This window comes from Lynx rufus, unplaced genomic scaffold (assembly GCF_022079265.1).
Source record: "Lynx rufus isolate CCGP_SWC_20201006 ecotype Redwood Valley unplaced genomic scaffold, mLynRuf1.p SCAF_15, whole genome shotgun sequence".
NCBI lineage: Eukaryota > Metazoa > Chordata > Mammalia > Carnivora > Felidae > Lynx > Lynx rufus.
Genome location: NW_025814829.1, coordinates 7,882,746 through 8,006,869, shown reverse-complemented (window position 1 = coordinate 8,006,869; position 124,124 = coordinate 7,882,746). Strand labels below are relative to the sequence as shown.

Sequence of the window (124,124 nt, the reverse complement as noted above, 5' to 3'; positions counted from 1 at the left end):
CAGTGATACCCACTGAGATGATGACAAGTTCATTTAGAAGATGACATATCTTGGAAAATAAAAATTCTACTTTACATTGTGATGCTCATGTTTTCTAAGTATGAGAACTTAATCGTGTCTTTATCATTTGCCTTTTCTTTTTCCCTACTCTTCTTTCATTTTTATTTGTGCCTTGTTGAAATACTTCTCTCTCTGCCTTTCTCCCCAGCAACCTACTCCTGGCTTCTTGCTTTGGGAAGTGTGTCTGGACTGCTGGGTGGTGGGTGAGGAAAGTCATAGACGCTCTGTAAGCTTCAGTAGCAAACGCTGCCCTGACTGAGGAAAATCCCACGGCTAGCTTCTTTGTAACAACACTAGCATTTTATTAAGCAGGTGTCCATTTTATACTCGGTGCCAACTGTCCTCGTATGTCCATTTCTTTCTATCAGTCCCTAAATGCTATTTTAGTGGATGAACTTCACCAGAGGCAAACCAGATTTTAGTAGACCCTGGGGCTGACAAAGCCCAGGCCACTGAGAGACTGCCTCCGAAAGAAAGACTTCCTCCTGCTGGAACTCTCACAGAGCAGAAATGGAGTGATATGCAGAGATAGGAGTGTCCAAAAGCCAACACAGTAATCCATCAACTAATCATAATTCCAGAGGGTAAGACGAATGTTCCCACAGAGTATCATTAAAGGGTGTTTATCTCTGCTGTGCTGTTTTTGTCTTGTCCCTATCTCGTGAGTTTATCCCTTTATCTCTCACCACCTCTGATCTTCTCTTTAAGCCTTTCTCCCTGCCCGCTCTTCCCTCCTTTCTCTTTATCACTTTGTCTTAGATTAACCTGTAGCTACAAAATGGAGATAATAATTGGGGAAATCACTAACCTTTCCGCTTCATTAGTCCAGAGCAGAAATTTGTTTACTTCTAGAAATGCAAACAGAACAGGACACGGCCAGTGTTTCTGAACTGCATCAAATATAAAATTAGAAGAACTAAAAAAGGCTTAATATTTTCACATTCAAGCGTTATTTGCATTTAGCAGGTATCACTAGAGGAAAATGTAATCAATTACAGTAGTTCTATAGATTTCTTTTTTCTACCTCCTGAGTTTTAATAGTTGAAACCCTTGTGGAAAGTTTTCAAAGTTGTTGCAAATAAAGTTCTTCTTTCATGAGAGTCAGGAAGGACCTATGACATCATAAACTCTTGCCTAGGATTCAGAGGGTAAAACCCTGGACAGAGATGAGTAGTTGTGATATCAAACATTTGTTTAGCATCTTGTCGGAGTTCTGCAGGCCTTTAGTGAATGGACCCATTAATGAGCAGAGAAGGGCTAGTGCTCGAAAGAGCTGCACCCTTTCCCCTCTGATCTGGGAAACAAAGAAGTCCATTTTAGGGTGGTAAATAATAAGAGACCTTCATCTTGAATTTCAGCCTAACTGGACTTCAGTCATTTAGAGTTCTATTCACCCAAAGTATATTTTCTTGTCCTTTCTTCTTAGAATTAATGGGAGCAAAAAGCCATAATGTTTAAAACAACTGAATGGGAATGTACCTCCCCAAACTCCTCAGAGGCGTAACCATGAGGCAAAGTCTTATTAGCATCTACCCTGGCTTTTTCATTCTATTTATATCTGAGAATGAGGAGAGGCCACATGTGTTTTGTTACACGTTCCCTGAAAAAATGAAGAAGTGACAGGATATGAAAACGGTGGGTCATTTAATGAGCACATATTAAGTGCCAGGTTTGTTGGAACTGTTTTGTGTACCTTGTGTATTTTAATCCTCAGTAGTCTTGTGGGTACCATGCATTATCCCCATTTCACAGACAAAGAAACTGACACAGTATCTGAGTAACTTGGCCAGGATCACAGAAACAAAAAGTGGCAGAAACTTGAACTCATGAAAACTTGACTCTGGAGCCTGCCTGTTTATGTAGGTTAAATACCATTTTGAGGTAATCAAGATGATCTATCTGGGTTAAACACCCTTTTACTGTGAAGACTGTCTAAAGTGCCTACCACATAAGAAGATCTCAATAAATTTAGTGAATGTTTACTTCTTGAATACAGAGATGAAAAGGTTCCAAAAGAGTTATTTAATAGAAGAAAGGAGCCACTTGTGGTGTTCAGGGAGGCATCTCTTACAGGGTTAACCTGTTACATCTTCAAAGGGTTTCTACCTGACAGGTAGAAAGGGACTCGTCTCCTGTATCAGGTGGCTCCGGTGGCCTCAAGTGGCTCTACTTGTCCATTCCACATTTCACCAACCCCTCCTCTGTCCTACCTTCCTGGGCTTTGGGGAAATTAAAAGTAGTTTATTATGAATAAGCAAGAGGTCCAAGGCGTTGTTAAGTTAGCAGTAAGTGCTCAACAAACCAAGTATTATGGGCATAAGTGTGTCTGTTTTTGTTGGGAAGGGCTGTCAGAAGTACTTATGGCTTCCGTTGTTTTCCTAGAAGTAATGCAGGTGGACTTTTGCTAACCTAACCCACTCTAATCTGAGTTTACTCAACCTCTGGTGAGTTTGTGTCTACACCGAGGGGGTAGTCTCCCTGATTTGCGGGGAGGCTGACCCTATGTCCTCAGTGGAGTATCGTGAAGGAGGTAACCGGCCATACTCCAAGGCAACATCTGTAGTCCCGAGGTCCTGTTTGCAAGCCTTGCTCTACTTTCTAGAATTGCCTGAGGTATACGAATATTCACCTTTCCCCCTTCATGTACAGGCAGACTGCAGTTCTCAAACTGAACTCAAGGGGAGAGCAACTTGAAACTGCGAGCCCCACAGCATCTCCTCTGGGTGACACTTTGCCTCGGCTATTGGAATGGCAGTTCATTGTCCAAGTCTTTTCGAGCTGCTTGGATTTGAAACTGGCCTCAAGGAAAGGAAACTGCTAATGCTGATTTATACATAATTTTCAGAAGTGGATTGGAACAGTCTCTTGATTTCAGAGTTTTCCGATGTGCCCTCATAGGTAAATAATTCCATGTTCAGAAGAGTTCAGAATATGCTAGATAAAAGAGCAGAACAGTTTTGGGTTTTTTTCCTGCAAGATTCTCAGAGCTTTTAACACGATGATGGGGACTGTGAATCTGCAAGAAGCAACGGGGATCCACGTATCTCCCAAACTTACTTCACTATGGAATCCACGTTTGTCAGACATAGCCGTGTGCCCAGGGCATCTTAGAAGTCCATAGTGGGTAAGGACATAGACAATGGATCCCGACTCTAAAATCCATTTCTACACTTACTATGCTCTTGAACCAGGTACTTAGTCCCTCTGCACCTCAGTCCTCTCATTTGCAAAATAATGATAATTGTAATACTTTCCAGGGTTCTTGTGAAGATTAAAAGACCATATATATACCTCTACCTATCTGTCTCACATTACTAAGGGTAGTATATGTCCGCTATAATTATGACTATTTATTCAACCCTTTATTTACAAATGATACGGGCCCCACCCCCATGTAAACTGAAGTTAAAGTTCCTTGTGACCTTTCTATCATAAAAGAAACATCTGAACAAAGGATGTAGAGCTCAAAGCCTGTAGAGGCTTTGAGTTTGGGGGAAAACGAGAGTTTCCAGTTGAAATCATCTGCTAGGCAGTATGGCCACAGTCATGATGAAATGAAAATGCTGACTTTGAGTAACTGAATAAAATAAAATAAAATAAAAAGACAAAGGGAAAAGTGAACAGTGGCAAGAATCATTCTTGGATTCATCTGAGACTAGAGTGAAACAGAAAATGTCAAGTTGTATGTAGTGCCCAACAGCAGACATCAAACACTTTACAATTCCAGCTTCCTGGATGTATGCTACGGAAAGAATGAAGGTGGTTACTCATGTCTAGCTGGGGAAGAAGGTGAAGAGAGAGCCATAGCAAAAAGTGGTGTGGGCAGCCAATTAAGATACCCATTCATTCATTTCAAGAATGAAACAAGTAAATGGATTTCATTCTCTAGATAAAAAAGATGAAGATCTGTTTTATGTTTTCAGCAATTCACTGTCAAATGGAGGACTAGACAGTAAACAGCAAACTGTAATAAGCTTCAGGATAAAGGTACTAGCAACAGTCTGGTGGAATCCCAGAAAATAATTCCACTAAAAAAGTAAGAGGTGAATCTTGGATTGGAAGCAGGTCTCAGGGTTGGGTGAATCCTGAATAAACTGTTTGATGCTCATTTGCAGAGACAGAGAGAGAGAGAGAGAGAGAGAGAGAGGGTGTGTGTGTGTGTGTACAATATAGGAGGAAAGACATTCTAGAGCAAGTGATTCGGTTTGGGAGGCTGTGAGTGAGCCATGCTGAGTAAAAACGGGAGGCTTGATAGCTTGTCCTTCAACAGACGCGTCCAAAATGACTATATAAAGTAAATACCATAAATCACTGTTGTCAGGGCGCACACTCCACCTCCTCCCTCCCTTCCCCACAGTCGTCCTCATTTCCACACCCCCTCAACGGTTCAGGGAGAGCTCGTGGTCTAAGTAAACGAGAGGACTTCTGACTGTAATCCTAGCACGTCACTTTGTTGAAGGCAAACACGTGGTTCAGGGAGAACTTATAAATCTCTCCTCCCAGGCAAGATCGTGATGTTATCTGCTGGCAGCAGAAGGTCCGCTCCGAGGGGAGCTCCAGAAGCTCCCGACGAGAAAGAGAGAGAGAGGCAGGCAGACAGGAGAGAGGCAGAGACCGAGAGAGAGAGGCAGAGAAAGGAACAGAAGAGCAGGAGCGCAAGTGACGGAGACACGGGGACAGGGATGGGGAACATAGTATAACGGTCTAGAGAGCCATTCGGGAACAAAGTGAGGAGCTGCCCGGCTGCAGAAAGGAAAAGGACAGGGTCTCTTTCAGGGTGCCAAGTGCCCACCTACCCGCAGCGAGAAAGTCCGAGTGGGAGAGAACCCAGGAGAGGGTGGGGAAGGGTGGGAGTCCAAGGGACCCCTCTCGCAGCCCCCTTAAGGAATAACGCTCCCTAGTCAGCGCGTCCCCGGGGCTGCAGGCGACGGCGGCAGCTGGTCGTCGGTGGCCGGGTTGGCGTCCGGAGCGAGCGGAGGAGGAGAAGCAGGAGAAGGAGGGCGCTGGAGGCTGGACGCGTCTGCGAGCGGCGGCACGACGTGGAGTAGCCGGGCGGGTCGGCGCGCGCCGGCCGGGGTGTCGGCCACCGCGCGCAGCTCCGGGAGCAGGATCGTCGCCGCCTCCGCCGCCGCCGCGGCCCGCGCAGGACCCGACCGAGTCCCGAGCGCCGTGCGGAGCGCACCCGCCTCCCCGCGGCGCGCCGGGCTCGCCCCCAGCGCGCGCACACGCGCGCGCGCACACACACTCGCTCACACACTCACACACTCACACACGTGTGCGCTCTCCGCTCGGGAGCCGCGGCTGCTCCTGCTCTCAGCGCCGCAGTGGAAGGCAGGGCCGAACCGCTCCTTCTTTAAATACCTAAATTACCGCCCGGCCAGCCTCGGCGGCCCCCCGCACAGCGCTCCCGGCGCCCCTCCCGCCAGCTCGCCAGCTGCCAGCCCCGGGACCTTTTCATCTCTTCCCTTTTGGCCGGAGGAGCCGAGTTCAGATCCGCCACTCCGCACCCGAAACTGACACACTGAACTCCGTTTCCTCCTCTTAAATTTATTCCTGCCTAATAGCCACTCGTCTCTTCCCCCCCCCCCAACTCGTCGCTCCAAGAAAACTTTTTCTTACTCCCCAAAGTTAGGGTTCTCCCTGCCCACCGTGTGTTAATGTTTCCACTTTTGGAACGACCTGCATCTTCTTTTTAAAGGAATTCAAGCAAGATACCTTTTTCCATTGGACGTTGACTCTCGATTGTTTGCAAAAGTTTCGCATTAAAAAAAAAAATCTACCTGATCTGTACTTGAGAGTTGTCGGTTTCTTTTTTTTTTTTCCTTAGTTTTTTTTTTACCTTTTTTTTTTTTTTTAACTTTTTCCACCTTTGAAAAAAAAATGCACTACTGTGTGCTGAGCGCTTTTCTGCTCCTGCATCTGGTCACGGCCGCGCTCAGCCTGTCTACCTGCAGCACGCTCGATATGGACCAGTTCATGCGCAAGAGGATCGAGGCGATCCGCGGGCAGATCCTGAGCAAGCTGAAGCTCACCAGCCCCCCAGAAGACTATCCCGAGCCCGAGGAAGTCCCCCCGGAGGTGATTTCCATCTACAACAGCACCCGGGACTTGCTCCAGGAGAAGGCGAGCCGGAGGGCGGCCGCCTGCGAGCGCGAGAGGAGCGACGAGGAGTACTACGCCAAGGAGGTTTACAAAATAGACATGCCGCCCTTCTTCCCCTCGGAAAGTAAGTACTGTTTTTCGCTTCCATTCCCCGAGGCTTAGCGTTGCCCGAGGCTCTCGGGGCCGCCACGACTCCAGGGATCGCCCTTCCCGCTCCGGGTCCCCGTCTGCGCTCCCCCCCGCCTCCCCGTCCTCCGTCCCACCCACCTCCTCGCCACTCGGGTGCCTGAGAACGTTAGGCTTGCAGTCGGCGACTTTCGACTTAATTTTCTCCATTTCTCCCTTCCCCCAACGCCTCGGTCCCGTACGAGGCGCGATTCTGTCCTTCTGGCCCCCGAAAGTCTCTTCTCGGCCACCAGCCAGGAGTCAGCCCCCCTCCTCTGTCAAACGAGAGGCGCTCCCTAGGGCAGGGTCAAGCTGCGACGTCCCGGTGGGCTCGTTTTCTTGGCTTGGCGCGGAGCCCGCCGGGCCGGCGCACCAAGGGTTAAAAAAAAAGTGGCTCAGAGCTAGCCTCTCCGGAAGGCGCCCCTTTCCGGGCCGACCTATCAGCGGGTTCCCCAAGCCTTCCCTATTGTCTCTAACGCCCCGAAAAATGTCAGCATCGTCGACACAAAACCCGGTTTGGAGACCCCTCGAACACTAACTCGACACCCTCGACTCTCGCATCTGTTGCCACAGCTGGGTGTTTACACTCCCCGCAGAGCGAGCCCTCGTCACCACGTCCCCTTTTGAGTTCACCTGGAGTGGTAGAAGGGACAACGTCGCTTCTGACGGGGCTTAAAAGCGTTTTACTTGGCGTTATTTTCCAGAATCCACTCAGACCTGTCTTAAGATCGCTGCTGGAGCAGATCGGTTTCCTCACGGGGTTTACCGTTTATCTTTCCTACTCCTAGAGCCTCGGCTCCCGGCCCTTGCACAGGCTTCCTTGCAGTAACTTTGGTGCATTCCTAAATCTCACGTAGGGTAGAAGACAGCCGATTTTTTCTTTTTTTAAACTGGCTTCTCGGAGGGCAGCTGGCGTATAGTAGCAGAGGGAGTAGTAAAGTGATTTATCGTGCAGTTCCTTTGGGGGGGGGGGGCGGGGAGAGGACAGTTAGCTGAGAATGGTATCCAAGTTCTTAAAGAAAAAAAAAAAAAAAGAAAGAGAAAAAAAAAGCATCATCCTCCAGTGATACCTGAGAGGGTTAAATACCAGGAAGAAGAAGAAGAAAAAAAGCTTCTACATTTGCTATTCCAAATCCCCAGTCATAAACTTTTCATTGGTTGCCCATTTCTCTCCTCCCCTTTCCATGCCCTATATACTTGCTGGCCGCCTTCACAAAGTCTCTGTGTCTTGCCTAAATAGATAATATGGCCATCTTAGTACTTTTGTCCTAGAGGCTCTAATTGCAGGGTGGTACTTCTCCTTCTTAATATTTCTTTTTAGTCTGACAAGTCCCAGTCCTGCGACTTTTCCCATGGCTTGTACTTGCGGGTCTCAGAACGTCAGCCCGTGTATCTAACCCCAGTCTTCCTGGCCACCTTTCTTTGGCTGCACCTTCTCGACTTCTTGTTCAAGAGCGGAGCAGATGCGGGGGATCCTGGCCAGCGGGATGGTTTTAGTACCGTCACGAGGGCCTTCTTCAACCGCGGTGATAAATGCAGACACCCCCGCTTACTCCCCTCCGGAAGTAAAGCTTTCTACCTGGGGTGGAGCCAAGGAGATATTAGGAAAGAAAGTTGACTGTAATTGGCCCACAGTGCTTGAGACCAAACAGAAAGTCGAGTGAGTCCGTGTGCTTTCTCAAGCACGTGTATCCGTTCTACGGGTATTTGGGCTGGTAGGTAAGGGAGGTTATATAGAATCTGCACCGCATTTACCTGCGAAAGTTCAGATGAATTGCCAGCGCTTTTGTAACAGACAGGAGGTCTGATCTCTGCTCCTCATTAAGACAGGTGTGGAGAGAGCAAGTTACCTAAGAGGGTGTTGATTCCTTGCCCTTTCTGGTGCATCTCGGCCCAAATTGCTGAGATGATGCAGCCCAGAGTAATGATCATCAGCAAATTGGAAACATCCTCAGATTGTTGGGATTTCAGAGGATGTCACCGGAGATCACCGGTGGATTCTCTTCTCTATCCTACCTCCGGCCACCAAATAGATTAAAAGCTCTGATAAGTCCGGTATAAAAAAATATATGCAGATCCTATCAGTTTTCATACAAAGAATGCAGCCTTCTGTGGAAGTTTAGGAGCAGAAAACCATATTAAGAGCAGATTCGATACTACTGTGCAAGGGCTGCGGATAATTTTATAGAAAGTAGGTTAACTGATTTTCCAGCACTTTCTAGTTATACTGGAATATAGTGAAGCCTTCCAAAAAAAAGGGAGAAAAGAAGAAATCACTCCACCATATTTTTAAAGAGCAAATTGAAAGTACAGCTTTGGCTTCTATACCAGCTTTCCCTCTTTAGGACTTTCCACCCAGCTTTTAACTCGGGCGTCACTGAAGTAACCGTGGGGAGGAGTGTGCCTGTCATTTCTTGCAGTGAATCCGGCAAGGGTCATAAGCCCCAGAGATGAAGGCATGGGAAAGATCACTGGTTCACTTTTTACCACCAACTTATTAGTGTTCAGGGAGTGACTTCAGCTCAAATATTACAAATATGCTCTAATTATACTCAATGAGCTATATATCATTACAGATTGCTGATAGCCCTTTGTGGGACATTTTATACAGTTCAGACTAAATATTTTTAGCAATGTGGAGATTTAAAAGTAAAAATATAAGAGATATTGTATATGCCCTCAGGCATATTTTGTTTTAAATATTATCCTTGGCCCAGCATACTGTATAAATATAGTAAATATGAATAGAACTGGCCAGGTGCCAATCTCCTAGGATGAATTTTAGTCAAGAAGGTATTTATGGGATATAAATAATACTGTGTCAACATTTAAAGAAGGGGTCTGATTAGGTTTGAATTTATTCATATTGATCTTTTCACATGCTGTTGGTTTAAGGCTCAAAGTGGAGTTATGCTAAGGTTTACCGATAGTTTACCCAGTGGGAATTAGTAGCCGTCTAGTCCTTTTGACAATGCACTTGATGTTCAAGGCACATTGATTTGAAAGACACTGCACACAGCTTTAGAAATTTTGAGAGTGATTCCGTCAACTAGGGTAAGAATCCAAATGATTGACAGTTGGAATCGGTAGAGGCTTGGACAATCAAGAGAAGAAAGAGAAAGTTTCACTTTCTATCTTTCCTCTTACTTTTTCCATCATCACAGATCGGGCAGTGTTGGGATCCTAACAGGTGGTGATTCCGCCCTCCCCCTCCCTTCCCGGGAACCTGTGGCAATGTCTGCAAACAGTTTCGGTTGTCATGACTTGGTAGGGAAGGGGTGCTACTGGCATTGACTGGGTAGAGGCCGGGTTCTGTTGCTGACCCCCCTAAAATGTACAGGACAGATTCCCCCCCTCCACTCCCACCACCACGTACATCAGACACTCGTCCAGCCCCAAATGTCAATAATGTGCATGTTGAGAAGCCCTAGTAAGCCTGGTATTGATTTTGGCTTATTCAGTTCTGCTAGGAGTGCCATTTTAAAAGTAATATCCTAACCATAAAATAACTGAGTGTCCAAAAGGACATTAACCTGAGAGCATCGAATAGAAAGATAATCGGAAAGTTATCTTAATTAAGTGGGAGTATGTACTGGACCAGTGTGGTGTGATATGTACATTCTTATTATGCTCTCCGAGCACCTAAGTTGAAGACATCAAAACTCCCCATTCATTTAGCCTAAATAATGATGCTGCCCCACCCATCAGTGACTTCGGGCAGCAGCAATATGATGTTAGAACAGAGCAAGAAGAAGTGAGGAGCTGTCTTGGATTTTCCTTGCAAGGAAAATCAGCAGTTCGTGTTAATGAAGAGTAGACCCTCCACCCTAGGCACCGGAAGAAAGTAAATAATTGTGTTGGTTCATTCTATCCAATTGAGCTAGATAAACTGAAAGCTACAGCCCGAGACATCACCATGAGGTTTCCTTTGTAATTGTGGCACGTGAGAGTTAAGCATTCAATAGCAAACAACCTCCTTTTCTATTTCCCCTGTAATTTTCCAAGTGAAATCATGGAATGTAGAATGAATACCAATAGCACTATGGTTTGGGTGACTTCAACTTAAGATTCTATTCATGGACATGTCTTTCTGTATACGGATTGCTGGACTCTTGGCCAGCTGCCCAATGAAGGCAAATGTTAGCAATTGCTGGAACAGAGTAGTATTTTTGTTTTATATTCAGGGGTTTTATTTTTTAAGATTCTGTGTGTCCGGAGGTATGAGAAAGAAAGAGAGCAAGATCAAAGACAAGCGGATTTGACCCCTTGACTTGTACCATGATTGAGTTATTAACACCCAATGGACCAGGCTTTAATTTCTGCATTTTTAATTGTATCATTGCTTGTCCTAACTCTAGTGCCTGACTGTGGTTCCATTGAACTTAGGTCACATTCTTTCAGGATTTCCTCTCCTTTCCTCCTTTTGCTTTTCAAAGACTGGGAGAAAGATGCTGTTTATAACCGGAGGAGTTGGGCCGCTTTTGTTGCCAGGTGAGACCAAGCTCGCTGCAAGCTTCTCCTGAGGCGTCCCCATCCCGTGGAGGCTGGGCTTTGCGAAGCTAGAGGGGCAGGTGGGGACCTCTTGACCCGGCAGAGGGACCTGGAGCCCTCTGTGTCTCCACAGCGACCCCTGGGGTCTACTCACGGAGCTGCACTTTCTAAATTCTGACTTTTCCCTGGCGAGAAGACGCTGATGTAACCTAGTCCGAGCATCTTTCATATAAAGATATGAAAGAATGACAGATCATTTTTCCTAGAGGAAACTGAGACGCGAAAAAAAAAAAAAAGGGCTAATGACTCACTGCTGATCCCACATCAAATCTGGGTTAGCACCGAGGAGGTCACTGACTGTTAGGCCTTCGCCCAGAGATTACAACACACTTCGGGCTGCATTTTTAGAAGGTTAGGGAGACGGAGTGGAGGAGCCGGGCCCCGGGCGGGCGTGCTGGCGACCACCGGGTGGCTCTCGGTCCGACCCCGCCCCCCGCCCCCCGCCCCCTGCCGCCGCTCCCACCCCCCTCCCCGCTTTCTGCTGTAAGGTGAGCAGCCTCAGGGCAGAGAGGCTGCGAGAAGGAGTTCTGAAAACAGCCCTTTCAGCTGTCTTGATGTAGCATTTCCGGTCCTGACGGATCCTGGAGAGAGGATCTGGATTTGCCAGATGTGCTCGCTCTACGCAGGCAGCCTTTCTCCTGCAGGGTGTATTCCACTTTGCAGATTCGGAACAGCTTGATGAAATGTGCTTTTGGCCCAGATAAACAAATGTTTCCATTGTCATTTTGAAACCATATGGTGCGCTTTTGTTTTTTAATATTCTTTAAACAAAGATCGTTTTAAACCTAGGGATTCAGCGTTCTCCAGGTATTTTAAATTAAATAGCTCGCTAAAGATTCTTGGATGGGTTTGCTAGACTCAAAGCCGGCCTCTTCACTTGTTTAGGAGAAATTCGCATCCTGCTGCAACCACCGCGGGGTGGGTAGTCATTTGTTTCTTTCCTAACGTCGGAAATCCGGAAGTGGGTGTTGAACTGCACTGCCCTGTGACCACCTTGCGCCCTGGGGCCGGCTTGGTGGCCTTGGCTCTGCGTAAAACTGCCCTTTGACCTCTTCCCCACAGTCTCTGCATTACCTTCTTCTTCAGCTATTCTGGAATATCTGCGTGCATGGCCGTTACCTTCACTTTACCAGGCCTCGCTTTCTTCCCTTCTAAAGATGGAGAATATACCTGTGTCCTAGGGTTGTCGGGTGGAGGATGGCCTGCGGAAAGAAGCGCCTAGCTCTGCGTGCAGCACGCAGTAGGTCTTCTTTGCAGCTATTGGTTCATTGAATCTCAAACATCATTGATTTTCAGAAGCGCCATTAGTTTGTGTGGCACCAAGAAAGCAATATCACTGACCATTAATTCTACCATGCCGCTAATTGTAAGACACATTAAAAAGAGGGATTTTTGGGGCGCCTGGGTGGCGCAGTCGGTTAAGCGTCCGACTTCAGCCAGGTCACGATCTCGCGGTCTGTGAGTTCGAGCCCCGCGTCAGGCTCTGGGCTGATGGCTCGGAGCCTGGAGCCTGTTTCCGATTCTGTGTCTCCCTCTCTCTCTGCCCCTCCCCCGTTCATGCTCTGTCTCTCTCTGTCCCAAAAAAATAAATAAACGTTGAAAAAAAAAATTAAAAAAAAAAAAAGAGGGATTTTAGAGATATTAAAGTGGGATTAAAAGCAGGGCTCCGGGAACTACTCCCGCCAGCCTGGAATATCACTGGTACCTTCACTTCATTCTTGTCTTTGTATTACTTCCACTCAATGGATCCATTTCCCTTGCTTACTTGGATCGGGCTTTAGGTGACCTTTGTGGCGTAAGAGACTGGGGAACAAAGGCGGGAAGGGCTGGTAATCCACTGGGTCTAGTGCTGTCTGTCTTCGTATAGGAAGCCCTTGAGAATTTAGGCTTCTTAGGTAAGATTTCAGATTTCTTAGATAAAATCCAAGACCTCTCAGGGTCTGGCCCCTCCTTGCTCAGCCCCACGTCTTGCTAAATCCCTGCATGAAAACTACACTCTGGCCACAGCAGCCTGTTTGCCTTTACCCAAGTGGGCCATTTATTTTTGTGCCTCCGGGCCTTTGTCTGTGCTGTGTCTTCTGCTTGGAGATCCATCTTTTAACACCTTTCAACAGCCTTTGAGCTTTAGGCAGATGTCAAAGCCTTTGATTTGTGAATTAGTTCATCCTGTGCAGCCTCGCAAGACGGATAACTCATCTCTACGGCAAGCGGCCTCTTCTCTTTTGCCGTCGGGAAAATCTAGCCAAATTCCAGCTGGCTTCTTCACCGGTTTGTAAATTGCCTCAGAACGGGAGCTGACTCTCACAGAAACTAGCGCGTCGTATTTGCTCAATACCTGCCTCATAAACGAATGAGCATTTCCCTTTAGAGAATAAGATCGACCTACCAGACGAAGGATTTATGGTTCCCAAGCATCAGGACCAGGAGATGTAGAGATGAAATCGACTCCCCTTCGTTATCAGAGAGAATGTGCCCCATGGATCCTATCGCTGTGGGAACGGCAACACTGGGCTTCTCGTACCCATACATTTCCTGTTTCCGGTTTTACAGATAATAAAGAGCATCATGGTGAGAATGATAATGATGGCAGCCAACCTTCGCTGGGCGCTGACGATGTGTCAAGCACAGTCTTAAATATTTTACATGCAAGGCCTCATTGGATCCTCACCAGTAACCCTATAAAGTCCGTACTAGTATTTTCCCTGGGACATATGAGGACCTGGACGTAACTATTTCTATCAGGGATGTGACTTATTAAAGTAAGGCTCCTAGTTACCACAGATAATCGAGATCCTAAAATAAGAGACCAGGAAATGGAGAGCCTGACTTTCCTGGCCCTCTTGCAAAACGATGTAGCACACCCGCAGAAGAGTGGTATCTCTCCTCTCCTACCATGAATCATGTTGTTAAGCTCTGAATTCTTTCCCTACAGAAGGCATTATACCACTGAGGCCATGGTCCTTTTCCCATGGTCCTCTTCCCTGCCTTTAACACATTCAACGTTTATCTTTATATTTGGTTGATGCAAAAATGCTGATTTATCAAGTCCCTGGTTTTGGCCTGGAGCTGCAGCCATTTCTTCACCAACGTTTTGATAGGTTTGATGGAAGGAGGATTCATCCTGTCTCTTTCAGAGAATTAGTGTTTTGGGGGAGGCAGGTTGGTGTGGTAATGAGCACGGGGATAGCATCAAACACAAGGCCGATGGCAGTTGTTAGAACGTGGTCTTGTTTTAGTTAGCTAGTTAGCAGCTTCGCTGGTTCGGCGCCTGTTGTCCAAACTGCCTGAGGGACGTTTAACTTGCTTCCTGCTGAATTCCGATCTTGACTGTGCCATTCGTGGCTTTGTGGCCCCTTATTTAACCTGACCTCAGTTTCTTCTCTTCTAAAGATAAAGAAAGAGACACCGGGGTGACTCAGGCAGTTAAACGTCCGACCCTTGGCTCAGGTCATGATCTTGCAGTTTGTGGGTTCGAGCCCCGCATTCAGCTCTGTGCTGACAGCACGGAACCTGCTTGGGATTCTCTCTCTCTCTCTCTCTCTCTCTCTCTCTCCTCTGCCCCTCTCCCTCTTCTCTCTCTCTCTCAAAATAAATAAATAAACTTTAAAAAAAAATAAATAAATAAATAAATAAATAAATAAACTTAAAAAAAAAAGTAAAGATGAAGACAATAACACCCGTTCCCTAGCGTCAGAAAGGACTGATGAAGACGTGGGTAAAAAAGTATCGAGTGCAGCCGTTTCCGGCACCTACTAGGCTTGCTTTGCATTGAATCTCAAGGGCATCTTGTGGCGCAAGTTCAGCACGTTAATTTCCAGTTTTGATTTTTTTTTTTTTTTGACATCTCAAGATGTTACCAACTGTTTCAAGGGGTGTATACATGTTTAGGGAAAACATGTCCCAAGTATTTTAACCGATCTCTCTTGACTATGCATATGGCTCACGTAGCATTCACCCCTTTATCTTTCTCGGCCAGAAAGTTTGAAATGCAGTGACGCAGGGAGCGGATGTCGTTCCTAAGAGGCTGATACTAAGAGGGTGCTTCTGTGTAAGGTGCTTCTGGGCCTGGTTCAGTCCTTCTTCACAGGTTTGCTGCCCCTGCCCCGCCCCCTCTCCCGCCAAGCGAGAGTCTGCTGAGATGGAATCCAGGCCGTTTGCACTCAAGGCTGAGCCGGGTCAGGCAGCCAAAGTTAAGCTGTGGTGGACCTCATTTCACCTCCATAACCAAGCACTGGCCGCAACAGTTTCTTAGCTGTCAGGTGATTCATTTTTAAAAAGGCCTTAGCGACAAATGACATCAGGGAGTAGAAGTCTCCACGAGGAAGATGGATGGCAGGAAGGAGGGAGGGTGGCCCAGGGTCACCACAAAGGGTCTGAGGAGGAAATGAAAACTTGGGAGGTGATAGCCGAGAGGAGAGGCCTCACCAGGCCCTGGGCGGCTGTTCCCAGTGCAAGATGTTCTCCGTGCGAGGGAGCCTCCTGCTTTCCTGGGGCAGCCGACTGAAGCCATTTCATTGGTGTGAGAAAAACATTGCCGTCCAGGCGGAGTTGCGTTTACCGGATGTAGCCTCTGCTGGATTTCTCAACAGCCGAGAAAGCCATCATTTGTGGACCAGGACGATCCCTTCGTTCTCTCGCATGAGCCCTTGGATATGTTATCACCCGACAAGTTGGAAGCGTGGGGCTTCGATACCCCTTTCACCGCGGGGACTGAGCAATTGGAGGCAAACGGAAAATGCTTTCTGGAGGTTGTGAAGCTCAAACCTTCTGAAAATAGTTCAGATGCATTTCCGAGCTCCCCCCGCAGCTGTCTGCCCTTGCTGGCACGTTCCACGCGTTCCTCAGCGAGAGCACCGCTCTCGGTCAGGCCCTCCTTGCTGCCTGCATGCTGGGACCGGGGAAGCGGGCTCTTCCTGAAGCAGAGACACTGGCTTGCTGACAATGTCTATTTCAGCATGCGACGGCTTTTTTGGGAGATGTTGTTTGTTTCAGGAAATCCTGCAGCATCTTTCCAGTCTCCTGCAAGAAAAAGAAAAATGTTTGCGACTTAGACCTTGGCTCTGCTCATTTGGCTTTCCCTATCTGACCCACACCACGCTGACAAATACCACATCTGTCTTGACGAGCCGGTTCACAAATAACTACTCATTCATAACTTTAGGCTGTTGTAAGGATCCTTATTTGTTACTTCATCTTGGGAATAGGAATGCAGAGTTTGGTTCTGAGAAAGACCACAAGTCCAGCGGCCTTTGCAAATCTAGATGGAAGCACTTTTTGGTGTCTTTTAAGCGCACTAAAACATGTATGGTTTTCAAAACGTCAATGGGAATTTTCGGGAAAATATAATTTATTTTTTGAGTCTTGGACTCATTTCAGTATTGGCAATTCAGTGCTGTTTTTAGACCAGATCGATCAGAGATTATTCTCTCTAGACCAGATTCGGCAGTGGAACAGTGGTTCCCCTTGGGACTTTGGTTCTTATTTGGTCATTTATTTTTCCATCCATTGGCTGAATCTCATTTTCACTTCTGCTTTGACGTCTTAATGACAATACCACTGAAGTCGTTGCTCCCTGCTTTATGATAAAGGCTTAGAAGTAAGTGCCTGGCTGAGAAAGCACCCAAAAGAGTGGATGACATACTCAGAGTCTACTTTAGAAGGACAAAAAAAAAAAAAAAAAAAAAAATCACAGACTGAGGACTTTTTTTTTTTTTTTTTTTTTTTTTCCCAGAAGTTAGGCGATTTGGTAAAAAGAGCTGCCCCCTCAGAGGTCTGTTTGGGCTTTCTGAGGGGAAGTGTTCCCACATCCAAGCTCATACCTTGGCATTTGGGGCTCTGGATGTTAGTGGGGAAGAAACAGAGATGGGAGTGAGCCAGAATTCCTAGCTTTAACTGGAAGTAGCTGGACAAGAACCAGAGCTGAGTTCTGGCCGCCTCCTCAAGCTCGGAAGGATCCGTGCTCACCTGTAGATATGTCTTTTGGGGCACCTGAGTGTCTCACTTGGTTGAGCATCCAGCTTTGGCTCGGGTCATGATCTCGCAGTTGGTGAATTCGAGCCCCACATCAGGCTCACTGCTGTTGGCATAGAGCCCACTTTGGATCCTCTGTCCCCCTTTCTCTGTCTCTCCCCTGCTCACACACGCTCTCTCTCTCTCTCTCTCTCTCTCTCTCTCATAAATAAATAGTCTGTTAAAAAGTCATGTTGATTTGAATAATAATTTAGTCACTCATTTGTACCCCTCTGAGTATAAAGCCCTAGTTAAGTATGTTAATGAAAGTGAAGTATGTTAATGGAAGTTAATGGAAGTCACTGGTTAATGGAAGTTACTGGTCAGTTGTATGAACTAAACCCTGAACCGCCACTGTTTTGCCTACTCCCTAAACTTGTGCTTCTCTCCCCCATAGAGTAAGGCGACTGGTGCTAATTTGTCTTGGAGAGAGACATATTTTGGGAGAATTCCACTGTCACAAAATGTCACCGTCAACAATGAAACTATGTGTAGAGAGTCATGTCTAATTTCATTAATTCTTTGGCACTAGTATCCAGATTCTAGAAAGAGGGTCTCGAGCCCAGCTGACCCCGAGTCATTATACATTTGGGATCAGCAGTCTGCCCTCTCTCAGTAACATTTGCTGGGAATTCGCGAAGTAGAGACTCACTGTAGTAAGTGTTGGGAAGAAATGATAGTACCCACGTACGAAACTGCTGCAGTCATGAGAAGGATGTTTGTGGGGCAGGTTTGGAGGGATTGAGGTGGGGACTAATTCCACACCAAGTTTACTGGAGCATTTGTAATGGCATTTAATTATGGTTAAGCTATCTTGCAGCCAGAAATGCTTTCTCTTTCGTAGACACTTTCACACTACAAAAAAACACTACTTACCCAGAAAAGTAGACTTTATGAGAGGCTGATTTTTCCCTGATCCACCTGGTTGGATTGCCTCAAGGTCAAGTGAGATTTTGTAAAAGTCCTTTTTGAACTATAAGTCACAAATACCTATACTAAAGTTTCTCAAATTTTACCATGCAAAAGAATTCCCTATGTCAATAGTAGTGCTTGTTATAAATGGGGTTTCTCAAACTTTTGTCTCCTACCCTCCATCCACACTGGGATTCAGTAGTTTTATTTATTTAAAAAAAATTAAATGTTGATTTATTTTTCAGAGACAGAGAGAGACAGAGCGGGAGCAAGGGAGGGGCAGAGAGAGAGGGAGACACAGAATCTGAAGCAGGCTCCAGGCTCCGAGCTGTCAGCGCAGAGCCCGACACGGGCCTCCAACTCAGGAACTGTGAGATCATGACCTGAGCTGAAGTCAGATGCTTAACCGACTGAGGCACCCAGGGTGCCCCGGGATTCAGTAGTTTTAAGGTGGGCTCCAGAAACCTGCCCTTTGACAAGAAAGCCAGGTGATTCTTAGGCAGGAGCTCCAGAAGACGCCCCGGAAACACTCTGTTTTTGTTTTGTTCCTTAGCTTTATTCCTTAGCTGTGTCATCACAGGCAAAATGAACCTTACAACTTTTACAGTTAATATCGTCATCTTTTAGGCATTTTGCAAACTACCCATGCAAAATTTTAATTCAGGACCATTTCTATCTTCCGACGTAACACGAGTGATAGTCCTCCATTATCAGTCAGTGAGTGCCCAAATACTTCTAAAAAGGACTGTTTCTCTAAAACTAATTCATGTCTTGGAATTTCATAGGTGTTCACACTTTATACAGCATTTCATACATATCCAAAGACTCATTGATCTAAAAAAGCATATTCCTACCACCGTGCCACTTTAGTCATATGGATTGTTGAGACTGATTTTTTTAAAAACGAAGAATTGCTTTCTTTAACCTAAATAATCACTATTAGCATCACTTCTGTCTCCATCCGATTTCCGGTCTTTACTTCTGCACAATGGATCAGCACCAGAGCGCCCTGTCTTTTGGCCTTGCTCAAAAGCAAACAAACAAAACAAAGCAAGAAAATAAGGAAAGAAAGGATTTAATACAGCAGCTTTATAACAGAGTAAAAGTAAACCAAAGGTGCATACTTGAAGACTACTTGCTGGAAATTGCAAATGACGGTAGTTACCTTGCCTTGGTCCCACCCAGACTTCCTCTGACCTGGGTGACCTGGGGCATTTCAGAGATCGGGATTCTGTTACTAGAACTGTCCCTCTTCCGGCACCACGACATCCACTGGCCTGAAGAAGGTGCTGTTTCCCAGGAAAAGGAGTTAAATCCCCCCAAGAAATGCACAGGGCCATAGTTGGAAGAAAAAGTGTTGCTAGCCAAGCGACTTCCTCTGCATATTCTGCTTTTCTCTGGCTATAGTCTTGGAGATTTTTATTTGAGATAACTTTCAGCATCTCTTGTTAGAGGTCAGATATGAATGAGGATTTTGTTTGACTTGCTAATCTTGCGACAAACAGTTTATACCCAGTGTAGCTTCCTGTCTTGGCTGACGGGTTATTCGAGGGAATTTTCTCCCTGTTAAGGCTGTGTAGAGGCTCTGAAAATAAACAACATGGTTGCTCATTGGGGAGAACACGTGTGAGCAGATGCCGGCTGGTAGCGGCATATGGTGGCAAGATGATAGTGGCATATTGCAGAAACCTGGGTGTTGGCCTTCGTCTTCCATGCCATCCGGGCCATCCGGAGTCCCAGAGTCTCCACGAAACAGGGCTCTGACCGGAAAGTGTAACCCACAGAAATGTGAAAGCATGGCCTTGGGGTCTTGGTAGTGGGCGGAACATTGGAGACGGTAAGTTACAGGGTATGGAAGAAAAAAAAAAAAGGCTTCCTTATCCATTTTCAAAGTGAGAGATAAAATAGGCACAAATCTGGCAAAAAAAAAAAAAAAAAAAAAGAGAGAGAGAGAGAGAGAGAGAGAGAGAGAAGCATCCACCCACAAGGCTTTTGTCTTTGGTCAAAAGAAGTTTGCAAGTCAGGTCTGAAGAGTGGCAGTGATAACCGCTTTTGGAGGACGTACCCTAGGTGAACAGAAGGTACATGAATTTTACATCTGGGTGGGGAGCTCGGGAAGAAGTAGGTTCACACCAGGTCTGGAAGCCGGTCGGGGATTCGTCTATCAGATGAGATAACTCATAGTATTACGTCCCTCGATCACCTTCAATTTGCCAGTGTCATTGTGATCTTCTAAAACCCCTCAGGGGTAGCGTTACATATGCTTCATCTTACAGAAACAGAGGTTTGGGTAAGTCCAGGGATTTGTTCAGAGTTTCACAGGAAACCAGGGACAGGGTAAAGGTTTCAGTCTACATTTTGTTTTTTTTAATGTTTATTTATTTTTGAGAGAGAGAGACAGAGACAGAGACAGAGCCAAAACTGGGGAGGAGCACACAGAGAGGGAGACACAGAATCCAAAGCAGGCTCCAGGCTCTGAGCTGTTAGCACAGAGCCTGACGCGGGGCTTGAACCCACAAACTGCAAGATCACCACCTGACCTGAAGTCGGACGCTTAACCGACTGAGCCACCCAGGCGCCCCTCAGTCTACATGTTCTTATGCAAAAATCCATTTGTCACTCACTCCACCCCAGACAGAACACTCAAGAGTGTTTTCTCTTCAATTAGAGGTATTTTTCGGTGCATTTTCTTTTATAAAAATATGGTGGGCGATATACGAGATGTAGTTGCTGTTACTTTAGAGAAAGAAAAGTTCAAAATTTCATGACGGGATAACTGTCATGGCAGATGCGTTTAATCCATCCCACGCAGCCCTAGATTTCTAAACTGTAGCTCAGCAGCCCCGAACCAAGATCCACTCGCATTTTTGACTTATTCGAAGAGTTTCCACACGCGGGTTAGAAATGACGATGGGGGGGCGCCTGGGTGGCGCAGTCGGTTAAGCGTCCGACTTCAGCCAGGTCACGATCTCGCGGTCCATGAGTTCGAGCCCCGCGTCAGGCTCTGGGCTGATGGTTCGGAGCCTGGAGCCTGTTTCCGATTCTGTGTCTCCCTCTCTCTCTGCCCCTCCCCCGTTCATGCTCTGTCTCTCTCTGTCCCAAAATAAATAAAAAAAAAAAAACGTTGAAAAAAAAATTAAAAAAAAAAAAAAAAAGAAATGACGATGGGGGTTTTAAGAAAACTGAAATCTAGGCCAACCAAATGAAACATTCAGTTTCATTCACAATAGGTAGGCTGTCTTTTGTCAAAGGAGGTCAAGGCCCTTCCTGTTCATCTTTAATGTAAGTCACGGTATTTATTTTACCATTTCCGTATATAAATTGTGCATTGTCATTTTGACGCTAGAGCTAAGTGTTAAAGGGAAAACGGAATTCAGGAGCATGGCTGGTGGTTAAGAGATCAACAGATCTGGGACCAGAATCCAGAATCCCTCGTAACTCCTTGGTCCCTGAGTAGCAGGGACCTTATGTATGTGGGGGAATAAGTATGTTCAGAGAGGCCCCTTGGACTTTGAATCTTTGTATAGCTCTGTGCGAGGCGTCTCCTCAGTAAAATAGCTAATGACTGTGCTTTTTAAAACTCCTAGCTGTCTGCCCAGTTGTTACAACACCCTCTGGCTCAGTGGGCAGCTTGTGTTCCAGACATTCCCAGGTGCTCTGTGGGTACCTTGGTGAGTATACTTGTCTGCTTTATACCTCATTTGATGTAGTGACATCCAGTCCATCTTTCGTGTGTGTCTCCTGTGGGGAACTTGTCAGAGGCAAGATAGAATTCTGACGTGCAGCCTTGTTGCTGAATAGTCACAAAGGCGCCCCAAAGTGTCAGTCACAGTTTACCTGAGAAAAAGTTGTGAACAGCTTTGCAGTAACTGATGACTTAATTGTTGTATGTGAAAGAACGGATTGTGGGTATATGACGTGTGTGTCCCGGGGGGTGGCATAGTGATCCGAAAGACGGGTCTGCGACACCACCCCCCCGACCCATGGAGGATGCTTTCTGAGGGGTTGAACAGCATGGCCAAAACATCAAGTGTCATTTGTTTGTTATCTTTTTTGCATCTATGTTCTTCTGCCCGGCATACAGTAGTTGCTCAATTAATGTTTCTTGTACTCGACTGAAGGGGAAGAAGGAGCTTTTCTTCTTCATAGGGAAGCCTAGGGGAAAGTTGCCATTATCTGTGACCTTCATGGTGTCATTTGTGGGTTGCCTGAGAGTGGATTGTCATGGGTCAGGCCTTTGGCCGACTGGACGTGGGAGCTGGCCACTCAGCCCTGACCCTCAGCACAAGCGCACACCCCTCAGAGCCAGTACCACGTGCGAGGCCGAGGGGCACTGAAGCCAGCGGTCTCAGTGCTTTCTGATTCGAAACGGTAATCAATTCAGCCAGCCTTTATTGAGTGCCTACTGTATGCCGAGCAGGGAGACCACAGCACAATAGGACTCAGATGATCCTGAGGTATTCAAGAACTCAGGGGTCCGAAGTTGCCCCTGATCCATGTTCAGGAAGAAATGAAATGAATTTGCAATCCTGGCATTGGTTCACTTGCATTTTTGAGACCCCAAGAAGGTTTGGGTGATATTGGTGCTAAATGTGGGCGGAGGTCCCGGATAGGGACAAAAGAAATGTTTTTATTACCCTGGTAGATACCTGATTCACTGGTATATCCTCCTCTGCAATGTACCATGCCCAACCTTGCTTCTTAGGAATCAAGGAATGAAGGATTAAAGTAGTTTATTTCCAATGGGCTAGTCCGGGTTTCCTCAAAAAGAACTGATTCTACTGAGACGATACATTTATTTTCATGCACTGAAGTGGCTAAGAACTGCCATGTGAAAAGAGTGAAAAGTTTAATCCATGCTTTTAGATTTCCCTTTTGTGAGACAGATTATATTTTGTTTTCGGTCCGTAATTTGTATTTCATTTCACTGTCCAAACCAAGAAGAGTTCATTGTCTGGTGTTTGTCCCACTAGCTTTTTGGAAAAGGAAAGGGAGGATGGAATGAGAGGAGGAAAACATTTGTTGACTCCCTCCTGTGTCCCTGGCATTTAAGAGGCATCATCCTGACCCCTTCCCCGTGTCGGTGGGTTGGGCACGGCCTGGATGACGATCCCCACGTGTCAGGAGACCGTGGCTTGGACAGGGAAAGACCCTGTCCTCGGGCACAGCACAGGCAAAGCCAGAATCTGAATTCAGGTCTGGCCTCCACGCCCTCCACCAGGCCACGGAGCTCCCACACTTTCCTGCCTCCTTTTTGCGTCCCCTTTGAAATCTCGCCCCCTTCATTTTTCTCACTTTCTCGGTGACTACTTGGGGTTCGTTTCCTTGTCCGCTTTTCTTCCCCTAGTAAACGAGTTGAGAGCCCCACTCTGCTTCCTTGTGTGGTTTTTCCTCTCAGACACTCCTCACTTGGGGTTATTTTCGGTCATTTAATTGCTACAAGCTTCCTTCTTTCTTTGGTGAAAAAAAAAAAAAAAAAAAAACACTGGAAACCCACCCTGCTCTTCAGCGAGTCTGGGAAGATCAGGAGTGTCTCCGAGGGTGTGGAAAGGAGAGATAGGGCACCAGCCCCATGTCGATTCCCGTACAGTGGGAGGCTCTGTCACCCCACCCCCGGCCTCAGGCCTGTGGGAAGAGCCCGCGGACCCCTTTCAGACCTTCCATAGAAGACCGCTGAGCAGTGGGGCTCTGCATTTTTTTTTTTTTTTGTCTCTGTTCTTAGAAATAGTAATTGAGTAAAAATGTAAGTGAGTGGGTGCCAGGGGGCAAGTGTCCAGGGTCAGGGTGAATTTCTCCATGCTGAGTGTGATCCTGAGCGCTCGTTAAGTGGAGGCTGGCCTGTGCCAAGCGGCTCCACGGCCATCCCTGTCACCTTGTGTGAACCGCCTCTCCCTTCCAAGGAGATGTTGGGAGCGGCCGGAGGGAGCTGGGCCTGTGGCGCCTCTTGCTGTTCTCACTCTCTAACCTGGGTGTAGTTGATAACTCCGTGTTCTGACACCCACGACTGGACTGGCGGTGCTGATGCTTCATCAGCTGGAAATGAAATCCTCTGGAGGACGAAATGGTCCTTGCTTCTCACAGCCCATGTGGCTGCTGAATCATTTTTCTCTTTTTAAATTCATCACCACCCCCCCCCCCCCCCAACATCTTGGTTGAGATCAGGTTAGCCTGCCTGAAGCTTTTCCTAATGAGATAGAAGAAGCCAGAAGATCAGCAGCTGGAACGGGCTCCCTGTGGATAAATGGATTGAAAATTGTGAAGGCAAATTCATTCAGGTGGTTTGGGGTTTTGTTTTGGTTTTGGTTTCGGTTTTTTTGGTTTTTTTTTTTTTTTTTTGAGAATTTACTGAATGAGAGGCTGTTAAGTAGCCCCGTGAAGGTTTAAAGATGGTGTGTCTCAAAGCGTGGCCTGCATTTGTATCTCCCGAGGGTGTCACAGAAAGCAGATCCCCTGGCCTGGTCTCAGACCAGATCCGTGGATCTCAAGATCCGTGGAGGGGGGCGGGGGCAGTGGAGGCACCTGGACACCTAAGCAGACACCGAGGGCTGTTCTGACCTCACTCGCGCGTGTGGATGCTCCGATTGTGCAGGTCTGTGTACTCACAGCCCTTCAGCATGGAAGGATTCAGACCCAGTAGGGCTTCGGTTTGATCAGCTGGTCCTGCAAGCGTGGGACCCTTAATCCACGGCACAGCAGAATCTTGGCCCCGCGCCTTCCATTCTCCCACGCGCGTGCAGATACCGAGGGTATTGAAATGTGTCAATAGTGTCACACATTTCCCTTGCTCACTCTTCACCACAGAGGGAGCGATGAGTGCGGAAGGAAATAAATTAGACACACGGGGTAATGGGTGCCTCGTTTGGAAGTTATGCATGGGGGTGAGTTTTTCCGCTCAAGTGCCTTCAACCGGGCGACTGTGAGTGGAAGGAGAATTTGGAAAACTCGTGTGTTATGTGTAAGTGACGTAGATAACGTATAAGTCAATGTATAGTGTTTAATTTCTTGAGGTTCTGTTGGATCAAAGCACTGCCGGCCTCTTCATGGCCTGAATTCCGTTCTCAGACATTCCACGGGGTAAGGATCTAGCCGACAATGGAATGTAAACTCTACTCACTCTCTCAGCCAAACTCAGCTTTGAGTAACGGCAGTTTCCTCTTTCCAAATGCTGTTTTTCTCAACGAGAGGTAGTAGAGCAGGTGCAAATCTGACCAGCTATTGAAAAGAAAAGTTAATGATAAATTGCTTGGTATCTATGCAGTCCTGTACCTCCTGTTATTCTGATGTGGTTTTGGAACCGTAAGTATTTTGAATCCGGCCACACATTATGGATATTCTGTAACTACTGTAGGATTTTGGGGCTCTCAAACTATTTACAGAAATGTTCGGTTCTACATGGACTATATCACCAACCATCCCACACGATTGAAGTATGAAAAGAATGAAATGAATGAAAAGTATGCAAAGAATGAACGCAGATGGTATTAATATTATTTCCCCCCGGGGCGCCTGGGTGGCTCAGTCGGTTAAGTGTCCGACTTCAGCTCAGGTCACGATCTCGCGGTCCGCGAGTTCGAGCCCCGCGTCGGGCTCTGGGCTGATGGCTCAGAGCCTGGAGCCTGCTTCCGATTCTGTGCCTCCCTCTCTCTCTGCCCCTCCCCCATTCATGCTCTGTCTCTCTCTGTCTCAAAAATAAATAAACGTTAAAAAAAAAATTTAAAAAAAATACTATTTCCCCCCAAAGCTTTTAATGAAAAGATCTCTACATTAATTACAAATACAGGTACAGTTCTGAGAGAAATGAATGTCAAATGCATGCAGAGATTGTGGGAAGGCACAGGTAGAAACAGGACACTCTTATGATATTAGTTCATTCTACAGTACTTACCGAGTGTCTGCCGTGCGTCAGGCACCGATCTGGGCGCTAGTGACCCTGATCAAACAGCAAAACACCTTTGTCCTTAGAGAGGTCCACCTTTTGGAGGAAGATAAATAATTCATTTTAAAAAACGAAATAAGAATGGCAGAATTTTGAAAACGTTAGAGCGGAAAACGTGGAGCAGGGTCGTGGCTGGAGAGGGGAGTTGGAATTTCAGAGAAGCTGGGCGTGGAAGCGTTCGTGGAGAGGGTGGCATTTAAGCAGAGGCTTGAAGGAGGTCAGAGAGGAGCCTGGAGCTGTGTGGGAAAGACCACTTCTGGTAAAGGGGACAGCCAGTGCTGCTCTGGTCGTGTTCCAGGATGATCAAAAGCGTCCTAGGAGAGGAAATGAGAGAGATGGTATTGGACAGACAGGTCCTTGTAAAGCCTGTGGCTTTTCCTCTGAGCAACAGAGGGAGGATGGTGGTTTTAGTCAAGGTTGTCCTGGTGGCTGTGAAGTTGAGAATAGTCCGCAGGGTGACTGACGTAGGGGCATGAGGTGCAGTGAGGAGGTCTTCGTAATGCATCGCGACGGCCGTTTGGCAGCTGCATTTCTGTGTGAAACTTCACTATATCAAGCATTTCAAATAGTGCTGAGTTCTTCCGTTAGTAATCATCTGATAGGCAAGCTACCATGGGTTCTGTATGTAGAACATGGTTTGTTTTTAGTGTTTTAAATGAATATTCCTGAGTTATCGTCAACTCACCTGCCCTTTCTTTTCTGGGAAGAAGCTATCTGTGTTTTCAGATAACCTCTTGGGTCTCCCATCTGTGCTGACAAGTGTGGAATGGCAGAACTAGAGTTCATACTCGCTGTAATGCCTCTTCTCAGCCATCTTTGACTCAGCGGCCAGGGACACGGGGCACTAAACTCATTGGGGACGATGTACTGGCCTGAAAGAAGGACAAACTACCTTTCCTCGTGTCAACTAGAAAGTTGGGCTTAGAAGCGTATTTGGATGTGTCCAGATGTGCCTAGTGCCTTTGCCTAAACTTTGAAATGAGGTCATAAGCCAGGGAATTTGCAAAACTGTGTCTCTTATTCGTTGAAAAGCATTTCTGTTGGACCAGAGTTTGCTTTCTAACTTTTAAGTTTTGAACCGTAAGACTGGAATGTCGATCTTATTCCTTCATCCGTCTGTACGAGAAGTATCTATCCAGTCTACTGTGGGCCAAGTGTTGTGCTAGGTAGGCCAACAGATGGAGGAATGTGGTGTGGATCCTATCCCCAGGGAGCCTGTAACTGAGTGAGGAAGTCAGGCAGACCAAACCAACCAAGCAAAACCAAAAAGCCAACACCAGATGGTTGATTCTATCTAAGTAAGAGGCCCGATTCTAAATAAGAAGAATTGCTTAACTTGTCCTGGAGAGGTGAAGGAGGTCTTCCTGGGGGAGGTGATACCTGCCGCTTGAGGGACAACCTTTGAAATTACCGTTGGGCAGTCCTCAAGCAGCAATAGGAAGCCGTGTAAGCTCTCTGGAAGAAGAGATTTCCCTTTTTGTATTATTTCCTTCCTCTCTGAGTTTGCATGACTACCATCTTAATCATGAAACAGCAGAGCACTTGGTGTGGTCTTTGAAAAAACTGATACATTCCTTAAGGAGACCCACTTGGAAATACTGAGCCTAGGGGATAGGAGTTTTATATCAAGTATTTCTTATCCAAGGCTGATACATTCAGCAGACACAATTTGCCTGTTGCCTATAAAATCCATTAGATGGTGATGTGTTGTGGTCACATGGGATTCTGTGGAATGTGGCATTATTTTACAAGCTCAAGGTCACTATCTAGAGCTTTTTTCTTCCTCTTAATGGCATACCCCCAAAATTGACCTCTCGCTCATATTATAAGGATTTTTGGGTTGGCTATGGCTTTGCTCGATGACATCCTCATTCCGGGACCCAGGTAAAGGAGCAGCCTCTAACTTGGGCATGCTGACCTCCTGGCTGGACCAGGAGATATGGCCGTTTTCCATGCCCAGGTTCCATTGGCCACACCTGATTTCAACAGCACAGGAAGGGAGCACAAAAGTGAACACCAGGGGGCAATGGGTCCAGGGGAGAGGGGCAGACATTTTGAACAACTGATACCATTCACCACAGTGTAGGTGGAGGAGTTGGGGAAGGAAGAAAGATTTCATTCATGCCGAAAACTTTCTGTATCGTGTGTGTGACGTGATTGGATTCACACTCTTGCTTTGTCTGTGGAATTATGGGGACTTTTACAATGGATATTTACTGAATAATTAGTAGGTTGATTTTATAAGACAGACATAAATGTCATTCTCCATTTTTATCTGGTATAAATGGCGCAGTTGGCAAGTACTGGGTTTTTGAAGGAAGCCCTGATGTGTTAGGTGAAACTTACGTATGTCCGGGAAAGCCTAAAACTCAAGCTTGCCTCCCCAACATGTAGTGTAGTGACGTCCCGTAGCCTCAGGGTTTCAGACTGCCACCATGGTCCTGACGCGCCCAGCAGTATCTGATAGATGTTGTCCCCAGTAAGACCCAGGCTGCGTCCCAGGAGAGTAGGTCACAAGATGCGTGTGAGTTCCATCCCCGTTTGACAATGGAAACGTCACGGGCCGTGTGGTTGCCTAGAATCCTGTCCAACCCGAACCTTGGTCTCCTGACAGCGACCTACTAGGTAGGTTGCTTAGACTCATGCTCCCTCTTGCTGTGTCCAGTGAGCAAATGGAGAGTGACCCTGCGGGCATGGGGCATCTCCCGTGTGACTCTCAACACAGTGACAACCGCCTGTCCGTGCTGATGGCCCCTGAGCAAGCTCGGTGGCTTGGTCTGGCACACTCATAATCATCTCCACGGCCTGTCCCTAGTGGCCGCAGATGATGGGCTTTTCCATCCTGCCCTTGAGGTCTGTGGTGGGAAAGAGCAGAAAAAAATGAAAGCATTGTTTTGCGCACGGCTGGACATCTGTGTCTCTGAATCGGCCCGCTGTGTGCCTGGGGCAGCTGCTGGGGCTGTTTTGCTGAATGTGAACTTTGTCCGCTGACTCGAGTCACAATTGGTCTTGGATCCTCTGAAATCGAAACGGTCAGACCACGTTTTTCTAATATTCAGTTGGATCGTACCTTTGCTCTGAAGTGGAGCTGACTCGCATGCGTTGGTGCCGGCAGCAGGGGTTGCGTCTCTGTTTTCCTGGTCAGTGTGGCTTGTTTTTCCAAGGCTGCTACTTACCTTGTCCGCTGCCCACACTCAGGGGAGCGAGAGGGCGGCTCCCTCTGGAACTGTGGCCACGGACGCTTCAGGGCTTGTTGCCTTGAGTGTGAGTGTTAGGGAGAGGGCGGTCTTTTCGGAGAGGGATCAGGGGAGCACCAAGGACAGCTAACCTACAGGTTCGCTGGCCCCGTGGCAGGGACTTGGCCGTGGACTTCAGATAACACCGTGCTCAGACCCTTCATTGGAAGCATTGACTGTCGACACCTCGGTCGCCGTCTGAGGGCTGTAGTGTCGAGATTCTCCGCGTCGCTGCGCACTGAGTCACCTAGGGGGCATTTGATATGCTGAGGGCCACCTCCCGAAGTTCTGACTCAGCTGGTGGGGGCAGGGGAGGAACGGGCATCTTTTGTTTTCCAAAGAACCCCAGGTGATTCTAATGTTCAGCTAGAGTGGAGAACCTCTGTTTTGGGGGCTTCCATAGCTTTCGTTGAAACTATGATTTTCTGTCCAGCTAGAGTGAATTTCTGCATGAAGAAAAGGCATATGTTTGAGTAGGGGTATTGGTAGAGGGAGAGGGCAGTTTCTGTCTTTAGTAACGTTAATTAAGGTGAAAAATAATGCCAACGCTGGCCATCGGTTATCGAATAGCTGCACTAGGTGCCGTGCTAAATATTAGCCTTACAAGGTAAACACAATTATCATTCTCCGTTTGACAGGTAAGGAAACCAAGGCTTAGAGGCATCATGGAATTTCCCCACAGTCACCCAGCTAATAAGTGACAGAGCCAGAACTCGAACTTGGTCTCTCTGACTCCAAAGCTCATCCTATCAGTCAGGCCCCTGAGATGATAAACTTAACTATAAAATTTTGGATGAAAGGATGAGATGTCAGAAAAGGGGCATTCACTGAGAATAATATGCGTCTATAGTATTAAGAAATTATTCTTTTTTGAAAAAAGAAAAAATGTTATGTTTGGATGTCTTCGTTCTTTTCCCTTAAATACGGTATTTTGCTCCTAAAAACCTAGGAAAGTTCAAGGCACGCGCCAGAACCTGAGGGCTTGAACACGGATGTGGGAATTAGGCGGTGACTTCCGAGTTTAGCGCGTCTGTGTTCCGTGTTCCCCATTTGGGGAATGGAAATGGTTTCTTGTGATGTGAACTGCCATGAAGTGTGGTGCCTCCTTGTAGTTCTTCTGTCCAGATCGCGGAATCACTGGGGTGTGGAACACAAAATCCGGGCGTCTCTCGTTTTGTTCCTTGGTTAGACCAACCTTTCTGTGGTTATCGTTGTTGTTTTTGTGCAGGCTGGTAAATCTGAGTCCTTACTTAAACTACAGCATTTATCCTTGAATGCCTGTTAAAAGTCCAGAATGGTACCAGGCTAAGGCCCTAGAGATTCTACCACCTGCTCCTGGCAGTCCTACCTATCCCCATACATATGAAAGAATGTTGTAGATTCGGGCACCTAGTAACTATTTGTTGAATGAGGGAGTGAATGAATTTTGCAAATATGGGCCATGATTGAAACAGTGCCTTCCATGTTGCTAAGGATTTCTCGGGGAGATGAGAAAGATCTTAGTTAATGGGTAAGCTTCCAGTTTCTGCCTGGGGCCACATAGTCTGGTAGCCAACTCCTAATTGCCTACCTGGGAGACCTTTCTGTACACAAAGCGTAGCAATATGAATGGGCTTGAAAACATCACCAGCCTCTGCTTATCTCTCTTAGCCTTGATGAAAGGAGGCTGACTTGTTCTTCAGCTGGCAGTAGTGTCTTTCATATTATAAGTTAGAAAAAGGGCACGGGAGGAGCAGGAGGAGGCGCTACCTCCCAGCCCGTGTGAAAGAGGAGAAGCCCCACTCTGATGCTGGCTTGCCATGCAGAGTCCTACGGGGACACCTGGATTGCACCCTGCTCCCTCTGCGAGTTCACACTGCTGTCACTGGAGTTATAAAGGGACGGTTAGGCCTGTGTTCTTGGGTCTTTAGCCAGACAGCACAAGTATTTTTAGGGCCCTTCTTGTCTCAATCTGATTTCTGCTCGAAACTTTAACACATGCAGGCTGCACTGGAATGACTTTTAAACTACTCTCTGGGTAGTGTCGAAGGGGGTGGATTAGCACTACAGCCTTTAAGCAGCGCTTTTTTTTTTCTTTTTCTTTTTTTCTTTCTTTCTTTCTTTCTTTTTTTTTTTTTTTTTTTATTGCTAAATATCCAACAGGCTGAACGGAGGAAATTCAAGTCTAACCCTGGAGGGACCCCTGTTTAGTCATCTGTCTAGACAGACGGGTTCATATAATGGGCCTCTCTGTTTCTTTTGCTTTGTTATAACAGACGGTGGTCCCTTCCTTTAAACTTGTGAAGATGACAGCCTTTGGTTTTTTTGATCCTAACCTATGGTTGATAAAGCCAAGAAAGTGACTCACACATGAGCCAAAGATGACTCTTGAGTGTGGCACTTAGTCTATGATATAATAGAAAGAAAATACAGGCTTTGCATAAAAGAGACCTGGATAAAATCCTAACGGTGTAATATCGGGCAGGTCAGCTACCTTCTCTGAACCTCATCTTTCTCTTCTCTAAAATGAGAACGAATTTTTAAAAATCTGCTTCTTAAGGGGACTTCAAAAAAATAATACATAAAAATAACTTGCACAGGGTAGGGGCTAAGTAAACCGTCATCATTCATTCATCCATTCATTCATTTCAGGGTGATCGGTGACATCTTCACTTTCTAGCTTTTGTATCCTGAGAACTATAGAGAAACCATAAATTCCAGCCCATGTTTTTTAATATTCAATTTCCATACGTTGAGAAAACCAAGCATACATTTTTTAAAAAGTCTATGAAAAGAATTTTAAGAAGTGCCAGCAACTTTGATAAGAGGAAATAATATCAGAGATACTGTTTAAAAATTGATGGAAGTAAGTAAGGCAGAATGACATTCTTTGTCTTCTCGGAGGGCTTGAAGCTCTCAGAACTTGCCTAAAAGGACTATGTGTGTTGTTAACTCTTTCTGCAACGAAGTGGGTACATCTGCCTCCCTTGTTGTGTCTCTAATCCCTGCCTGGCTTGTCCCTGGGAACACTGATGTGGAAAATTTTGTTTTATTCAGTTTAATTCGGTAAATATTTACTGAGCATATAGTGCCTCAAGGGCTTGGTACCTGAACCACACGGGCGGATAAAAAGCGGGTCCCTTCTGGAAGAGGCAGTGCGCACTGCCCAGAGGAATACGCTGGGGTCACATAATCCAGATACAGTCGAGGTGGCACTGTTTCTAGTTCCATATGTTGGGTTGGGCATGTTTCCTGTTTAAGCCTCAGTTTCTTATCTTCCACCAAAATGGGATAATCCTGGTGGGGTACGCGACGGATGGCACGCCTTTCCAAACAAGTCATGTTCCTTTTATTGCTGTAATTTTTAAATTGTTATTGTTCTATTACATCTGCCCTCAAGTAACTTGTAGCCTGCTTGTGGGGACAGGTCTATACACTGGCAACCCTCTACAAAGCAGAATCGTAGAAAATTGCTGAATGATATTTACAACAAAGGACAATGGTAGCACAAGGGCAAGGTGGTTGGTTAACGAAACCACCTTTTAAGAGAAGCTACCTGTACTTGTCCACGGAACAGTGTGTGTACCTCAGCGCGAATAGCCACAGCCTTACAAGGAGAAGGGAACTAGAAAAAACTCAGCCTGTTCTTCAGCCGTGGAAGGACAGAAGCAAACGAGGTCTATGTCGATAACAAAGCTTTTCACATTTCATAGTACAGTTCGTGACATTCTCCTACATTGAAATTCCATTAGAACCCAGCGCTATACGTGGCTTCGGATATGGTATGTCTGACTCATGTCTCTTTCAATACAACTGCAATCAATAAAAAACCCCAGTAAAATGTGGTTAACCACAAGGACATCCCTCCCCACCAACCCCACCCCCAAATCAGCACTGTGATTCATTCAGCTCAGTGCTCCTCCCCCTAATATACTTTATATGGAGAGAGACTTAGCCTTCTTCAAGTACAAAGAACAGAAGTCCTGTTCTGTTGCTTGGTGCCTGAGCCTTGGTGGGATAGCTTTGCCCCTGCTGACCCCCGGGAAGCCCAGTCCTCTCCTCTACCTTGTCCGGCTGTGGCCAGAGAGAAAGTCTACCCCATGTCATGGGGTTGTGAGATAGATGCCTCCAAAGGATGCAGTCCGAGGTCCTAGAGGGTCTTGCTGGATACAAATTCCTTCTGTCTCTCTAACAACTATAACTGGCTTCTAACTGTTCCTCGGTAACGTGAGCGGGGGGCCCCCTGTTTGCCACCATCTCCTTAGTTCTAATTCATTGTCTATGTGGTAGTGCTTGTCTCTTCTGTTTCTTACACAGAAGGGACCTGAATGAACAGCAAGAGCTGTGGATGTGCTAGGAGGGGTGGAGGGAGCCAGGGGGACGCAGGGAGGGGACGAGAAGGGTAAGAGACAAACAGGTGTAGAAAGGGCACAAAGGTAGCCTTCACCTGCTTGCTCTTTGGGCCCATGGCCATCACCGGCTCAAGCAGCACCTTCCAGGGCCAGTGAGCCAGAGGGATGTCTGCTAGCAGGCTCGAGCTGTCCTTGAAACATGACCTTCTGTCACCCATGGGGGAAGTAAGGCCTCACTCTTACCTTTAATTGCAAAAGCAAACCAAGAGAGTGTGCGACATTTTCTTTATCCTTAGGAAAATGTTGCCCCTTTCTTTGTTCCTACCTGCGCCTCAAAGCCACCACTCGTGTGCTTTCTCAAGGTGGCCATCTGGGACGAGGTTTTATTTAAAAATTCTGAGGTTAGGGGCACCTGGGCGGCTCAGTTGTTTAAGTGTCTGACTCTTCGTTTTGGCTCAGGTCATGATCTCATGGTGTGTGAGTTCGAGCCCCCGCATTGGGCTCTGTGCTGACAGCACAGAGCCTGCCTGGGATTCTGTGTCTCCCTCTCCCTCTCCCTCTCCCTCTCCCTCTCCCTCCCCCTCTACCCCCCACCCCCACCCCGTCTGTGTCTCAAAAATAAATACATAAGAAACTGAAAAATAAGAAAAAAATTGTTGTGTTTTTCTTTTTTTCTGTTCTTATGACCGAGAAAAGTTCAGTCCTGACATCTGAATTGGTGAAGTCCAACTTTAAGTCGCTGGCTGTGATGTAATCTAATTTTACCATTTTCCTCTACTTGTTGTTAGTGGAGAAAGGAAGGCCTGGTAAAGTCTAATTGCATTTAGCTTCTTCTGCTTAAGGAACAAGTTACCCTTTGCTAGGATCTTTATATTCTGTCTTTTATTTACACTTGGTATTTGGTCAATAATAACAATAATGGCAACAACAATAACATTTACTATGTATACTTATGTAGTGCTTCTTATACTCCGGGGACTTTTCTAAGCACTTCAGAGATATTGGTTCATTTGATCCTGGCAATAATTGATAGGTATTATTATTGTCTCTATTCAACATAGGAGGAAATCAAGGCACAGAGAGAGATTAAATAACTTGCCCAAGTTCAACAGCAGTTAAGTGGTAGAGACAGGACACATACCCCCCATAGCTGTCACCTCCATGAATTAGAAGCTCCTATCAGTCACCAGTCATGTGACCCAAAAGCAGTGACTTTTCTTTTTTTCTTTTTTCTTTTATTATTATTATTTTTTTTTAATTAACGTTTATTTATTTTTGAGACAGAGAGAGACAGAGCATGAACAGGGGAGGGGCAGAGAGAGAGGGAGACACAGAATCGGAAGCAGGCTCCAGGCTCTGAGGTGTCAGCCCAGAGCCCAACGCGGGGCTTGAACTCACGGGCCGCGAGATCGTGACCTGAGCTGAAGTCGGACGCTTCACCGACTGAGCCACACAGGCGCCCCAAAAGCAGTGACTTTTGTTGCAATGCTTACAGATCTAGACTCTGGAATGAAAGTTGCTTAGGTCTGTTGTTTCGGGGAAAGGCAGTCCACTCTGGAAGTAGAGTCCACTTGGACTAAAATAGATAAATCATGTGTCTATGTATATTGGAAGCCTATGTGGCACACATATGCACAGTGCTCCTTGCGTTCTAAACAGAAAAGAGCAATCCGCATGCCAAGTTCTCTTCGGATGGCTTTAAAAAAAATAGAAAGAAACGTAGCCCTTTGATTAGCAAACAGTACAAATGTTTATAGACTTGGAGGATTTTTAATATCTTTATTTGAATTGCACAAAGCAGCCAAATGTAGTTTGGCCCTGGGCTGCAGCATATACGTGTCTGGGGCCAACAAGTAACAGCACTCGGCCCGGGATGCCAAGCATTCCAGACCTGTTACCTTGTAAGTGTAATATTTACCAGATTTTTGCTTCATCTGGTGATGAGGAGCAGAGCTGAGCCGAATTGGGGGCGGGGCAGGCCGCCTGGAAGGGAGCTGGGTGTTCAGGGGAATCTCTGAATGAGTAGGTAGCGGGGAAGGTGAACAGACATTTGCCAGGGACAGCCCTTTTGCTGACGAACTTGGAGTCCGGGAAAAAATGATAGAGGCCCAACCCGCGTGCTGGGGTGCTGACCGAGCGCCAGGCTCAGGTCCCAATCCTGTTGCACCCCCATGGCTCTGCGGGAGACGCTGTGTCATCTCCATTCCGCAGATGGGGAGCGTGCAGTCTTCAAGGCTGAAGTGGGTTGCCCGGGTTGCGTTCCAAGGTCTGTCTGTATTTTGACTTTAAGTGAAACTGGTTAAGAGCAAGGGGTGAGGGCGGCCGAGCCGGGTCAGACGAGCCCCTCCGTTGACTCTCCCTTCCTCTGGCCTTCCCAGCCACCCTCCAACTGGCTGTTAGTCACATTTTACAAATGAGGAAACTGAGGCCTAACGGAGCGAAGAGACTCGTCCCAAGGCGGGCTTTTCGGTGGCAAAGCCAGGAGTGGACTCCGGGCCGGCCGAATCACAAAACTTCAGCCTCCTTGTGCTAAAGCGGGAGTCTCCATTAGGTGCCAGCACCAAGATTACGGACAAAAGCAAACCCCAAAGCTCTGGGCAAACGCAGCGTTGTGTGCTGTTCCGAAAACAGAAGGGGCTTGAGGCAGACAGCCCGTCCTGAACCCCGTATGTCGATACACAGAGCTCGTAAATGAGATACTTTATTAGGGGTGTGTGTGTGTGTGTGTGTGTACACGTGTGCACCCGTGGGGAGTTGCAGGCTGGAGCGGACGAGCGTTATTCCCAAATCAGAGGGAGCAGCCGTTGCCAGAGAAATACACGTATCATGTCCCGTGTTTTAGTTTCGTTATCACTTCATCTGATGAGTAAATGGTGCCGAGAACAAGATCCCCAAGGTCAGCGAAAGGAGACGGTGAAAGTTCTTTCTGCCTTTACCAGATGGGCATTTCTGCCATTAGGACCCTCAACAGAGCTGTGATTTGGCAGGGGCGGGGCGGGGGAGGGGGGGTGCGCGGCGGGTGGTGCAGCGTCAGGAAATTCAGCCCCGGCCAGGGAAGCAGCCCCTCACTCCCACCCTCACCTCCGCCCCGTAGTGCTCGGGGCTGTCTTCCAATGAGGCTGGAAACATCCACAGAAGAGCCAAGAAGGCCCTGAGGCCCCGTGCGAGAGCCTTTATTCCACCACCGTGCCTGTTGCTTTGGGGGATTGTGCTTTGGTTGAATCTCACTCCGAAAGGAGTGGTTTTAGCCGAAGATGGAAAAATCATAAAAGTAAAGGGGAAATGAAGCTCCCCGGTAGTGTCGTCCGTGCAGAGACGGACCTCGAGACTTCAGCAGGCACTGGTTCTTGCCGACGCTGGCCTGGTCCGGGGACGGGCTGTGAGCACCCGGCTTCACTTCCGACTCAAAGGAGGTAGTCAGGTTCATTCTCTGGAAATTTAGCTTTTCTTCTCCCCTGGCTTCTCAGTGCCACTGGGTCCTGTGGAACATCTGGACACGGGAAACTGAGTCCATCATTTGAAACCGAAAAGCAGGAGATAGTAGGGTGACCGGTCTGCAGTGACGCAGCCAGTGCTGAGAGTCGGGATTAGGCAAAGGAGGACCGGACTTACCAACCCCGGCTCCCCAGACCGTGCGAGACCATCTTCAAACGGCTACTTCTAGTCTCTGGGGGAGCTCCCAGCTTCGCGGACATTCCTTTCCAAGCACTGGGGGCGTGTGGAGGTATGGCGTGCTGTCAGTCTTTTCGTCATTCTCTCGGTGTTTGGAAAGAAGTCTTTACGGGGGTGAGGAGGTTGTGATATGACACGAACCTACTGTAAATTGCTTTCAGAGTCTTCTTGGAAAGAATTGGGTTTTAAATTCAACATTAGATGACAAAGAAGGGTTTCAGGGAAGAGTAAAACAGCCAATGGAAAGGCAACGCTCCACCAGGAGGAAAGAAAACTGTGAAAGAGTCTTAAACTTTTGGATTCTGCCCGTGGATATTCCAGGAAAGCTGCAGAACTGGATTTATGATGTAAACAGGGGTTTAATTGGAACACTGTGAGTGCAAAAGAACCTCACGTGTAGACAGAATCTGAAATCCCTGTTTTTTCCATGTTTAATCCTCCTGGGATTTGTAAGGGATTTTTAGGAGGTTTCAGAATGCAAGGCTGGAAAGCATGTGTCTTTTAAAAAAATGTATCATCCATTGTAAATATAAACCTACACTAACAAAAACACAATAACATTCTGAACTGTAATGACAGGAGTGTTAATTTGTCCTTCGGAGGTCCCTTTCTTTTTGATGGGAAAGCTGGTAACTTGCAGGAAGGAGATTCTCAGGCTCGTCGTGGCTTCAGAGGCAACTAGAAAATCCTTGCAGAAACTGCTCATCCCTTTAACTATGATGTTTGGGAGTTTTTTACTGACGAATTTCAACAAAAGTGCATGTCAGAGGGCTCACAAAATTTGGTGATATGTTTCATGAGTCAGGTTTCAAGGAGTTAGAAATTGCAACAGAATTAACCACAAGCTTCTGAAGAACTTTCTATGAAGGGCATTTTTAAATACAAAAATATTGCCTTTGGATTTCCCCACCTAAAAAGGTAGAGAGTCAACATGTACCGACAAAAAAGTACCACATTCTGGGGCATCCCGAGAATTGTGAAATGACCTAGAATGCCTCCCCTCCACCCTTTCCTTCATTTTGGCATTGGGGAGTTTTTGTCACACATGACAATTTTGTGGTGGTGTGTCAGTTCCATAGGGATGAGATCTACAGAAAGTTTATTTAAATCATATAAAGTAATTTGCGGGGCTTTCCCCTCTTCCTCTTCCAGGACCTCTTCATTCATTAAAAAAAAAAAAACACGGAGAAAGTAAGAGACAAGGAATTCAATATCACTGGGTACTTTTCTTAGTTTTAATGACTGCATCTGGTTCTTCATTGGTTTATAGGATTAAAAAGTTATAATCCTTTTCCTGTAGAGAATCAACATACCTATGTGTGTGAGAATAGAATTAGAAAAACTTGACATGGAAAAGCATTGCAGGTATGTGGGAGATTTGAAACGCTGAGAAAAGCAAGAATGTTAAATACTCCATTATTATGAACAGGATTGTGTGTAATACGGGCTGGTGTTACCTTCTGAAGCGATGCACTACAACTGGTCCGTTGTAAGACACTTCTTTGACTGCGCCATTGACTGCCTGTGTGACCAGTGATACAGCACTTAGTCCGTCTAAGCCTTACCTCTTCATCTGCAAATGGGAACGAAAATAGGATATACCTCGTAGATTCCTTGTGAGCCTTAAAGGGGAGAATCCGGGGAAGGCTCTTAGCTGCTGGTGTTATTATTGGCCCTTTCCGTGTTGGGAGGCTGACTTTCCAGGCAGTGGATTTACCATATGTTTGCGTCACCTCACCTCTTACCTCCTTTTTTTTTTTTAAGGATTTATTTTATTTATTTTGAGAGAGAGAGAAGGAACATGTGCAAGCGGGGGAGGGGCAGAGAGAGGGAAAGAGAGAATCTCAGGCAGGCTCCGTGTTATTAGCACCGAGCCTGATATGGGGCTCTATGCCACGAACCGTGAGATCACGAACTGAGCTGAAATCAAGAGTTGGACACTGAACCAGCTGAGCCACCCAGGCGCCCCTTCACCTCCTTAAGTTCGGGGGCCATGGATAGCCCATTCCCATCCGTAAGGTGTGGCTGAAAAGGAACAGAAGGCAAAACTCCGATCTGTCTCGAATGGATGGTTAGATTGACCTGGGACCGGGAAGGGGGACCTGTAAGGCCACTCAGTGAAGCTGGGAGAGCAAACGATAGTTGGCTGCAGGTGTATTGAGGCTGCCCCGGGTGCAGGCGGAGCCCCAGGCAAGTGTCATTCATGGGACTGGTGTCACAGGGATCGCACATAACCGTCCTGAGGGTGGCTGGAGTTCTCTGCCTTGAAATCTGCACGAACCCTTCCCAAGTCTGAGGTGATGTGTTGAGTGGAAAGAACACCTGTCAGGGGTCAGGATCTGGGCTTGGTAATCGCTTGTTAGTGCTGTCCGGTCTCAAGCTCTGGGCCTCAGTTTACTTATCTGCAGAGCGAGAGATCTATCTCCAAAGTTATTTCCAGGGGACTCAGTAAGGTACTGTAAGCAAATGCTTGTTATCTTGGAATGACTTCCCGGTGTGTGGACGGCCTGAACTTCTTCAGTGATGCCTGAAAATAAGTTTAAGTACAGCTCTGTCACCTTACGCTTATTTGTCGCTTTACATTGGACAAAACGCTTGCACTAACGTCACCCTATTTGAACCTAACTGGAGCCCCGTGAACGAGTCACAAGTTCGCCAGGCACAGAGAGGCTATGGGGTCGTCCCCCAGGCAACACCGCTTCAGAGGCAAATGGGAATTCTTACTAAGAAATGGCATACACCACCCATCCCCTTCCCTGTACAGTCTGGGAGTTTTTAACCGAAGCGTTTTGATAAAACCGTATGTCAAGGCGAAGGTCAAAGTCTCCCCACTGAGCTACAGCAGACAGCATTGGGTCCGGGGCTAGCAAATCACACACACAGCGGGTCCTCCGCTGGTGAGAAGGAGCTGTGACCCAGACCTCAGGGCGGCTCCTTCAAAATCCAAATGAGGCTTTTTACGAGTTCGGTCTCTGAACTCTTGGTGTGTCTGACCCCTCCCTCTGTCCTCTTTAGGAAAACTGAACGTTCAAACTGCTAGTACCAGGCTGGCTTGATAAACTTCAGCATAGTGTGCAGATCCTCAGGGGGGTCGCCTTTGAAAGGCCATCTGGTTCTGCCATCTCTCCTTGACTCCTGTCGTAAGACTGCTCCCAAATTACCAGCTTCTTCTGTGGATAGCTTCGACCCATGGAAGGCTTGAATGAGCTTGCGTTGTTCTGGGACTTTCCACCCCCTGGTCCTTAAAGTACTACAGAACAGACCTTTATCGGAAGGAGACGTGGGGCCACGGATAGAGGGTGGACTTGGGAACAGAGAGACTCGGTTTGCAATTTCTGGCCCCTTCTCTGTTCTGGCTGTCTTCACAAGTGGCTTGCCTGTAAACCCCAGTCCTTTCACTTATACCCTGGGAGCCGCAAGGGGTGGGATGATCTAACGCAGAGCAGACGCTGTCAACAGACGGTACTTACATGAGATGTCACTAGGTTTCAAAAGATTGTGTGCGAGAAAGTGTTTTGTAAGTGGTATGTGAACGTGGGTACTTTTAATAGCAGAATCGCTAGAAGTCTCCTTCTACCCCTGGTGTAGATGGGAGTAAGCCGGGGGGTCAGCAAATCTGGTGAATCCGAGTGTGGTTTTCTAAGACACGTCCTACTGAATCGGGCTCCCCTGTGCCCACAGGTCTCTGATTCTCGTCGTTGTAAACTGAACAGCAGAGGCAGACCCGAGGGCTGCACTGAGGGTGTGCGTTTGATTCCGGAAAGCAGAGAAAAGGATGGCTCTCGTCCCCAGGGTTTTGGGTACAGCTGCAGTTTTGACATATGGGACCTCTTCTTTCTTCCTGGTTGGAAGAGTCTCCTTGACACCAGTCTCCTGGAGTAGATACAGCTTTCCTGCTGCTACTCTGGACGGTCAGTTACAATACGACCTTACGTTTTTTTGGCTACTTGTTATGTTCCTATTCATTATTTTATCTAACCCTTCACAGCAGTTCCTAGAGGCAAGAGTTGGCATTAGCTCATTAAAAACAGAAATGAGCCTGAGTCTTTGCCCTCACGCTGCTCACATCTTATGGGGTAAAAAATGTGAAGAGCTGGCTATGATATACGATACGACCAGTGCCGTTGGGGCACAAAGAGGGGAGAAATCGATTTCGCTCTGGAAGAGCTGGAACTTCTTCTGAGGAGAGGAGGCACCAAGGTTGGACCTTCCAGCATGAGTAGAATTTGCCAAATGTCAAGGGTTTCTGGGAGAAGAAGTAATGCAGCAGGGGTGTGGATGTGGTGGTGGGTCGGCATCTGGCCGGTTGGGAAATCACAGGTGCACTTAGGGCAGAATATACTGTGGCAGGGGCGGGAGGGAGGACAGATGGCAGAGGGCCCGTGAAGCTGGGAAGGTCAGCTGGGGTCACAGGGTCACAAAGCCAGTCGTGTTGTGAAGTTGTCTCTTTGAAGTTATTGGACGTTATTGTAGAGACGTCGGTGGTTGGAGATTAAGAGGGAGGAGAGGATGGGGAAGCATGGAGGCGAGCTTGCTTGGCCCCGTGGTGCCCGACCTTCTAGAAAAGGCATGCCAAGCTGTAGCCGAGTCCGTGCTTTCTAAAGCCCAGCAACCTCAGCGGAAGGCGGGGACTCTCCCAGCCTTAGACGGAAGCGTGGAGCCCAAGCCCAGCATCCTCTTAGGTGTGGAGGAACTGAGCGCGGGAGGGTTTGCTGATGCGCCACAGTGAGGGCTGTGGACAAACAGTACCGCGGTCTCTTCAGTCTCATTTCTGCAAAGCCCCTCCCTCGTTGTGCACCTTACGCCCCTTCCCAGCCTAAATGGGCACCGCTGAGACCCATTCCCACTCGACCTTTTCACTTCCCACCCTGGACTTAGGAGAAAAGCTGGTCCGATTGAAGGCTGGGAAAATAACACTGACTCCATGCTGGCCGTCTCCCTCTCTCTCTAAAGTACTTTTAGGGTTCTGGGATCCTCCTCCAAGATATTTGAGGGTGCCAAAGCGTGCCATGAAGTTCATGTCTCTGTTGGTCTTACCCCATCCCCTTATCACCCACCTACTCAGTGTTATTCGTCATAGAAATGAACGCAGCCAGGGGCTTCTCAATCAGTTAAGCATCCGACTTCGCCTCAGGTCATGTTCTCACTGTTCAAGAGTTTAGAGTTTGAGCCCCACGTCGTCAGGCTCTGTGCTGACAGCATGGAGCTTGCTTGCAATTCTCTCTTTCTCTCTCTCTCTCTCTCTCTCTTCCTCTATCTCCTTCTCTCTCTCTCTCTCTGCCCCTCCTTCACTCACACTTTCTCTCTCTTTCAAAATAAATAAATATACTTAAAAAAAAAAGAAATGAATGCAGTCTGGAAGGTCCACCAAGAGCAGAGCCACACATCTATGTGTTCTGCAAGATTAGAATCCATAGTTAGAGGACACAGTACGCCCACAGAGCAGTGGGTGTGAGATGAGACATAGGGTAGAGTTACAGCATTCTGGAGAAGCCATATTTGCCTTTTTGAGCCCTCCTCGCTTCCCTCCTACAACAAAAGCATAATGTGTGGTCAGCTGGTTTCAAAAAAAAAAAAAAAATTAGCAAAGGGATCAGTTGGAGTTTGTAAAAGTCCATCTGTGTTTGGGCTGCACTGATTGTCTGTCCAAGCAGAATGGCCTCCGTGAGGCCATCTTAGGGGAAGGGAGCCCACAGCTGGTGCTCCACATCCAAAGGGAAATTCTAAAGCGCTGTACAGGCGCCTGGGTGGCTCAGCCGGCTCAGCGTCCAACTCTTGATTTCAGCTCAGGTCCTGATCTCACAGTTCATGAAATTGAGCCCCACATCAGGCTCTGCAGACAACATGGAGCCTGCTTGGGATTCTCTCTCCCTGTGTGTGTCTCTCTCTCTCTGCCCCTCCCCTGCTCTTTCTCAGAATTAATACACACACACACACACACACACACACACACACACATTTATTTATATAAACTCCCAGACTCTCTCTGAATTCTGAAAAGTGATTTTGTCATTGAGGCTGACGGTCAAAAGGTGCCTCAAAGTCTTTGTTGCGGCCACCGCGGTAGCTGCCTGTGGTCCAGTCTCTCCCTCCCCACCATGGAAGAGAGCAGAGGGTTCTAAAGAGGTTGCACATCTCCTGCTGATACTGGGGGACATGAGTCTCTTCCTGCCTCTCTCTGTCTCATTCCTAGGTCATTCTCAGAGTCCCAGTTAACAGAGGTCATGGTATATCACGGTCCCCAAGGTGGCTGCCTGAAATGAACATCAGTCCCTTTCTGCATCTCGGCCCCTTCTCCGCACTGGCACCCCCGGGCTGCTGTGCTTTTAGAAGAAGATGTTTCTGCTCTTGGCACTAAAAATAGCTATTCAGCAATAATAATGGAGACAAGACACAGGGAAGTCTTTCAAATATGTTGTCTAGCCTTTTAAAATGGTCTAAAGTTACAGCTGAAACTAATACGATGTTATATGTCAATTATATCTCCATTTAAAAAGCAGCTTAATGAAATCAGTGCAAAATGACAAGAAATAGGCATCTAAAAAGGCATAATCCACTCCCCCTAACATGGCAACAGTTATTCCACTGACTTTAAGGTACATTTGGATGTACGTTATGTAGCCCTCTGCTACCTTTGTATACCCGATCTTCTTTACCTTCGTGTGCTCCTATTTTATTCTGGTTAAGCACGTGAGTAGATACCACTCTGGTTCTCTGGGACTTCTGTTTGCTTTCATTTAAGAAGCACCAGCCTTGTTCAAAGAGCTCTTCTTTAAAGGGGACTTAGTAAATGCTTTTGAGGGAGCGGAGGAGAGCCGCTGACTTGGGACTGAGGAGAAGCATCTGTCCTGTGCCGTGAGAAAACAGAGTAGATAGAGAAAGCTTCAGAAACCACCTGAGTTTTGACCCTTTGTCAGAAAGACTTCTGATGTTTTCCGGAACAAAGAAAAATTAGAGAGCTGGAAGATTAAGCTTTCCTAAAGAGGAGAACCTCTTTTCTTCTTCTTCTTCTTCTTAAGAATTCTCTCTCTCTTCTCAAAGTTGCAGCCCCTTCCATCTTTGCAGGGGGTTTAAAGAAAGTGGATGGGTTGGATTAACTCTTTGGACGGCCTGGATCTTGTTGTTGCATCAGTTCTAAGTCCCTAAGAGCGGCTACATTTCATATATCTTATAGCCTCTGTACACCCAAATCATGGGATTGACGCTAAACCATTGGGCTTGCTCTCAGACCCTTACATAAAAATAACCATACTCAAACATTTTAAAGTACTCAGCTGTGGTTCTAGTTCTGCCATGGAGGTTTCCTGTTCTAAAGATGGTTTCTTCTCCTCCCGCAAAATGGCGGCCCCTCCTTGAACAGAAAGTTGCTTAGCACCCAAATGAACACGATTTCTTAAAACAAGCCTAACACCCGCGGCTCCATTCCAGCACGCATTCACGCCGCAGTTAATCTGGATTCCTATAATTCCTGTATGGTCCCATATCTTAATTGCCCGTAGCTGTGTTGCCAGTACAAACAGGATGGGGAAAGAGTACACACCCTTACTGAATACATCTACCAACCCAAGGAAAGCACCATCCTTTGAAACTCTAATATTTTTTTGCAAGGTACTGAGTGGCCATCTTCTGAAATGCTCAGAAGAATATCTGATAACTAAAAATTCCTTCAAAGCAATTCTTACTCCCTACTATTGTTATAGTTGAGATTCAGGGCTGGCATTCAGCACGAAGAACAATTCAGAACTTCCATGCAGCTTTGGAAACTAACCCTCAGAGTGCTGATTCATAGAAGATCGGCATTCTGCGGTGAGGTGGGTTCCAGAACCTTCCTCAGCTGTGTCCCGTTGGCCACTTACTTGGTGATCTGCAGTTGGACACAGCTGGCCTGCCGATCTGCCTTGAGCAAACTGTGCCGCTGGGCAGACGGAAACCTCTGTGGCACTAAGTGGGTGATTGTGTGGCATCGAGGGGCCCCTTCCCATGCACTTGGCTGTCCCCACAGAGATGAGTGGCACAGTGATGGTGCCTGCCACAGTGGAGACCCCTCAAAGGAAGAAGTTCTAGAATAGATTCACGTCTATACTCACCCAAGCAAAGTTTAGGAACTTTGTTCATGATCTGTGAATGTAGGGGATTTAATGAAATATATGCCAAGTGGCTTTCTGATTTTAAGATTCTGTCCTCTGCAATATCATTTAGCAAATGAATGCACAGGCTTGCCAAATCAGATTTCAAATCCATCTCAGCGTACCAGAAGTGAGGAATCAAGTCAAATAAGTAGGGGTATTTGAAGAAAGGTGGAATGATTGTAAAATTCGCACATACACAAAAAGCCTCAGGGTGTAAGAAATAAGACAATAGCGTCTGTAAAACAGTTTGTATGGAAAAGACCCAAGACTTGTAATTATTATGCATTAAAAACACACAGAAAATATGAGTGCAAATGTTAAAAAAAAAAAAGAGAGCAAGGATAATTTATTGTTGGGATGCATTAATAAAAATGTAACTCCCACAGTAAGGGAGGTGATAGGTCTACTCTGTTCTGCCTTGGGGATTATGTTCAGCTTGAAGGATAGGAGTTTAAGATTGGAACAAAGAGGAAACATCCACGAAAGTAAAAGGCTTTCGTGAAAAATAATGAAAGGAAGTGAGGATGTTTTCTTAGAAAAGGAAAGAAATACGGGCGGGGAGACTTCAGAACTGGCTTCAAAATTTCTGAGCACAGTCAAGCAGAAAGGAAGTAAATCATCTCGTGTAGTAGAACTGGATCCTTCGGGAAGGGCTGTGAGCACGCAGATCTCAGCCCAGCATAGGGGAGAGATTTGGGGCAACTGGAGCCACCAGAGATCGTAGGAGGCCATCTGCCTGAAGTTTGAGTTCTCTGTCACTGAGGAGTTCTGGGAGCTACGATCCGGTCTCCTCTTGGAGAGAACACTGCAGTAAGAGGAATTAGGTACCAACAACACCGAGAGAGGCCCTGACAGGCGCCAGACTTGCACTTCATTTCTAAGTGCAGTGAAGAGTTGCAGAGAGAGAGAATGTTGGCCGTATTTGTTTTCCTTCTCCCAAACTAGATAATCCGGACCATCCATTCCTCTTTATATTTACTGACTCCCAAGCCATGAATTTAATACGTTCGTAATAATAGCCCATGTTACTTGGTTAAGTTGGTAACTAGCTTGCAATCCTAGCAGGGTGTGCCTCGCGGCTTATTAGCTCAGCTTCAGGGCAGAGCAGTAACAGAGCAGCACAGCGCCCCAAAGTCATTAGGCAATTGCCTGACAGAGAGGTTCGGCCACAAGCAAGAAGCTTGCAGCAAACACAGAAGCTCGCGGAACCAGACATGCTTTGGCCATGATGTGCATCCCCGCCATACTTTTAGAAAGATCAGAGAAAGGTTTTCAGCCTAGGAAAGAGCCACTGCACCCATTAAGCATGTTGAAAATCCACGCGAAGCATTATAGAGCTGCAGGGGGAAGCGCGGTAGTTTCAGGGGGATGTTGAAGTTTGGGGATAAGAATGCTCTCTTTGCAGGGATGGACAAGAATGCCTAAGGTTGTGCATTTTAATCCATATTTTGTCAACGTTTGGTGTAATCCTGGAAAGATTTTACTCCTCGGTTTCTCAGTCTGTAAAAAGAGATTAAGAGCGTGCCTCTGATCCATGAAGAGATTAAGGTCGACCTACTAAATTTCCAAGTTTAATTTGTTAGTGAAGTCAGCTCGTACTGCCTTTTTTTCCCCAGTTGCCCTTGTTGGGAGCAGTTGCTGAATTCTAGAATAGCTGTATGGATAACTATGTGGTGGGGTCACTGGCTTCTCTAAGTGCCATTAAGGAACCAAAATCATGACTATTTTGCCCCCTAGATATCCTAGGGAGAATAAAAAGCACACATTGAGAGAAGAAAGCAAGAGCAGAGAGAGAAAATGGAGCAAAGGAAGGAGAGGAGGTAAGAATGGAGAGAGAGAGAGGAGGAAGGAAGGAAGGAAGGAAGGAAGGAAGGAAGGATGGAAGGAAGAATGGAAGGAAGGAAGGAAGGAAGGAAGGAAGGAAGGAAGGAAGGAAGGAACCCAAACCAAGAGAGCTCTATATGCTCTAAAGAATGAGGCAGTGGCAGAGGAGAGCACCACCAACGCCTGTTGCAACCATGAGGGCAGCCTGCCATTGTGAGGTCACTCGAAAAGGAGATGCTGCATTCATGGGATGCCTGCCCACAGAGGAGTGTCCAGGAGCCCTCGCCACACTCTTTGTCTGTGATACTTTTCTGTGTCACCCACTGGCCTCTCGGCAGCGCCGCTTGGCCCGCCCCTTTCCATAGGCATGGATTTTACCGCTAACGCCCAGCAGGCCCTACGCGCGTCTCCGACGTAGCCCTGACCGTGACGGTTGAGAAGCGTGGAGGGATTGAAATGGAAGAGGCGGTTCCACGTAGGCGGGGTTTTAGGAGCCTGATGGAAGCTGGGGAGCAGACGCTAGAAAGCCCGTGTCTGCCACAGTTCAAGAAAACCCACCACCATGGGCCGGCACCACTGTGATCTTACCGCTTTTGCCCTGTGCGGGAAGGGGCCCGAACACTCGGGCTGACGGTGCGCAGGGTCTCAAATAGCAGTGAGGCGGAGGCCAAGTCACGTAAGCCGACGCTGACACAATTAGCCTCGCAGATGCCAACAGCATGTCGAGTGAGACACTGTCCCCGTCTTGGAGACGCTCCCCCCCCCCCCCTTAAATGGCAGATGCTTTGGTGCTGTGTTACATTTAATAGGACGGATGGCCGGGAGAGAAAATCAGAAACCACCGCTGATGCGCTGTTTATTTCTCAGTCGTTTTGTGTTAAATTGCTGTGACTTGAATGTCAGCAGCGTTTGGGATGTGGTAGTGAAATAAAATCCATAGCCGGTGTGCCAAGACAAATTTCAGAAAACCCCAGAACGCAATTGTCTTCGTTTCTTGCTGGCTGTGTCTGTGCACACGCAAATAGAAGCTAGTTTACTGCCCTCCAACCATTCAGTGGGTCGCTTGTCTTGCCGCGCTCCGGGGGATGTCTAGTGAACCCCAAACTGCTTCCCTCAGAGCTGGGGGGTGTCAGGAATGAGGGGCTGCTACGCTCATTAAGCATGTCGGGAATCCGGGCCAGTTACTGCAGACCTGCAGGAAAAGTGGTCCTTTCTGGAGAGGGAGGTGTCGTTGTGTTCACTCGAGGAGCTTGGGGTAAGAGTCAGTGGAGGGTAGTGGGGCTGCGGCGGCCAGGCACAGCTCTACGGGGTCCATAAGATCCTGGACAATACCGGTATTAGCAAAGAGGGTCTCATAGGGAAACATTCACACCGAGCAGGCCCCCAGGATCTCCAAATCAGGGACATTCTTTTAAGGAGTATCAGTGAAAATATTTGATCTTGCGTTGAACTTTCTTGACCTTTAAGGCGAGGTCGAGCTGATCTCTAGTGGGAAGGGAGCGACTTTCTGCTCTAATGCCCGTGTGGGTATTTCTGCCCAGGGTAGTATCCATGCCTTCCCGGCAAGGGACCCCTTTGCACAAAAGGCAGGCATCATAATGAAAAGCCAGTGATATTGACTGAATGGGCAGGCTCACCTTGACCTTAGCCAAGAGCTGTTTCACTCCCCTCGTTTTTAATTTCTCTATCTGTGAAATGGGGATTAAAAACACCCTCTGAGGGGCACCTGGGTGGCTCAGTCGGCTAAGCATCCGACTCTTGATTTCGGCTCAGGTCATGATCTCACGGTTGTGAGACAGAGAGAGCCCCGTGTCTGGCTCCATGCCAAGCGTGAAGCCTGCTTAGGATTCTCTCTCTCTCTGCGCCCCAGCCCCCCCACTCTGTATGCATGTGCACACGCACCCTCCTTCTAAAAAAAATCAAAATAAAAAAAATGAACAAACAAAGCACCCTCTGAGCAGAAATGAAGTATATAAAGCTATTATAAAATGGGAAGGGTCATGAAGCAGAATTCTGAGGCTATAGTGAGACCAGGCCATTCTTCTTAGGGTGCGGATGGTGATGGACATATTTTATTCATCTCTGGCTAGTTCGCCACACTGAGTAACGAGAAGGGAAGGCCGGCCAACTTTTAGTGGTTGGACCATAGTCTAGGGCAGATGCTCCCAGACCTGAATGTAAAACGGAACCATCTGAAATGATGGTAGGTCTGGGGGATGAAGCCAGACAACAATAATAATAAATCCCCCGCCAACCCAGGTAATTCCGACTCAGGCGGTGAGTGACAATCATCTAATGCAGAATTTAGGGAAGGAAAACAATTTTTGGAGGTTTCATGAGTGGGGAACACGAACACGAGAATGATGTGATGGCAGAGCAGCAGGTGACCTGGGTGGCCATCTAGTTCAACCTGCCATCAGACCCAAGACACCCCGCTGCATCTTTCAGCTTGCAACCAAATGGATTCTTCCAGTGAGGTGAGAGCTCCCAACCCAGAAGGACAGTGAATTTTTTTAAAACCTCTTCTAAATTATTAGAAAAATTGTATGTTGAGCCAAACTATGACCTCCCTGCCCTTTTGGAGACTAAGAACTTCCCATGTGCAAGCCCCTGAGATACTTGGAATCTTTCTGGTGTCTCTAAGTTGAATTTTCTTCAAGCTCAGTATTATCAGTTCCTTTTTAAGGGATTGGGCTCTCGCTCGTGTCTCTGAGAACCATCTGAGGAGCTGAGAAAAGTCACTCCGAGTCCAAGCAATTAAACAGTCTTTGGGGCCGGGTCCCAGGCATTCTTCTTTTCAAAGTTCTTTAGTTTGAAAGGCGTAGTCAAGGTAGACAATTAGTGCAAACTATGGGGGGGATTTTATTTTTCTATAATAAGAGCCTCAAAATCTCATGTTGCTGCAATTGTGTCTTTTCTCCATCCTACTCTTTGTTTGTCATGCCTGACCAAAAATATAGATGCTCCAAATAAATAACTTTTCTTCTTAAGAAGGTCTAGATGTTCCTTTTTCCTTTAAAAAAAATCATTCTAGGGGCGCCTGGGTGGCGCAGTCGGTTAAGCGTCCGACTTCAGCCAGGTCACGATCTCACGGTCCGTGAGTTCGAGCCCCGCGTCGGGCTCTGGGCTGATGGCTCAGAGCCTGGAGCCTGTTTCCGATTCTGTGTCTCCCTCTCTCTCTGCCCCTCCCCCGTTCATGCTCTGTCTCTCTCTGTCCCAAAAAATAAATAAACGTTGAAAAAAAAATTAAAAAAAAAAATCATTCTAAATTATTTATTGAACTACTACATTCTATGTACTTTCCTAGATACTTCAGATATTTCATTGTATGAAACGAAGATCAGTCTATGGAGTTTATATTCTCCAGGAATATAAATGGACAATTTATGGAAATGAACAATTAAAAAAAAAAAAACAATAGACTAATTGGGGCGCCTGGGTGGCTCAGTCGTTTAAGCGACCTGCTTCGGCTCAGGTCATGATCTTGTGGTTCGCGAGTTCGAACCCCCCCCCCTCCGCCCCGTTCGGGTTTTGTGCTGACAGCTCAGAGCCTGGAGCCGGCTTGGGATTCTGTGTCTCCCTCTCTCTCTGCCCCTCCCTGGCTCATGTTCGGTCTCTCTCAGAAATAAATAAAACATTGAAAAAATAAATAATAAATAATAGACCAATTAATTAATATTTTTAATTTTAGAAGTATGTTAGAAGATGATCAGTGCTTTCAAAAAATTTTTAAAAACCTATCTTAGGTGCTCCTTTGTCTTTCTGTGTGGATTTCTCTTCCTCTGTCCTTCATTTCAGTGGTTCTTAGACTTTAGGGAACATAAGCATCGCCCAGGGAGATTGATGAATTGCGGGTGCCACTACCCCATGCCCACGCTTTGAAAACTGTGGAGACTCCACACCCACTAACCATCAGGGGCCTGGACTGCTCTCTAGGCCTCTTGCAGCCTTTTCTCTGAAGGGGAGACTCCCTTGTATTTAAGGTTCAGGTAATTGGCGAAGGCCTCGGGCAAGAAGACAAAACTAGTTGGAAATAAAAACAGCTGGGTGAGTGAGGCATTGCCTCCCTAAAGGCTGAGCTCTGGACATTCTTGGGGGTATTTCTTTCAGGCCCCAAATCCACATTCTTTGTCAGACCTCATCACATGCTGGTGATGTTGGAAAACCTTCCTCGGATTTTGTTTTTTTGCTCACCTTTTTTTTTTTTTAATTTTTTAATTTTTCTTTTTTAGTACTCCTATTATGAGCATCGTGGAGAAGTCTGATGAGAAGAAAGATTCTCTTGTCACCTTTCTGATGTCAGGGTTCAGTAAATCAGGTGGAATACGGAAGGCTTGTGGAGGAGAGTCCGAGGGAACTCTGGATGACTCCGGTAGAGTCCTTGACCAAATGCCAGGACACTCAGCGCCTTCTGCTTCTTCCCTTCTCTTCTCGGTGTTAGTCTCCCTGCACATATTCAGGGAAGGCCCAATGGCCGCTTGACAGCTTTGCTGCAGAATGGGAAAGGGGACAGGAAGGGACCTTTCTGAGGTGACATCAGTGCAGGACCAGTGCTCAAATGTTCCATCTACTTACTCTCGTAATCCTGACCGCACGGTTCGATGCGTGTGATCTAGGCAATTACTTAAATCGTATCGATGAAGAAACAGATTCAGAAAAGCCAAATAACGTCCTTGTTGCCATATAGCCTGCTCTGGATGACTTGGGATTAAAATTCAGATGGCCTTAAAGGTTCCTCATTGCATTAAGATCCCGTATCTCTATTTCACTGTGGTGGGGCTAAGCTGTAAAATGTGTGGGACACTCTCATTTTGAAGAGGGTCAAAATGAAAATGTGGGGCCTCTTGTTTAGAAAGCAGGGAAGAGACACTATTGAAGGTTCTAAAATGTAAAACTTTCCCCTTTGTTCCATGCTCTCTCTCTCCTCTCTCCTGACCCGTTGTGGTGTTTTCACTGGCTCTTTCTTTTCTTTCTTTTTTTTTTTTTTAAACTTTTTTAAGGGTTTATTTATTCTTGAGAGAGAGATAGAGCACAAGCAGGGGAGGGGCAGGGAGAGAGGGAGACACAAAATCCAAAACAGGCTCCAGGCTCTGAGCTGTCAGCCCAGAGCCCAATGCAGGACACAAACCCACAAACCATGAGAGCGTGACCTGAGCCGAAGTCCTATGCGTAACAGACCGAGCCACCCAGGTGCCCCTCATGTGCTCTTTTTTTTTAAATGTTTATTTACTTTTGAGAGAGACAGAGACAGAGACAGAGCACGAGCAGGGGAGGGGCAGAGAGAGAGGGAGACACAGAATCCGAAGCAGGTTCTAGGCTCTGAGCTATCAGCACAGAGCCCAACGCAGGGCTCGAACTCACAAACCGCAAGATCATGACCTGAGCCGAAGTCGGACGCTTCACCGACTGAGCCGTCCAGGCGCCCCTCCATGTGCTTTTTGATGTCGTGCTTCCCTGGGTATGGGGATGGTCCCAGAGTGGGAGCAGGCTCACAGGCACTGGGGGCCCTGTCCACTACCCTGGTGCTGGGCAGCTGGGTTCCCCCTGCCTCCAGCTACCAGGCTGATGCCACACTGAACCTGGCATCTCCCTTCCCATGGGACCACCACTTCGACCCATAGGATTGCAAACTCTGTGACGTGCTTGGTACCCGGATCAAGAGTGGGCCAGAGTTGCCCTCCGAATGCTCTGCAACACTGCCAGCCTCGGGTGGGGGCAGCCTGGCAGCTGCCCTGAGATAGTTTGGTTATGTGTACATGACCCTGACTCTCCCAGGTGAGGCTGGGGGCACCAGAGGGTGAGTGGTAGGAGGCCAAAGACCAATATTAGGGAAGCCTGCAGGTCATGGGAGGTGGGATAGCATATGGGCCCAAGTTTTATGTCCCCTGCCCCTGTTTCATTATCCCATCAGACTTAACTTCTAAAACTGAAATTCAAAGATGAAATTATTAAGGATTTCACGATGGTGAGCATAGAGCATTAAACTTCAGTGTGAGGCTTTTCTGAGCATGGAGTCTCTGTGTAACTGTACTGGGCCCATATCCATGAAGCCAGCCCTGGGCTGTGGAGAACCAAAGAATCGCAAGTAAATGTTCCTGAACTTGAAGTGGTTACTTACGGAGAAGATAATATACAACGAGCTAATAGTGAATCATTTGGAACAGATAACAAGTCAATGTACAATGCTTATAAAAAGCAGCTTGTGATGAAGTGCTAGAATTAGGCTTTCTGTGCACTGTTACTTTGTAAATTAATAACTAGTTAGATTTCCTCATTTTTTTTCCCCTCTGTCCATTCCCCAAAATTTGTTTCGGTAAGGATGTGTGGCCAGGGTTGAGGTGAGGGGAACACCACTCACTTGATGTCATTCTGGAATCTCCCATGCGTAAGATTTTCCCTGAGAGGCAGGCACACAGGAGAGCCCGGGAGGAGGGGCAGAATCAGCCTGGTGGTCTGATCCAAAGGGTTGCAGGAAAATCGATTTGATTGAACCAAAAAAAAAAAAAAAAAGTGGGTCAGAAATTGAGAGGGAAGAGCCAAGCAGGATGTGAGTGTGGGTAAGTTGGCAAGGGTCAAGCCCAAGTACCTGACCACCTGGCGATGGAATAGGAACTGGGATTGGAATTACAGAGGACTTTGGGGAGAACTCCCATTCCAAAGGGGGAAATGAGTTCTTGGAGAATGCAGAGGAAAAAGCTCCATCCCTCCAAGGCTAAGTGGGTGGATCAGGGCTGCACAAGCCATTTAAATACCTACCCTGTCGCTCTGCGCCCTGAGCCCGGGGAGCGAGCCTGCTGCCTCCCGGCTGGGTGTAGATGGACCACTGTCTGTTCTCCCCACACCACGCATCCAAAAGCTTTTATGAGGTAAGGGTAGGTTCACAGACGAGGCCGGAGCAATTTGCTGTGCCTTTTTTTTTTTTTTTTTCAATTGTAGAAACATATGCCAAGTCATTCAAGTTCCTCTGTCGGGCGGGGGGCTGGTGACCCATAGCAGATGACAGCAGGGGACAGCTGCAGGCGGCCCTTGGAAGCGGTAGTCAGTTCTTTGGTCAACAATCTTTACCGAATGATCTCGTGCTCTCATGCGCTGGAGCAGGGGGTGTGGGGGAGGCTGCTGCTTCCTCCTGGCCTGGTCCCTTCACTGTGGTGACAAGAGCAAAGCAGAGTCGTTGGTGGGGGCTGCTGAGCCGTCATGTCACCTGGTGCATTGACTCCTTCTCTTTCTCAATCAAGCACCAACAAAACAAAACAAAACAAAACAAAACACACTCAGATTGGTATTACCAGGCAGTTGGAACACAAATGACTGGTTTTAATAGCCAGAGGAGAGGAAGGCTGTTTGCCAACGTATAGGGAGCAGAGAACAGCTGCACTTAACTAATCAAGCTACCCCTGTAAATATTTGCAAACGCCCCTTCAAAGCTCAAAAGCCTAGGACAGGATCATTGGACGATTTGCTTAGAAGAAGAAGAAACAAAATTGACCTCATGGTCCAAAGCAGCCATAAAAAGAAAGAGTGAGTTCGGGCAGAAGACCAGAAAGGGAAGAAAGTGGTTCAAAGTTTAATAAACACAAAAGAGAATAAAAATAAATCTCAAGAGCACTTATTTACAAACTTGATGGAAGGATAAGATTGGGGCGGGTGGGTGTGAAAGATGGGCGGTTGGGGAAGGAGAGCTGTCCTGTGGGGTTCCACTGAGTGGGGGCGGGGGGAGAACACCCAGGACGTTTATTCTTCCTAATGACAGGAAATGCTCTGAATTAGCTTTGCTGTTTCAGGATGCTCTTTCAAAGCATGTTTGAAGCTTCTGCTGTCTAACGGGAAGGCAGAATGCAGCCACCAGGCCTGTGGAAGGTTCTGGCCAAACTAGAGGGTGTAGAAAGCCAGAGAGCCTGGCTCCAGCCTCGCCCCAGCTTCTCTGCCTGGGCATCTGGCCGGTTTTCAGCTGAGCTGGTCAGGCCAGTACCAGCTTGTCCAGTCACCTGGGGTGGGCATGCTCCAGAAGAGAGAAAGATCGATTTCTTCCCAGCAGCTACCTTTTCAAATTGCAGTGCTAGGGGGCTCCAAAATCCTGGCTGCCTGGATGAGATGTTTGCCTGAAAACCATCCACCAGCTAACTCACGGTAGTAACGCAGTGGGCCATCACTGTGTCTGCATGAATACTTCCTTTTCTCTGACACCGGGATGCTTTAGATTTTTGGGGTTTTTATTTTGTTTGTTTGTTTGTTTCTGAGGCTCCTGGCTCACGAGCTACAAAGCTTCAATTCACATAGGCATGTGTGAAGCAGTCATCGGGCAGAACGTGGCTTGGAGTCCACTGCCTCCCCATGAACAGCTTTCTGAGAGTCACAGGACACGGGGAAGGGCACGGGGGAAAGCCCCCTTGAGGGAAAAAAGTGCTGGGCTCTTAAGATCAGCAAATGTCGGTGTGTTCCTAGCATTTTTTTTTTTTTTCCCAGTGTGATCGTCAGGGCATGGATTTCCCAAGAAATCACGAAAGGTATTTATTTCTATTTTAAGATTGGCAAGACGGCTCATTTATTTAATAAGAAGTTAGTCTTGCCAGTAGCCAGATGCCTGAGTCTTTCAAGACTCCCATTGATGACCAACTATACAAACAGTGGGTAGTTGGTGAATTCCATGTGTGCAGGGCCCTGCCCTAGGTATGTGGAATAGGGAAGACCTGACAAATATGGTCTCTGCCCTCAAGATTCTTAAAATTTCCTGGGGGGAAACAAAATAAACAAACATAACACAGAAGTAATAAAAGCACTTGTAAAAAGCCATAAACAACTGTGAATTATTATGTTGTAATGAAGCTACATAGTTGAGAAGTAGGGTAGAAAGTAATGGAGCTACAAGATTTGGATGGAGCATTCCGGAATAATGAGAGAACGTTTGCAGAAGGTTATAGAAGAGAATCGTAGAAACATCTGTAACACGTGGGCTGCCCAGTGTACGTGCTCAATAAATGGGTGCTGGGTGTGAAACACGTGGAGAGAATTAGGACCTCCGTTGGTTTTGTTGGTGCGGCCCAGTGGCGCATTCAAAGGCAACGGCAGATTACTCCAAAACAATAGTGAAACTCTAGCAACCCATGAACTTGAAATTGTTGTGTGCCATCTGCATCTTTGTGGTTTCCATGGCTCAGAAGAGAACGAAGTGGGGCTGATTCTCTCTCTTCATTAGCCGAGATTCCCTCCCACCAATGGACGTTATGTTAAGTGAAGAATGTTAAGATTGGACCTGATACAGCCAATTTGGGGGTTTAGTTTTTGTGAATTCAATTTTTCTCGCCCTGACTTAACTAGAGGGTGCATTTGGTCATATGTGTGGGAAAAACCAAAATATTGAAGACAGAAAAGAGGCAATACATGAACTTGGATAGAGTAGAGTATTTGGATGCCAAAACTTCAAGAAAAAAAAAAATACATGGGCAAACTGCTGGCCATTAGGAGCTATTTTCTTGGCACATCTGATTACAGTGTATGCAAGCCCAACATCTCTCTCCAGGCATCAACTGTCAAGATCTTGATCCAGTTCAGAACCATCTAGGATTTTCCACTGTGCTGTCAACTTTCAAAGGATAGGGTTAACTGCATGCCCTCAAATGGAGTTGGAAGTGGTTTGTTAATCTCTATTAATCTGCTGCCCCTGTAACCACATGCACATGTTTATTTTTTTTTTTTCTGGTTAAATTGTTAACGGTATTAAATTGGCCATTGGAAACTAAATGGTTCTTGTAGATATATCCCTTATGTTTTCTTGAGACTATCTCATGCTGCACAGTCTTTTTGAGAGAACAATGGATTTTATCATTTTCAATGATCGCCCTAACTTTTTACAGATGCCATCCCGCCCACTTTCTACAGACCTTACTTCAGAATTGTCCGATTTGACGTCTCAGCGATGGAGAAGAATGCATCCAATTTGGTGAAAGCGGAGTTCAGAGTCTTTCGTTTACAGAACCCGAAGGCCAGAGTGCCCGAACAAAGGATCGAACTGTATCAGGTAACTTTTGTGGGGGTTGTTTTGGTGGAAAATCAGTTTGAAGTCTTGGTCATAGATTTTCTGAGCTGATATCAACCACTCTGTACATGCACAATCCTGACAGAGGCTCTCATTGGCTATCACTCTGCCAGTGGCAGCTCATTCCACAGTCAGCCTGGAAGGAAGAACTTTTGGAAGGAAGTGATGGAGGTCTGAGCACACTTCTTCAATGGCACAAATGGCTGGAGTACCCACCCTTGGGAGGGATGGTGTCCAGAAGTCCACCCCTCAATCTGGAAAGTCAGACAATGTAGATTCAATTCCACCCCAAGGGAAGAAGTTAGCTGGCATTCCTTTCCTTTCTTTCTTTCTTTCTTTCTTTCTTTCTTTCTTTCTTTCTTTCTTTCTCTTTCTCTCTTTTTCTTTCTTTCTTTCTTTCTTTCTTTCTTTCTTTCTCTTTCTTTCTTTCTTTCTTTCTTTCTTTCTTTCTTTCTCTTTCTTTCTTTCTTTCTTTCTTTCTTTCTTTCTTTCATGTTTGTTTATTTATTTATTTTGAGAGGGAGAGAGAGAGAGAGAGAGAGCACGAGAGGGGGAAGGGCAGAGAGAGAACCCCAAGCAGGCTCCGTGCTGTCAGTGCAGAGTCTGATGTGGGCTGGAGCTTATCAACCCTGAGATCATGACCTGAGAGGAAACCAAGAGTTGGATGCTCAACCCACGGAGCCACCCAGGCGCCCCCTTCTTTTTCTCATCCTATGGATATCGTTTTCTCCTTTTTTTTCCTTTTCCCCTCCTTCCTATTATCATCTCTCCTCCTGTAGTTTTTCACTTTCTTTTCTTCCTCTCTTTGCTGTCTCCTGCCTCTTCCCTAACCTCATTCTGTCTCCTTTCCTTTTCTGATTCTACCCACTCTCTCCAGTGCATCCCTGTCCCCATTCTCTGTCTGCCCCTCCCCTGCATTATTTCAGGCCACTCTGACATCTCTTTCATTCCCTTAAGTACAGTTGCTGGGCAGCTGTGTTAAAAGATGTTGTTGATGATGATGATGATGATGATGTTGGAGAAGTGCCAAGTCACTGACATTTCAGGTTCCTAAAAGCTTCTCAAGGGGATTGCAGGGCACTAGATCAGCATTATCTAGAAGCTGTGAGGGAAGCAGCATCTCAGGCCCCATCCCGGACTCACCAAACCAGAATGCACAAGATGTGGAGCAGAACCTACGTGTTTCACGAGGCCTTTGGGTGATCCGTACATATTAAAGCACTGGTCTAAAAGCCCCGAGTCTGGGGATGGAGGCAGACCAGTGCCCGGGGAATTTACGTGTGTCATTGTGTCGTATGAACAGTGTGTGTGGAGAGCAGAGTTGGAGAGATTTCACCAGGGAGTGGACTCTAGAGCAGGGGGCCTTAAGAAGTATCTGTTGAAACAGGATGAGGGATGATCATTCTTGACAGAGGACTGAACTGTGCAAAAACAGTCTTGAAGGGGCCTGTTGAGGGAACCGCATAGATGGTGCTCAGGAGAGGTGAGGAGAGACTCGAGGGAGGGGAAGCCAAAAAGTGTTCAGAACTGATAGGAGAACCACGACGCTAAGGAGGAGGCCTGTACGACTCCATGGCTAATGAGAGGGCTTACTTGAGGAAAAGAAAGGAATCGGCATCTGTATGCAGAAACCTCTAGATGTTCTGGATTCTAAGCACTTGGAAACTTCAGTATTTGGATGAGAATCTTCTTTGTGTTTATTATGAAAATGGGGAATTACCATAGTAATAAATGTTGTGTATGAGATTGCAGAGAATATGGTTTTGTTAATTGTATTTATTTATTTTGAAAGAGAGAATGAGAGAGCACATGAGTAGAGGATGGGCAAAGAGAGAGAGAGAGAGAGAGAGAGAGAGAGAGAGAGAGAATCCCAAACAAGCTCCACACCATGCGGGGCTCAAACCCATGAACTGTGAGATCGTGACCTGAGCAGAAACCAAGAGTTAGATGCTTAACCGACTGAGCCACCCAGGCGTCCCACAGACAATAAGTTTTAAAGTTTTGAAAAGAGTCTTCAAGTACTAGTTTACATGTGTGTTCATGAAAAATAATTCTTACTTCTTAAAATGAATCCGCAAGGACCTAGTTTTTGGAGAGCTTCAAATCTTAATGCATGTTCTGAGAGCACCGTGAGGGCTGCCATTGCTTCCTGTCCCCTAGGATAGTGTCAGAGTCAGCTTCCTGGGTACTGGAGCTCAACATGTTACAAGTACTGTCTCCATTAATACTCACAGCTATACTGTGAAGCTGGCATGATGAGGTGTTCTTTTCTTTTCCAGAAATTATTGAAATATAATTGCAGTATAACATTATATTAGCTTAAGGTGAACAACATAATGATTTGATAGACGTACATACTGCAAAGTGTTTCCCACCGTAAGTTGAGTTAACATCCATCATCTCACAAAGTTACACATTTTTCCCCCTGTGGTGAGCGCTTTTCAGATGTACTCTCTTACCAACTTTCAAATATACGACACGGCATTGTTAGCTATAGTCACCATGCTGTACCTTAACCCCCCAGGACTTATCTATCTTATCACGAGAAGTTTGTGCCTTTTGACCCCACATTCACCCATTTAAGGTATTCTTTCTATTACTGTGACCTTTCTCCTTTCCACAGGGAAAGACACTGAGTCACAGAGAAAGTAAGTCACTTGGCCAGGATCACACAGCCAGAAAGTGGCAGGGTGGCACAATACCAATCCAGCTGTGACTCCCAGATGCTCACTTCTCACCACACACTGTGCTTTCTCTCCGTCTGTGCTTCAGTATCAGCTCGAATAGAAGAAAAATAAGAGACAGTAGGCCAGCTAGAAAGTGGGTTGATGTTTGGAAAGAAAGCAAAGACTGGTTCTCTGAAAAAGAAGTTAGATCAAGGATAGCCAGGTAGATTGCAAGGTGATTCCAAACAACAAAAACAAGAATATGATTCCTTGTTCTCTTTTTTCTTCTTTTTCAATTAAGTCGCTCACACATGTCTCTCGGTAGGGACAATAGCATCATGGATTGTTCTCCCAGGCCCTGTTTCAATTGCCTGATCTCTTACATTTTGTTGCCTGTAACATAAGCTGTCATTCTTTGGCCCCTGGCCTGGTGCTCTGAGGAGTGGCCTCTGATAGTGGAATTACTGATCACTTGCCTTACTCACAGAGGCCATCTCACGTCCAGGAAGGGATGTGTCCCTTGAGGCTGGTAATTTAGAGGTCCTTAGTGATTTCTTAGAGGATGTGTACCTTCTTAGAGTTACTGCAGCACCTGCTGCCCCCATCCCGTGGGCCATAAGATCCACAGATTGGAGTCTTCAGGTGGAAAAGGTACAGCCAAAGATTGAAGCATGTTTTAAGAAGAGGGGGAGTGTGGGCGGGTTCACTGTCACTGAACACAGGAACCTGGAAGGAGATAATTTTAGGGGAAAAGTGAAGAAGAAAACAACTCCTTATCTATCTGGAACTCAGCGGGGCAGCAATCTAACCTCCTGAAACACAGCCAAGGTCTAGGAAGTCAGTCAGAGATTCCTGAACACCCTAACAGAAGACACAAAATACATAGACAGCTGAGTTACCAGAAAGGCAGTCTTTGGCCCTTTATTCACTTGTGACCAGATTGGTTATCTCTAGAACCACAGGAAATTAGAAGCACTGAATTAGAAGGGGAGGGCTGGAGGGAGATACTCTGACGGGAGCATATGATGCTTTAGACTCGAGATTTTTGCCCATGCACCTTGGTGATGCTACCCAGAAAGTCAGGTCACAGAATGAATGCAATGCTTGTTGCGGACACTTTTGCTAAATCTTACCCTGTTTAGAACTCACCCAGCCGGTCCTTATACCTATGGCATCCCACCTGGCCTTCTGACGTCTACTGTGGTGTCTTTCTGGAGTCCCATTTTTGGCTTGTTCTCCGACTTTCCACTTGCCTTTAGCAGCCATTTGGAGGCCTTTGCAGCCTTCAGGAGTAAACTCCCTTTTCCAGCCCCAGTATGGAAATCGGTGCTCATGATAAGAGCCTTGAATTATGAAGGTGAGGCTAAATTATATTCAGGAAACTAAATACATGCAGTAAAATTTCAGAGAGTTTAATGTCCAGAATTTTTGACATGTTATTTTGAGGGAAAAAAGGCTTGGTGCTTACATGGGAAGATATTTAGCTATTTGGAAAGCTCAACTCTTCAGAAGAACAAAGTCTCTGAAGTTTCTAGATGCCCTTTGATTACCATATTAATTGACACATAATTGACATTCTGCTCCCTAGATGAAGAAGGGTGGGGTGACTGAATAAGTTCTCAGGCTGTTCAGATGGTTGAATGGATAATGTATTAGGATTCCTTAGGGCATTGGTTTTGTGCAGGGGGAGAATGTGTGTGTCTATGGGTGTGCACATGCAGGTTCATGTGTGTGCACAGGCACTCCCCCAACTATGAAAGTCCTGCAGCGGGGAGCTTTTGCAAGGACTCCCCCAGTCCTTTTCTGGAGATTCTGATTCTCCCTGGGAAAAAAAAAAAAAAAAAAGAACTGCTTCTGGACAGATGTGGTATGAAAAGGCTCTCATAGTTATTTGGATATGATCATTCTCCACTGGGAATCACAGATTTCAGGAAGGGTTTTGGAGTCATTCTGTATCATAAAGTGTGTATAGGTATTCTCTCTAGAGTCAGAATACTAGGCTAGAAGGGCGTAAGATAGCATTTCTGTGAGTTCAGAGCTTGACTTGTCCAGGGCTGTGCATCTGTTGATTCTCCTTGCCTGGGAGGGTGAGGACACCCGAGCTTCCGTGGAAGTCCTATTTAGCTTGGCAAAGGATCTCGGAGTTGTCACTGCTCTCCTGTCTCTACAGAATAGTCTGCCAGAACTTTGATGAATGGTGGTAAAATAAAGCCTTACTGTCCTCCTGCTCTCTCTGACTTCTGTTGACAGACTCTAAATAGCATATACTGTTGTGATCACTGTATGACTTCAAATATACACCAATATTAGAGGGAATAAAGAGATAAAGCCCTTTGATAGATGAAGAAAAAGAAAAGATAAAAAAAGGATAAAAACTGAACTTTTTCCAAATGGGAATGACCCTTACCATGTTTTTAAAGCTTTATGCCAAAGGCAGACTTTATTGGAATACGATCAGATAAAGCCCCAGTGCTCTGGGAGTCCCTTCGAACCTACAATATTTAGAATAGCTCTCAGCTCATTTGGAAATTTGAACACATCTTTCTTTGATTAGCTTGCTCCTATATTTATGATTAAAATCATGCCCAGAGTTATGAGAGAGAGAAAAGGAAAGAAATATTCTTCACATTGAGTATCACCAACATGAGCCAGGGCACCCGCCATCTTGGACTGGGGTAAAGCCCCAATTTTACAAGTGAAGAAATGAGTCCCTGAGAAATTTATAACTTATTTAAGGGCATTCATGACTTCATGGCCCCATGGGACCACCAACCAATACTTAAGATAGCTATACTGACTTCAGAGGACCTTGGAGCTTTCAGGTATTTCTAGCTTGCTCTCACTAACTCACACCTTTTTCACACTAACTACTCATTTCCAACTTGACCACCTCTGGGATAATAAGACTTGTACCTTTGTGACTGTTTTGGCAATCCATTCGCTGAGTAATAAGCTACCCCAAAATTTCATGGCCTCAAACAACAATTGGTTATTTGACACTATGTCTCAAAAGTACAGTCTTCCCACTAATAGAGATAGACCCAAGGTGCTCTTAAAACAAAAGCTGGAGGATCCAGAGAAATACCTCAGGACTCATTCCTTCCAGAAAGGGTGCTGTGAGAATTTGCGGGGGGGCAGCCTGATGTCTTGGGTGGTCTCCTTGGGTGGAGCCATCTATCGAAATCAAGAGATTCCTTTGAGCCCAACAATATTTATAGTAGGGAAATCTGAATAAACTGGATTGAGATTGGAGCAGGTTTGGGTAGTTGATATGCACAGCATTTTCTTTCATTCATGTTGGAACCCCTTTTATGGTGTTTCAATGTGCACACTAACATCGTGGGATTCGATGACTACGTCTGTGCTGTCTGTTCACCCTTTGTGAGGCAACACGGTGGAGTGTCCAGTGGCATGAACATTGTGACCTAAGTTTGTGTAATAATCCTGGTTTGCTTGGTATTTATTGTAAGAGTGAAATGAAGCAACGTTTCTAACTGCCAGATGGAGAGTGGGCACGCGACATCTATTAGTTCACTCCCTTCCATGTCCTCTCTTAGATTTTGGCTTCAAAGTCTTTGATTCCTCTAAGCAGAAGAGCTGTCTACAGAATTATCAGCCAAAGACAGTTTCCAGATTATTTTTCAGATTAATTTGTTAGCTTCCGACCACTGACAAAATCACGCAGAGTAATTCTTTGGGAGACAGTGTGATGTACTAAACTCATACCTCATAGCATCGGGAGAAAAATGTCACCTTTTCACATGGCCACCAGGTATGAGGCCCCCAGGATTGGTGCCAGGTAGCTTGGTAGAATACAATCTGCTGATGGGTCCCTGTTAGTCAGTAGAAGATAAACGTGCTGAGATGAAATGAGCTCAATGGATTTCAGAGGAACCTTAGAGTTCCTGTCCGCGACCTTAGAAGAAGCAATGGCACTCTTTTGTAGGGAGGTAGAACACCCAGCTTCGGTCACCTTCGTCCTGACAAGAGGAAATCCCCCCCTTTACAAAATACTCTGTTAGAACTTTGACAAAGAAGAATAAAGTAAAATCCGTCCTCCGGCTTTCTCTGACCTTCTTCTTTAATACTTGGATTTTATTTTTATTTTTAAGAAATATTTATTTTGAGAGACAGAGAGAGAGAGAGAGAGGGAGGAAGGGGCAGAGAAAGAAGAGAGAGAATCCCAAGCAAGCACTGCGTGTCAGTGCAGAGCCCGACACATGGCCTGATGCGGGGCTCAAACCCACGAACCGTGAGATCGTAACCTAGGCAGAGATCAAGGGTAAGATGTTTAACTGACTGGGCCGTGCAGGCGCTATGATATTTGGATTTTAATGCGTGGTTGAGTTTGAATTTAGACAGTAACCAATTTGTCAAAGGTGATGAAATCACATTTTAGGAGATCACTTGCAAGGATATATAAAACAGTGGCTGAATCCTAAGTCATTGGTGTATCTGTTTACTTTTGGCTTTAAGCTATTCAGGAAATATTAAATGATTTTTCATATTTGGGGGTGAAAGGATGAATTGATGTTTGTGAAGTGAAATAAGTAAGCAAAAATTTCAGTAGGGAGGAGTGAATCACCAGCCACTTTTAATAAACATTTGCTACATATAAAATCTCTGCCAAAGATTTTAAATTATGCCTACCCCTGAGGCTTTACAATGCAAATTCAAGGTTGATGGTCAAGGCCTGCTTTTTAAGGGACTCTAATGCTTCAGAATGAAGGGTGAGGTTCCTATCATTGTGGGGAGCATAGCACTAATGGGGTTAATAAAAATCCCCCCCTTTCCCTACCCCCAAACACATGCACGTGCACATGTGCGTGGGCACACACATACACACAGAGGTCGGTTTTCATTTCTCATGTAGCCCAAGGGTAAGTAAAATAAAAAGAGGTCAGCCAAAAAAACTGACTGTTCAATTAGATTTGCAAAAAGTGCTACCAAAAAAAAAAAAAAAAAAGTTATACTTTGCTCCTGTTGTACAGAATTTTACAGCATACGGTCCCCTTAATGCTGATCCTAACTTTGGTGCCACATTGGAGACACATACAGTAAAGTAACCCACTTAAAAAAAAAAGCCATGAGGTATGTATAATCAATACTTTGTTTGCACAAGGCTGTTAATATCTCAGGTTTTTTCAGACTGATTGAATGACATGCTTGCCTCGGCAGAAAATCGGATCGTTATCATTTGCATTGTTATGAAATTACCAAATGTCTGTTAACCTTGTGAGCAGACAGGACCCCAAAAGTGGTGTGAATAGTAGTCGTTCCCCACTGTATTCAAAGAAATGTTGATAATCATGCAATAGTAATTAATAATTCCATGTTTGCTTTGTGTAATAGAACTCGGTAACAGTAATGATAATCATCGCTAACACAGGCTTACTGTATGCTAGGCACTTTTTTAAGTGCTTTAAATAGAGTCGTTTAATCCTTATAATAACTCTATGAGGTGGGTTCTTATCTTTGCCTTATAAATGAGGAAACTGAGGCACAGAGAAGTTAAATAACTTGCCCAGGCCATGCAGAGACCGTGTTTGAACCCAGGCAGACTGGCCCCAGAGGCCATGCTCTGGACCACTTTACCATACAAGTAGGAACACTGAGGGCTCTGGACTTGGGCCAGTGTGGGTTCACGTCAATGAGACGATTTCCCCATCAGGAAAATGTGGGTAAAAACACCTACTTGGCCGGGACTTTGGAAAGCAAAAAGAGAACGCATGGAAACCCCTAGCACAAGGCAGGTCTACTCCGTGGCTGCTATCGTTATTATTCCTATCGTTTCCAAAGCACTGAGTTTGAAATTTTACAAGAAACAGTCTCTTAAATGTATGATCTGCTCAGAATCTCTTAAAAATGGAAACTCAGCCCGGCCTCTACTGCTGCAGGGTCAGGTTCTCAATGGCTGTCCCAGGAGTTTGCTTCAGAGCCTCCTGAAATACTGTTTCCAACTCGTTCTGCTCATGGAGGTCTCATTCAGTTCCCGATGCGCAGCTCCACACGGGAGAGAAGAGAGTCTTTGCAGCCGGTGGGCCCTGGGTTCATCTTCCACCTCTGGTTATTAGCTTTTTGCTCTTGCCAATTACTCGTGTTTCTGAGCTTGTTTTCCGTCATAAAATGAAGATACTGGTGCTTGTCTGATGAGTTACCGCGAGGAGGGTCCATGTAAAGTGCCTGGCGCGTTGGATGTGTGAGGGACGCGTTATTGCGTGTCATCCAGAACATGGGTTGTATTTCCCCTAGAGATGGCTTGTGATTTTGTCAGTCATCTCTGGTTGGACGAGGTCTCCTCTGACCGATTTCCTGTTATCACTGGGGCAGTGCAGGGTTGTGGGGAGAAGGCATGGTTGCAGTGCCCCGCGTGTTTGCTGTATCGAAACTCTAAGGGCACCAATGGCGGGCTGGGGCCATGATGTGTCTTGCTTTTCTTCTGAAGAAAGCTTTTTCGAAGAATGATTATGGAGTGGCCGACCCCGGGGCGGGCGTCTTTATTACCTCTTCCTGCTTCACCACCATACGAACAGGCACGATATATACTTCCTGGATTGATTTTAATAAGGCTCCAGTTTTTAAAAATACTGTTAATGTATGCCAACTTTTCTACAACCTCCACTGGAGTGAAGACTGTCCCAAAGGAGGACAGATGTTTATTTCTTGATAGCAAGTTTTCAGAATTGGTTTTGGAACTGCTGTTCTAGGGCTGTGCTCAGAGCCTACAGCTACATAACTGGGAATTCCTTCAATGGAAACAAATCCAAACTTCCGAGAAAGGTAGTGTTAATTTTTGAAAACTGCCAAAATTCTGCTGAAGAGGAGGAGAGAAAGCAATGAATTTTCCTACATGATAACACTTTTCAAAAGGTAGATCTGAAATCCAGCTGCTTCTCAGACCGTGCCTGCTGCTACTTGGCCTAAGCAGTTTTCGTCTCTTAACTTCTGTAATGGCCTTCTGGCTGGTCTGGCCGTTCCCCACCCCCCCACGACTCCCACCCCCGGCCCTCTTAGAGCTTGTGTTTAGCACAGCAGTTATGAGTGATTCCTGTTAAGATGTTGGTCAGGGGCGCCTGGGTGGCGCAGTCGGTTAAGCGTCCGACTTCAGCCAGGTCACGATCTCGCGGTCCGGGAGTTCGAGCCCCGCGTCAGGCTCTGGGCTGATGGCTCAGAGCCTGGAGCCTGTTTCCGATTCTGTGTCTCCCTCTCTCTCTGCCCCTCGCCCGTTCATGCTCTGTCTCTCTCTGTCCCAAAAATAAATAAACGTTGAAAAAAAAATTAAAAAAAAAAAAAAAGATGTTGGTCAGATCTAAATCCTCTGTTCAAAGTCCTGCAATGGCTTCTCACCTCACTTGGCCTAGGAGCCAAAGTCCTTTCTGTGTCTGGACCTGTCCCAGCCTGACTTCCCTCACTCAGGCGCCTCCCCCATACTGGCCTCCTTGCTGTGCCTCAAACACCTGAGCTCACTCCCTCCTAAAGCCTACGGCCGCTGTGCCCTTCTCCCACACGCTTCTTCCTGCTCTCTTATTCACTTAGGTGCTTCCTTGGATGTCACCCACTTAGAGAGGCCTTCGTGGTCACCTGAGCATCTCAGGGCCCCTCTTCCCAATACTTCCTACTTCCGCCCTCCGCTGCACCCTGCTCCCTCCCTGCTCATTTAGCTGTGCTTGATCTTCTGCTGTGTCTCTATCTCGTTTCTGGTCTCATCTCCACCCTGAGGGACAAATTCCCGGAACACAGTGCCTGGTGCGTAGTGGGTGCTCAACAAACATTTTCCAATGAATTTAAGAAACATTTCAAACTAAAATTCAAGTACGAGGAAATGTTGTGAGATAAGTGTGTCGTATCCCAAGGGGACTCTTTTGAGAAACATTTTATTTGGGTTTGGAAATTCTGCTACATTTGTTTGAAAGGTATCTAACTATTGATAAAGAAAGAAGCACTTATCTACTCATTTTTTGCTATATATTCAGAGCTAATGCTGGTTAAGTGGATAATAACCATGGAGGTAAAAGAAAATTACGTAAGAGATTAATTAGACTGATATTCTTAGGTAACCCATAAACTCTCCCTGTTTGCAGAAAAACCAGGCTCATTACTTTATTTTTTTGACTCATTGCTCTATAATCACACCCCCTAAATTAAAGTTCTCAGCTGAATATAAGAAGGGACTTAAATTATAATGTAGGCCAGATGTGTTATTGGTAGCCAGGAAGTAGGAAAGGGTGTTGGAAGTGTGGTTTTCAAGTATGTGTATGTTGGTATTAAGTCAGAGTGGAATTGGAAAGGGAGATCAGTCAAGAAAATCAGAAGATGTGGCCCCAGAGAGCTTGCCGTCTTCTTGGGGACGCTCCTTCCCCTCACAGCAGGAAACAACTGGAATTATCAAACTCCATAGCACTAGGCTGTGTGGTCCAGCCACAAGGACTGACATGACTGCATGTCTTGACATAGTTTCCTTTCAGATGCTTTCACTGAAGGTTGTCCTGCACATATCTCTTTCCTTGCCTATACTGATGTGACTTGTGTGCAGTCGAATGTGTTTTCTCTGCTGTGTGATTTATATATGACGGTCTTATGAATGCTATTGAGCTGTGACATCTGAGAGACTTTCTGTTCACACAAAGGACTCCTTCATCCCTCAGACCTGTGGAAATGAATTTACTTGTTTATGCATATGTGCAGTCAGTACAAAGGCCCATCTGTAGAGGAATTTAAAAAAGTGAAGGAAACAATAGAGAATTATAAGGTGTTTTCATCACAGAGGAAAGGCTTTCCTGTGTGTGTGTGTGTGTGTGTGTGTGTGTGTGTGTAGCTTGAAGACGTATCTGGTGACCTTTCCATAAAGACCACTAATGATCTATATGTGCCACTCTTTATCATAATCGCACATGAGTATACGTAATACAGGAACTCTGCACTATAAGGAGAAAGACTTAAGGTCGTGACATAATAATGAAGATATCTGAGCTCCAGAGAGACTGTATTTTTATGTGTGTCTTTCTTTTGAAGCTGATACGTACTCCCTGGGAGTCTACTGTGCAGACTCTCTCGAAGCTCTTGTGAGGTATACAGCCTTAGAGGGATGCAATTTCAAAGGAGCCATGGCAACTACAAGACAGGGCGGTGGCAACAGCAAGATAAGTATCGGGTCTGCTCAGCCACTCCTAAAGGATAACCAGCAGTCAGTTTCTCAAGCACCCCCAGAGCGACCCAGCATTGTTACGGGGGGCTACGGGGCAGCAGGAACAGAGAGCTACATTTGTGTCTGCGGAAGAAAAGCCATTGCACCCACTTCTGATTCTTTTGTAAGGCCCTGCTTTCTCTTCCTTGCAGGTGCTCTTTCTTGCCTTTTCTCCCTTATATTCATTCCACAAAGAGATGTATTAAATAGAAGGGTAAAAATGCAGTATAAAATTGCTTACAGTAATGATTTTTTTCTGTCCTTGAGATGTGCCACACACATACATACATAATCTTTGTGATGTGTGTACATAAAATTCCAAGAAGTAGTTTATTTTTTTAATGTGTTTATCTTATTTTTGAGAGAGAGAGAGAGAAAGAGAGAGTCACAGCGGGAGAGGGGCCGAGAGAGACAGGGAGACAGAGGATCTGAAGAGGGCTTTGCCTTGACAGCAATGAGCCCCATGTGGGGCTTGAACTCACAGGTGAAGTCGGATGCTCACCTGGCACCCCCAAATTCCAAGAAGTTTTCTATCACTCTCAAAGACTGATTGTCCAAGGGCTTATCTGTTACTTGATTGTGTGCCTCTTTCTAATGAGTCGATCGGAATTTACCAAGAAGGGACTGTGCAAATTCAGTGGAAAAGACTCCGCGGAATACGGGCCAGAATGTCCTTTGCTCTGAAGGACTTCGTAGAGCGTTTAGCACATACGCAACCCAGGATAACCTGTGAACACCTACTGTTTGAATTATGTCCCCTCAACAACGATATGTTGAAGTCCTAACCCCCCAGGACCCCAGAATGTGACCTCATTTGGAAATAGAGTCATTGTAGATGCAATCAGTTAAGTCAAAATGAGGTCCTACTGCAGTAGGGGGTAAACCCCTAATTCTGTGTGATCAGAGTCCTTATAAGAGATGACTGTGTAAAGACAGACATGCAGGGACAATGCCATATGAAGACAAAGGCGGAGGTTGAAGTTAGGTAGCTTCAAAGCAATGAATGCCAACGATTGCTGGCAAGACACCAGATGCTGGGAGAGGTAAGGAAGGCTTCCTGGAGGCTTCCCAGGAAGCATGGCCCAGTCAATATCTTGATTTCTGGCTTCTTGCTCCCAGAACCGTGGTAGAGTGAATTTCTGCTTGTTCAAGCCTCTCTGTTAAGGCAGCCCTGGCAGTCTAACATGCCTACCGAGCAAACTCTCCCTAAGTTCAAGCTTATAGTGCTCAGGATGGATGAAGGAGTCCTGCAGAGAAAGGAAAACACATTTATTTATTCTCTTTTGTAATGAGCCAGCACATCTCTGTGGCCTGGACTGCGTTCTCACAGTGCCCAGGATTCTTGCCAGCCTTTCAGATGTTAGTAGTTAACCTTTTTACCTCGTTGATAGCTATCTCCTTGCTCCAGGAAGTGCCCGGCTTCGGTGACCTCATTCTGCCCCATGAACACATCGCTTCAAATTGTTGTCGAGAGGTCTGCGTTCCCTTACTAGCGTGTGGACTGTTAAGAACAGGGACCATCTTATTGTCCTGGACAGAAGGGCGAGGCCTTGCTCACAGCAAGTGCTTAATATCTGTTGAACTAAACTGGGGAGAGTGAGCTCTAAAATAAATGGGAACAAATGAATAAATGAGGACTCGGGCACATATAAGATGGCCCAGCAATTTTCCAACAAATGGATGAATAACTAAACAAATTAACTGATTGTATTAAGTATTTTAGAACATGTAGGTTGGTTTGGCTTTTGGCTTTTGTCATGTGGGCGAAAGGTTCCTCCACAGTCAACGTAAGTGGTATGTTGGAGAATCTGTTGTTCCTCCTGTGGATAAGCTAAGAAACACTTTCATCAGTGTGCTGAGTGTCTCTTTGCATGAGAGTAAATGCTGGTATTAGCAAGATTTCGACCCAGACAGTCGAATCTCCAAAATTAAATCAGTGAACATGTATTCTTTTTTTTTTTTTAATTTTTAAATGTTTATTTATTTTTGAGAGAGAGACAGAGAGAGAGAAAGAAACATGAGTGGGGGAGGGGAAGAGAGAGAGGGAAACACAGAATCTGAAGCAGACTCCAAGCTCTGAGCTGTCAGCAGAGAGCCCGACATGAGGCTCGAACTCACGAACCGTGAAATCACGACCTGAGCTGAAGTTGGATTCTTAACCAACTGAACCACCCAGGCGCCCCAGTGAATGTTATTCTTGAAGCCTCCAGTGTCAGCCAACTGGAATGCAAGGATTATGGAGATATAAATAAGTGCATGCTTCCCTCTCTCTTTTAGTAGCTTACTAACTACCCCGTTGAAAAAAATGGATACTTACACTCATGCAGCATTACCCTCAGGCCACTGTGGGCAAAGGGCTGACTATTCAGCACCCCCAGTAATTGCTGGGGGCCTAGGATAAGAAAACTGACTTCAGAGTGAAAGTAACCGTTTCATTGAAAAGCTAGGCTGAAGAATAGGAAGGTTTTCATTATTGTTTTGTTTGTTTTTGTTTTTAAGTAAAAATGGGAGGAGCGGGGAAGGTGTCCTGAGGGATACCGGTCTAAATGCAGAGTTGAGATGTGGAATATATATTTTAGGGATACTGTTTAGATTTGGTTTCTAGGGATGAGAGGTGAGTCTGGGATGACGGATTGGTGACAAGTTGTGTCTGAAATACTGACCTATGGAATCTGAAGCTTATTCATTAGATAGTAGAAGCCTCTGGGAGATTTTGACCAGATAAGGAACATAATTATCATGATAATTCCCATTTACTGAATACCAGCAATGTGATAGGTGCTTTCTCCGCTTGTGTGTTGTTTAATTCTCTTAACAAACATAGAAGGTGGTGTCTTATTAACCCATTTCATAAATAAGAAAATCACAGATCCAGTAAGTGATAGTTTATGTTTGCCTGACTTCAAAGCCTATGAAACTTTTCACTGCATTAATGATTTCCAAAGGCACTTGGCAAACCCCGTGGGTTCTTCAAAGAAACTTAAGGGACCACAGGACTGGTTATTAGTTGGCAAAGATGGGCAAGACTCCTGGCCTAAATTGGGCCTCACACCTTACACGAGTGAAGTTCTCCTTTTTGGCTGCCACATGCAACATAACCACAGGATGTTGATCAAAGAAACAGGGCCCACCAGGAAAGAAGTACCCAAGGACCCGGCAACAGGGTATGGTTTTGGCTCTAGGTAACTTAACATTGTTCTCATCACCTTGATGAAGCACACAGTTGCTGATGCTATGTGGCCACAAAGAATAGCATATACGTTGAGTAACAAACAAAATTCAGAGAGATCCCAAAGGGCCAGAGTCCAATAAGTTCCAAATTAACAGAGATCATGTGTAATTTGCACTTAACCAACTGCAAGAATGAACTGTATAAGCATAGACTTGGGCAGTGGTTCTCAGAGTTGACCAGCAGCCTGGGCATCACCTAGGAATACGTTAGAAAGGCAAATGTCTATTAGATCAGAACCTGGGGGGTGGGGCTCCACAATCTGTGTTTGAATAAGCCCTCCAGGTGTTTCCACTGCAGGCTGAAGTTAGAGAACCATGGGCCTAGATAAACCAACTTTCCTTTCCCTCTTTGCCTTCCTTCATTTCTTTCTCCTTATTCCATGTCATTCCAGAAAGGATTTGGGGTAGAAAATCCGACCTAACAGTTTGTGTCAGGACAAAAGTTTTATTTTATACAACGTTTACCCTGACTCAATGGTGTGGTGTGGTTGTTGACAAAAGTAAGTAGTTTGCCTCAAAAATAGTGACCAGAACAAGGAGGGCAAGAGCCCCTCTCTTCCACGCGGGGCACATTCTGTAATATTCTCCACATTCTGCTAGATTGCACCTGAGTGTGTTGAGGAAATTATTATAGACGAGTATTGAAAAGGGGCTTGACAAAGATGGTGAGGGACCTCAAACCTTGTCCTGAAGGAGCAGTGGAGAGAAGCCACCTCTTATGGCTGGTGCCTGACATGGAAAAAGCATTTTACATCTGTTCCGGAGAGCAAAATCCAACATGGGGGAGCCCTTTCCGCTGGAATTCAGAGGGCAACGTGTCAGTCCAGACTTATCCTACAGGGCGTTGGTAACCCAAGTAAGTACTTCAGCCTCTTTCCATTAGCTGAAGACTGTAGATAATAAAGACTGTAGATAATCACGTCCACCTCACAGGGTTCTTTGGAAGACTAAAAAACATGAAAACGTGCAAATGTTTGAATAAATGCAAGTGATTGTATGAATGTGGAGCAGTGGTACTGTCATTAAGGAAGGCTAGTTGATGGAGATTTTATTTTTTATTTTATTTTTTTAACATTTATTTATCTTCGAGACAGAGAGAGCATGAACAGGGGAGGGTCAGAGAAAGAGGGAGACACAGAATCTGAAACAGGCTCCAGGCTCTGAGCTGTCAGCACAGAGCCCGACGCGGGGCTCGAACTCACGGACCTTGAGATCATGACCTGAGCCAAAGTCGGAGGCTTAACCGACTGAGCCACCCAGGCGCCCCAAGGAGATTTTATTTAAAAAAAATGTTTTAATGTTTATTTATTTTCGAGAGAGAGAGAGGGAGGGGCAAAGAGAGGGCGACAGAGGATCCAAAGAGGGCTCTGCGCTGACAGCAGAGAGCCCGACGTGGGACTCGGACTCGAACTCACTAACGGGATTATCATCTGAGCCGAAGTCGGACACTCAACCAACTGAGCCCCCTAGGCGCTCCGATATTGAAAATCCCAGATAAGGAAAATTACAGCATACAAATTACTCAGAAGCGAGACGGCCTTTCTCAAGAAGTAGCGAGGCTACTTTCATGAGTAGTCTTCAGACAGAGACCAAAATGTTAGAGAATGAATCGTATGGGTTGGAACACATGGCCCCCAAGTGCCTTTCTAACACGGGCGCTTCATGCCAGTAAAGTTAGAGAATGTGAGGTCAGGCAGATCTGAGAGAATGTGGCCAATGGAGTAAACGCTTAATTCAGCATCTGCTAATCACTTTGTGCAAGTAACCGCAAACATTTAAATACACTTAAATGTTAAGTACAATAAAAACATTAAATGCCTTTAAAAACAGCAACTGGTTAACCAGGATCCGGTTTTTCTCTACAGCCCTATTGTTACATTTCTCTTTCCATTAGAAGTGTGGTTGAATTGGCCCCCTGGTTTTCCTGTGGGTCCGTTGATGTTTGCATATGCAAAGTAAAATAAAATACCTAATGCTTTCTATACCTCTTTGCAGCCTCTCCTAGGAGTGGAATGGGTATCGCCCTTGGTGTCTAAGCCAAATCCTGAGTTGATTTACAACATTATACCTTTAAGACTAAGCTTTCCTCTGGCTGTAATTTGCATCTAGTCCTTTCTTTCTTTCTTTCTTTCTTTCTTTCTTTCTTTCTTTCCCCCCCCCAAAAGATTGGGTAACATCAGTGACTTTTGCCTCCATCCACTCTTGATTGGCTGCTTTCCAGTGGCAGAGAGATGAATGGATCCTTTTGTGTAGGGAGTCTTGTAATTCACTGCCTTGCCAAAGGCAGTATGTGGATATTTTGCACGTATTATAGATAATGTGTGTATATCAATAATGTAATGAAGGTAACATTCATACCGCTGTGGGTGGTAGCTAAGAGAGAGACAGCTAAATCTCATTGTCAGTGTATTAGAAGGTGTCTTTTCTAATTCGGTCAGAAACAGTTGTTGGTCTGTTACTTGAAAAAAGTCAAAGGGGTGGGCGGATTATAGAAACAGGAGTGAGTGAGTGTGGGGGATGAGTATTTTAACTTAAACCATATATATGTGTTTTTTATAAAAGGCCAAGGGCTTTTCTTGGACTCTGATTCTGCCTATTGCCAACGCATGTTGTATTTTTTTCGTGAACGACATCCATTAGGCATCATCTACAATTTGGGGTTTTTTGTTTCTTTGAATAAGAAAGAAGTTTCAGGCCAATTTGCTGAGCGACGGGCGTGCAGGATCCTTCTAGGTTTTTATCAGATTATTCCTATTGTTATTTCTTCAATAGCTGTCTCTCTGACATCTAAAATTAGAAGAAAAATTTGTTGTGGTAAAATATACATAAAATTTACCTTGTAACCATTTTTTAAGTACCTGATTCAGTGGCATTAAGTGCATTCACAATGTCATACAGCCGTTACTACTATTTCCAGAAATTTTCCATTATCCCAAACAGAAACTCTGTACCCATTAAATGATAACTCCCTGTTTACCTACCCTCCATTTCTGGTAACTTCTATTCCACTTTCTATATCTATGAATTTGCCTATTCTAGCTGCCTTATGTAAATGAAATCATGTAATATTTGTCCTTTTGTGTCTGGCTTATTTCACTTAGCATAATGGGGTTTTTTTTGTTTGTTTTTTTTAATGTTTATTTTGAAAGAGAGAGAGCATGTGTGAGGGAGAGAGAAAATCCCAAGCAGGCTCCACGCTGCCAGCACAGAGCCAGTCACGGGGCTCGATCTCATGAACCGTGAGATCATGACCTGAGCCAAAATCAAGTCAGACGCTTAACCGACTGAGCCTCCCAGGCTTCCTTAGCATAATGTTTTCAAGATTCATCCAGGTTGTAATATGTGTCAGAATTTCATTCATTTTTATGGCTGAATAATATTCTGTTATGTGTATATACTACATTTTATTTAGATTGTATATCTGTTGATGAACACTTTGGGTTGTTTTCATCTTTCAGCTATTATGAGTAACGTTGCTATGAACATTGGGGCACAAGTATCTGTTTGAGTCCCTGCTTTCAGTTCTTTGGGGTATATACTAGGAGTGGAATCACTGAATCAAATGATAATTCTATGTTTACCTTTCTGAGGAACCACCAAACTGTTAAAAAAAACACTTTTTTTTTTTAACGTTTATTTATTTTTGAGACAGGGAGAGACAGAGCATGAACAGGGGAGGGTCAGAGAGAGGGAGACACAGAATCCGAAGCAGGCTCCAGGCTCTGAGCTGTCAGCACAGAGCCCGACACGGGGCTAGAACTCACGGACTGCGAGATCATGACCTGAGCCCAAGTCAGCCGCCCAACCGACTGAGCCACGCAGGCACCCCCCAAAAAAACTATTTTAAAGCAACTTGTATGTATGAAGACTTTCCAAAGCATTCAACTTGGTTTTCACAGAAGCAACAGCTCTCTTCACTTTTGGTCCTGTATTTCATCATTCCTAGGCCATTTAATTCACCTGTAACATTATAATATCAAGTCCAGCTATCATAAACAAGTTTAGAAACATGTACAATTGATACTTGCTAAGCATATGACTCAACGGGTAAGATCAGAAGTGCTTGGAACATAGTAGAGAGTAGCTTTCCAGCAAATGAACCCCAACATAAGCTAATATATATTATAGAACAAATGGAGAATCCTGGTTAATCTGGCCAGCTAAGTGGAGGACAGCTAAGAAAGCTTCTACTGTTCAACTAAACTATCTTGGTCATGATACGATATCTATAAAGGAATTTAGAAGCGACTTTGGCTCTAGAAAAAACAACAGCTGCATTCCCATGACTGTTCACATTCAATACACTTGTTAGGAGATAGGAGAGAGACAGACAGCAAAAGCTAAAATAGAGTGGGGAGTTGACTGATCTAGTCATTTTTGTATGAACTCTTGAATTTAAGGAAGTACTAATCGATAATAGCAGTGGGTTGATTTTCTTCCCTTCCAGTTTAATTTTGTGTGGGTGATAAATGGAAGATAAACAGGGAATAGGGAGGCTGTGCCTATTCTTAGAAAGAAGATACCTTTCAAGTTAAGATTTGAGACTCTGAGATGTGATTAGAAGGTTTTCTAGCCAGTTTTGAAACAGCACCATGAAGCTGTAGGAGGAGTATTTTTATATAGCATCATTCATCCTAGTTAGTGACCCAACTGATTAAAGGTTTGGGAAATTGCCCCTCTAAATATGGGCTAAAGGAACAGGGTTTATTTAGCTTAGAGAGAGAGAGAGCAGGCATGCTGAGGGGGACTTAATAATAGTCTCCAAGAATATGAGGGATAGTCTATGAGTGATGGAGAGCAGCTGTTTCCTGTTTCCACTGAGGACTGGGTAAGAAAGAATGGAGTTACACTGCAACAAGTCGGTTTAAGACCTCCTTGGCCATAAAGTTTGAGACAGCAAACCCACAAGACCAAAGCCACCTCTCTGTTTCCGAAGTGGGCAGCTAACTAGCTGTCATTCTTGGGTGGTTTAAATGGGCTTGCTCTTGAGCTGGTGAGAAGACATAGAGAACCTCTCAGTGCTATGAGAATATGAAGTTGTCTGCTGTCAGAACCTCGTGGTGTTTTGTGGCCGAGGGACCACTTACTAGAAAATGAGATTTAAGAAAGAAAACAAGTTTCAGAATCTTCTCGCTCCATTTTGGTCTGCTTTTAAAGCAAGATCATCTAAATTTACCTCTTCTTTCTAGGTGAAGAATTTCCATAGACTTGCCAGTCTGTGTTTTCCCTGCTGAGTTGGTCAATGTGGTGGTTAAAACAAATTCTGTGTCTTCAGTGGGACTCTCTATATATTTATATCAGAGCTAGATATCATAGACATTTGATATATTTTACATATGCAAAATATGTAATTAATACAACAATGAAAGCAATGTGCTGATTAGGAGCAAAGCCAATAAAAGCATTATGAAATAATTCATCATTATAGGAGGTTGACGAGGGGAAGAAATTTAACATCAGAAAAATGAGTTCTGGATTTGCTACTGATTTTTTAAAATCTTTTTTTAATGTTTACTTTTGAGAGAGAGAGAGCGCGCGCGCGTGCGCACGCGTGCAAGCAGGGGAGACACTGGGCCCCACGTTGACAGCAGAGAATCCGATGCGGATCTAGATCCCACACACCATGAGATCATGCATGACCTGAGCCGAAGTTAGACACCCCACTGACTGAGCCACCCAAGGGCCCCTGGATTTCCTACTAATCTTTAAGCAGTGAGGCAGATGGAAATGCTGAAAACTTCTCAATCATTGTTATATCATTGTTATCCTAGGTTAGATTAATCATACCATTAATTATGAATTGGATGTGTAGTGTCTTATTTGCCCAACTGGGAGTGTTTTCAAAACATGGTTTGATTTACAGAGAAGTGGACTGCTTTTAAGCTGTACCTTTAAAGTTATAGGTTTATGACTGCATTAACTGTGTGTACATTCCACACGTTATGTTTCTGTCTTGTACCAACATTTATTATAATCTTATTAAAAAATCTCTGCTTCTATCACTGAATGTTTTTTGTTACCTGGAAAGGGGTAAGCATGAATCATGATTCAAAACTGACCCCCATAACTCTTTGGCCTTCAAAATCCAGCACTGAAACAGGAAAATTAGGGGATTGTTTTGAATCCTCTCTCAATACGTGTTCACCATGAGGCACTGCATGAGTTACTTAACCTCCCCAGGTCTCTGTTTCCTCAATCTACTTTACAGGAATGTTTTGAGGATTAAATGAAATGAAATCATGTGTGCCAAGCCCAGAACCCAGTGAGCACAGCCCTCAAGCCATGTTTACTTGCTTCCTTTAATTCACAAAGAACATCTCTTGCCTGTGGTAGAATCATGATTGCCTCTAGATTGTCTTCAGTTAGTGGGGGTTTGTTGAGCCTCAGGGGCAAGACTGTAGAGTAGGTTTTGTCTAAAATTCACTGAAGGCCCCCCAAAATTCAATTGTGTGAATGTCTCTCCTTTTCTAAATGTACTTAATCCAGAAAAAAGTCGACCATAACGCCAAATATCTTAGGAAGCGTTTGTTGCAAAAGTACCTGAAACAAATCATGTATACACAGGGAAGAAAAGTTCATTTTGAAATCAGCAAGAAGAGTATGCATTTTTGTTTTGCAAGGTTTAAAGGAGTATTCAGAGAGTCATGTAATATACAGTGATTCTCTGGGTATTCAGAGAGTCATGTAATATACAGTGATTAAATTGAGTGCAGTGCTTTGAAATGGCATCAAATCAAAGATGTGATCATGGCCATGGGGAAGCTTATGAACTTGATGGAGAGACTAAACCTACACGTATGAAATGAGCACAGAGTAGTTAGACTTAATATCAGGAGGGGCAGGTATCACATAATAGGGCTTGAGACCCCAGGTACTAAGGAAAGGCAAGATACAGGTTTGGGTAGGGATTTAATAAAGCTCTAGGAGACCTGGGATCTTGGTTTGACTGGTTCATAAAACACTATCATTTAAAGACAGACAGAATTTTTAAAAACCACATAAAACATTCACTTCCTATAGAAACCCTATAGTTGCTCTTTACGTATTTGAAATAAATGAATCCTTCTGAAGTCTCAGTGTTCAGGCTGATTTGCTTTCAGGCTCTTAATACACACTGCCAGACTTCTCCTGCCCAAATTCATTCTTGGTCTGTGGGATATGGAATATCTTTATAAATCATAACAAGTCACATTGAGAGTAAAAATCCCAGCTAGAGATTTACCTCAAAAGCTGAGGCATGCCACATATATTAATGTTGGCGGATTTAGAAACCAGGGTGAGACCTTTTTGTCTTTATTAGAAGGAGATTTCTAATTCAGAGCCTTCCAGAGTGTGGGCATGGATCCTCTGAACTGGCCCGCTCCTCCTGTCCCTCCCCTCCTTCCAGCTCCCCAAATTCAAAAAAAATGGAGAAGCAGAACAACAAAGCCATTAACTTATTGGAATAGAATTTATGGCTGAAATCTTGCAAAGCTTATATCAGCAAAATAAAAATAATTACTGTCACTTTCTTTTAGACACTTGGCTTTAAGGTTCCTGTCACCTTTATCCTAACACACAGATGACTTAGTAGCTCTATTTTTCATGGCAAATGGCCTGGTGTTATGTTTTTATGCTCACGGCCATGCTATTAAATGACAATACATGGGGATGATACCAGAGTGGAGCTACGTTTAGATAATGAATTGGAATAGCGTTAATGGTTTTGGGTTAGGCATGCTGTCCATATGCCAGCTGAGCTTTTTCCTTTCTCTCTCCTTTCCTTCCCCAGATTCTCAAATCCAAAGACTTAACGTCTCCAACCCAGCGCTACATTGACAGCAAAGTCGTGAAGACAAGGGCAGAAGGCGAATGGCTTTCCTTCGATGTAACTGACGCCGTTCATGAATGGCTCCACCATAAAGGTTTACAACCACCCTCTGTGTTCGTCCCTAGCTGTTCGGTGACCTTAAGTTATTGTAAGTTGATTGCAGATTTAAGGGTATTGTCACACATCCAAATGACCTCCTTGACTTCATGTTTTCCAGACAGAAACCTGGGATTTAAAATAAGCTTACACTGTCCCTGCTGCACCTTTGTGCCATCTAATAATTACATCATTCCCAATAAAAGTGAAGAGCTAGAAGCAAGATTTGCAGGTAACTGAAACTTGGTCATTTGAGGTGGGGGAGGGAAGGGCCTATATTGATAGTCTCATGGGGGACGAAATCAGTTTGCAGGTGAAATCGGGATTGTTTGGTGAGGCCTGGGGAGTTTTAGTTGTGTGGGTAAAAAGATGGTTGGATAAACATATATAAAGGCAGAAAGGATTGGGACAAAGGAATTGGTTCCCTGTTTATGTTGCTCAGTGCCCGGTGATGACCGGGCAGTAGTAACTGGCTGATTCATCAACTTCCCAAACTACTAGTCCGTTAACCCGTTTGGTCTTCATTTAAGCGAACCAACTTTCCACCCCTGCTGGTATTATAGACGACGATAGCGGACATTCAAGGAAATCCATTGCTAATGCCCCAGACCCAATGTCGGGAGCTCACAACTGTATTTCACAGAAGGGAATCTCTTCACACCACAGCCTCTTTAACTAACCTTATACGGATCAGAACACTCCACCTTTCCTAGCAAACGGCTTCCTTACCAGACTTTTATAATCATTTAAAAAACACATAACTCTAAGTCTTTAGTTTTCCCCCATTTTGCTTCCCTCTTAGTGATTAGCCAGAGTTCAAGGAGAGTGAAGAGATACCAAGGGTTTGAGGCAACTTCTCTTATTAGATAACCAGATTGGAGATGAGCGTTAAGAAGGAAGTGTGCTGCGGGCTAGTGCTGTATGGACTCCATACCACCGCATCTGGGAGCTGAGTTCCCTTCCCAACCAACACCACCTGAGACCTTCGTCCTCATGCAGAAGGCTACAGTGGCCCTTACTCATGGAAAAACACTCCCAGAAGTCTAGAGATTTATTTCAGTCTCTAACCTAGCCATGATTCTCTAGAGTGTGGAGATTAAATGCTTAAACTGGCAGTCTCTTGACCATGCTTTGGGGAGCTCGAGTTTCTAAATCTCAGATGGAATCAGGAAAGTGTTGAGGATGCCATAAAATAAATGAAAAAGCCCTTTCTTCGCCGCTTCCCAAAATAGCATTAGGTAAGGGTGACTTCTGTTTCACTTGAACTTAATTCACTGCAATTTAGTGTAAGTCTCGGGTTATGTTCATTAGAGAAATCTTCTGAGTTTAGTAGTCTTAGGAAGAGAGTGGACTGGTGGGTGACAAGGCATGTTCTTTTCAGTCGCTGAGGGACTGAACGTGGCCTCAACTGAGGGTTGACTAAAATAAACGACCTAGGTTGCCCTTGGACTATGGTCAAAGGCCTCTTCTGTAGTGATCCTCATAACCAACAAGCCCTGACTTGGACACCGAGCTGCCTCCTGACGAGAGCAGCTGCAGTTAGAAGTGTTCCTTGTCACCTCCAATTGTCTTCTTATGTCCTATTCACGTGGGGAATGACTGTAGCCAGGTGATGATGCTGTTGTGGTCATCACTGCCATTTGTGACAGTATACAGAGGAAAAAAAAAAAGGCTGGTTATATTTGATGAAGGTAAAGCTAAATGTTTGTTACCCAAATGCATTTTTTCAAGGTATTGATGGCACCTCCACATATACCAGTGGTGATCAGAAAACTATAAAGTCCACTAGGAAAAAAAACAGTGGAAAGACCCCACACCTCCTGCTAATGTTGTTGCCCTCCTACAGACTTGAGTCACAACAGTCCAACCGGCGGAAGAAGCGTGCTTTGGATGCAGCCTATTGTTTTAGGTAAAGGAAATAAAAATAAGACGAAGTAATTATGTCTGTTGACTCTTGTACTGCCTTTGCCCTTTCTTACCAATTGACCTAAAAACTGCACTTATTGCTTGAGGCCAGGTACATACAGTACAGTATAGCCATCATATCTCCCAAGGTCATTCTTCCCAGAGGCTTAAAACAGTTTTTCTGCGTTGCAGTCATCGGCTTCTTGCAATGAACCAAGGGTGAAGTCAGAAAATTAGCTCCTGAAGTTGTTTCCCAGATCTCTCGGAAGCACCTGGGGGCTGAAGAAGAAATTGAGCTCCTTGCTCCCCAAAGCAAATATAAGTTTACTTGAGGGGTATGATGATGGGTCCTTAATTGGAAAGACTCACTATCTGTATTGGAAAACGCTCCCCTCCCCCACCCCCAACAGTAGAGTGCCCATGGTCATACCTTTTGTCATAGTAACAGATATAAGAAAATAGAAGCAGAATGCAATTTATTGTGTCGTTGGCTACAGAATATGAGGGACTAAAGGCAACTCAAATCTATTTCCCATTCTTATAAGAGTTCATGGTGGAGAGAGTGCTAGTGTTCTCCTGTGGTTTCTTATCAAGCCTCATAAGAGGAAGTTTCTCTTTTTATTTTGAGAGCTGGGGCGGGGAGGGGGGTGGGCAGTGAGGGGTTCTCACTGATGAGAACTGCTCCAAGAGTTCATGAGTAAAATGGCTTTTTTTGCTCGCCACAGTCGATGGTTGCACTAAGCAAGGCTCCACGTTTTTTGATCTCTGTTTCGTTCCTGGATCAAGAGACATGAGATAAAATGAAGGATTCGTTCTCAAAGGAAAATGTCTTAGGTGGTTCTTTGAAAATAGCTGTCGTACTTGATTCATTTTATATTTGAAAGGGCAATCGAGGCTGGTTGGCAAAACTGATCTCTTCCAGCCACCTCTCTGCATATATATAGTCATTCTAGGGAAAGGTTTGACGTTGAAGGGTATGGCCAAAAGACTCAGGGTATAGAATTCACAAGGGAAAGTAGTCCAGCAAATCATCGTAACACTCCATCGTGGAAGTCGTTCGAGATTACTATAAAACCATTCAAACCTGGCCCATGAAATGTGCTCATTGGGTGCCATTTGAATGAGTGAATGAGTCATTTTTCTGACTTGGAATGAGGGGTGGGGGAAATCAGCTTTAAAATCTCCACCGCTCTTTCTTCTAACAGAAATGTGCAGGATAATTGCTGCCTACGTCCACTTTATATTGATTTCAAGAGGGATCTTGGGTGGAAATGGATTCATGAACCTAAAGGGTACAATGCCAACTTCTGTGCTGGAGCTTGCCCGTATTTATGGAGTTCAGACACTCAGCACAGTAGGGTAAGTATTTGGCTTGTGTCTCTTCTATTCTTGGGTTGCTAATGTGTACCTGCTGAGAGTATGTCCAGTGAATTCTAATTAGCCTGGTGCCCACTCATCAACACACTTGAATGGGTGCTGGAGAAATCCTTTTGAGTGATGGGGAAGAATGCCGGCTGCAGATGAAATCAGAAGTAACAATGACCAGTTTGAAGAGTAGGTTTTGCCTCCCCGATGAGATTATAGGCAACCCGAAGACAGTGTTGTTTAATTGCTTTCTTTTAATCTTATATTCTCAACAGCTGTAAGTGATTGGTAGCTATAAAAAATCAATATGTCACTTAGTGTCACATATACAGCTAGGATGTGAAGGGACCCAGGTCCCCATCTAAAAGAGGACCTGTTATCACCTACATCAGGGACTGTCATAGTAAAGAAAACTTTGAGGACCTCAGCTGATGGCATGGCATCATGACTCACCAGCGTATGGCAATTAAAAAGTCATTTATATAGCCAAATTATGGAAAGAGCCCAAATGTCCATCAACTGATGAATGAATAAAGAAGATGTGGTGTGTGTGTGTGTGTGTGTGTACACACACACACACAATGGATGGAATAAAACTTGGCAATGAAAAAGAATGAAATCTTGCCATTTGCAGCAACAATGTGGATGGAACCGGAGGGTATTATGCTAAGTGAAATAAGTCAGTCAGAGAAAGACAGATAGCGTATGTGTGGAACTTGAGAAACTTAACAGAAGACCACGAAGAAGGGAAGGGACAAAAATAGTTACAAACAGAGAGGGAGGCAAACCATAAGAGGCTCTTAAATACGGAGAACAAACTGAGGGTTGATGGGGGCAGCAAGGGCGAAGGGAAAATGGGTGATGGGCATTGAGGAGGGCACTTGTTGGGATGAGCACTGGGTATTGTATATAAGCGATGAATCATGGGAATCTATTCCCGAAGCCAAGAGCACACTGTACACACTACATGTTAGCTAACTTGACAATAAGTTATATTAAAAAAAATAAAGATTAAAAAGTCATTTAACTTCTCTAAGCCTCAATTTCTTATCAGTAACAAGGAATGTTTACGTTAAAAGTGATCTTTAAAATAACAATGCCAAACTCAAGAATAGATGTAAAGAGCAAGACGAGGAAATAAGTGAAAATGATTTGAAAATTAGGATCTCCAAGTCTTCGTAACCCAAAGTGAACAAGAATCTAAATATTCTGTCAAGTTACTTCAGTGAGGGTAGAAGGCTAATTCAGAGAGCAAGTCCTAGATTGGATGTCATGGGTTAGTAGCCCAGATCAGCAAAGACTTTTTCTATGTAGTGATGCCTGTCCAAGCCAAGTGTTTTTTCCTGGTACCTCATGATGTAGGGTTTTAGAGATGGAAAGTTATCTTGTCCAAACATCTCATTTTTCTAAAGAAATCCGGGTCCAGATTGTGTAGATTACTTGCCCCGGATCAAACAGTTGGTGACAAACCAAAACTTGGAAGGCATTTGGAAGGCAGGCTTCCTGGCTTTATAACCAGGCCTCCGTTTGCTCTGTCTTACTGAGTTTAATTCCTGAAATGTGGCTACACATTGGGGTTATGCCTCTGTAAATCTCCTTATTAAAGAGGCATTAGAAAAATTGCCTTCACTGCAGGGTAGGAAAATGAATCTGCTGCCAGAAGGATCACATAATGCATTCAGCTGAATTCAAGAGTTTTGGGGTTATCAATTATTTTAGACCATCTGCATTATAAAATTTCTCTTTAATGCATATGAAAAATCATGTGCTAGCAGAACATGAAGTCTATTTCTTTATAAATGCCTACATATGCTCGACTTTAAATTGACAAATAGGACTCTCCTTCCTTCAGCTGTTTTCCCAACTCCCCTGTAGATTTTGGCACTCCAGGCTGACCATGTGCTTGGCCATGTGAGGAAAGCTTGCTCATGTCTGTCCCTTTGTCTGAGCTCTCTGGCCAGCCTGCTTCAACTGGGCTGTGGCCACAGTAGCTGTAATGTGGGCAAGGCCCAATTGCCAAGTAGAAACATAATTCCCCTCCCTGATACACAGAGGGAGTGTGTGAAGGCTGAGACCATGCTTGTTTTTCAAGGAGAGAGGAAGAATAACTGTCATGGTCACAAATATGTGGTTTGGACAGTTACCCAGGGAGCCAGAGGTAGTTTAATAAAGTAGTCAGTGTTGCTGCACTGAACAGACCTTCTGTCTTAGGCTGAAAAAATGGCCGTGAATGTCGAGGAAAAGGTCACTTGCTGTTTGCCTAACACATTAATGGAATCCTTGGAAATGTCTCTTTATCATCACTGGGGAACCTACATACTTCCACTGGTAAAAGTCGCATAGTCCTTTGATATAAAATGGAGTTAGGGGCATAGAACCGACTCTAGAACTTTCTCTTCATTCCATTTTAGGGCTGGCTATCCGCCCTCCAACTTAGGCACTACCATTTGCCACGTGAAATCTAAATGGAGGGTTGATTATCATTGTTGTTTGAAGCAAAACGTAAGAAAGTGAATGCGTAAAAATACAGATTTCTTTTAATATCATTCTTAATTAACTCTTAACTGCTGAACCCTCGATCGTATTTATGAAGCAATGATAAGTGAAAAGACTTGCATCTTTTTCTCTTTTAAATGAAAATGTAGGTGATATTAAATTGGCCTGAGAAGACACAGCACAGAGAGGTTTCACACTGCAGACAGGTGTCTTTTTCTATGGCTAAGGGTAGACGAAAGCTTTGGTGGTAGTTTTAATGAAACCTGTGATTCTTCCACTTCTCCATATATTCACTTCTTCACCGAGTACAGGAGTCTCCTTTCATCCAGAGAAGACTTACTAGGGCCATCAGGTCAAAACAAAGTCCAGAGAATCTCTGACCACAAGGGAACTCTAATCTAGATGGGAATTGGAAATATACACTAGGTTACAAGGAAGTGTAGACACAAGAACAGATACTGAGAGGACCAGCTTTTTCGACGGCCAGGCAAGTATGTGCAGCAAAGTAGAGATCGAAGTGAAGGATTATTGGGGAAACTGTAAAATCTGTTGAATGAATGATTTTGTGCAATATGAGCTTCTACAAAATCATCTGTTTACGATGTATGACAAAAGGATTCTGTAGGAAAATGATGAATTCAGTGATTACTAGGAACACATATCAAGTTGACCATAATTGGGGGTTAAGAGAAGGAAATTGACCAAAAATAATTTAAATTATCTACTGAGTACTGTGACTGATAAGATAACAGTATGGAATGGTTCTTTTTAAAGTAATTGCCACCCCATTTTTTTGGGTCTTTTCCTATGTTTTCTTCCTTCTCCTGTGTCCTTTCAGGTTCTCAGCTTATATAACACCATAAATCCAGAAGCATCTGCTTCTCCTTGCTGTGTGTCCCAGGATTTAGAACCGCTAACCATTCTCTACTATATCGGCAAAACACCCAAGATTGAACAGCTTTCAAATATGATTGTAAAGTCTTGCAAATGCAGCTAAGATTCTTGGAGAAGTGGCAGGACGATAATCACATGGTGGTGATGATGATGAGGACGACAAGAACAATGACAATGTTTGTAACAAGAAAACGTAAGAGAGCCTTGCTTCAACAGTGTTAAAAATATTTTGAAAAAAGCGGTACTAGTTCAAACACGTTGGAAGTTTGTGGTTGTGTTTGTTAAAAATGGCATCTGAAACAAAACAAAACAAAAAATTGAAGGCTTTATTCTACATTTCATCTACTCTGTAAGCGAGAGAGACAAGAAGCAAAACCTTTTTTTTTTTAAGACAAAAATAAACACTGGAAGAATTTGTTAGTGTTAATTATGTGAAAGGAACAACCAAACAAACAGGAAAATCCCATTAAGTGGAATTGCTGTACATACTTTTCCTATCCCATGCCTCACTTGATTTTTCTGTATTGCTATGCAATAGGGACCCTTCCCGTTCTTACCTTTAGAGTTAACGGTGAGTTATTTATTGTGTGTTACTATATAACGAACATTTCATTGCCCTTGGAAAATAAAACAGGTGTATAAAGTGGAGACCAAATACTTTGCCAGAAACTCATGGATGGCTTAAGGAACTTGAACTCAAACGAGCCAGAAAAAAAGGGGTCATATTCACGGGATGAAAACCCAAGCGAGTTATTATATGACCAAGCCAGCCTGCATTAAGATAAAGACCCTGAAAGCACATGCTATGTACCAACTGCCTAAGGAAGCTTCTTGTAAGGTTCAAAACTGAAAAGCCTGTTAATAAAGGAACTTTCAGTCAGAATAAGTCTGGAAGATTTTTTTTTCTTTTTAATTGTAAATGGTTCTTTGTCAGTTTAGTTAAACCAGTGAAATGTTGAAATGTTTTTGATACGTACTGGTCAAACTTCAGACCTGAAAGTATTGCCGTATAGCTATGCTGTTGGTTTTTTCCTTCGTTTCAGATATATGTAACCATACCTATATTATTATAATAGATGGGTATAGAAGCCAGTATAATTGGAAACACATCTGCAGATCTCCTTTGCAAACTATTAAATCAAAACGTTAACTACTTTACATGCAATGTGTAAATTTTTACCATATTTTTAATGTTCTGTAATAATGTCAACTATGATTTAGATTGGACTTAAATTGGGGCTCTATTTTTAATGATCGCTCAGAACTGTGTGTTTCCTTTAGCTGGCCAGTACTTTCGAGTAAAGCCCCTATAGTTTGACTTGCACTACAAATCTGTGTTTTATAGTGTTTCCTCCACTGTGCTTTGTGCATTGTCCATTATTATGACATAAGCTACCTGAGTCCACTTGTCCTGTAGATTTTCTTTTATAAAAAGGACAGATTCAAGTTCAGTAGTCTTCCTCCATCTTCTAAGCATCCTTACTAATCAGTTCAGATGTTAACAGTCTTCTATTTTAGGAAAATTGGGGAATATTATAGATGTATACATAATTGAGCTGAAATATTTTAGTTTTAGCAGAGGCCTAAGGATCTGACTGTAACTCGGAATCTTTGTGGCTGAGTTAAGAAAGGTTTCTGCAACTTGGCTTAAACAGTATGCTCACCGAATTCTATTGTTAGTAGAGATCAGACAATTCATAGGAAACATCTTTTCCTTTAATCAGGTTTTTAGTGTTCAGGGGGGAAATGGAAAGATTTACATATTTCTTGATTTCTTTTTTAAGAGAGAAAAAAAAAAAAAAAAACGCCCTGGTCAGCCTAAGTCACTCAGTTTATTTCACGGAAGTTAAGGTTTTCATGTGTGTTCTTTGAGGGTTGTAAAGGTACAAGCCAAATCCTCCCATGATCAAAAAGTCATTTTTTTCTCTGAATGAGACTTCTCTAGATCTGAGGCGAGAATTTACCTTGCTTTAATAAATGAATGATTTGCCACATCGTTGCAGGGAAGGTACCCTTCCGCCAGGGTTTGTAGGAGATGACAGTTTGCCAATTGTCCCTTATTCAACTGTCAGATGAAAGTTAATAGGTAAAACAATGGAATATTTGCAGCGTCACCTAAAGGGCAGGATGGCGAGGTGCGAATCCAAGTGAAATTGTCTGATAACCTGTACTTCTAGATGTTTGACTTTTCCTGGCCGTTCATTAAATGACAAATTGGATTCGCAAATTTGAAAACTGGAAAAGCGAGAGGGGGGACGCCCTACTGGTGAACAATCTTTGTGTTGGGGGTAACCCAATCCCAGAAATGAGTGTGTTGATTTTTTTTCCTTCCGTTTTCGATGAATTCTATGTAAATCACTTTTATTTCTGCAGGTGTTTTCCTCTCAGATAGAATGACGTTTGTTTTGTATTATTTTGTCTTTCCTCATGAATGCACTGATAATATTTTAAATGCTCTATTTTAAGATCTCTTGAATCTTTTTTTTTTTAAGTTTGGGGGTTCTGTAAGGTCTTTACTTCCCATAAGTAAATATTGCCACGGGCAGGGAGGGATGCGGGAGGGAAGGGGAAGATGTTAGTATACGGGTGGGGTGGGGCTGCAGTTTTTATATGTTAAGCAGCAGTACAGTTTTCTGGTTGGCATGGTTTAAAAAGAAATGGACTATAAGATTAGCTGTTTTGTATTTTGGTGACTGATTATGCTGTATTTTAACATGATGTATGTCTGTTTTGTGGTGCTCTAGTGGTAAATAAATTATTTCAATTCTATGTTGATGTGTTTTTCCTATCATGGTGTTATCATTGAGACTAGAGAACACCTCTCCTGCAATGAGAATCATCTCAAGCTGGGAAAGTCATACATCTTTAAGACTGTGCTCTTATTCTCAAGGATATTCACTTCAGAAATGTCATGGTTTATAGCCCATGAGCCAGGGCATATGTACCAAGGACTAAAGAAAGCCCCGTGCAGTCTTTTTATTCTCTTGTTTATTACTATTTGGTCATTGTTTGAGATTTAGTTTCCATCCAGCTTGACTGTCTACCAGAAAAAATGCAGAGAGATGTTTGAGCCATGCCTCGGCTTTCTGGTTCCATGTTCTGCCAACCCCAGGGCCAAAAGAACCGGTCTAGACAGTATCCCCTGTAGCCCCATAACTTGGATAGTTGCGGAGCCAGCCAGATATAACAAGAGCCACGTTACTCTTTGGGATGGGTGTTGGGAGCAACTACTCTTCTGTTTCACCCAGACCACTGCACCAAAAAACCCTGGTTCCCGCAAAGTGCTTTGGCTGTTGCCTATAAGACCAGACTTTGCAAGTGAGTTGCCAGTCTCTTAATAAATGGAACAAATAGAAAAGCAGTTGGGGCTCAATCTGGTTGTCTTGCTTTATCTCATGAAAGAACCAGTTTGTGCCCATTGTCTAAACCTCACATGGAAACAAACCATCAATGCAAGTGTTTAGGTAGAATAGAGAATAGTCCCTTTTCTGTGATCCTCTGTGTTTCATCTTTCATACTCAACTCCTTGATAAAGGAAGTGTTTCACTTGAGCACAATTATTTCACACTTCTCTGCAGAGTGGCCAGTACCAGGCCTATCCCCCCCCAGCCCACATCACCTTCATGTGATGAATAAGAAAAAAGAGGGTGTCGAGGTAAAGAAGAGAATCACCCAATGGCCATATCAACTTCGCCAAGCTTGTCAACCACTCTGAGCCTTGTTTCTTTAATCTTAAAATGAGGATGAGACTGCCTGCTTTACAGGTTTTGCACAGTTTGTTTTTGCTTCCTTGTTGTTAAGTGAATCTACGCATGAAAAGAATTTCCTTTGGTGTTTGGCCTGTAGTTGCTGATCAGTAAATGGTAGTCTTGATATTTCTCAAGTTGTTCTGTCTTTGGCTTCTTAGCAATTCCACTGTAATGAGCTTTTTATCTTCAGACTGTAACCTGGGCCTATATTTCCCCACCTTGAGAGTGAATGTGTAAGCCCTCTAGACTCTAATCTCATAAATGGATCAAACCATCAGTTATTTCTGAGAATATTCTGTGATTCTATTTGTTAAACTTTTGGTTACATGTCTGACCAGAAATTGTTAAAAATAGCGGGGGAAATGTTCGTGTAAGTCTTTGCTTATGTCTACCAACTAAAATTCAAAGTGAAAGAGACAAAATGGCTAGTTGAATGACCCATTTCCTAAGATGATGATGCTATAATTGCAGTTTGCTGAGCACCTACCAGGTACTGTTCTCTGTTAACCTGTTTAAGCTCACATATTACCTTATGATGTAGGTTTTTAAAATATATATAACTCCATTTTACAGGGAAGTGAGCAGATGCAGAATGGTTAAATCATGTGTCCAGGATCCCCCAGTTTGTAAGGGAAGGGTCTAGAATTTCAATACACTAGCTACTAGGCATATGTGGATTTTGAGCAGTTGAAATATGTCTAATCTGAACTGAGATATAACAAAGTGTAAATACACACATCATATTTCAAAGACACTACAAAAAAAGAATGTAAAATGTTTCATTAATTTTTGATACTGATTACATGTCTAAATAATACTATTTTGGCTATATGGGATTAAATAAAGTATATTATTAAAATTAATTTCACCTGTTTCTTTCTACTTTTTTAATACAATTACCACAAAACTTAAAATTACATACGTGGCTGACATTTGTACCCCGTGTTCTATTTCTCTAGCATTCCTTTTTGTTCTTAGGATTTCCATCTCTCCGCTTACATTGTCCATCTATCCATCTCTCTGTTCTTGCATGTCTACTTTATCCTTTAGAGCCCTTAACACATTAGTCAAAACTGTTTTAAATTCCCAATTTGATAATTGCAACATCCTTGCCATGTCTCATTCTGATGCTTTCTCTGGCTCTTCAAATTATGTTTTTGCCTTTTAGTATGCCTTGTAATTTTTTCTTGCTAGCTATACACGACATTGGGGAAAAGAAACTGCTATAAACAGGTCTTACTAGCTTAGTGTTGAGTCAGCAGGGGAAGCATTCTGTAGTCTATTGGTGAGGTTTCAGTCTTTTATGGAACCTCTGCCTCTGGACTGTGAACTTCACAAGAGTTTCCCAGTTTTTTTCTCCACCACCATTAGGTGGCACATAATGGTTAGAGTGGGCTTGAGTTGCTTTTTCCCTTTTCTAGGTCCATTAAGTTCTGATACTCCAGCTAGTTAACCTTTGGTTAATTAGTTGCCCTCAAGGGTAGGCCATGTCAAGAACAGAGTGCTTGGGTATATTTCAAAGTGGCTACTTTTCTGCTCTCCATGCTGGATGTACTATGGAATTGTTCTCCCGTGGTAGAGCTCCTGGAGGTAAATCTTACAATATTGTGGGGTCCCCCGTGTGACTGTGTCCCTCCGGAGTTTTTATCTCTCAGAGTTGTTTGCACTGAATCTTCTGCAATTCATGCATTATGGTTCAGTTTTTCCTACCCTGGCAATGTTTCTTGCACTGGTTCCTGCTTGTGAATCTCTGGTCTTTTTATTTTATTTTATTTATTTTATTTTTATTTTTAATGTTTTATTTTTGAGAGAGAGAGAGAGAGAGAGCAGGGGAGGGGCAGAGAGAGAGGGAGACACAAAATCCAAAGGAGGCCCCAGGCTCTGAAATGTCAGCATGCAGCTCAACGCAGGCCTTGAACCCGTGAACTGCAAGATCATGACCTGAGCCAAAGTTGGACACTTAACCTAGTGAGCCACCCAGACACCCCGTGAGTCTCTAGCCTTGTAAGCAGTGATGGCCTGTATTTGCCTGTCTGTTTCTCCAATTCTAGAGGCAGCAGTTTTCTCCTCTTTTATGGATCCAAGAAGACTTACTGATTTTTCAGACTGTTCAGGTTTGTACCAGTTGTTAAGATGAAGTGGCCACTTCCAAGCTCTTTACATGCAGAACCAGAAACTGGAAGTTCTTTTTCTATTAGACAGCTCTAGTGTAGAATTTGGAAGCAACTCTCTTTAGAAACAAAAGCTAAACTACTCCCATAAGGTATATTGCCAGCTTTTGCTTTTGTAATTAACATATGGTTGAACACCATTAAGCTAAACCCTATGAAACTAGTTTTTCAGGTCATGATTTGTTGTATATTGGCAATTCTTTAGGGTTCAACCTAACACTTGGCACCGATTCACTAATGTGGTAATGAAAATACAAATATTATACAAGCCCCACTGACAAGACTCTTGATAAAATGGATGGTTACATAGCAGCAAAGCTACTAAGAGGGACAGTATAACCTACTTCTAGAGTCATTGAAATATTGTATTGTTTTCAGTCCGTAGAAATCTTCATCTGTATACCTGTGAGAACTTTTACTGCTGTGTCTAAGGGGGAAAAAAGTCAAAACACTCATTGTGCTCATTTGAGTTACTGGTCTTGAGAAGACATGGCTTTTCTATCTGTAAATAAGGTGTATTGGAGCTTCCTTGGCTTATAGGCCTTAGATGGGTGCATCTAGGCTTTATATTCAGGAAACTTACATAAGGGAGGAGTTGTGTTTTTTGTCATTTTTTTAAGGAATAGAAATTACAAATACAAAATTTGATTCAGAGCCTTAGAAAGGGCCTATAAAAATGAAAAGCCAGGACATTGTGAATTTTAAGAGCTTTACTGCAAACCTGCCTCTGGGCTTTAAGCTGACACATGCTTTTGTTTTTATCAAAGACTATTACCTTGTAATTCTAGCTAAAACTGGGTTTCATCTCTTTATTGTTAATCTGCTAAAAATTGGTTTTAAATCATTTTAAATCAGTTGCTCTATTTTCTGCCCTCCCTGTGACTCTGCAACCACGTTTTTTTGTGCTGAACAAAGGAAAATAAGATCCTGGTTTATAATATTCCAGGTCAGAGATAATGAAGGAAATGTTATTTTTAGATCTCTTTTGAAATATCCAACGAGATCCCATGAGATTGCAGAAATTGTTAATATACATATTTGATAATTATATCAATAGATATGAATAACTTATTAAAGTTATTACCTGAAATTATAATAAGAATGCCTTTTTAATGGCATTTTTAAAAAAATGAAGGAATCGCTTCAGGTTTTTTCCTGATTGTGTCTTAATTTCCCTGAAATACTTTGAGTTGGTTTCTTGATTTCAGCCAGTAATGGCTGTTTGGAGAAGAGAGGAGTATGTTCCTGTAATTGGTCAGAGACCTAGTGAAAGGAACAGAACGTACTGAGGGAGGCTCTGTACTGTGTGATCAAAACTAGGGAAATCAGCCTGTGAGAACAGACATAATTAAAGAGCAAGGCAAGAAATTAGTGGTAAAGAAAAAGGCCCAATATAATCTCTCCGGCTTTTCCCCCAAAGTAGGATTTTCTCTCCTACACATGCCAACCCAACTGAAAGAACACAGATGTGTTACTCAGGTGACATCATGAAGGTCTGGCCAGCCCCAGCGATGGAAACCCTCTCAGGCCCACATCTCCATTCTGAACCATATAGAAAATCCCGGATCTCAGGATGTTGGGAGCAAACAAGCTAAAAAGTTATGTAATCCAACACTGCTCTAAAGGCGATGTGAAGTCATGCAGTTGGCTAGTCCTCAAATATGGGTGTAACGCTAATTTCTTCATTTGAAACAAAATTAAATTAAACAGTACAGAAAACTAAGAACTTTCAATCAAGTGGTGGTGGTTCATTTTGCGAAATATCGAATTTCACATCGCCATGTGTGTGCGGGCATCTTCCCCCTGCTCATATCCTGGTGTTCTGAGAAACCACTGGCTGCATTCAGAGCCCGACAGAAGTGAACTCAATAGAAGCTGCTGTGGCAGGTGTCATGGAGCCCCAGGGAGGTCTGGCCATCCCCTGAATATGCCTACTTGTTACAGCCTCTGATAGTCAACAATGAGGAATTACTCCTGTAGGATTTTCCGTGTGTGTGTGTGTGTGTGTGTGTGTTTCAATTTTGCTGTGGTGTGGCACAAGGACCAATTCTAACTCAGAGGTGCTAGGATCGATTCTGATTTATTTACTCTTCATCAGGGATCTGGAATAGTGAGATCCGTGAACACTTAAGGGCACAGTGGAAGTGAAAGGAAGGAGGGGACACAGGGAAAGGGACCAGAAGGGAAATGCATGTGTGGTTGGGGGGGGGGGGTAGGAATAGTGAGCACCTATGCAGGAAGCTCACATTTAGCCAAAGGGTTTGATGTCTGTATGTGATACCAAAGCAACCAAACAAGTGTAGTGAGAAATACAAAACAAAGTGGTCAACTGGGCTTCACTTCATGGGGAAGATTCAAAGGAGGAATCCCATGGTGCTCTTATCTTTTACTAGGAGTCTTTAAAAGCCAACCTGCTGCTTGCATGTGACCAGAAGAAGTGGCTCTTTGTTCTCTGTCTCTGTCCTGCTGCAGGGGGGTTTTGGGAATGGTCACATCCCATCCCCAGGCATCTCTCTCAGAATAGAGCCATCCCAATCCTTTGTTTCCTACTTTGGACCAGCCCTTATTTATCTTGGGTTCCCAGCACCTAGTGCACAATTTAGTTCATGGAAGTCTAATAAATGTTTGTTCAATTGAGGAAAGGCCTGGGATGGTGTTACAGCCCCAACTCTGCAACTGAGGCACTGTCTGAGAGGGTTCTCAGTATTTCTTTCTTCAATAAAACAAAAGTATTGGATTAGGTGATCTATGAAAGTGCTTAACAATTTTTTTTTTCTGATTCGTAGGTTGCCCTACTGTGTTTTTCTATGATGGGACCAGTGAGTAGGAATTATCATTCATTCAACAAATAATTACTGAGCTTATCCTATATACCGGATTTTGTTTTAGGTTTTGGGTTCACAAACGTGAACAAAACAGGCTGAATCAGTAACCTCTGCCCTCAGTAAATTCTGTTTGGGCAGGGATTTCATTCGGTGAAAACCTGAAAGATGCTAAAATCTGCTCTCACACTGTGCCTTCCCTGTGGCCAGCACTGAGATGTGGTTTCCGTCACTGATAGAGGCAGACTCCGCAGTCACTTCTTTGACTTGATTTGATAGATACAGGAGAAGGAAGAGCCTCTACTTCCCAAAATGCTTTCTCCATCAGAGCTTGTCAGTGGGCAAAGGCTTTCATTTGCCAAACAGAGATAAGGCTGGAATATAAACCCTGTGTGAGATAACCCAACTCTGCAAATTCACGCAAGAGAATCGATAAACCGCTTTTCATAAAGAAGGAAGACTGGAACAATGTTTTTTATGCAAATGGAGGACCAGCAAATAGGGCTTCTGATGTTCATTCCACTACTATAATCCTTGAAAGTCAAAAGTAACTGGTTGTGCACCCCAGGAGCTCACAGCTTACAGTGAAAGAAACAACGAACCAAGTTATCATCATTATTATTTGTTTTTTTGTCAGGCGTGCCATCATCTACAAAATCATGAGTGCAGCTTACAGGTGTGTGTATCTTGATTTATATCCCATGGGTGACTCCATCTAAACCGGGGACTCTGAGGTGGGAGCACTTTTGCTCCCTTGCCTCTGGAATATCTGACAAGATCTGGAGACACTTTGGGTTGTTACAATTCAGGAAGGGCTACTGGCATCTGGTGGTTAAAGACAAGGACGCAACTAAACATCCTATGATGTACAGGATAGCCTCCCTCAATAAAGAATTATATGGCCCCCAAATGTCAATATTTCTGTCATTGAGAAACTCTGATGTAGACAAGAACTTCCTCACCATTTGTCAGTTACCAAGTGTTTCATGAGACAGTGAAAAATTATTAAATAGTGTGAATAACTGCAATGAGTTTCTGAAATGACCCTCTAGTTGCATGGTAGCAAGAGGGAGAATTCCAACATTTATTTCAACCAGAGGGTCTCGAAGCAAATTTTGCATCAATTTGTGTGTATTCAAAAGGCTCCATTTGCAATGTGATATCATTGCCCATGCTCAGAAGTCTGGGAAAGTAGGCTTTAATGTTTTTTATTTTCTGGATTTGTGTTTATGGTATTTTCCTCAGAGTCTTTAAGGAAATTTGTTTTGGGATCTGTACTTGATAATGAAGGAAAAGGAACTGTATTGTCATCTTTATCAATAGGGACACTTATTGGGGGGTATATAAAATTGTCCTCTATGACCGGATTGTTCAAATCCCTAAAAAAGGTCACTTCTGGACCCCTCAATTTATGCTGTTATAAAAAGACAAACAGGTCTGTCTGTCTCTTATCTTGTCCCTTCTAAAACATTCTTCACAGTTCAGCAAGAGGATCTTTCTCAAGCAATGATCAAATATGTCAGCCTCTGCTTAGAAGCCTTCAGAGCATTGCCATTGCGTAGAGGGCAAATTTAAAATCCTTAACGTGGCAGATGTTTGTTTTAAGACTGTGTATTCAGATGTGAAGAAAGGAATTGTAGGTTTTTATCCTGAATCCCCTTAACTTATAAGCCTCTCATTTCATTTAGGTAGCGGAACAATAAAGCCTGCCAAGTAAAAATAACTATCACCTCAGCTTACAAGCTGTTTCTTTTGGCTAATTACTCAGTATGGGATTTGTTCTGCCCACTCATCTTTTTTCTCTCTTCCCTAAGTAACACGTGGTTCCCGGTGGAGGCGTATGGGGCCTATGGAAGGCACGTATTTGGTCTGTGGTACTCTTTTCTCTTCACTGATCCCTGGGGTATATCAGAACCCATCAGATCATATCCAAGAACTGATCTTCTATATGAGACAGGGCCAAAACAGGAAAATGAAAAACACTGGTGTTGAAATAGAAATCTAGTGTGCAGAACTGGTTACCCAGGTGATGAAAGGGCTGAGAAACCACACGGGGGACTTTTAGCTCGACTCAAAGGTGAGCAACAGCGGGAAGCTGCCACCACCCCTAAGCCAGAGGGACAAGAGAGGAAACAGTGTCACCAGAGCTCAGGGACTGCATCAGAGTAGCCTCCCTGTTGGGAGATCAAGGCTTGACGTACACCCAACCTTTGCTGGAAATGTTGTTTGAGGCAAAATAAGACAGGAGAGGTTTCCTAGATTCCTCCTTCCCCTCGCCCCATGTCCTGCCGGTATCTCCCCTAGTTAAACTCAGTGGGAAGCCACGTGAGATGGGAATCACAGAAATGCAGTCTGTAAGGGGTAGCTTCCCCATATTGGCAGACAGAGTAGGGGGACAATGAGGAATGGATCTCATGGCAGACAAGCCCAGGCCCATCACCATACCCTCTGTGTTTGCTTTATGTGGCCCTGATATCAGAGGACTTGCTGTGGCCTCCTCGTTGTCAGGAAGATATGCTTTACATTGTCCACATCCCATTCCCCTGTTTCTAGTGGTTGGCTGACCTTCCCACACTTCTGTGCCTTTTTCAGAGGGGTTGGAAACTCTTGCCTGTTTTTTTGTTTTTGTTTTTGATTCATGCCGAATTCGTAAAACTCTCCGATGCTTCCTTAGTTTCATCCTTTCAAACACCTCCTTCAGTCATTGTTTTCCACAGTTCAGGTCCCATGTTTGGCTACCCAGTGAGGCTGGCTGTCTGGGAAAATGGGGACTTGGATGCTCCTCAAGCCTGATGAAGGCTATGGGGTCATGGTCCTCTTGTCTTCTTTTACATTCTAATCAAGTTGCCTCCTATCTTCTTCCTACTTAGTTTTATAAACCTCTCATCTCCTTTGAGGAAAGAAAACGCTCTTCCCATCTTACATCGGACACTTAGCTTATAGGTCTTTAGATCAAGAGAAACAGTACTCAGGGTGATGTACCTAAGGATTTTCACCTTGGTTTTATCCATATTTGGATCTTATTTAAATGACAAAATCCTAGACTTCAAGTTTATGGCATGAGACATGGAAGTTTCGAAGGAGGGGTTGGGTGCCACAATAGATCCCATCCCACATGACCATCTTACATTATGATATGGACAATCTTCTCATTCCTTGTGGGGGTCATGTCTTGTCCCCTTGGATCTGACTGGACTTGGGCCTGTAATGGAGGTGGTACTACATGACACACAAGGCTTGATCATAAAAGGGGGTGTAACTTTTATCTGGTTCTCCTCAGGCACTTGTTCTTGGAAACTGCTCACCATGCCGTGGGGAAATTGAAACCACATGGACAGACCATGTTTAAAAGTGTTCTAGCCAAAAGCCTCAGCTGAGATCCTAGCTGACAGTCAACATCAACTGTCATACACATGAGTAAAGAAGGCTTCAGACAGTTCCAGGAACAGCCATTGACTTTTTCTGCACAAAGAACCTCAGGCAAGTATTACTCAGCTGAGCTGAGTCAGTGCTCAGGACCAGGAAAGGTAATAAAAATAATTATTGCCATTTTAAGCCATCAGTTTAAGGTGATTGGTTGCACAGCAAGGATAACAGGAACAATTACTCTTTTTGTCTTTGAAATTAAGAACTTAGCTTCATGACTTTTAAGTTATTGATATAACTAGGAGTCTGTAAGTAAAAAAACTTACTAGGTGCTTTCATGGATCCTTTTTTTCTTACAAAAATTATATTTTTCACCGAGTTCATTCATTCAACAACTTATGTTACCAGGAACTGTGTAAGTTGCTGGAGATTCAGAGATGATAAATTCACAACCTCTGGCCACAAGGCTCTCACAGTCTCCTGTAAGAGACAGATCTACAAATAACTAAAATACAATCTGAAAGTCAAAAACAACCAAACCACGAAACATTTATTGAATACCTGTAATGCAGTAAGCACTCTACAGGTATTGGGAATATAATGGTGTTGGACACCTGGAAATTGTATTAGTGGGTTATAATAATGCATGTGTGAAATGCATTGGAAGTGTATTGAGGTTCTTAGCAACAAATAGTAGAAAATTACTCTGGCAAAGTTACTAGGTTGAACCATACGAAACTGGGTTTTTTTGCAAGTCATAACAAAGATTGACTATTGATAATTTCATATGATGTTCAGAAAAACAAGATTCAGGCAGATCAGACTTGGGGATTAGTGGTGACCAAGGAAGGTCTGGAAGGACTGGAGGCAGGAAAGAGAAACCACCTTCCTGCTACAGGAACAGCCAGCAGAGATGCTGCTGAGGCCGCCACCAGTGCTGCAGAGGCTGCTGAGCCCCCTCAGGCCCCCTCCATCTGTGCTTCCCTCCCTCAAAATGGAAAGTTCCAGAAGAGAGCATCCAATTTGCTGAGCTTAAGGCATTGGCCAGTTCCTTTGCTAGAATATGGGGATTTAGAAGAAAAATCTGGTTGCCTTGGCTTCTACAGTGGGGTAGCAAAAGAGAGTTACCTTCCCAGCAAGACTACTTATACTAGGAAAACATAATTACACAGGAGAAATGTTACATTTATTAAGAAGGAAGACAGAGGCTGGGCCACCAAAGATTGACTGATGTTTATGTGCTCACTTCCTAGGGCTGCTGTACCAAAACACCACAAACAGGGTGGCCCAACAACATAAATTTATTTCCTCACAGCTCCGGAGGCTGGAAGTTCAAAATCAGAAAGTGTCAGCAAGACTGGTTTCTTCTGAGGGCTGTTAGGGAAAGATCTATTCTAGGCCTCTCTCCTTGGTTTACAGACAGCCATCTTTTTCCCGTCTCTTCACATCATCTTTCCTCTACCCGTGTCTATGTCCAAATTTCCTCTCTTAACAAAGATACCAGTCATATTGGATTAAGGCCCACCCTAATGGCCTCATTTTAATTTAATTAGTTCTGTGAAGACCCTGTCTCCAAATAAGGTCACATTCTGAAGTACTGGGAATTAGGATTCCCACATACATTTTTGGGAGAAACATGATTCAACCTATAGCAATCTAACTCAGAAGCACAGAGGAGAATGACTACTTTATTCCTGAGAACGTTCAAAGAATAATAAACTGTATACAAAACAGGCTTTATCAATCTAAAATGGTTGGATGTTTCTGCTAATAATTAAGATTTGGACCAATCAGACCAAATTCTGTTGCCAGGTCCTCTTTGAAGGCGGTTTGAAAAATCTGGGGAGCCTGGGTGGCTCAGTCGGTTAAGCATCCAACTCTTGATTTCGGCTCAAGTCATGATCTCACGGTTCGCGAGTTCAAGCCCTGCATTGGGCTCCATCCTGACAGTTCAGAGTCTGCTTGGGATTTTCTCTCTGCCTCTCTGTCTGCCCCTCCCCTGCTTGCTCTCTTTAAGATAAATAAATAAACTTAAAAAAAAAAAGAAAAAGAAAAATCTACCATGTGGGGTAGAGCAAAACTCTAAACTCCCATGTGGACAAGCACTCCACCTGCCCTCAGAGGTCCCAAGCCAGGGTACACAGCAGGGAAGAACTTTTAAAACTGAAGATTCCTAGGTGCATCCATGACCTACTGAATCAGATCATTTTGGAGAACGGGAAGGGGATTTTACAGTGTTTTAAAAAAATGTTCCAGATAAACCTGATGCAGCATCTAACACCAGCATTTGTCAATTACGGTCTAGCCAAGGAGATTGAGTTCATGAAACAGTGTTCATAAAAACAAGACCCTTTCAGGAAGCGATAGTTTACAGATGCTGCAAGCATTGGACAGACCATCAGTCTGAAGATAGTATCAATAATGTCATGTCTCCGGGGATCTTGATGGTCTCGGTCCCATTCTCTGCTGGGAGATGCTTGCCTATCTGCCTGGCCCTCCAAAAACAGCGTTGTTCTTCTCTAACAAAAGAAGCATAATTTTTTAAGTTTATTCACTTATTTTGAGAGAGAGAGAGAAAGAGAGAGAGAGAGATGGATGAAGAGCACACGTTTGAGTGAGGGGAAGGGTCAGAGAGAGGGGGAGAGAGGGAATCCCAAGTAGGCTCTGTGCTTTCAGTGCGGAGCCCTACATGGGGCTCAATCATGCAAACCATGATATGATGACCTGAGATGAAATCAAGAGTTGGCCACTTAACTGACTGAGCCACCCAGACGCCCCTAGAAAAAGAAGCATCTTTGTCTCCATTCCATTGCACGGTGAGGGTAGGGACAGGTCTCTTGGGAAAATGTCACATATCAAACATGAAATGTTTAGAAACCACAGTTTGTCATTTCCCAAGAAAAGATGTATCCCAGGACAGAAAGGAGAATTGTTTCTTCACGTGATGGTGGCTGCAAGAGGTTGAAATGGAAGTTTGGCAAGTGGGGTGGTCTGTGATCCATCATCTCAACTAGACATTTCCTGTGGGTCTGAGTTTTTCTATGGGAATGTTCTGGAGAGTTTCTCTTGTAGAGAGTCCTTCCCTGGTGGCAGCTCTTGATTATCTCTCTCCAACGGATACAGAGTTCTGGCTTCGCTACTAGTCGCCACCCAACTCAATCTTTCGTGACAAAAAGAGCAAGTCAATTTTGCTAATTTCTCAAAAACTTAAGTCACTCACCTAGTTGATAAGTTTTACGGAGCCAAAATAACTGGGGTTTTTATTTTCAACAATGCTTTGGTGTCTGCCGTGTGCCTTTACTGAGGTGTATTTCTGAGGCAAGGGGAATAATTCTGGGCTTATGACACGAGGAATGAAGGTTTTCCCAACTATGTGGTAGTATTTGGTTCAGCTACCTGTTTTTTTCACCCAGCACCTGTCTGCCAGGTGCAGAGGGAAGTACAGTGAATAAGCAAAGAACCGATGTGTCTATGCGCCCCGATATTTACCGCTTAATTGGTTCACAGGAACCAGATTGCCGCAGTTATTTCTAAAGAAAACAGGTGCTGCCAAAGAATGTGAGTGCTTGACCTTCAGAGTCCTCAGATAATATTGGTAAAAATGCCAACTCACAGTGGCACCTATGAGACGCTGCATAGATTCCGGTGTTCTCTCTTCATCTCTCTAATCATGTTATATCCTCAGCTCATGGCCTTTTTCTTAGTGGCAGATCTCCTCCTGAAGACGGCTTCCATGCTTTCCTCAAACTTGTTCCAACGAGGTTTGCTTGGCAGCTATTACCTGCCCATCAGGCAACACTTGTGTAAGGCACTCGTCAATTAGGAGGCTCACCCCAAAGCAAATCTGCGTCCATGGATGCCTCGTCTGTCTTCACAGCTCTCCAATTACCCACTTCTTTTGGAAAGCTTCCCTGGCTACGACGGTGCTGGGGTACCCCAGAGTGCGATTGGCCATTGTTTGATGTCCTGGGAGGAAAAGGAAATCTGCTTTTTTTAGGGGCCAAGAGAGGTAGCAGCGTCCTGACGCGTGTCGAGACTCCGGCTTCCTGGCGATTCACTCAGCTGGTCCTGTAAAGGTTGTCTGCCCCCTTACCATGGCAGAACACAATTGCTTTTAAGGAATGTTTGGATAAAACATTTTCCAGGCCACATTTATTCCTCTGCAGGACTATGTTATATGTGACAGCATTCCAATTTTGAGGCATGACTTGTGCCAATCCACACAGGCAATTAGAGCTGACACATTCCAGGGGCTATTGGTCAAGTCCTCAACAGACCAGAAAGAAAACCCACAAAGAAAAACTTTACCAATAAAGGGAACCAATTGGAATCCTGCACGGAGCCTTAGAGCAGAAATTTCTTCCTCAGCTTGTATGCTGGGCCCTTTTACTACATCACCATTTCTCTTGCCTAAATCCCAGCCCCACCCCAGGCTGGGTGTGTTGGGTGCTATGTAATGTGGCTGATACTTGGACATGGCCATCTGATGCTCAATCTGCAAAGCTCAGGGACCATTCCTGAAGAGTTGAGTAGTTTAGAACCTTAAGTCACCTCCAATACCATTACAGTGAGCCCAAAAGCAGGCCTCACATCACAGGAGGGCACTGCAGGTGGTATGAAAAGGCTCCCCCTCTTCCCACCTCCATGAGCGACAATCACTATCAGAAACACCAGTCAGTGCACAAATTACAAAATAAATCCACACACACACACCCCTTGAAAATTTGTGGTGGAATTTCCTAACTACAGATCTTGTTAACTCTTACTCACAAGTCTTATATACAAAGAAAATGCTATCTTGAGCTTTCTGTGATCTTTTGCAACACAAACCAGCTGTTCAAAAAGGAAGCCTGTTCCATGGACGGTTTTGGAACTTTCTATAGTTCTAGGGGCCTGGTTCTGATCACTGAGCTATTTTTATCTTGTCAGTATCTATATAGCTTTAATTATAGAGACGCATTAATTGAACCATTTGAATTAATCGAAAGTCTACTTGTGAGATGTCACTTAAAAATGCAACATTGATATTTTCAAGTATTCAAAGTTTCGGTCCCACTTCAAAGTGCTGGGAGAAAGAAAATGTTACAGAATAGAGGTTTTGGGAGGCTTAATAAAAGGACAATACAGATAAAACACAGAAGAGCTATTTTTAGTTGTTGTCAGTGTTTGGTATGTAAACAACTTATGAAGAGCTTTAAATTATTCCCAAGCATGTTTAGTAAGCTCAGTGCAATCTTGGTTCTAATTCATTTTTCCAAGCTTTGTAAAAAAATATTGTTTTTGATGCCATAATCAACATACTAGTTAGGCTCTATTTTTTAACTCATGGTCTCTTCTCAAGGGGAGTGAACTTCATGCATTATCTCAGGCTGAGCCCAAGATGGAATCCCTTATGCTAAGCCCCATATCAGCAAACCAAAGCTTACCCACATTCCTATGCTTGACTTTCCCAGAAAAGAAAGGCTTAGGTCAACCAATCAGTGCTTGCCTGCACAAGTTACCTGACAGGGCTCCCTTTGCTTCATATAAGAAAAGTAATCTTATAACAGTAACCAGTTTGTTTTGCCCAAAATAACTTCCTTGTTCCTGCTCACTTTGCTCTATAAAACCTTCTCAAATCGTACAACTCTTTGGAGCTCTGCTCTGTCCGCTGTCCAGTGAGGTGCTGTCGGATTCATGAATCACTGAATGAAGCCAGTAAGGCTTTCAATTTTACTCAGCTGAATGTAGTTCTTTAATATTTCTATTAAGAAACTGTTAAGTAGGAATTAAACATAGCAGTAAAGGGGCGCCTGGGTGGCGCAGTCGGTTAAGCGGCCGACTTCAGCCAGGTCACGATCTCACGGTCCGTGAGTTCGAGCCCCGCGTCGGGCTCTGGGCTGATGGCTCAGAGCCTGGAGCCTGCTTCCGATTCTGTGTCTCCCTCTCTCTCTGCCCCTCCCCCGTTCATGCTCTGTCTCTCTCTGTCCCAAAAATAAATAAACGTTGAAAAAAAAAAAATTTAAACATAGCAGTAAAAGAGGGGCGCCTGGGTGGCTTAGTCGTTTAAGTGTCCGACTTTGTCTCAGGTCATGGCCTCGCGGTCCATGGGTTCGAGCCCCGTGTCAGGCTCTGTGCTGACAGCTCAGGGCCTGGAGTCTGCTTCGGATTCTGTGTCTCCCTCTCTCTCTGTCCCTCCCCTGCTCGCACTCTGTCTCTCAAAAATGAATAAATGTTAAAAAAAAATGTTTTAAATATAGCGTTAAAATAAAATGCTATGTTAAACCACATAGACTTATGATAAGCCAAGTAAAAGCTGCTAAATCAAGGATGATCTGTTGTATGTGAGGTGATTTAAGTTTGTTTTTACAGGTATTATTTAATTTTAAAAGCAAGTAATTATGTACTTGGAGAGCATGAAGGGAAGATGAAAGGCCATTTCCGGAAACATCTATATTTTGATAAATATTTAAAATATATCCTGACTGTGTTCTTTTTGGTCCCACATATAAAAGAGCATACAAATATTCCTCTTACAGTCATCTGCTAATAGAATACAAGTCTTTCCTGATATAACAGGAAGTTTTCTTTAATGAGATTATAAGAGAACATGATGCATCAGTGATCTATTTTTATTTTGTCTGCCAGTGAACTCAGAGCTAAATTTTATAATCAATCCCAGGAGTTAGTTTGCACAGGTTGCCAGGAATAATTTTCCCCTCCTTCCCCTCTGCTCTTGATTACTGAACCCCTATCTATTAATTTTTTTTAATGTTTATTTATTTTTGACAGACAGAGACAGGGCATGAACAGGGTAGAGGCAGAGAGAGACACACACAGAATCTGAAGCAGGCTCCAGGCTCCGAGCTGTCAGCACATAGCCTGACGTGGGGCTTGAACTCATGAACCGTGAGACCGTGACCTGAGCTGAAGTTGGATGCTTAACCGACAAAGCCACCCAGGTGCCCCAGAACCCCTGTGTGTTATGTCTCTTTTTGCTGTAGCACACAGTTTCTGAAGATAAGTCTTTATGATGACCTTATGGTTGATTCTGTTATAGCCCCCATTTTTCAGATGAGGCATGTGGGACGATGAGAGGTCAAATAGGTTGGCCAAAGTCACCTAGGTCTCAAGTGGAGGCTCTAATATAAAAGCAGGTGACTATCTCCAAGTCTATGCTCTTAAGCCCTATGCAATTCAGCAGAGAAATGTACCCAAATGCTCCTCACTCTTATGTCCCAGGAGTGGGATAATAGTTCTTATCTCTCTGTGTTGGTTTTTCACCTTATAATCTTCATGTAGTAAACGTATATTAATATTACACTGACAAATCATTCTCATTCAAAAGGCAGAACCATTAAACAACACCAAAAGCCTCGGGCTCATAAGCACGGCCTATTTTGCACAGCACAGTTGAGGATTTGATGCAACGCGCAAGGCCCTCACTTTGGAAGGTAATGTAACAGTTTTGCTAGGACTGTTGTCCAGTGCAGGCCCATGATTTTTCTCGCTGACTTTCTGAGAAGCCACGAGGTGGAGAGTCGGACGAGGTCTGAAAGGAAAGCGAGTGGAGCTTACTTAGGCAGTTGGCCAAAATGGCGGCTTGGCCAGCGCTGCGGCAGTGATAACAGAGGGAAGTGGATCTAGGATGTTTGGGGATAGGGTCCAGTCTCTCTACATCCCTTGTGTTGAGCCATCGGCCTAGTTCCCTTTTGTCTGCCGCCCATCATGTGAAAAGGATCTTGTTCCAAAAACCTTTCATTCGTTAAAATCAGGGCCCTGCCTTCCCTTCCTGAAAGTGGCTTCTGAACCCTTTCCCCTTCTTCTCCTGAGAGCCCCCTGGGAGAGACAGGAGTGAATGCAGTTTGTGATACGGTGGCTGCAAAGGTGACCTTGTCTGCACGCCGCCCCGGTCTTTCCTCGCCACTGAAATGGGATTTCCAAGCAGATCCAGTGAAAGCCGGCTGAGGAGCTCCACAGAATCAGAGCCGGGTGTTCAGCTTCATACATAGTTTTGAGATGACTCACTACCAAATGCTTCCTAAAAGAGACTCATTAAGTTACGGTAACGCTTTAGAATGGTATTTATAGTGCCAATAGAAAATAGGAGGGGCCAGTTATTTGCACATTGCCTCTTTCTGTGCCCAACCACCCAGCCATTTCTCTCTTTGTCAGTTTTCAAACCTTCTTTGTCCCCTGACCAAAGGCAGAGCCTCCAAGAGACCGACTTCTGAAGCCCCGGGGGGCTTTGCAACTGACCCCTCAGAGCCTCTCAAGTACTCAAGTGTCCCCATTGTATCTGGCCTCCCAAACCCTCGCCCCAGCCCCTCAAGCCGGACCCTCCAATCTACTAACGTTCCTTCCAACAGTTCTGTTCTCTGTTTATTAACAATTCAGACGTACTGTCCTGAAATGAGTGGAAATGCCAGAGGTTATTTGTTCTGGTTTCCTTCCACTGTGTATGCTCCGTTTCCGTGGCTGTCTGTTGGTTACCTAGGATATGGGCAGGGGAGGCAATGGATTGGCTGGGAGCTTGGATGGATTCCCCGGGAGACTGTGGAGCAGGGCTTAGTGGTCAGTAGGATGCCCTAACTGAGTGCCTGATTAACCACTCAGTGACCCCTTGTGGGCTGAGCTCACGGTGTCTTCTCGAGGGCTCCAGGAGTTCCTCATACATACCCTTATTTTGACTTTCCCCCAGCTGGTTGTATAAATGTACGTACCCGCCTACTACTAGGCTACGGAATCCTCTAAATCTATGATCCTGTGTTATTCTGTGTTGTGTCCAGCTCAGTTCGAATCACACAAAACAGGCTTAATACATGTAGGTCAAGTACATGCTCAAAGGAACACGTGTTCTGTTTCTTCGGAGCTTGAGCTAACTGCAGCATTTTATCTTCCATTAATGGTTTTGTTGAAAAATGAAACTGACATTTATTAATCACCTATTGTGTCAGGACCCTTTTCGATATCTTAGCTTCAAGCTTCACAGCGACTCTATGATCCTGCAGTCATTACTGTCTACAATTTAGATGTGAAATTACCGAATTCAGGTAATTTTGCCCGAAATCTCTCTCTTAGTAAGTAGCGAAACCAGGATTTGAGCTTCTGGGTGTCTTATTGTTTGCTCGGCCTCATAATGCTCCAGACTAGGTTGCTAGCTGTAAGTATGTTTGGGCCGTGTAAATTAAACTGGGAAAATGTGCTTTTTTGACAGAGTCACTTAGAGTTGATGTTGAAAATAAATGAGTGGCTACATAAAATCTTAAAAAGCTTTTTATTATGGAGAATTTCAAACATCCACAAAAGTAGCATGAACAGCACAACAAACCCTCAGGTACACGGGCCTTGTCTACGTTTTCAGTCACTCTCTTCTTCCCCTCACTGCACTATTCTGGAACAAATCCCAGATACTGGATCAGTTGACTAAGATGATAAAAATCATCAGCATAAAGATTTTTTCCTTCCCTAGAACATAAACAGACTCAGACAATTTGGGCAAAGCCAACTAGAAAAGTCGATTCCTTCCAGGTGCCGGAACCATACAGCTGCTGTTCTTTCCAAAAGAATCAGGCAAACAGTTCACGTTATCCTCAGATCCCATTAGTCCTGCAGGGGATGACGTGTGTCCTAGATGAGAGGAAGACAGAAGATCCTTGAAAGGGTACTCTGTATTTTAGACAGATCCACAATTTGGGAATAAGCATGGGATTCTGCGTGTTCCCTGTGAAACCTCCAAGGAGTGCTGTAGGTCAGCACAAATGAGTTAAACTTTCAAGTGTCAGTACTTTTTTTTTTCCATCGTGCATGTTATATGCCATATCACGTAAGGGAGCTTTCTCCATTCTTCTCAGCGGTTCCTCTGTCCATTTCTCGGAGACTGGCTGTTGGTAGGAACTGCTGGAAGGAGAGCATCCACAGCATTTCCCATTAGACCCTCACGCGTTCAAGACCGGTTCGTGGAAATAACTAACATTTAAATGCTGATAGAAAAACTCACAGCCACCCCAGCATTTTTAAGAAAGGTTTTGGGAGGAAGGCTTAGTAAGAATGGCCTTTTATGTGCAGGAAATGACAGTTCAATATTTCTACTCCTCATCATGGTTTGGGTTATGGTCAAAACTGGAGATTGTGTCAGTGGGGTTTTAAGAAGAGGTCTGAGGTGTGTGCGTGTGTGTGTGTGTGTGTGTGTGTGCACGCGTGCGTGTGTTTGCAAATGTACAGACAGTGCACCAGATCAAGGGGAGAACAGTCTGTGAAGGTGACGGGAGGGCATGTCCATGAGGATGAGAACCATTTTGGTATCTGTGGTCTTATACACTTTGGAATCTCAGGTCTAAAAATAACCCCCGTTTGGAACCCGTGTTGTTTATCTGTATCCTGGGTTTTCCCATTCTTAAAAATACCCTGACATGCATATAAAGACTGTGTTCCAAAGGTTAATGCTCCTTAATCCTGAAGGGAGTGGTGAGTAAATTCCTTATATATCAATCTAAGAATAGGTCTTGGAGTTATTCTAGTGTATGTCATAATGTGAGTGGTTTCTTCTTCTTTTTTTAAAGGAAGCAACTAGTCATGGACGGGGAAGGAGAGGATTAAAAAGAAGAGATGAATTTCTTGGGACAAAGTAAAAATTACCCTGAACCTTTGTCCAGAGCCTCAAAGAATCATTGCATAGAAATGATTTTGTCTGGGAGAGGAGAGGCACAAGACATTGTGTGAGAACACTTCCCCCACTGTGGCATTTCCCACGGAAGCCAATCCAGACACTGGAAATCAGAAGAAAGTGAGCACTTCAAAAAAAAAAAAAAAGAAAATTAAGGCTGCTTTCCAGGCTGAGTTTTTTTGACTCCAGAGATTCTGATTGTTCCCTCTGCAAGTGAGGAGAACAGGCCTTACCATGTCCCGCTTGCCTTCTCAGCACAGAATCCTTTCCGTCTTTCTGTTGCTGACAGAAAGTCTGGCAACCAGGCTTTCTGAATCAGCGTTGTTTCTGCCCCGCTGCTCCCGAGGTGCTAGCATCCAGGCAAAGAGTGGAATCAAAAGAATGGAAGCTGACTTAACCCGGCTGTTAAGTCTGGTTTCAGAGAGATCCCGCTCTCCTCTCTCATTTGATTGCCCTTCTCTGTGCCTCTTTAGGCTCCCGGCCGCCACCTTCTGTGTCAACGGATCACCTCGGACCAACACGGTACCTGGTTTTGGGTGAGTTACAGACACGCAGAAAGCGCAAAACGGTTTTGAACATCTGCACAAGTTGGAAAGTTCAATTAGATTTTTGTTTTTTTAAAGGATGTATTCCGCACCACTCGCTGCGCCTTCTCACTTCCTGCTAGCACGATTACAAAATGAATCTGGGACACGGTGAACCCGAGGAAGACTTCCCGGCATAGGATCAGGGGCCCCTTTGCCGGCGGGCCTTTCCTGGGTTCCCTTCTAGGCCCACCAGCAAAGTCACAAATTGTGCAGAGGTAACAAGTTTTTTTTTTTTTTTTTTTCCTCCAAAGCTGGCTTGTTACATTAGGCATTTCGGGAAAACTAGTGGCTGCTGATGGCTGAGACTTTTGCTCACATGTAGCCCCGATGGAAAGAAACTACCCTGGAAAGGGATTATATAATGGATTGTAATGACATTGCTTGTGGTGATTGTTATTTTGAAACGTGTCCTGGAATAATAATATATCTCCGCACTCAGTTTAGATTTCATGTTCTCAAGCAAAATCACGTATAGTCAGGAGTGAGCCCTCTGCCCCTAAAAAAAGAAAAAAAACCTCTTGTTCTGATGTCATACCTATAATCCTATCTGTTCCTATAGGTTACTTAAATGTCTCCTGAAATAATTAGTTGCATGCAGCCAACCTTGCTTTTTATTTGAGGTTTTTTTTTATAAAAGATGAATCACATATCAAAAAAAAAAAAAAAGAAGTACCAATTCAGAATAAAGGCAGGAACATTGTAAACATTTTTGAAACATCAGCTTAAGTATAAAAAAATAAATTTCATAACTAGAGTTATGCACTATGCTATCTCCAGTCCCAGGCCCACATCGCTTAGATTCTTCCCGCTATCCCTGCCTCCCTGATGTTACTGTTCACATCCTTGTGTTGCCCGCTCTAACTCCAGGTCTGTAGCGTTAACCTGTCTGCGAGGCACTGGTCACCCATCTCTAAGGGTCAGGTGAATAATTCACTTAGGTGAGTGGCCACCTTAACCCCTGTTCTCAACAGAGGTGATGTTGTCCCCCAGGGGATATTTGACAATGTGTGGAGATTTTGTGGCCGTCATACCTGGTGGGTGGATGCCACCAGCCAGTTGGACTGAGGCCAGGGATGGTGCTATACATCCTACAACGCATAGCACAGGTCCCCACCCAACGTCAATAGCACCTAGGCTGAGAAACCCTGCCTTAACTTGAGGTCAATGTACAGTTTCCCTCCTCATTTCCACTTCTTCCGTGGAACTTTCTCTGCAGGACCCTATGTTCTGCTTTCTCTGAATTCCGCTACACATTTGGCACCAAGCCACGTACTGCACTGTTCTTTAAAATTCATGTGCGGAGAGCTCATCTTCCTAATTGGATTTGAGGTTTCCTGACAGAAGGGCTCATCTCCTCTGCCTTTTATGACTTTAACTGTACCCAACCTAGTCCTCTGCGCTTAGCATTTGCTCAATACATTCCAGATAAACGAACATACCTTTAGTGGATGATTGAATCCTGAAGTTTGAAGTTGATACATTGGGATGATGGCAAGGATTCTCCAAGAAACTTAGAGATGGGGTAAAAAAAAAAAAAAAAAAAGATGTTCTTAGAGATTTAGAGACATTAAATAAGCCTATAATGGAAGTAGATAGCATACTTTCTGGTGCCCACAGGAATAGCCATTTGATAATTGGTTAATAATAACCTTAACACTCTTCTTATTTATTTATTTTTTAAGTTTATTTATTTATTGAGAAGGAGAGAGAAAGAGGGAGGGAGGAGCAGAGAAAGGGAGAGACAGAATCTCAAGCAGGTGCCATGCTGTCAACACAAAGCCCGATGCGGGGCTCAAACTCATGAACCCTGAGATCATGACCTGAGCCAAAGCTGAACGCTTAACTGACCGAGCCACCACCCCAATCTTAACACTTAAATAAAGACATGCAGCACAAAAAGAAAGGAAAAACAGAATTAATGATTTATGTTAAGTCTTAGCTGAAGGATTGAAATGACTGAATTTGGGACACATATCTGTATAGTGTTTCCGAGATGATGGGAATTTCATTAAACCTTATCTTTGCTTAGATGACATGATCCTCAAGACATTCCCCCACCCATTTGTTTCAGTTCCACGCCAGCCAAGCAACATTCAGATTAATAACCAGCCTTCTAGCTACTCCATCCATGGAAAGGGGTGTCTTAGATGGGAGGGGCAAGCATTTAGGACACTGGACATAGATATCCCTCATAATAAATTAGTAAGTTGACCTTTGGTTTAAACATTAATCTCCCGTGAACTGAGAGTGTGAGTCTCTCCCCAAGATTCTGACGACGTCTGGGATTATTGATAAGGTCCAGTTGCTGACTGAAAAGGCAGGGGCCAGACTCTGTTCTATGACTCATTCACCAAAGCAATGCCATGTTGGAAACCGCCTGACCAATAGCTAGCTGGCTTTTCCCTTGTGACATCCCTATGTTGCCTCAAGCCTTTCTTTCCAGCTCCAACATATCTTAGCATTGTAAGCTTTTGAGTCCCATTCTCGATTCTGGAATTATAACCTCCCCCTTGCCCCCCCACCCCCGGCCATAGCCCCTTGAAAATTCCATTTATACTTTATTTAGACATATTCTGATTGGAAAAAAAGAAAACAAAACAAAACAAAAAACCCCACATGCGGCTTCTTTTTAATAAAGGAAACTAAGTGGGAAGGTCAAATTGCTCTTAGAACTTTTTATAGGCCTGGCAACACTGGAACATTTCATCATTAAAGAACGTGTGACAAGTCACTGGGACCATTTACTGAGGGTTTCTCAGGGACAGACCAAGAATAGCAAAAGGGATCTTTGCTAAAAGACTCCATGATTTGACTTGGTTTTCCTGAGAACAGCTAGGACTGATTAGAAATAACTTACAGCTTGTATTCGTTCTATCTGAGTATTTGTTAACAAGCTCTTGTATGCAAAACAAAGATTGATTTCAAGTTAATTCATCCCTTCGTCCTCTTTCCCTGCCTGCCTCCATCTTTTCATTGAAATGCAAACATTTCTTGTTTAATGCCATTAATTAACAGAGGAAGTTGGGATGAAAATATCTTGAATGCTCCACCTAATTATAATCCCAGTCATGAATGCTGGAGAAAATGTGGCGTCTTAATAAAAAGAAAACAGTCTAGAACAATATTATGCAGTTTATAAATTCCACTGAACCACTGTACAAATAAACAATGCTACTGAATCACACAACAAATCATCTCACAATTAGGCCACACAAGACCAGCTGCTCTACAAAGGAGCCCCTGAGCCAAAGAGGAAAACTTTGAAGATAAATATTGCCATATGTGAAAAGAAAAAAAAAAATTCCCAACCAACCTTAATTGCATGGAGCATCATTTTCCATTTGCCAATGCTATTTGCCATGGGAATAAAGGAGTTCGTGTTGTGACCCATGACAGTTGCAAGTGTCTTCTTCAGTACGGGGTGTACAGAATTTCGGATCAGATTGACGGCAGTGTGGGCCTGGGTACCTGCGAAATGTGTCTCCTTCGGGCTTCACCTCTTCTCTTTCTTTACCTCGCTGGTATTTCTCATCACTCCACATACAAAATCAATTCTCCATTAATCTATGTGCAGTGCCCATTTTCTACGTCAGCTGAAGAAAGCTGTTAAGTACAGGCCGGCCTCCCAGAACTCCGAGTTGGTGGATCTCCCCAGGGCATAGACTCATTTTAGTATTTGTTAGAGTTTAACAAGAAGGCTTCCTAAATTTGATGATCCATTCCAAAGCCAAGCATTAATACTCTTTGGCTTAACTGCAATTCTTAGATTCTGCTTGCCTTCGACAGTCATTGCAGTTCTTGGATTATCCTTGTCACCACTTACCCCCCCCCCCCCGCCCTCCCTTTTTTTTTTTTAAGCCTTGACAGCGATTGCATTTTCAACCTCTTTTCTCAACTTATGTCCGATAGTAGCCAGGGTGGGACAATCACCACAGGAGAAACTAGAAAAATTCCCAGGGTGCCAAAGGCTTAGGCAGGGATGCCCACATTTTCAGGCCTCAGCCACCATTGTGGAGCCCAGAGAGTAAAAGTCACCCAAAGACTAGAAAGAAAAGTTCTTGCTCAAATTTCTGGGGATTTTTCGCTCTACTTCTAATTGTAATCGTTGGAAATGCAATACTCAGCGGGCTCTTTGGAAGAAAATCATACCTTTATTATTATTTGTAAAATGTTGATAAACCAACATTTTTTTATTCACAGGTTCAACTTACATGGAGTCTTCCTTTGGTCCATGATGGGTGAAATAGTAATACTGACATCAAAACTATACTTGTACAATATCCTATTTGCACTCTGTTTCCTAAGATATTTCCCCCATCATGCTTCACAAAAGAAGTGTTTCTCTTTCCTCTTACCTTCTCCCTCTTTGTGGAGGAAAGGAATCAAATGTGCCTGAATCAAATTAGAACCTCCCAAAGGGACAACCAAGCTTATAGTTATAGTGTATAACATTTGCAAAATGTGGATGCAAAATGCTTTAAGGTTGATGATGGAATAATGTTACATATTTGTGAGCAGTTATCATAGTTTGTATAATATTTTATTTTAGAAAACCTGAGAAGAAAATTAGAGTTTACAGGAAGCTGAACAGGGTGCCTGGGTGGCTCCGTGGGTTGAGCGTCTGACTCTTGATTTCAGCTCAGGTCATGATCCCAGGGTTGTGGGATTGAGCCCCGTGTCGGGTTCCACACTGAGCATGGAGCCTGCTTGAAATTCTCTCTCTCTCTCTCTCTCTCTCTCTCTCTCCCTCTCTCCCTCTCCCTCTGTCTCCTTCTGTCCCTCTCCCTCTCTTGCAACCTCTCACTCTCTAAAATAAAATTTGAAAATAAATATATGATGGGGCACCTGGGTAGCTCAGCTGGTTAAGCGTCTGACTTCGGCTCAGGTCACGGTCTCATGGTTTGTGAGTTCAAACCCCGCAACAGGCTCTGTGCCGACAGCTCGGAGCCTGGAGCCTGCTTCGGATTCTGTGTCTCCCTCTCTCTCTCTGCCCCTCCCCCACTCGTGCTCTGTCCCTTTCTCTCTCTCTTCTTCAAAACTAGACATTAAAAAATATTTTTTTAAATATATGAAATTAAAAAAAAAATTATAGGAGGCTGAATACTTTCTCCTTTGCAATGGAAATACATCCTTAACAGCAACAATAAAAAATTGGAAGTACCTATTTACTTAAAAAGATATTTAGAACTTAAATTATATATAATTTGGGAGATCTTTTCTCCTGTATAGTTAACTGGTTACAGGTCATCATCTCCAAGAATGTAAAGCGAGCGTCCTCCAGTATCATTTTCTCCAGGGTTGCTTGGGCTACAACTCTTTCATTAAGTCTGCTCTATATTTGAAATCAGTAGTGTTAACACAAATAGTGTCTGCAGTGATGTTGGAAAGAACGATGGTTCCCTGATGTCTCCTTCTGGGTCAAATACAACACTCCTGTTTGTTATGAACTCCAACAGCAATAGAACACAATAGTTAAGATCATGGCTTATGGAGGCACATGCATTTGGAGGCACATGCAGTAAAGTCGTGTGTGCATAGAAGTGCTCAGTTATTAAGTGGAAGTGGTATAGATGAGATCAGGTTAAAACAGTTCCTGAAGGCAAAAGTAAGTTGCATGTGCAAAAGCAGAGATACTCATAGGGCATCCCATTGCTACATTGCTTCTTCTGTCTCAGCATGGGCATATGGCCTCATGGGAAGTTCCCTATTATCAATTGACTGAGGAGAGGTTCATTTATACCTTGTTTATGGATCGTTCTGGATGGCATACTGGAACTAACCCAAAGAAAATAGTAACAGATTTATAGGTCCACTCTGTGGTGGCCCTAAAGACAGGAGCAAGGAAAAGTCTATTAGTGTGCAAAACTTTAAGCAGTGTAATTAGTTGTTCGTTTTGCTTAGAAGGAGAGAGTAAGAGATGGAGATGTACAATGGTTCATGGGCTGCGGCTACTGGCTTTTCTAGATGGTCAGAGAATTGGAAGGCACTCAAGTGGAAAATTAGTGACTGGAAAATTAGTGACAAATCCTTGCCAACAGGAGAGAGCAGCACTGAGCCCCTAACATGGCACCACTCCCTGGTGGGTTTAACCAGAATGCCTGGTGGCAGGTTGATTGCATTGGGTCAATTCCTTTCTGTAAGGGACAACACCAGCATTTTGTTCTTATTGGGCTAGAATTTACTCTAGAAGTAGATTTCGCCTTACCTTCCCTCTAACACTTCTGCTAACACTACTATCTGTGGATTTACAGAATACCGTGACCGCCATAGAACATTGCTTTTGACAAAGGGCTTTATTCTACAGGAAATTAAATACTGCAGTGGGCTCATACTCATGTAATTCAGTGGTCTTACTGGGTCCCCATCACTCTGAAGCATTTGGCCTGATAGAATGGTAATGTCGCTTTTTGGAGAATTGTTACAGAGTCAACTGGATGTCAACAGCACGGATGACCATAGTAATAGCCTCCAAGGTGCTTTATCTGCCCTAAACTTGTGAGCAACAGATGGTCCTTTTTCTCTTTTAGATAGGATTGATCTATCTCACAGAGATAGAAATGTGGATGGTTTCTCTTATTCTCACCCCTAGTGAAAAACGAGTGGAATTTTTTCTTCATGTCCATTCTCTGTTGGTCTAGAGGTCTTAGTTCCCAAGACAATGGAAACAGCAATGGTTTCATTAAACTGGAAGTTGAGAACCTGGAGAGGGTCCCATGCAGTACCGTGGCAGAGTATACAGCTCTTCTGTACAATGCTGTATCTATCATTGGGGTTGGAGACTCGGAGGCAGTAAGAGGCTCACTTTGGTTTTGGTTTAGCGTCATAGATTCCAGCCTATCTTCATGGATTTCTTGAGTTGTCCTCATGGGTTGTTCTTGCTTTCCCCTACTTTGTGTCCATCTTTCATTTCCTGAAACCCTTCCCTTTTGACGTCAGGTCCAACAGTACTTAAACTGTTTAGCCAGTTCCTAGGATTGTGTATGGTCAAATATATATCGTTCCTGGTGATTTTGCTTCTTGGATTGAACTCTAATTAACTGATTAAATTGGATTCCTATATCTGCCTCTAGCTATGAATGTGGTCATAGGCAAACCTCTCTATGTGGCTTTTCTCATTTATAAAATGGGGATAACACCAACTATCATATAGGATTGCTGTGAGGATTATATGAGCTAAGAGCTGAGCACTCTGCAAGACATAGGGAGCACTCAATAAATGGTTACTACTATCTACAAAACGTGACTTTAACTCCAGATGATTTTACACAGTATCAGGGAGTTTGGAGGCTGGAAAACCTTTTGAGATGTCATCTGAACCAGTAGCTTGCTTTTAAAAGATCAAACTTTCCAATCTTTTTTTTTTGGGGGGGGGGGATCTTACCCTTGCCAGTTTAATGTCACTATACCCAGTGTTATTTATAAGCTATATTGCAGAGAGAACTCCTTCAATGTTTGTTATTGCTGAGCAAGGGGTTTCAAAACTAAATATTAGATTTTACAATCCAAAGGAATGCTATTCTGCAAAGTAATCTTTCTGAGTCTTTTTTTTCCTTTTTCTTTTGTAAATGATGGAAATTGGAAAAATTATCTTCAAAGTCCTTTCTAATTCTAGAATGTTATAAAGATTATATTCATATAATCATATAAAGGCTATTCATTTATCCAGGGAAGATTTCTTTGCTTTTTGGGGGCAGAAGTAGGGATTTCTGCTTGGACATTGTCTTCACAATTAGTTTTTTCAGGTCAATCCAGAGAGAAAGTCTCATTACATTGTAGCTAACCCTTGTTTGTTTCTCAAACTAAGCTTGTGTTATGAAACTTGGCATCAAAGAATTCAGGGCTCTTTCCAAAAGTCAAATCATTGTCTAAGGAAGAAAATGTGCTGTCATTGAAGATATTCTGATAGACAGTACAAAAATGGGATTACAAGAATTTTGGGGGTAACATTAATACCCTCTCGGAGTAATACTAGCATTTAATTTGACCGTTTTTATGTTGGCAAATGAGAGGAAGCAAAGACTTCCTCTATCTGCCCTAAATTGGAATGTGTGAAGAGTTAGGAAGTTCAAGGTTAAGCCTTGGGCCCGGCATTTACTAGCTTTTCCCTCAGGATTTGTGGAAGTTTTAGGAACTTCATCTATAAAATGGGTATGATGTATCTATCTAGACTTCTCATAGAATTGTTGTGAAGCACAAATAAGATAATAGGTATGAGAACCTCTACTCACGTGAAAGCACCAAGAGTAAAAAGCAGAATTTGGCAGACGGTGGGTGGCCGCTTAGGTCAATTAGTCCATTGTCTGTTTTTGCACAGCCCGTGAGCCAAGAGTGATACCGGTGAGCATTCGCCTCACTTTACTGATAGGGAACATCAACTCTAAACCCCAACTATAAAACATGTTACCACCCCCCCCAATAATTTCTATCTTCTTATTAGTAGACCCATACTATACAAAATTACAGTCAATTTTATTATTGTATTTTGAATTTTATTAATAAAAATTGTGACAATTTGTCTTCTCTTTTATTATCTAAATACCTAGACAATATCCTCCATTCTGGTTCCACAAAGCCTAAAATATTTACTATCTGATTTTCCAGAAAAAGCTTGTCAGTCCCTGCTATATTGGGCAAAGGGCTTTGTATTATTAATAATAAGCAGAGTTCTTGCTCACATGCAAAGGTTGTTGTAAACTATTTGTTTGCTTTTTCCTAGTTATAGTACATTTCTTTGTTTATACTTTAATTTGTATAACACCACATTCTAACAAATAGCAAAGAGAGAAAGAAATCTGTTACCTAGCTGAATTGTAATCTTTTTCTCTTAAAGTCTATTTATCTTTAGGAGAGACAGAGACAGCATGAACGGAAGAGGGGCAGAGAGAGGGAGAGAGAGAATCGCAGAGAGGCTCCACACTGGGGGCACAGAGCCCAATACAGGGCTTGAACTCACAAAACCAGGAGGTCATGACCTGAGCTGAAACCAAGAGTCAGATGCTTAACCGACTGAGCCACCCAGGTGCCCCTTGATGGATTATAATCTTCATTTTAACAACCGAATTGCAAAATTGCCAACTTCCAGATTTGTGAAAATGTAAAGAAAAAAAGAGAAAGTTAACCAAAAAGAATCTGAAGAACCAAACTAAGAGGGGGGCTCCTGGCTTGTGTCTTACGTTCCCCAAAGCCTTTGGGGGGCTTCTGTGATTGGTGGACTCAGGGGGGCCCTCGGAAGAAGAGCTGGGTTTTGAGAAGATGCACCAGGGAGCCTCCTGCAGGCAGACAGGCAGGAGCTTCCTTACCTGCCTCAGACGGAAAGTCCAGCAGCTCTTGTTATGACAGTAATCACATCTTTATAGGCAGACAAGTCTTTAAAAATGAATCGAAGTTAGTTGGGTCTGAGAATGATTCCAAATGTGGGTGTATTTAAACGAAATACAAAAGACCAGAGTCATCTTCATGGGCCATGGCTTTCCTTGCGTGTTTTCATGACACATGTTGTTATCTTCATTCCAGGAAAAAAAAAAAAAAAAAAAAGGAGAGAACATGGAGAGAAAGGAAAGGCGAACGATTTTCAAATGTATACTACCCATTATTGTTTCAAGTGCTTGTCTCACACAATGCCTGGAGTGTCTTTGTTAGACATTAATTAGGCAAATTTGATTTTCTAAATGAGGTGAACCAGAATGGCAAAGGTGGTGTTTCTCTCCTGTGAGGGGAAGTCAGGGGGAGATGAAAGAGAGAATAACCTTTACCTCATAATTTCCCTTCCCCTCCTCTCTGCACAAGCCACATTAGTCTCTCAGTGAAGGTACTTGGAGAAACTTGCTAAAATTTTCCCTCATGCTTGAAATTTACTTACCCTGGGTAACAGGAAATGTGGAGTCTTGTGATGTAGATTGTTATACCAGATGGTAATCTTAGCACATGCTATTTATGTAGATCAGCCGTGTGTGTGAGTCATCCATTTGGGGCTGACCTCAGCCACTGGGAAATTGGGTTCCATACCACTCTTGTTAATAAATAATAATAATAATAATAATAATGGCACTGATTATGTGTCATTCGGATGCACATTTATGAGGCCATTACCTTTACATGACATTAAATATGGAATTTTTTTTTTTCCTAAATAGTACTTTGTCACCAACTGGTTCTATTGCCAGATTGTTGTTTCTTATCAGCTAGGGCAAACACAAAATTTAACTCCGTTAAATAGGTGATTAAAATATCTGCCACTTGAATTGTACTGATAATTGACTGCCTTGACTACGTCGCTCTTCTATCCAGCAAGTTTCTCTTCTTATTCAGAGTGCTCTCTTCTAGGCTCTGTGATTTGAGTTATCCTTTTAAGGCTGAGTTTGGGTGGAGGGATCCACATTATTTCACCTTCCCTCCCCTTTAACCTTAACTGACTATGTGAGCTGTGGAAAACATTTTCGTCTTTATTATAATTTTGAGGATCTGGTGGTTACAAGTAAGCCAGGCAGTAAAGGTTATGTGGAGATAAACTCTTCAAGGTCAGGAAGTATGTCTTCTTTGCTTCCAACCGTCTGTCCGTTCAGGCCTTCTGCCTCCTTTCCCCTACCTTGCTTCCCTCCTGACTCCTTTACTGGCACTTTTCCCTTAACAGGGCCTAGAGCTGTGTTTTGCCCATAAAGGCCAACGTCGCTTTGGCTGGGGAGCCATCTGCCGGCATTTTCTCCTGTGGCACTTGGCTGTCCCTGGCTTTCAGGGCTCCCCACTGACGCTCTGTTCTCTCATTGACATCGGATGCCACTTTCCTGCAGATCCGCCTCCCCCTCACATTTCACAGCACCTGGACAAATGTGCCTCTTCTTGCTTTTCTTCCTCTTCCTTCCCAGCTGTTGTTTACTTCTAAATTTGGTCAGAGATTGGACCTAGGGGAAGTGCAAAACCGAGATTCACCCCCTCTGACATTTCTTTCACCCAGCTCTTGTTTTTCTTGGGCTCCTTCAGTTATGCCATGTTCCTGCTCCAGCTTCCTTCTGGCAGGAGGTGGTCATTGCCCTCCTTCTTCTTTCTCCGCCTCCTTTTCTCAGGATGCCTTCAGAACTTGATCTGGTACTGGCACTGTTTACACAGGCAATGATGTGGGGTCATCCAACATTTCTGATCATTTCCTGCTTGTCTCTTGGAGACGGATGCCATCATCTCTCTTTTGCTTGGTTTCTTTTACTCGTAGATAACATTTCTGACTCAACATTGTTAGGATAACAACTCTGAGGTTTAATGGTAATGAGTTTATATGCCTTTTTTTTCTTGGCCTCTGATTATGACCAGAGTCCTTCACTTTTTAGGCTAAATTTGGATCAGAAGACAGAGATAGCAAGTTCATAAGGGGTTTTAATTTGCACAGAACTCCTCTGAAGCACCATAATGATGAAGGGTACAAAAGAGGCACCTTTCTTTTTTCTTTCTTTCTTTCTTTCTTTCTTTCTTTCTTTCTTTCTTTCTCTTTTTCTCTCTCTTTCTCTCTTTCTCTCTTCTCAAGTTAGTTAACATAGAGTGTAGTCTTGGCTTCAGGAGTAGAACCCAGTGATTCATCTCTTATATATGACACCCAGTGCTCATCCTGAAGAGTGTCCTCCTTACTAAGAGGCAAGTTTCAGGCACCTGGGTGGCTCAGTCGGTTAAGCCTCTGACTTTGGCTCAGGTCATGATCTCACAGTTTGTGAGTTCGAGCCCCGCATTGGGCTCTGTGCTGACAGCTTAGAGCCTGGAGCCTGCTCCAGATTCTGTGTCTCCCTCTCTCTCTGATCCTCCCCCACTCATCTTCTCTTTCTCTCTCCCTCAAAAAATAAATAAACATTAAAAATAATTTAAAAAAAATAAGAGGCAAGTTTCAATGGGAAATAGGAGGCATTGTTTTACCTCTTTCTGGTGGCAGTTAAAGAGTTAACTGTCAGTGACATTCGGCTGCCAATATTACTGAGCCCTAATTTTAGGTAATTTTTGATTTTGTTTTTGATTGTTTGTTTTGTTTGTTTGTTTTAGGTACCTTCCCGAGTGAGGCACGGAGCTACAAGGTCTCTAGGATCTTTGGAGTGAGGTCCTTTATTATCAAGGACTTTCTGGGCACGGCCTCCCCCAAGGGTACAAGTTGTGTCTTGGCAATTCACCTGCCCTTTCTCCTGCTCTCAGGAGCACCCCTCATACCTCAGAGGAAACAACTCTTCACGGCCATGAAGGTCTCGGGGAGACTCATCTGAGACCGTCTTGGCTCCCAGCTGGGAAGGGCAGTCTGGCCTCAGTACGACAGCAGGCTTCAGATAGCAGATCAATGGAATCAGATCAATGTAAGGTGGAGCTCCAATCCCAGTGACAGTAACATCCAACAAGTAGCAAAAGCTCTCTTTGTTTTAAATTCTTCACGTATGAAATGGGAATATTAGAGCATCCACCTCATAAAGTGGCTATGAGGATAAACAGAGAATCGTGTAAAGTACCTGGCACCAGTAGAGGCAGCTATTTTTATCTATGAGCCAGTAGGTAGAACATTTCTGTGCTCTCCCCATCCTGAAATGGAGATGCCTTTACATCATCCTTCATGGCTATTTTGACGACTTTTGTCATTTGACTTCTAAGTGCCCATCATAAGCTTTCAATCGAGCCAAATGCCTGTAAAACAATATGAATAACCATTATATAAACAGTCTCTGCAGAGCTCTTGGGATCCTGAAATTTGGTCAGAATTTTTAGATCAGCATTTTATGAAGGCCACTGAAAAGCAGAGCATTTTGAGTCCAGGATTATCATGAAACTAACCACGACGTCCCCCCTGCCATAAAATGTTAACACCTTACAATCATACAAGATACTAAGTAGTAACATACGGGTAGAATGTAAGAGGTCAAGACTAGAGTTAGGAGATATAGATTTCAGGATTGGCTCTTCCAGCTCTAAAATCCTATGATCCATGATGGTGATCTCCTAGATTATAAACTTTTTGAAAGCTTTATTGATTTCTGGAAGGAGGTAGATGGGTGTTAGAATTTACAGTGATCTGAAACAGAATGAGTTCCTATATTGCCTTCTGGGCTTATCTGAAAATTCTACTTCTCTCTGAAAATTAACTAGTCTTTCCAAATAATGAGCCTTACAGTAATCTGTCCATGCAGTGAGCATCTGTCTGCATTTCACAGATTTCTTATGCAAAGCTCACCCTTCATATAAGGGACTTGCATGCTGATTTCAAAGTGATATAATAATCTAGTTAAGGAGATAAACAGTTTAACCTTGAAACATGAAGAGCATCATATGATTATAAAGCAATTTATCAACATAGACTGTACTTGTTCTCTTCGGTTTTCCTTAACACACAGGGTACATACTCAAAGTTGAGTATTTTGTTCTTTTCTGAAGCTTTTTTCCCCCATTCACTTGTTAAACTGCTAAACATCGTATCTATAAGATGCTGTAGAAATAAGAATTAGAAAATTCTTGAATATGATCAATAAAAGTGCCTTTTATAAAGGATAATGAACACTAGTTTAAGATTCTGACTACAGATATCAACAGGATGGCTGATCAACATGATGGTTCTATTAGAAAATGCCAAGAATCCAAAGACACTTGTGTGATGAGTCACTGCCATTTCGCTTCTTCCACAAATGGTCTTAACCTAAGCAGGACTCTTAAATCAACAAATGGTAGTTGCTAGAAAGGCGTTTTTCAAATTAGCAATGAAGCATTAATTGCTTTTCAGTTTTTATTGGTAGTCTTTTTAGCCTATAGCATGAAATTTGGAGTCTGAAAGATGTAGAGATTGGGCCCAATCCTCATCCAATGTGTAAATTCATCCCACATTTTCTGTGAATGTCCAGTCCCTTAAGACACCAGTACCATCCACTAAAGACAGAATCTGAACCAAAAATAAAGCCACATATGTAATTAAAAAATTTCTAATGATCGCATTTAAAAGTAAAAAAGAAACAGGGGCGCCTGGGTGGCTCAGTCGGTTGAGGGTCCTACTTTGGCTCAGGTCATGATCTCACAGTTAGTGGGTTCGGGCCCCATGTTGGGCTCTGTGTTGACAGCTCAGAGCCTGGAGCCTGCTTCAGATTCTGTGTCTCCCTCTGTCTATGCCCCTCCCCTCCTTACGCTCTGTCTCTCTCTGTCTCTCAAAAATAAATAAAAATGTTAAAAAAAATTTTATA

At 44.2% G+C, this 124,124-nt stretch overlaps 1 protein-coding gene across 2 annotated transcripts; it reads left to right on the top strand.

Annotated features, from left to right (window-relative positions):
• The first annotated feature begins 5,940 nt into the window (after positions 1 to 5,940).
• On the top strand, positions 5,941 to 86,710 carry TGFB2 (transforming growth factor beta 2). 2 transcript variants are annotated; one of them, XM_047077225.1, is made up of 8 exons: positions 5,941 to 6,286; positions 21,387 to 21,470; positions 56,779 to 56,942; positions 79,813 to 79,945; positions 80,069 to 80,179; positions 81,679 to 81,856; positions 83,058 to 83,211; positions 86,552 to 86,710. In XM_047077225.1, exons 1-8 carry the CDS (start codon positions 5,941 to 5,943, stop codon positions 86,708 to 86,710), a joined length of 1,329 nt encoding a protein of 442 aa, XP_046933181.1. The 2 variants fall into 2 exon arrangements, with proteins under 2 accessions (XP_046933181.1, XP_046933182.1); XM_047077226.1 differs by lacking the exon at positions 21,387 to 21,470.
• Positions 86,711 to 124,124: the final 37,414 nt, after the last annotated feature.

Bases quoted from the DNA above. Each gene is read 5' to 3' on its own strand.
- TGFB2 (XM_047077225.1), top strand. From the start codon at position 5,941: ATGCACTACTGTGTGCTGAGCGCTTTTCTGCTCCTGCATCTGGTCACG. The intron at 80,180-81,678 runs GTAACTGAAACT...CATTTTTTCAAG, and splicing joins GCTAGAAGCAAGATTTGCAG to GTATTGATGGCACCTCCACA. The intron at 81,857-83,057 runs GTAAAGGAAATA...TTCTTCTAACAG, and splicing joins GATGCAGCCTATTGTTTTAG to AAATGTGCAGGATAATTGCT.